This window comes from Parasteatoda tepidariorum, chromosome 2 (genome assembly GCF_982258835.1).
Source record: "Parasteatoda tepidariorum strain Cologne lab strain chromosome 2, Ptep-v5.0, whole genome shotgun sequence".
In the NCBI taxonomy this organism is placed as follows: Eukaryota; Metazoa; Arthropoda; class Arachnida; order Araneae; family Theridiidae; genus Parasteatoda; species Parasteatoda tepidariorum.
In genome coordinates this window covers 39,773,488-39,917,666 of record NC_141756.1, presented here as the reverse complement: position 1 = coordinate 39,917,666, position 144,179 = coordinate 39,773,488, and the positions used below count along the sequence as shown (strand labels likewise).

At 29.2% G+C, this 144,179-nt stretch overlaps 3 protein-coding genes across 4 annotated transcripts; 1 reads left to right on the top strand and 2 right to left on the bottom strand.

The window, feature by feature from the left end:
- Nucleotides 1-73,092: 73,092 nt before the first annotated feature.
- Nucleotides 73,093-84,672, bottom strand: LOC107446182 (uncharacterized). The gene is made up of 2 exons (XM_016060764.4): nucleotides 84,519-84,672; nucleotides 73,093-78,434 (listed from the first exon to the last, which is right to left on the bottom strand). Exons 1-2 carry the CDS (start codon nucleotides 84,580-84,582, stop codon nucleotides 76,576-76,578), a joined length of 1,923 nt encoding a protein of 640 aa, XP_015916250.1. The 5' UTR covers nucleotides 84,583-84,672; the 3' UTR covers nucleotides 73,093-76,575.
- A 153-nt stretch (nucleotides 84,673-84,825) lies between these two features.
- LOC107446190 (GMP reductase 2) lies at nucleotides 84,826-99,777 on the top strand. The gene is made up of 8 exons (XM_016060777.5): nucleotides 84,826-85,034; nucleotides 85,701-85,820; nucleotides 86,251-86,334; nucleotides 86,451-86,624; nucleotides 88,456-88,644; nucleotides 93,211-93,413; nucleotides 94,035-94,221; nucleotides 98,525-99,777. The coding sequence occupies exons 1-8, from the start codon at nucleotides 84,948-84,950 to the stop codon at nucleotides 98,537-98,539; spliced, it is 1,059 nt and encodes a 352-aa protein (XP_015916263.3). The 5' UTR covers nucleotides 84,826-84,947; the 3' UTR covers nucleotides 98,540-99,777.
- Nucleotides 99,778-100,838: 1,061 nt separating this feature from the next.
- On the bottom strand, nucleotides 100,839-142,549 carry LOC107446167 (A disintegrin and metalloproteinase with thrombospondin motifs 18). 2 transcript variants are annotated; one of them, XM_087157233.1, is made up of 23 exons: nucleotides 142,399-142,549; nucleotides 128,352-128,421; nucleotides 126,208-126,521; nucleotides 123,090-123,282; nucleotides 120,793-121,055; nucleotides 118,511-118,594; nucleotides 117,507-117,666; nucleotides 117,296-117,401; nucleotides 115,921-116,061; nucleotides 114,126-114,279; nucleotides 113,368-113,466; nucleotides 113,136-113,284; nucleotides 111,851-111,914; nucleotides 110,955-111,066; nucleotides 109,322-109,452; nucleotides 108,901-109,024; nucleotides 107,919-108,163; nucleotides 106,908-107,019; nucleotides 106,004-106,130; nucleotides 104,840-105,035; nucleotides 103,532-103,726; nucleotides 102,121-102,280; nucleotides 100,839-101,023 (listed from the first exon to the last, which is right to left on the bottom strand). In XM_087157233.1, exons 1-23 carry the CDS (start codon nucleotides 142,468-142,470, stop codon nucleotides 100,920-100,922), a joined length of 3,375 nt encoding a protein of 1,124 aa, XP_087013359.1. In that variant the 5' UTR covers nucleotides 142,471-142,549; the 3' UTR covers nucleotides 100,839-100,919. The 2 variants fall into 2 exon arrangements, with proteins under 2 accessions (XP_087013359.1, XP_087013360.1); XM_087157234.1 differs by lacking the exon at nucleotides 103,532-103,726.
- Between the last annotated feature and the right edge of the window lie 1,630 nt (nucleotides 142,550-144,179).

Sequence of the window (144,179 nt, the reverse complement as noted above, 5' to 3'; positions counted from 1 at the left end):
GTATAATAATTATGCATTATTAATAATAAAATTATTATTGCATAATTACACAATATTATATAATATTAATAGTGTATAGTGAAATAAATATACAATCTAGTAATAATGCTATATATAAGTAGGCGTGAGTGTAATTTTGTAACCTACTGCATATTTATCTATTCTCAAAAAAAATTATTTTGTTAACTACTTTAGTAAACATTTTATACACAAAGTTTTTTGAATTAGGTTTTTATAATGAATATAAATTTTTTCACCAATTTAACTTTATCAAAGATGAAGTATCCATACTAATGCTACAAAAAATGTCTTCGTTGAAATTTTGAGTTACATACTTATTATTAATGCTTACCTCTGTAATTTTATGAAAATACCTAAGAACAATCAAGCTCTAATAAGAAGAAAGTCAAAAATGCTTTCTGGTGAAATTTGTGATTCGACAAAATTAACTGAAATCTCAATAAATTGCCCAGACCCATGTCAATCGATCACAAAATTTTAACGATTAAAATTTAACACAAAAGCAAATCTAATTCTTTAGTAGTAGTTATAGTTGTTATTCATCAGAAAATATTCGTGAAAATTAACGACGAATATATTAAATTTTATTTAGGATTAGCGTATTTAAAATTAGTTCTCTATTAATTTCCCTATTAGTAGATAAAATCATTTTGAAAAATAGGTTCTTTTTTATATTTACAGTGAAAAATGAATAAATTAAAATTAGTAAATTTTAGTTACTAAAACTACTCAGTGTCGCGACAGCCCATAGAGGGCCAAGGCCTACTGCGCCCATCTCAGTTTTCTTGACCTTTGGCTGAAGGAGCAGATGTTTCGGTTAAGTGGTCAGCCGAAAGCGAAACCCCCAGTGTTTAGTTCCCAAGCATGCTTAGTACAAATTTATCGACCCACTGAAGGAGTAAAAGGCTGAGTCAACCTTACCCGGCCCGAGGATCGAACCCAGGAATTCTGGCACGTGGGAGCGAAGCGCAACCACTCAGCCACCGGGCGTCAGATTTTAGTTACACACCATCGAAAAGGTGGCAGAATTTTCCTAAATTAATGTACTCATTCTGGCAACTATTATAACGATTGTGAAATTTTTGCTGCTTAACTGTCGGGATTAGCTTAAGAAACAAACAGAAATAATTTTGCATTAACATTCCATTTGTCTATACACAAACTATGAAAAATATTAAAAAGACCGAAATTTCTCGACTCAGCGTCTCGGTGTACGAAGGAAATATATATCCGAAAATATTTTGCTATTTTCAACTGCATAAAACAAATCAAAACTGTGCTTCAATTCTATTCAGTCACAAAAATTGATATAAGAATAGCAACTTATTTTCCGTTCTGTGCTACAAATCCAGACTAGTACTCCCAACTTCCAAGCCAACAAACATTACAAGCCCCCTTAAAATATAACAACCCACTTCCGACGGCAAAATTAAGCTTTTAAACATTTTATGGCCCCCTCTCGGAAAACTCAGTCGTGTAAGTACTCAATACGAGTGAAATTCTCCTTTTTTCCTCTCCCTTCTTCCTTGCCAAAAGGGAGGGAAAAAGGGTGGAGCAAAATACTCAGAGAACGTCTATCAAAAGGGGCTTTTATAACCGCTATAAAGTTAAATTACCTTTTCCCCTTTTAACTTCATATTTCTTGTACTTTCTATCAAAGAAGATTAAAAGTGGTACAGTTTCTTTGAAGAATGGATTCCAAGATCTCAAATGTTTGGAAAAGAATATTTCACAAGAAAACCTTCAAGTGATCTCAATGAAAATTTGGTTTTTAAAACTATTTTTCGTTTTTAAATTTATAAAAGAATCTAAATTCTATTATTTGCTACCCTCTCTTAAAAATTAGTTTAATATTGAACGGTAAAAACAATCTATTTTTTAGCCATAATAAAATAGTATTTGAATTGAATGGCACAATGTTTACATTTCGGTTGAAACCATTGAAATTGGTGTAGAAATTTGCTTTAAATTGAACTACGCTTCCGTGGTGGTTAAATCTCTTGAAGATGATGTACAAATTTAATTTGGATCAAGCTATGTTTCCATTTCTGACGAGACACTTAAAAATAGTGTAAATATTTGTAATCCTTATAATGATTTTTTCTTTACTCTTATTAAATTTAAAAATTATTTTTGCCTGAAGTATCTATTGGTAAACGAACTTTAGAATTGTGTACAATTGCTTTTTGATGCACATAAAAGATTCCCGATTTATGGCGAAATACAGAAAAAGTTATATTTATATTAAAGATCCCATACTTTCGATCGCCTTCCTGACTAAATTGGTTGGATTATATTTTCCAGTTCTGCTCTATGAAGGCCGGGATAGCTTGGTTGGTAGGGCACTGGGCCCATGTCCAAGAGGTCGTAGGTTCGATCCCCGCCGGCCGAAGACTCCCCATGTTGACTCCGTAGTAAACTGTGGCTGATGCTCATTAAATCTGTCGAGTCACAAAGTCCTCCATTTCTCATAACAAATTATACCTCTGTGATTACTGATCCTGAAGTTTCCTTGTCTTCTGGATAGGTTCAAAATTACGAGGCTACGGAGTTGAACATTAGTAGTCGTAAACCCAAAATTGGGTTGGCTGCTCAGCGAAGGTTATAAAATAAAATAAAATTCTGCTCTATGAGCAGCGATGGCTCAGGGGATAGAGCGTTCTCTTTCCAATGAGGTGAACCGGATTCCAATCCCGGCGATGGCTGGTCGATACGAATTCCGCACCCGGCTTACACTGACGTAGTGCTGACGTTATATATCCTCAGTGATAGACTGATCATGTGTTAGGCTAACCGTGGGAGTTTTCTCTCCTTGTAACTCAAATGCGGGTTAGTTTTATTAAAAAGTCCTTCACGAAGGCAAAATTTCTCTCAATACTTGATTCTGGTGTTGCCTTGTCTTCTGGATTGGGCTCAAAATTACAAGTCCACGGAGTTGAACATTAGTAGTAGTAAGCCCAAAATTGGGTCGGCTGTTCAATGCCAGTTATATAATAAAATAAAATTTGGGACTATAAGACATATTTTGAATGTTAAAAACCCAAAGTCATTGTGAGCAATGCATACTAATAAAAAGAAGTTTTTCAATCGTTAAAGCTATCGTCTGCACATCTAAGAAGTTACAGTCTGCGCATATTTATTTGCATATTTAAGGTTAGAAATTCCAACCATAAAGTCTCCGTAGGTCACATAATTCGACCATTAAATCAAAAACTATTAATATATTCCTCTTTTTCGCATTTTATATAGAAATGTGAATATTTTTATTCGAAACAAATAAGCGTGTTAATAAATTAAATGAACGCGCTAATATATTAGTATTAGCAGAAATTAATAAGCATATTTGAGGTCATCTTTTTGAACCATGTAGTTCGGCATTTAGTTTGAGAAATTAAGATCCTTACAACAAAAATAGGATAAATAACTTTTTTTTTCGCTCATTGTACTTATATTTTTCAGAAATGTCAAAGTATATTACTAAATTTTGTCAAATTGTTCGAACATTATATGGGAGTCATTCAAAAGTTAAATTATCGTAACAATTTAATAATAATATAAATGATAATATAAATGAACATTGCTTATCAAATAAATATTGGATTTTGATTGTTAATTCAAAATTTATTTTTTATACTTTTATAGACGTGAAGTAATAAAAACAATTACTTACGTCACGCTTAAATCACAATTTTACGGAACAAAATTTTATTTGTATAAAATAAAGCATTAAATCATTTTAAAGTGACTTCATAATTTTGAAATGGCGAACAAATTTTCTTGATTTTTAAATTATATTAATTAATGCAAAGAGTTGCTTATGAAGACTACTAATTAATTTGGAAGAGTTCTTTTTATTGAAAGGAATTGATTGTTTAAATATTCCATAGAAATGAAACTTTTATTCATTAATAAGTTATGAAAGCAAATATTTCAATTAAAATATTACCCATATATTTAATTACATCGCATAAAGAAAGCATTGAAATTTCCATTAAGTAAATAACAACTCATCGAAATAATTAATTAATTATCAAGAAAGGCTTTCAAACATCCATCTGTGTTTTTAGGTGATCTATTATATAAATACAAAAGCTCTAATATCTAAATTAAGTTTTTATTTATCTATTCACTTTTTTTAAAAAATTTTCGTTAAATTCTTTAATTTAAATTGTTTACTTAGAAATGAAGCAGAAAATTAAGTTTTCTATCTATGTATAGGAAAATTAATTAATTTTCAAATTGATTTTATAATCATTAATTAAAAGCATTTACTGATTAGCATCTTACAGAATATAAAATTGATTTTTTTGTTGCTATTTTTACCCTTCTCCGAAACCGGTAGGTTACGAATTTACGAAAGGAAATAGGCATTAAAAATACCAGTTATAATATTAAATCTATGGAAATTAATTTGTGACCAATAAAATATCTGAAATTTAAATTGATGCTAATTATGTGAAATTAATTTTGCTTCACATTTAAAATTTCTAGTAGACTCATTTTATTACATTAAAAACTCTGCGCTAATTATCCTTTTTTTAAAAAAAAAATCTGTGTAATTTTCATGGTGATATAAAAATAAATAAATAATCATTTAGAAAACTATTTAACTAATTCATTATTTTTCCTTCATAATAATGAATAGGCGATTCCTAAAAAGTTGAGTGTGGAATGTTGTCTACTTTATCCTACTACTTATCTCAAATACTTAACATTTGAATGAATAACTCTGTCAGAAATGGAAACACAACAATCAAAAGTTTATTGAATAATTAATAATTATCAACTTGTTAGGAGACTCCTCGACTGTGCTTGCTTACACTCTCAGTGCTTCATCGGCACTAACTGCGCCCCCTGGCATTAAAGTTTGAAGATTATACAATTATTTAATAGGAAACAATTTGGAGAAAGTTGGCAACTATTTTAAAAGTTGTGGTTCAGGCCCACTATTGATACTTGACGTTTTCCCCGGCTCCTTATGTTATATTTAGTCATCCTTTTGAAAAGGAGGTAGTTCATAGAGAGAGAATGAAATTTAAAACATTGCACTCTGCACAAGATGGGTATCGCTTATAGGGGATATTTTAAATTGTTTCAAATGAAACCAAATTCAAGTCAAGGGGACATATAGTTTATAAGTCCTATTTACCTAAACCTAAAGTTATATCTAATTATGCGTCTGACTTTGTATATCAACATTATATTGCAGTATATTTTTAGGCTAAATTAATTTGTATTAAAACAAAGCTAGTATAGTTAAGATTCTAGAAGTTATGAAAGTATTGGTTTCATGCATAAAAAGAGCAGTTTTGGGCTTATTTTCACATCTGAGATTGCTATCTAATCAAGTGCAGCCTCGTCTCTTATATCCTTTGTCCAAAAGTTTCTTGTCTTCCTAATCCAATCAAATCAAAATGCAGATGAAGCAATTAATAGATAAGTTATAATTGTTTCATGCATAAAAGGGCATAAACCCAAAATTGTTATATCCCTTCATAATACTCTTGGAACTTCACTGAGAAAAAAGTATAAACAAAACTACCAGAGTTTGATAAAATTCTTCTCTATGGGAAAATCAATACCAAAAACTCTAACTCTGTAATAAATGTGGTAAAATTTGGTAATTTTATGGGAATACCTTAAAGTAGGGCCTAAAAGCCTTTTATTTTGTACAATTTACTTCTCAGTTTTGTATTTTTACCAAATGTATGGTAATAAAAATTTTAATTTTAAAAATTCGAATACCCGGTAAAGATACACGACGAAAAAATTGCCAAATGAATAGTTTAAATACCGTATTATTTTGGTTTTATTTACCAGAATTTTTTTCCTGCTTTCTAATAGTATAATTGACATGGTTTATAGTATTTTTTGCAGTTGCATATCTTAACTATAATGCTAGTCCTAAACTTATACTTATTTTTTTCATTGTTGCAAATAATTGTAAGAATAACATTACGCCATTTACGAAAACTTTCTCTTAAATTGTGTATTACATTCTAAACAAATATAACAGAGTTTTTAATTTGTTTGCTTTAGTGTGGTTTTTTCCATGGTTGCATATACTGTAAATGAGAATGCTACGTCAATTGCAAAAATTAGGTTTTTTAAATTTCCTATTTTATTCCAAACAAAAAATAACTAAGATTTTATTTTTTAAAATGTATTATTTTATCAATAGTTTTACATGTTAAAAAAAACGTGACGTCAAAGTGCTGAAATTCACTTTTTAAAACTGAATGTTTTATTACAAACAAGGAATAAAAAGTACATGCTTTGTTCATCACGTAGATTATTATCCATAGTTTCATGTATTGTTAATAATAACATTACGTCAATTAAGAAATTTGCTTTTTCAAATTACGTATTTTATTTCAAACACGAAATGATAAAGTTTATGTTTTATTTTTAAAAACGTAGGTCTTTATTAATAGTTACAAGTACTGTTAATAATAACGTTACGTCAAATACTAAAACTCACTTTTTAAAACTGAATATTTTATTACAAACAAGGAATAACAAAAAAATTTTCTGTTTGTTTCAAAGTTTTTTTTCTCCATAGTTACATATAAGGTTAGCAATAACGTTACGTCAAATACAAAAATTAATTTTCAAGCTGCTATTTTATTTTAAACAAGAATAAACAAGGTTATATATATATATTATATATATATATATATATATATATATATATATATATATATATATATATATATATATATATATATATATATATATATATATATATATATATATATATATATATATATATATATATATATATTTGTTTTTGTTTATCTCATCAAAAGCTACATAGCTTTGTGGTTGCAAACTATGTTAACCTGAATGTTACTTCTTTAATGATTTTTTTTTCCAATTGCTTATTTTAATCCAAACAAAGCTGAACAAAAATAGTAATTTTCCTAAAATAACATTTAAATATCAATATGTTATATTATATAATTTAGCTAGTTTATAAGATTTTGTAATTTAAAACAATACATACGTGTCGATAACTTATTCCACAAGCGACTTAATTTCTCCTCTGTATTCTACGGAAAAAGAGCTTTAAGTTAAACAGCAATAGATATTATATGATCACATCTCAATAACTGTTTTTAAATTAAATATGAAACTAGAAACGATAAATACACATACGCTCTTAAAATTGTTCGCTAAAATGGAATAAAATTACTTTAAAATTTTCAATAAAATATTATTCCTTCGTTATTTAAACGCGTTATATTCTAAAATCTTTACTCGAAATTAGATTAAAATGAGGAGGAATAGAAACAGAGAATTAAGAAAGTACATAATGTACCTGAAATGTAATATTATCATGGAAACATTTGTGATTCTTTAGAATATTTAAACGCAAGCCTTGGCGAACACAAATCTAATTTAATGTTCTAGCTTCTAGAAGTTTCGAAACGATGGGGGAAAATAATTATTTTTCAGAATGAATTCCCACCCGTAATACTTCTAAATCAATATGAATTCTGGTTTAAATGTCACCTTAACATATTTTAAATGCTGTCAAAATTTGCAAAATTGAAAACAGCATATTAAATTACAGAAAATTTTTGATTGTAAGGTTTTCCGAAAATATAATTAAAACTGCATCTAGCACATTTTATGAAATTAAAACCAGAAATTCAATGGTACAAACGAATAAATTAATTTAGCTATCATTTAATTAAAATACACAAATCATGAGCTGCCTCTTTAGTTGCAGTTTTAAAAATATTTATAGATATGCAGTGTGTTCATTTAAATGATAATTCTAATATTTTATAAAGTTTTCTACTAAATACATAATCAAAACAATAAATTACTTTATTAAAAATCCTATATTAAGAGAAGTCTTCGTATTCAGAACTCTGTACGATAAAGTGAGTTTTAAAATACAAATTCCAACAACATGAATTTACTACCCCTATCATAAATTTATAAGCTCTATAGCAACCTTTAAGAAACAATTAGTTACTCCTAATGTCTTTTCAAAAGAAGAACTATTTTAATAAAATGTACCAAATGACTTATGCAAATGTACAGTTCACTAAATAAAAAACGTATCACCCTGAATAACTTTTCATCTAATGATTGGATCTTCACGTCCTAGGACTCAATCTTAATGGTTCGAGGGTATGACCTCAAATATACTAACTGATTAGTGCAGACGATATTTTAAGTTACGAAGTCATACACAAAACGAATTTTAAAATTGTGTTCAAAAAAGTTTCAGTTCGCTTAAAGCTGTCTCGAGATATGGTGAATTACGCAATAAGTAAAATTAACAATAAGGGGTCAAAACTTTGGACTGCTCTCTTGACCAAACTATTGGGACCATATTTCCCGGATTGTCCCTACCTTCTATAGTTTGGGGGGGGGGGGCACAAATCTGAATCTGTCGAAGGAAAAGGTATCTTTATTAAGAGAAAGTATGTTTTTGTGTATGACTTCGCAACTTAAAATATCGTCTGCACTAATCAATTACCATATTTTAGGTCACCCCCTCGAACCATTAAGATAGAGTCCTAGAACGTGAAGTTATTTAGGGTGGTCCGTTTTTTTATTTTAAGCACTGTTCCATACCACATTATGATTTTTTTCTTCTTCAATACTTTGAAAATAGAACAATACTGATAAAGGAAAGTTAAAAAAGCAGAATCAAATGTTATGCTTATTTTCTTAAATGGCTATGATCATTTCCTTAAACACGCATTTTGAGCTGGATCTCTTTTAGTTAATACACATTTTTAGCTGTGTCTGATTTCCTCTACATCCATTTTGAGATGTGTCCATTTTCGTAAACACACATTTTGAGCTGTGTCTAATTTCGTAAATGCGCATTTTTCATGTGTGTCCATTTCCGTAAACCTGAATTTTAAGCTGCGTCCATTTTTGCAAACACACATTTTGAATCGCATCCATTTTCGTAAACATGCACTTTGAGCTGAGTACAATTTAGTGAGCACACATTTTAGGCAGCGTCCATTTTTTTAAACACGAATTTCAGGCTGCACCCAGAATAAGTAGGCTCTCCAATGAAATACTAAAATATCATTTTCAAGTGATAAAATGGTACTAAATATCATCTAATATTCAAGAAGGATTGGGTATGCGTTATGCTATGTAAACTAAAGCAAAACCATAATGTGAACAAAGCACAAATGAAATTATAGAAATGCACATACTATAATTTCGGTTCTGTAAACCGTCTTATAGAACCGAAACTATAGTATGTGTATTTCTGTACTTTATACTTCATTCACCTTTTTTTTACTCTTTCTCAGAGTGTTAAATTTGAGAAGGTTGTTTACTTCTGGTCTAAAACCGTGGGAAGATTTCCGTATCGTGATCTGTGTCAATATTCACCAAATTTTGGCAACTTCCGGCAGCGGCCAGCGAGAAACTTTAAAAAAAAAACACAGAAACGGACCAACTCGCAGCCGTTCCCTAGGCCTTTTTTTTTAAAAAAAAAAATTCCATTTTGAAATCAATTTGGCACCTTGGCAATTGTAGTTGACGTGGTAGATAACGATACGGAAATATCCCCTAAAGCGTCATTGTTGTCGTGAAGCGAGCATGTTCTAAAGATGTTTTTTTTTCTTCAAAATGCAAGGAACGCATCTTAATTACTTATTATATATTTCTACCTAATCACTTAAAATCTGAAATAAGTTATGCATTAATAAGTTTGGACACATAAGTACTTTTTTAAATGTTTTCTTGCAACTAGCATTGAGGCTAACAAATGAAAAACAATAACTCTCTGTTTTCTTTGTATATAACTTTAAAAAAAATTTAAAAAAATGACGTACAGTTTTTGTTTATTACGTTTATACCTGGCATTTAACCATCAAAATTTGCGCTAAAAATTCGCTTTGGTTAATCACTTTCTTTTTAATATCAAATTTTTTTAATGCTCCCAATCTGCAGGGGGAACCATAATGATCACTCTTAACGTATATTTTTGAAATCCTTGTCATAAAGGCATACACAACAGTGATAGTAAGTTAATATTTAAACGAGAAAAAAAAACACTATCGAAATCTAATGAATCACAAATGAGGAATGCCTAAAAAATAACGTTCAAACCTGTTTGTTTGCTGCCTGAAATGGAAGGGAATTGAAAGTTGATAATTGGAGACACCTTCAATTTTCTCCATCAATCAAACAGGTTTTGCTGTTTTTTGTCTCTTTTCCCTCAGTTGTGAATTCTACATCAATTTTATTTTTTTCCACTAAAATATTAATTTGTAATCCCATGCATGCATGCATTTCGTACTTCATTTTTGAGATCATTAATGAAAGCCCTGAAAACCATGTATATATAACCGTCGTTGAACAGCCGACCCAATTTTATGGGTTTACGACTACTAATGTTCAACTCCTTAGCCTTGTAATTTTGAACCCAATCCAGAAGACAAGGGAATTCTTGGATCAAGTATTAGGAGAAATTTACCTTCGTGGAGGACTTTTTTTTTTGATTGAGCGAACCCGCATTTGCGTTACATGGAGAGGAAGACCACGAGAACCTCCCACGGTTAGCCTGATGGCAAGGGGACTCCAAAAAACCATGTATAGCGTCATTTAGCATAAATTGCAGAATAATTTTAGTTTCTATCCAAAGCTTCTTATTAAACTGTAGATTTTAAATCATTTTAAATACATATTTTCTTGTTTATGCTATGGTGTTTTGTTTGCAAATTCTATACACAAGTTCGTTTACCTAAACTTTGGAGTTTTTGTTCAAATGAAACTACTTATACTTACTGTATAGATTAAAATACTTAGCTAACAAATTATAAATGTTTTCAAATAAAACAATGTGATGATGCTTAAACCATGAAGCAAATATTATTCTGAACTTAAATTATTTTGATAAAAAAATGAAAAAAGGAATAATTTGTTATAATTACACTTCAATATTTGCTTTAAAAAAATAACAATAGTTAGCTTACATTATTACATTTTTTTTCTTTCTTTCATATATATACAACTTTAAAATATACTATTAACCCATTCTTTCTTTAAAAAAATATTCTATACAATTTAATTTTAATTGAATTACGAATTCCTACTCTGTACCACTGAATTTTTTTTTAAAATTTTCAGATGCATGGATTAACTTTTAAAATACAAGTTCTTAATTGTTTTATTCCCTAAAGGTTGCATAATTGCGTAAAGCAATATTTAAACATAATAAATATTTTATGAATTTTTTTCTTATTGCTTTCATTTAGTCATTTCAAATTGAAAAATTTGATTTTAGTTTTTAATTTAGCATCTAAATACTTTTGAAAATATTTTTTTTTATGTTTTCGGCTATTTTTTACCCAATCTTATTTTAATATTATATTCATCGCTTAAGAGTAAACCTTTAAAAAAAATTTGCTAATGCTTTAACTTTGCATAAAAAGTTGGATGTTTTTATTTATGCTTCAATATATATGTATTTCTTTTTAAAAAGAAATATTACTTCTAAATACAATTTTAATCGTAAGAGATTATAAATGTGTGTAGTTTTATTTTGGTAAAAGCACTGAACTACATAGGTATAGTACCTAGATTGGATATCAATCAAATTATAAATGTAATAAAATAATTCACATATTTTCATTAGGGAAATTTTTTGTTGCCTCAAGCAATCTCAAAAATGTGGCAGTTTTGTAGTACGTGTAATATACAGTGCACAAAAAAACGGACCAATATGAATAACCTTTGATCTTCACGTTCTAGAACTCAACCTTAATGGATCAAGGGATAAGTGCAGACAATATTTTAAGTTCGTACTTTCTCTGAATTTTTGAACCATAAAAAGTTTTAAGCATCAGCCTTTTTTTAAAATCCATTTCTCAGGAACTATTCGACCGATTTCGCCAAAATTTTGTACTTTGCCATATAAAAATGAATTAGAGATATAGAGAAAGACGCAAAAAGTAAAATTAGTATTAAGGGGTCCAAACTTTATAGTGCTCTCCTAACCAAACTTTTGGGACTACATTTCCCACAGAGTAGTTAGCCCCTATACTTTACCTTAGAAATTTGAATCCGTAGAAAAAAAGGTGTATTTATTCAGGAAAAGTACATTTTTGTGTCTAATTTCGTAACTTTAAATATCGTCTGCACTTATTAATTAGTACATTTGAAGTCTCCCTCTCCAGCCATTAAAATTGAGTCCTAGAGTTTAAAAATTCAATCATTTCCGTGGTGCCCCCTTTTTTTGTGCACTATACAATAATAAGGGAATTAATTTTTAAATAAGGGGGGAAAAGAATTGAAATTTTGGCGTAAGGAAAATTTTTATATCCTCAAATGATGTAAGAAAGTTTCAACTTTGTAATATTTTTATTGTATAATAATGTTTTTAACAGTTCCAGAAACGTTTTTATGTACTTCTAGAAATGTATAAATTTCCCTTTAGCCGAAGCTATTATTACACAATTTATTGTACTTATATTTCTAAAAGATCACCTAAGCATCTTAGGCACACTTTTGCTCGGTAGTTACTACTAAATTTTACAAGCGATTTTTTGTTGGAATTAGTGTGTGTTGAATTGTATGCTCTTTGGATTGGCAACAAATTTCGTCCAGTTTTGCTAAAACAACGTAGTGTTTTTGATATTTAAAAAAAATTGCAATCTTGTTTGATAAATTAATATCAACATTGAACGTTTTAAGGGGTTTTAGTTGCTTTAAAAATATAAGTTTAAAAACGCATGCAAAGATCTATTTTCAGGCACCGAGCTCGGCATGGAAGAAATTCCAAAAATTAAAAGGGCATCCAATTATGAATTTTTAAGCTTTTTTAAATAGTTTAGAACATAAATACATTTAAAAACGTTCAATTTAATTAAATTATTAATAACATCATTTGATACCAAAATTTTTTTTAAAATTAAATGAAATTTAATTTTTAATATCTGAACATTATTAATCTATTTTCCAAAATTTCTCATGAATTTCAAGAGAAATTTCTTCAAAACTTACATTCTCTCAATGGGTTTGTTAAATTAGATTTCGCATTTAATGAACTTTATCTTATAAAATATCCTTTAAATTCGTAACTTCCATTTACGATATCCTATCAATCTGAAAATACATTATTTAAACCAGTTTCACTCTAAATTCTGATTTTTACATTTTAGCCTACTACCTATTTTCTACATTTGTTATTTCTTATATAACTTCTTCCATTTTTCGAGGAGAATTCCTTATTTTTGTCTTTTAAATTTTTTTTCTCGTTTTCTCCATTTCTCCGAATATATCTTCATCCCACCGCAGGATGAAAAAAAAAAATCGAATTTTTTTATGACAAAAAAAATAGCAAAGAGATAGGACTTTTAATATTTCTCCATCTTTTTTAACTGCGGCATCAAATCGATGTTAAACGATGAAATAAAAAAAAATCTTTTTCTTTTTTTTTCTATTTTTTTTATTATTTCCCACCCTCCCGTAATTTTTTTAGTATTTTCTTTTTTATACACCATTTCGTTTGAGCCATTACAGCATATATATCTATGAAAGAGGAGAAATGATTACGTGCTTGGTTAAAGATGATCGATTTTGATGTCGGCTACAATCAATAGCCATCGCAGTTGATTAAATCATGAAGATATATGCTTAGCTATTACCAGAGAGAAAGTTTTCGATTACATTCAAAGTTTGACGAAGGTTTCCAAAAGCAATTATATTCAATTATGCAAGTTAAAGTTTTAAAAATAATATTAAATTATATTTTTTATCTAACAATATTTAAAACCTTTAAGAAACGTTTTTATTTAATATTAATTTTATCCATTTCCTGTTTCAATTTTTTTAAAATTTTGTTCTGATAGTTTTGTTCCTTTAATGCTTGCCGTCAATTACATCTAAATATGGAGAAGCAAGTTTATGTTATATCTAAGAAGAATAAAAACTAATCCAACAATTTGATAACATAAATATTTTTAAATATTCAGTTCATAGGCATTTTTGTTACAAATATTATCCTTGTTTAAGATCTTATAAAAACAAAATTAGGCTCAAATGTATGCATTAGAAATTTTAACTTTCTTGTATAATGTGTAACCGTGTCGTCTGCAGCATGTTGGTTAGAACAGTTGCTAACCCTGCAAAGCAAGGTATGTGCAACACGTATGCACTATTATATTTCCCTAAGGACTATGTCGTGCTCATAATCTCTAAAGATTTTTTGCGTTCTCAGAAAATCTATAAATATTTGAAACATTCCAAAAAATATGTCCTCTGATTTTAAGTGTATGATTTATTTTAGTTTATGTAAGATTCGTGAAAAACAAGTTTTAGTTGCATGAATATCCAAATTTAATCCACTAACAAGTTTAAAATAAGGGAACTCAAAATGATTTAATCCGAGGGGGGGACAAGGTAACATCCAATGATTCGAAGTACATCCACCTAGGAATATATTGTGCATATACTTAATTTTTTAAAAAAGCATTTTTTAAAGTATATGTCAGAATTTTTTGTAACCCAAATTATATTATTAGATAATCGTATAATATGTTTCTAAAAAATCAAGTTATTACTTCTGCAAAAAATATAATATTAAGATTGTCCAAGTTACAGCACTCTTCCCTGTGTTATAAACAATTTTATAACATTTTTATGCGGAAATTTTTACAAATATTTTGTTCTTCTTAACCTAGCCAACTTTTTCGGTTGAAAGATAATTCAATTCATAAATTGATTGAATAATTATTGATCTTATATTTATAAGATCAAAACATTTAATCATTAATAACTTTATTTTGATACCATTTGCCATTACTAACGCAAGAATGCCTAAGAAATTTTAATTTATTCTGCTACTTAAAAAAAAGAAGATAAAAATGAAAATTTTCAACCATTTTGAAACACGCTTCAGCTGATAGCTTTCTTGAGAAAATTTCAGCGATACCAATTATTATATTAAAATATATTTTTCTCACTGACACATGAAAGGAATATTTTCCTGAGAAATGTTATAGTGCATTATAACATAATAAGAAAGCTCATTCAAAAGATAATACAGATTTAAGAAACTACAATTATAAGTTCACCAGAATAAGAAATGATTTGAAAGGATACTATAGTCTCTATTCATGTTAGTTGATACGATACTGAGAAATGTTGAAATCTTTGACTTCTTTTTTTATGTTGCTTTTAACTTTGCTTTCAAGATTTGAGGATAACATGATTGAACGCTTGTGCTACTTTTGAAAAAAGCGTCTAACCAGCCTATCTAGGTGTTTTTGTTCGCTTATCGTTCGTAATTTATTTCAATCTAAATGAAATATGAATGCAATGACTACAAACTAATTGCAGTGTTTGATTCTAAAATATAACTGCAAAATGAAATTGACTAAAAACAGCCTCAAAAATCACAAATAGTAAAATTTATTCAAAACCTAATCATGTTTCGGTGACGCATTGGTACACGTAGAAAAAAAAATGGTAAAATTACCATACTGTACAGGTAATGATATTTTTCGTTAAAACCCATAATTCTGGTAATAAAACCAAACACACGGTATTTAAAAAATTAATCTGGTAATTTTTCCGTTCATATGTTAGTGGTTTACCGGAAATTCTGGTTTTCAAAATTATAGTTCTTATTATCACACATTTAGTAAAGAGTAAATTGAAAAGTACATTTTTAACGAAATAAATAGTTTTTGTATAAATAGCTTCTTTTTCTTCCAAATTTTACCGCATTTATTGAATTTTATCACATATTATAACTATCGAACTTTATAACATATTATAATTTACTGAATTTTATTAAATATTATATTTGGTGCTTAACTTTACCAAAATTATTACTGAAGCACTCCGCTAAAAATTACAGAGCTTTTTAATGTTTTTACAGAGCCAGAAACATGGTACATTTTGTCATATTCTGATAGTTTTAAGCATACTTTTTCTTCTCAGTGAATACTTTCATCAGCCTGGCAGATGGCAGCAATGGCAAAATTGATATGATATAATTTATCAGAGGTTGCGAAACTATAATTGAGATAAATATACAATTAAAGAGTAACAACATTATATTAAAATAGCAGTTAAAAAATAAAAAAATAATAATGAATTTAAGATATTTAAAAAATATGGTGCAACAATACGATTGTTAACAATAGACTTTCTTTTCCACACAAACAAAAATTTTACTTTTAATGATCTAACTGCTGTACCATATCATCTTAAAATTTTATATTAATGTTCAATGATTTCGACTCGATAATTTGTTTAAAAATTTAAATGCAGTTTTAAAATATTTTAAAAATATAGTGTAGCAATACTAATTAATGATGGATTAATGGATTAATGAATGGAATTTTCCAACTCAGAAACAAAAATTTTTTATTTCCATTGACCTTATTACTGTAACATATTATCATTTAAATATTTTAAAAAAATTTTTAATGAGTTTTACCTCTACATTTTTTAAAAAAATTGAAAAATTACTTTTATAATTTTTTTTGTTTTCACAGAAACATCAACAAAAATTCTAATATTAATGGTCCCGCTGCTGTACCATATCTATTAAACATTTTTAAATCAATAATTTTTTTGCTTAGTAACTTTTATATCAATTTATTAATGTTACATTTAAACTGTTCGTTTATCTCAATTATTGTGACCGTAACCTTTGTCGAAGTGAATCATCTCTGTTTTGTCTTCCTTAGCTTTAGTCCTATAAGTACTATTCTAAATGTTGATAGGAGTATAACCGAATCGGCCAAACAGCGATCATACCGAAATGTATACAATTTTCGACTACATTTACATAATTTTCAATACGGCACTCCAATTCTTTTTACAGTATATTAAAGTTAAGTTAGGTTACACATTTTTTCAAAAAAATGTGGTTTAATTTTTAAATTAAAATCTACTATTTTTTATGTATTGTAAAATTAAAATTTAATAATCCACAATAATTTGTTGTTATTAGTAGAAAATTTTTAATTATAATTAATATATTTATATATTAATTATATTAATACATTAATTAGATTATAATAATCATATTAATATATTTAACTAGTATATTAGCGAATATATTTTAGGAATGAAACACAAATGTTAATTTAAAAAAATATTATTATTTCAGAAAAAACTTTGAAGGGATTCTACGTGTAATGTACCCAAAGCAACGGTACCGTAAATTCATACTGTAATTTGACCCGGAACAAGGGCGCCAGCAGAATAATATAAAAGGGGGTGCATCCCTCTAACAAACTCCCCCCCCCGAAATTTTTTTTTTTTTTTTTTAAATATTCTGTTATTACATATACTTTCGTCTGTAAATTTTTTCAAGATACATTTCTTCATTGTTAACAAGATATTTTAAAAAAAGTACGAATTTCTTATACTCGCAAATTTTGCCACGAGAAACTGCATTGATGGCGCTGGCATAGCTACTGACTTTGAAACACAAATAAGTACAAGCAGTAGTTAGGTATACTAACGTGTATGTGCACGCTTAACATTGGTATTTATTGTGTTGATGAAGTTTTACAGTTGTGAGAAGTCAGTTTGTGTTATACACCTTTGTTAAACTAAATAACTAATGGAAAATATAATATTACTTATAATTTATTAAATGAAATTTAAAGATATAGCTTAGATATCTACCAAGTTTGTGCACGCTCATTATGCATAAGAAAAGAATCAAAGATGACTCAGAATTCATTGAAAAAGTTATAAAACAGACTTGGACAGCAAACAAGACGATTTCAGTTCTTGTTTGATGAAGCAATTTTTTAATTGTTATGTATTAATAATTACTTAATTATTTGTTTTTCAATAAAAATATGTATAATAAATTTTTTTATAACAAAATAGTTTTTCTGTATCTCTTTAATTGTTTAAAAAAAAAAGTCAGGAGGGTGCAAGTGCACCCCCTTGCACCCCGCTGCCGGCGCCCTTGACCAGGAATTTTTACAGGCAATATTAGTTGTCAATAGTGGTTTTAGTCACTCAGTTATAGTATGTCCTTCGTGAACTGAATAATATTTAATCCCTCAATTCAAAATAACCCTCAATTCAATGCCTCAATCCAAAACAACATAATCTTTTGATGAAGCGTCGTTTGGAGAAAGAAATTTTTTAAAATTAATTGGGCAAAAGTGAAACAGATAAATTTTCAACTACACTGGCAACCGTGACTGAGAGATATGGTATGACTGAGTAGTAGAATCTGAAGGAATTAAGTGGTTAGGATACAAACATAATTCATACAAATAACATTTGAAATCTATTAAAATATTTTAATCGTATTTAACGATTATATTTAAAATTATGAATTCAAATAATGTTAAGTAAGGTATAAGTAAGGAGAAATCAACGTCCATACTTAGTGAAGAAGATGCAAATTCGTTTCGTCTGATGTTTCTTTACTTTTCTGCTATTAACTAACTTTTCACATCATGGAACAAAATTTAATCTAACTTATTTATTTTCGAACTTTTATTTAGGAGCAATATTTCGAGGAACTGCAAAACACTTCAGATACGTACAAATATGAAATAATAGAAGGAACCGTCATCTCTTTCTCAGTTAGAACAGAAATCTGATATCTTACACTAAAAAAAAATATCGAAACTACCAGGATATACTAAAATTAACCGTGTTTCGGACTCTATGGAAACACCAAAAAGCTTGGTCACTTTTACCGAAGTGCTTTGTTAATGATTTTGGTAAAAATAAAAATAAAATATGATTTTGTAATGCGTGATAAAAGTTGGTAAAAGTGATAAAAATGTAGTTATTTTATCATGTTATCTTAGAGCATGGCATGAAATCGGTTAAACTTACTTCACAGCTTTAAATTTTTCTTCTAAATATGTGGTAATAAGAACTATGATTTTGAAAACCAGAACTTTCAAATCCAACCTATTAGCAGACTTCCAACCATTTAAACCTAAAAATTACTAAATGAATGGTTTAAATACTGTATATTTTGGTTTTATTAAAATTATGACTTTTTTTTCCAGATGTGTCATTACCATACAGTACAGTAGTTTTGTCAAATTGTTTTTTCTTGCATCATTTTCAGATTTCTATAAACTCGAATTTGATTTTTCTAACAGATTAGCAACAAATTACTATTAAAGAATTAATATTAGACTTCAAAACTTCGCGGCACACCTGAGTGCCATGTTATACAGGTGCCACGGCACACAGCAGAGCCCCTTGGCTAATTTAAACCACACCAATGTTTTTTTTAACTCTCGTTTTTCTTTTATATCCTATTTTATACTAAATTTGATTAAAGCATTACCAAAGTGTAAGAATTAATAAAATGTAAGTTTAAGTTAGAGGACCATAAAGGAAGGATGACCAGTTCAAATATCGACGACTTTTGTCGACAAACAGTGACAGATGCAGCTTTACAGGAAGCAGTTTCTCTTCTTTATCAATTTGGATAAAGCGTTGCGTTTTGTGACAACAAAAAGTGAGTTAAATTTCAATGTTTATTTTATTTTGGGGTCAAATATTTTTTATGTATAAAGTATTTCGTTGTTTTTCACACACAGGTTATATTTTTCAACTAACTGGACAATTGAGGTACATATAAAGTCCTATCTTTGCTCTTGACTAAAAAGTAAAGGAAAATGATGTCGAACTGAATGTAAACTCGATTATCATCTCATCTTCAACTTTAGGAAAGATGACCACATAAAATCGAGGAGGATGACCATTTTTCACAAATGTGTACAGGCAAATCGAAAACCTTATAGGGTTATTTAAAATGTGGTGACAAAAGTAAAACAAAAAAAAATTACTTTCTAGAAAAATCTTATTCACCACCAAGTTTTATATTTCCAATTAAGTCCAATTATATTCCAATTGCGAAATCAATGGTTTCGTATTTCTAATTTTAAGATGAAAATAAAAAGAAATCAGATTTTTTTTATTACAATTTTGAAATCACTCTTTCATTTTTTTGGAAACCATGCACATTATATTCCGACTATAAAGTCTAGTAGGTAAGTCTAATCAGTAATTAAAGTAAGAATATTTAGGCTGTTAGTTTTTCCATGACAAAGTTTATTCTCTGCAAGTTTTTCACATTGTTTTTAACCGTATTGGATGGCCAACTCACTTCGACATTAAGGAGAGACGACCATTTGTAAGCTTATTTCTGAACAAATCTTATACATTTTGTTTTTAATATTTAATTACTTTTTTCTAAATAAATTTTGATGAGATAATAAATTTGCATCTAAATAAATTTGCATGAGAATTTAAAATATTCATAAGCATTTCTTGTATCTGTAATCATAGCATTTTTATTTCGATTTGAATAATAAAAAATAAAAAAAACTATGGCCATCTATCCAATAGTCACCCTATCATATATCGATCATACCATGACCTAGACTAGTTGAATTGACATGGTTAACTATAAAATACGCTTTTATTCTTTCCCGTAATGTGTTTTCTCTAGTCATATTAAATTCAGTTATGTTAAGTGGTTTTTAACCCTCACCTTAGTTTAGACAAAAGAATCCTATCGATTCATAGTCAAATAAATATCTTTTCGTCTTATAATACAATGTCGAATTCTTAAATTGTACAGCAATCATATTATCTCAATTTACTCTATATCCCCAGCACCTTGATGCTCAGCATTATTAATGGCCAATTTAATGGGAATTCAAAGACTTTTAATGACTTAGTGATATTAGAACTACTATCCCTGATGCCATCTGGAACATAAATTGCCAAATTTTTTATCGTTTGGCAAAATGCGTATTAAAAAAAATGGCAAAATCTTTAAGCGGAATGTTTATTTGTTCTTCACTTTCACTAGTCTATAATATAATTTCTATTGTGTGGTCATAGGTCAACTCGTGACTGACCGTACCGACAAAAACCGGTCAGCAGGATGTATGAAAGGGTGGAGCACGTGTTGAATATAATAATTTTCGTCTGCCAATTCCGATGATTTGATAAGAAGTGAATTCTTTTGGAAGTTTTTATTGTTGTTTGGGAAAGAAGTTTAAAAATGAAAAAACGAAATTTCAGTTTGTTGTCGTTGCTTTTATGTTTGTTTTCTATTTGTACTATTCAAGCATTAAAAGGATTTATGCTTGCAATTATTTTGAAGATATGAAATGATTTTTTTTCGTTGTATTTCTCTATTCTTATAATTCTTAAAGCTGTACACTTTGATTCTGAATCTATACAAATACTCGCAAGTTGTGAAAACATGCAGTTATCCCCTGTATAAAACGTAAAAATTTCAATATTTCGAAAACTTAATGTTAAGTTTCTGAAAAAAAAAAGCCTGCTTTGTTCGTCAAGTTCAGAGGAAACCTTTTCATGGCTTGAGATACTTTTAAATGTGAGAATTATTTATCATAAAAATAGTCAACATGCCAAAAAAACCGCACAACTACTTTGGATTAGCAAACAGCGAAGAAAAAAGCGTTCAAATTCATTAAAGAGCTCTTACTACATTTTTGTTGTTACTTTTACTGCTGTACTTAACAATAAGAAATGCTTTTCAGTTTATCATGAAAATGCTAAAAATTTAAGCTTTCGTTTTTTGAAAAAGAATTTATTTAATCTTTGAATAATATTTTAGCATTTTCAAGCATAGATGAAGACATACAGCGAGGAGACAAGTATTATTACAAGGAAGTTAATTTTATTATTTTATACTGGTGTGGGTTACGCTATCTCCTCTTCCACTCACATGTCTGCCATTTGAGAATTTAAATGAAATTTGAATGTATTCATTGCAGTTTGTTTTATTATAGAGACAATTGGTTCTTTCAAAAAAAGGCATTGATCGGAGCCGAACAAATATTACCTTTAAGACTGTTTTTTTTTATTGCACCAAACGCATATTTTTGTAATAAATAAAGATTAGGATTTCATGACATCAAAGTTTTTAAATTTCATCGAAATGATTTATTTGCTAAAATTTTAAAAAAAAGTTTCTAAAAATGGATACTTACAAGTCTTATTATTACTTAAATGTTTAATTACATTTTACAAATTGCAAAGTGTAGCTTTATACTGTCTTATCCCTTGGTTTTTAATTCATGAATATTAGAATTTGGAAGATTTTGCAATTTCATAATATATGTTTTTGTTCCACCATTGAAAGTCCTTTATAAATAACAGAAGCTCTACGTTGTATTTCAAAATAAAAAGAAATTTTAAGCAACTTAAAACTTTTTAACGCATCTCGGCATTTTTCAATATGACATGCTACACATTCCTTTCTAAATCGGAAATATTCTTACTGTTCTCTGCTTCTTCAGTATATTAATACAATTCAATTGAGAAACTCATCAAAATATTCAATCTAACTACTATGTATCTATCACAAGAACGTCTACCGAATGAAAATCTGAGGTGATCTGCTACTATGGAAACAAGAGTACAACTATTACTAATAGCAGAAATTGAAGAAATAACGTAGTTTTTCCTACTTAAACAATGAGCAAATCCCTCACCTCTATTCAAAGTAGTTAATTTTCGTAAGCACAATAACCGATAGGAAGCGAGTCTGATGCTGGATGAGTTCTCGGGATAGTCAGATAGTACATAACCCATGTTCCAAATAATTAAATTGTTAACCACGTTTCAAATAAATAAGTAAACAGTCGTTTAAAATTATCGATAAAAGAGAAGGATCATTGCATAAATCAAAGAAACGTTTCCACTAAACGAGGAAGGTATTTCGAGTGTTTCTTGCAAATTGAGCTAATTTATGTATAAAAACTCTTTCAGGTTAAGTTGGGTCAAAAATTTTGTCTATTTCTCATTAGCACTGAAAACATAAATCTTAAAGAGTATTAGTTACGACTAAGTTATTTTAAGTTATGACCATAAGAATTCATTGAGTTTAACTATTTAGAAAAGTTAAGAAAAAACACACACAATCAAAGCAGATCAATTAATTTTCTTCAACGGTCCCCTACTCTTTCAAAGCTATCATGTAATACCTATCCAAATTTTGTGCTGAAAACTCTAAAACTTGTAAAATTATTACTTTATTTCCTACTTAACATCGAATCCAGCGTTCTTACACTCTTTGATAGGTGCAGTTAAATCTTAACACGATAATTGATAAAGCTTGCTTACACCAATCAGCAGCTCATGGTGAAGACTGTTGTGTTTTTCAGAGTTCCTTAAGTTTGACGAATAATTAGTGTATGTTTAAAGCATTTAGCTAAATTATTGTTAATGGTAGAGCATAATCATACATCAAATGCTTTCTGACTATTATTAGAAGTTTAAAAGTTAAGACATCCAAGAGGGTGTTTCTTTTGCATAAAGTCTACGTCGTGTCGGATTTAATTGACAAACTCATCAGAGCCTATTTAATACCGAATAAGTTTACTCTTCTCTCCGAATCGATAAAAAAATATTAATTGTTGGTGATTATTCCCCAAGTAATTAAAATTTTGTTGGATTGATTTAAAAAACTACTCGTATAAACAATTATATAATGAGTAGTTTCATAACTTTACATAAATATTTCAATTGCATAAAGCAATTTTACAATATTTAATTTCGATTCATTTCGGTTTTGTTCGAATTCATATTAATATTCTCTGTGCGTTGTGCGCATGTTTGATTAACAAACTAATTTTATTTTAAGAAATGCTGTACTACATATGCATCCTAAATTTATGATTCTTATTTCAGATTGTACAGTAAAAGTAACTTTACTGATTCTTATGTATATTGTATCTTACTTACAGTAATTATAAATTTTAGAGTTACTAAATAACAAATATGATGGCAGCTACTTTACATCAAGTAGTGTCAAAGAACATTCTTGGTATTCTACTACACCAGGCACTATCTTTAGTTTTGGTTTAGTGGAACACTTAGTGAAACATCATTTTGGTGTACAGTAGTAACCACTAATTAAGTGCTCAGATACACGAAAATTTTTCATATTGTAGGCATTCTTTGCGGTTTATTTTCATCTAACAAAAAGAAATCTATCATGCAAATAGTGTTCTGGTGTTTATATCTTTCGTCTGCAAATATTTATCTTTTGACCATTATTTTTGTTTGTTCATTATTTCTCCAACACTAAGATTAGTTTTATTTATCAAAATGAACATAAAATTAGAAAGTAAATGCAAAATAATAGTTCCATAATTGAAATATTTCATTACTTACAAAGATAGCTTCAAAAGAATTACCTATACCAGACCAGAATTTATATACCAGATAAACTACTTTCACAAGTTCGAAAACCGAGTTTTAACGAAATGCTGAATGATTCTTCGTCTTGATGCTTAAATTGAAATAATACGTAAGCGATGTGTAAATTTCATAAAAGAAGAAACACTTCCTAACTTTTGCATATGCTTTTTACAACATAAAGTGAAAAAAAAATGGAAAATAAACATCATTTCCTTGTTCTAAAGATTAAACTAAATTCAATGAATCTTTTTCACTGCAGTTCAGTTTTTGAAAATAGTTCACGTGGACAAATAAAAATGATGGTTCACGTGACATTTTCCAAACAATAATCGTTTGCTAAAAAATCGTTTGCTTTAAAATATAAGCATTTCTTAGTTAAAATGTAAAGATAATTCGCTAACGCAACGACCTATAGGAGGAGTTGTTATTTGAGGCGAATGACTAATAGCAGAACAACACGGTCATCAGTTGCACTTTTGGATCAGTTGCACTCCTTCATAGCTTAGTCTGCAGATCGGTAATTTTAATTTCACATTTTGCTTATTTCACTGCATCTTATAATCTTTGAAGCGAATGGAATGTTTGACATGATGTTGTCATTGCGGTTGCGACTTCTGTCCAAAGCTTCATAACTCTCCCTAGATTTAGGTGCACAACTATGGTGGTTAGAGCATCTCACTGCGAAATCTTTGGTTCGAATTCTTCCAGCAGCTAACTATCATTTCTCCCTCCATATGCTTTTTGCACAAAAATGAGTACATTTCAATTTTAAATACACGGGGCTTTCAAATTCGAATATAATTTGTTTAACAATTTTGACACATTTTTGTTCAATTTTGAGAATCACTTATTACAGTTTATATTAAACCAAACTAAGAAAGGCAAGCTAGTATTATCGTGTTTTAATGACTTAAAAATTCGGCAGCAGATCAAAGGTAATATAGTCAAAATAATAAAAATTTAAAATATAGCTAATTACATTTTTCATTGAAAATATTTAAAACAGTATGTAGAACACAATGGCAAACTTAATCCCAATTGAAAACTCTTCAAAATTCTCCGTATAAATTGCTTTCTTCACAATCATTTGGTTTTTGAATTGAATAGTTCAGAAATCAAAAAGCTACATGAAATAAAATGAAACTAATATTTTCGAATTTTAAAAATTTAACAGGCCGGCTGCGTATTAGAGGTAAATTTATCAAAATTAGAAAAAAATGAACAATTTTATTCATTTTTATTATATTTTTTATTGTAAAGTTCGGAAAACAGAATGGCAAGAATATTTTATTTTCAGCTTATTAAATAATAATATATTTAGAATAAACTTTTTTTAAATTTTAAAACACATTTTTAAAATTGGAAATTGTTCAGTCTAATAAAATGTACTTATATTAGTTAATGTTTCTGATATTAATCTTTATTTCTTTTGGAAAGAAAAACTTTAAATCTTCTTTATACAATTTACTTCGTTTAATTTAACTTTAGTGAAAAGAACATTTAAAAACAAGAACAGAAAAACTACTTACATGAGTGTGTTAGCAGGCATAGTTTAATATATTTGATCGGAAAAAAAGCATTTAGTTTATTTCGTTACAAATGATTGTATAATGGAGAAAAATAATGACCGTTTATACGAGAAACAAAATAAATTATCTAACCATGGCATTGTGCCAGTGAAATGTGAACTATAAATGAAATAAAGCGAATGAAAAATTGATCCAAAACTCTTATTCTGAGCTGATTATGAATTGTTTTTCTTTGATGTAATATTTTTAAAGTGCAAAACATGAATTCAATTCTAGATTAAATACCCAAGAAATATTAGGATTATAATTATTAAATTATAATCCTAGTATTCAATATAGCATATCACAAATTAGAAGTATAATTATTAACTTATTAGCCTTCATTGTAAAAACTATTTCACATTTAATAGACAAAAACTTTTGAAAACATTTTTCCAATCAAATTAATAATATGATACTTGATTGCAAAGTGTTCAAACAATTTAAAATTAATATTTCACATGACCTTCTTTAAAAATAGGTACTATTCTTTTTCAAAATAAATAATTTAGCAATATAAATGGCATACAGTACAATAACTCCAAATTGAGTTATTAAAGCATTTATTACTACATTTTACGACTTAAGTTTCAAACTTCTTAAATATTAAATTGATATGGTGAAAACAAAATGCTTAGGTGCAACCTAAAAAAATTTGGTAAAGTGTTATAACGGTACCTCAAATGAAAATATGGTGCAAATTCGATCCAACTTTAATAATTCTGCAACTTTTTTAGCTCAAATTGAACCATAGAATATAGTAATTTAATTTAAGAATTTTATAATAAGGTTAAATTTAACATCATTTTGAAGTTGCTGAAAATTTTAATAATATTATAGTTCAATATATGCTATATGCATGAAACTTTTTAATAGTGTGTGTTTAAGACACAAATATATAATTAAAAAAATATATGACTTAATTTTTGTATTTTTATTAATTTAATGAGCAACGAATTTAGGATTAAATATCTTAACCTTTTCATTCGTGTTTATATTAAGTTTAATTTCATAAAAATTGCACTTGAAACAATCTTTCTCCTTAAACAATAATATATTTTAAAAATTATGCTTAAATAGCATTGCATTGTTAGAAAACTGTATTTAAAACTTCAGAGAAATATATATTTCAGGAAATCTAAATTGATGCATATTTCATACTTCAAAATATGTATGTATTTCAAGATTGAAAGTTTATACTTTACTGTAAAATATACATATTTCAAACTTTGAGGTTGATACATATTTCAATAAAATTAATAGATTGTTTAAGCTTTAAAACTTAATATATAGTTCGAGCTTTAAAATTTGATATATATTCAGCCCAGTAAATCAAAAACAATTTAAACTTGAAAAAAAGTATTACGATTAAAAATGAAGACTGCCATATCTCTAAATGAGAGTTCTTAAATTGATGAAGAGATTATGTTAGGTTGACAATTGAGTTAGAGTTTTCTTAGAAGTAAGGAGTCGAGTGGTTATCTTAGAAAGAAGAGTCGAGTGGTAACAGTCGAGAGTTATCTTAGAAATGAAGAATCGAGGGGTAATGAGAAAAAAAGCTTCAAGCTACGCTATCAGATCACGTCTATGTGATCCTGGGGCGTTGGAGTCAGAAAGCCTCGTTTCATATATGATACCGTTTCATATATGACAATTGAATTAGAGTTATCTTAGAAATAAAGAGTCGAGTGGTTATCTTAAAAGTCGAGAGTTATCTTAGAAATACCGTTTCATTTATGACAATTGAGTTAAAGTCATCGTAGAAATGAAGAGTCGAGTTGTTATCTTCGAAATAAGAGTCGAGAGTTATCTTAGAAATGAAGAATCGAGTGGTAACAGTCGAGAGTTATCTTAGAAATGAAGAATCGAGTGGTAATGAGACAAAAAGCTTCAAGTTACGCTATCAGATCATGTCTATGTGATCCTGGGCCGTTGGAGTCAAAAAGTATCGTTTCATATATGATACCGTGAGCCATGAAGGGAGAATCACGTGATTAGACATGTATAAAATGGTATTAAAGAGGTTAAAACAATATCATTCAAATTTGCCACAATCGTAATGTGGTGTAAATTTGAATAATGATATAATAATTTTTAAACTTGATTTCACTATATGATGGTTCAACTTGAGGAGAAATTTGGTTCAATCTAACATCTTTTTGAAAGATGCTATAACATAAATTTAAATCATATTATAGTTCAAAATTGAACCAATTATTCTGAAAGCGAACATCTCGTGATGGTTTTTCGAAAAAGTACTTCAAGCTTTAAAACACTCATACTAGCATTTATTGTACATAGTTTTTCCATCAATATCAATACTTTTTCTCCATCAAAATCTCTATTGTCATTCCTCAATATCTCTTATTGATGAAAAGTAAGATTTTCATCTATATCTTTCAATTTCTATTCCTTTGTACTCTTACTACTCTTGAAACTTTTCAATACCTCTCAATACTCTAAAACTCTTTGTACTTTTCAATTTCTTTGTACTCTTAATGTCTTTCAATTTCCATCAATTTTTCAGTACTACAAACGAAAACAGCTGAGAACCTAATATTTTCCCCACCAATGATTCTCTAATCGTTTTTCAATATTGTAATTTTTTCTTAAAGATTAGAACTTAAATTTTTTATTTTTTTGATTTGGTAACTGAATTCACTTTTGTTGATTTCATTTAATTCAGACTTCGAAACTCAAATATTTGGAAATTAATACCTTTGCTCTGAATAGTTAGAATAGATAGCTAACAAAATTATAAAAGAAGAGAGAATGAATTCATAAACTTGATTCTTAACGCCATCTATCGTTTGTCGAACATACTAAGACGCTCTCCGCTTTCGTAAAAATGCCAAAAGAAACACCTCAATCCATTCTTTAGCCGGCAGTATTACCGATCCAATTGTAAACATACGTTTTCTGAGCGTTTAACACTAAACTTCTTTCTCTCCAAAACGCTTTGTTCTTTTTCTTTTCTCTTTTTTTTCTTCAAAAAAATAAGTAAAATAAAGTAATAAAAAAGAAGATTGAACTGGAAGGGAAGAAGAAAATGACCATTCTGGAAAGAAAAACAAACAAAGCATACACCATCTTTTTTTTTTTCTTTTTCTGCCGGACTTTTAAGTAAGAAGAAAAGAAAGCGGAAACAATCTATTTCTTTGTTCACTAAAGAAAGATTTACAAAGTAATAATATGAGTTAGAAATGGAGTGAAATAAAGAAAGACGGGGGGGAAAGAAGTAGTAAAAAAATGAGGGAAACTGGACAACGGAATAGAGGAGCAATTCTGTTCAATCCATCAAGAGTGTGACACGATTCCAATAGCGGTTACTGCTCTCGGAGATCGTTGTTGCCAGATGAAAAATCGATTCTCCTTCTACGATGTAATAAATACGTCCCTTTTCAAGAAATAGAGGGCTCATCCACACATTACGGTGTGAGGCAAACACGTGGGGGCGTTAGTGTACGGAGTAGGGACATTGGGGACCCGTTTAATGGAGGCGATAAGACGGGATATAAATTAAAATTGGATCGTTACGTTGTTTTATTGGGCATTAAAGAAATTGGAAAAGAAAATGAAGTATCGTGTTTGGTAAACTAATGAATATTAACGTGCGCAGAGTACACGGGATAGAAAATGTTTTCTGAAAGATGTACAAGTTAAATTAATCATATACCATAGGAAAATGTCACAGCAGTTTTTACAGTTTTTAATTTAGTTGCTATTAAACTTTTCATAAAATTTTATTTATATCGGCAAAATGTTTGCTCAAACACTTTAAATAGCGTCTTAAGGAAATAGCCATTGCGATAACTGGGTGTTTTTTTGTGTGTCCTACTCTGATAACGTGGTACCACACATCATCACGAAATAACTTTGTAAAAATGCACCAACATCTAAGGAATTTAGTGTTTTTTAGTGAGTTTTAGAAACTCAGCTTTGGACAGGAAAAAACATTAGGAACATCATGAAGCTGTTTATCTAGAATGTATTTAATATAAAAGAGGAAAATATGATATTTATGTGTCCTTAATCGAAAACTATCAAAGCCAATTGGCAAACTTAGATTGTGTATCTATCTATTATGAAACACTATTTGAATTTTTATGATATTGAATATTTTTTATTAAGAATTACCCAGAAATAAAGGAAGAACAGGAATAACAGCAATTTTATAATTTGACCAGATTTGAGCAATCAAAAAAAACAAACACTTGTCTTATGTCAATCCCGAACGATCCAAACTATTTTGTACAAAATAATTACTCTTTAAAATTTACAAAACAGTCGGAATAGCTCAGGGGATAAAGCTCTCGTCTCCAAATGAAATGACCCAGGTTTGAATCCTCGGAAAGGCAAAGCAATTCGTATTATGCATTGGGTCACACCGACCGTGGTGCAGACTTAACCATTTATTACAGGTTTGTTAAAATAACAAATTAAAAATTTTATTAATATTATTACATTAAATCAAAAAATTTTAACAAATTAAAAATTAAAAAAATTGTTATGATCACTTTTTATTTATAATAAATTAACGCTCAACAAATCTCACTCATCTAACTAGGCGATGGAGTTAAAAGAAACTCTGTGGCAGGAAGATCATGGAATAGATTCCTCTTGTCATCTAGCTAACTATGAAAGGCGTTTGTGGTTTTCCTCTCTAAGTAGCGCAAATGTGAAAACCAAAAGTATTCCATTGAGGCGAGTTTGCTCAATGCTCGATTAACGAATACCTTGTTCTTCTGAGTAGAGATCCAAATTATAAGACTATTGACTTGTATCTGCAAATCCAACATGGGAACCGCAGTAGCTCAGGCTACAGAGCTTCGTCTCCCAATGAGATGACACTTCGAATCCTAGCCGCGGCTGGTAAATACGAATTATGCTCTTAGTTCGTATCGCCCACTTAAAATGTCCTTAGTGGTTGACGGATTATGGGTTAGAGAGAGACTTTTGTGGTTTTCCTCTCCATGTAACACAAATGCTGGTTGGTTCCATCAAAAACTCCTCTACGTAAGCTAGTTTTTTTTTATTGCTTGATCCATGAATTCAGTTGCCTTCTGGGTTGGGTTCAAAATTGAAAGGCTACGAAGTTGAAAATTGATAGTCGTAAATTCAAAATTAGGCTGGCTGTCCAAAGCCGGTTATAAAATAAAATCAAATATGGATTGACTTTTAACATGGGAAATAAAATAAACAAATAAGTTTGTAAATTCCTTTAACATCAGAGAATGGTAATTGCTTGATAGCCAATATATATTTTATTTTGACTCGTGATTTTTTAAACACAATTAACTTTATAGTAAAGCACTCCCGCAACTGCTAAGCCTTCAAGGAGGATTGTTCATGGATGTTACGTTCCCACAATTTCGTGACCAACGATGTGGTTGTAGCAATATGACCAGCATTACGCACAAACCGCCTTTACTTTTCAGACAAGTGGGTCCCAATAGATTAGATGCTGTATCGGTTTCAATGTGCCACTAAGGGTCGAACCCCAGTATTCAAAAGATGAGACATTATGGCCCTCGTTTTAGTTTTCGATTAATTTTTTTTCGGTATAATTAAGAAGCGAAAAATAAATTTTTATCTTATCTTATTTTAGTATTTTCATAACACATTAATCACTTTTTTTATAATCTTAACAAATACATACTTTACGTACATCTTTACATTGACTAACGGCATTTTACAACTTTTTTAACGATTAGTTAATTATTAGCTACTATAAAATCAAAACTATACTAGAAATTTTTCTCAAAGAAGTTTTAAAAATTTTAAACTATTTGAAATGCAATTCATAAATCTTGTATATCATTTGTTAAAATATATTTCATATAATAATAAATAACGTGTTCAATCTTGGAAACAAAAATGATCACGTTAAATTTTTTTTTCTTCTACTTTATAAAGAAGACAAAGCAACAATAAAAAATATTAAATTATTTGAAATGGAATTTAAAAATCCTGTGTATCACCCATTCAAACTTATTTCATAATTTAAAATTTAAATATGAAATAGAGAATTATGATGTTCCCTTTAAAATAAATAATTATCATTCTCTATCATTTCATTTGCCAAACAATGCAGATACAAGTAAAGATTAAATCATTTGAAATGTAATTCAAAGCCCGAAACATAATCCATTAAAACATAATAATTTCAAGGTTTAAAAATGAAATGCTAAAAATTAAAAATCTTCCCCAAAATGATAACATTTAAAAACAAATTTCACTACATAAGCAAAATAAAACAACAATGAGCAAGTATATTTCTCAAACAACCCACAATAACATGTGTTTTAATTAATGTCTTAACTTTTTCGAAGTATATTTCGCAAATTTAAATCCGATTAGTCAATGCCACTTGCATTATCTAATCATCAAGAAATATATATATATACTTTTCATTTAAAGAAAAAAAAAATAATTAATAAATTAAAATAAAACCGTACTACAGTTGGGTGAAATAATGAAATAATCTTAATACTATCAAAACATTACATGTTTAAAAATTGTGTATTTTTTTGTTGCTGCTTTCTAAAATTTGGCATATATTTTTTTAACAATGATTTTTCTTTAAACAAAGAGATTATTTGGTCATGTGCAACGCCCAATACCACCCAGAACGAACATAAGTTGTGACATAAACTACACTAACTTAAATGTTTACAAGATACTTATGGAAATATAATGCCCTAAGCTCTGTAATCTCTATTCGAAACAAATCTTATTATCCGTATTTTAACTTCTAGCTTTAGTTTGAAAAAGTTATGCGTTGTGTCTGTTCTTACAATTCCATTAATGTCTGTTTAGTTAAACAATGAAACGACTATTTTTTTATAAGGAAACAATAAGCCGTTAGGAAAAAGTAAGCATTATTTTCAACGTGTTTACAATATGTACTTCATGTTTAGTAGAAACCTTCAAGTTTACTATATTATGAAAGGTATATGATTTTATTGTTTTAAAAGTCGAATATTTATTGGGTAATTTAGTGAAGTCATTTAAAAACAGACATACTAATATTATTTCAACAATTATAGGTTTAACCCCAATTTTATGATATGGATACATATTCTACAACTTTTATTTAGTCCCAACTTTTGCAACACCTACATCAGGAAAACTAATAAATATAGTTTAAGGCTATTCTTGAAAGTTTTTTTTCTTCTTTCCTTAAAGAATTAACTTAGTTTTAGCCCTTTAATGCAGAGGAACACAGCTATCTCTTTCATATATATATATTTTTCTGACTTTCTAATTGCATGCAAAAATATATTTTGGTTTTTATTGATTATGAAAAACAGTCTAACAGTTATTAAAAAAATCTGTTAGATAATTGAAATTTTATTTATAAAATATAAAATCCAAAAAAAAGTAGTGTGAAAAAATTTTTTCATTTGTATTTAAAAATTTATCATTAATTGATTTTGTAAATCAAAGAGATTTCAATGATGAAAAACCGTTTCTCTAAATAACTGCAAATAAGCTCAAATTTGAAAAATTATTGTTTAGAGCAGTGGTGCGCAAACTTTTTTCGACTGTGACCCCTTTTGTAGAGGGAAAATTTTCGGCGACCCCTAGAGATAAATGTTCACTAATACGATGTATATTTCGCGCATTTCTTTCGTTTCATCGAATAAAAACATCATGTTTAACTCATATTAATTTTTATTTATAATTTTAAGAAAATACTTTTTGTATAACTCAAAAATCAGTAATTGCCCTTTAATGAGATGTATGTGGCTGCAAGTTTCTAATTATCTCATCGATATTTGGATGTATGTTACTAATTGCAATTCGCATACCATCTTCAGGGTTTAAACGCGAGCGGTATTTAGTTTTAATTGAAACTAGTTTGCTAAATCCAGTTTCACATAAATACATTGATGCAAATTGTATTAACACTCTGATGGCATTCTTGCATAAAACGGGATATTGTTTTTCCACGTATAGCGAGATAGAGAATACATTGCGCATTACGGTCAAAGAAAGAGTGGACAGCATGAAATTGCAATTAAACAGTTAGTGGCGGTGCTTCACTCTTTATATGTACACTGTATAGTATGCAGCATGCAGGGATAATGCATTTCATAAAAATTTGGCGACCCCCAAAAAACTTCTGGCGACCCCCACAGGGGTCGCGACCCCTAGTTTGCGCACCACTGGTTTAGAGGGTAGCCGTGTTTGGAAGATTTTTTACCTTCAAAGCAGAAAAAAACACCAGTGTCCCATGCTGTATTTCTTTACAATAAGTTATTAAAATGCTAAATATTAATATATATATATATATATATATATTAAAACAAATGCTAAATATTAAAATTTTCACTTATTTTGACCTATAATGCAAAATAATGAAAAAAGTATGAAAAATTCATTTAATAAAAAATTCTGTGTCAAAAGGTTAGAACTGAGAAATAATTTAAGCTTTTTTTAGAATAGCTAGATTGGCGATATTTTTCCAACTAGATGAAAAGTTACGAGTTTCTAACAGTTATTCATGACTGTAAGTCAGCTTTTTTTTAAGGACACAACCCTTTATGCTTATAATGAAAATGACATAAAATTGAAAATAGGCTCTGAAATTTAATGTTTCTTTATAGTAGAAAAGTCATTCCAAAGATGAATTATTTAAAATAAAAAAATATGGAAAAATTCATTGATTTTCATGATTTTCCTTTAGTTGCAAAATGCCTTTGCCTCAACTATTTTTTTCAGCTAAAAACGTTGTTTGTTAGTTTTTTAAGAAATTTTGAGCACAGACAAATCTTAAGCACATCAATTATTTTTAGGTCTTATCTGTTAGCAAGCGTTTAGTTTAATATATAGTTTAATTATTAATATATTTTTCTGTATTTTAAGGAAGTATGGGACGCGTTTCTTAAACTTTTTTTAAATGCATGTATATGCCGATTTTTTTTTTATTTTTTTTATTTGCTGTTATTTTATTTTAGAACTATGCAAAATAGAATCTCCCACTTGGCATTTCGAACATTTCAAAATATTTTAGCATTTAAAGATTTTGGAAACAATGATTGGACTTTTGATAAAACTGAAAATACTATGCTTTAATCACATTTTGTTATTTATTTTTTTATCAAGCTTTGCATATCTTAATTTGTTTTAAATATTTTTGTTATTTCTATTTGAAAAAATTCCAAATTTAAAATTGCATATTCTTCTTCTCATTGTTTTTTTAAAAATTTATTTAAAAATTGAACAGGAATTTTTTTTTCTCCTGGAGATAAAATAAACTTTAAAAAAAAATCTCCAACATTTGTTTTCGAAATTTCATAGGGTTATTTCAAAAATTTCAGAGAGGTAATTTTTGAGAGATAATCGTTATTAGAGTGAAAAGAATGCGAGAAAAATATAAGATGGAGAAAACCATAGCTTCGGCATAATTTAAAATAAAAAACGAGATTCGATTAATTTAAAAGGACATGCAAGAAAAATGCATGCATTATTCATTTAATTACAACCAAACTCAGTAACAATTATAATTCTTACGATTTGTTTTTACACTATTTTATTATTTTTTACCCATTGGCAAAATGGGTGTTGTTTTGGTCTTAATGGCGTGTTTGATGGAAGTATTTGGACGTCATCACACTTTTCAACCCTGCTCAAGAGCAATAGTAAACGGTACGCATGCGTCGTCTTTGCAAGTGTTGCCATGGCGACCACTTCTGCTTGCTTAATTCTTTTAGAATTCTTTTTTTAACTTTTAATTTTGTTATGCATTAAATTGATGAGATTATCTATATATTGTCTTAAGTTAAAACTTTAAAATGAACTGAACAACTTCGATCAATTTCAAAACCATAATCTCAAAAATAGAATTGCACAAGTCATAAAAAATCAGGCTAACATACGCATTAATAAAAAATCGACACAGCAAGATCAAATAAAAAAAAAAAGCAAATGATAATTTTGGAAATTCTTGGAGTTGATTGTTTTCACGTCTGAGTTTTTTTTTTAAATTTCCCCAACGAATATTTTTAATGTTTTTATGTAATGTTAATATAATAATTTTAATATTTACTTTGTGATTTACTTATTTATAATTACTAAATTGGCGGAGATTTCATATGATACGAATACTGAAGAAGGAAAAGAATTTTGAGACGTCTTAAGAAATGTATATCGACTGGAATTAAAAACCAAAGAACAACGATTTGAGGACAAATCAATTGATGCAGTTTTTGCAAACAATGGCAATTTTTGTTTGTGAAAGTCTATTAAGGAAAGAAAAGAAACTTTTGACCAATGGGTAACCAGTGATTGCAATAATACAATCACAGTTTTCTTCCTTTCGTAATTATATTTTACTTTATTTTATTGCTTGCTTTAAACTTTATTTTAAAACTACCTCATGAGAAAAATACAGCTTTAGTGCCTGTTGATTATATAAATATATATAACTTTATTTTCTTTGCATTTAAAATACTAAACAAAAAAGTTTAATTTTGATGTAATTTAATTATAAAACACACACAAATTTTATTTGTTTCGTTATCAAACAAATTAATCAAAGAATTATTTTAACGAAACGCATTATTTATACAATTATGATTAATTTTGTTCCATGTTGACTCATCAATTATAATAATTAATTTTAAGCACCTTAATTACACCATTATTCTAAGTTATATCTAGCTTGCTAATTCAGATAAAAGCACACTTTTTTCATCATTTTAAAAAAAAATAATAGAATTTTTAACACAATATAATAAATTTCCTTAATTTTAAAATTTTCTCTGTCCCGGATCCCCTTAATTAATTAATGGGTCTTTAGTTAATTATTTTCCTGAATTTTGTTTTCTCACAAACTACACGATAGATTCCTTTTAAATGTGACTTGTGTATATTCAATTAATTAAACAAACTGTCGTAATATATTTTGAATATAACAAACCAAATACTTGTTAAAATTTTGCAGTAAATTTAGCATTAAATACCTTCAACAAATCAGAGGCGATTTAAACTTTATTACTTTCACCTTTTTTTTTTATTTTTAAGTTCCTCTAAACGCATCCATTCAACTCTTTTGAAAAGTGAAATTGTTATGTTTCTTGTCAAATAAATAAGGAAATATATAAAAAAATAAACAAGTGGTTCTTTTTTTTAAATAATTTTTCTTTTCTAAATATTTTATAATAGAGTAAAAATCAAAATTTATTTTCAAAAATTACTTAATTTTATTGCTTAGCAACTATTTTATCATTAGTTAGTTATTTGTATTTTTAGAGAAGTGGTAATCAAAAAATTTCATTTAAGAAATATTTGTAAGCAGTCAAATGTTTCAAGGGCGAGCATAAGTATGACTTGTCGTAATTGTTGTTTTTGGAATTATTATGTTTTTATGTCGAGTTTAGATTCGAATACGATTGAATAAAGATATATATTTAAAATATACGTTAAATATCTCTTACAATTCAGAAGCGGGATTAAAAGAACGGTAATTTGTAGTTTATGTTTCTTTTCTTTCTAAATTCACGATGTCCTATTTATGTAAAGTTCGTAAGTCAGAGTTACAGGTTATTGCAATGGAACTTGGCGAAGAAGTACACGATGCTTTTAAGGTTGTAGATCTAAAAAACTTGATTTTAAATAGTAAAAACTATGATGAGGATTTGGTACAAGGACTGATATTCAATTTAAATGCGGATAGAGAAGCCGCCGCTGCTGAGAAAGAAGCTATGCGAAATCATGAATTAGAAATGAGAAAATTGGAACTAGGGAACGTTGGCACTGGCACTTATTTGCCTATTGATTCTCCAAAACCGAAAATAGACTGGCAATCTCAGTTAAGATACTTTGATTCGAAAAATGACGACATAAGTTTATTTTTAGTGCATTTCGAAAGAGTAATGAAACGAGTTAAAATGGAGCTAAATTTATGGGTGGCTTGTTTGACTAGTGCTTTACCAAGAGATATAGTTGAAATAATTATGCGAGAATCAGAAGAATTAGCGGAAAACTATTCTCATGTAAAGGAATTGTTACTAAAACGATATAAATTAAGTCCTGAAAAATTTAGACAGTTGTTTTATTCGCATAAAATTAAAATTAATAGCACTTGGCGAGAATATTACTATGAACTTGAAACATTTTTTGACGGATGGATAAAAGGTTTAAATATAAAAACAGTGGAAGATTTAAAAAATTTAATTATATCAGACAGAATTAAGCAAAGTGCACCAGCAGCAGTTCAAGAATATTATGTCAGTGAGTGGTCCTTGTTGAAGTCACCAATGTTATTAGTGAATAAAATTGACGATTATATTGAACTGAAAGAGTTGTACAAGAATAACTCTCAGGTACCCTCTCTATGTGATCAATATGGAGTAAAAGGAAATGATCAAGTTATTAGAATCAAAGGGTTAGAATCCATAATATGTTATAATTGTTCTGAAAAAGGACATTATTCTCGTGACTGCTCTAAGCCAAAGCGTCCAAAATTTTGTGCATTTTGTCGCACAGAAGGACACGGTACGAAAGCTTGTCCAAAAAAAATTAGCAAACCGTCAGTAAATGTTTCAACGTTATCACCTCTTGAAAATCTTACTACTAGTAACACTGTTCTTGTACATGGGATAGCTACAAGTGCTTTAATAGATACAGCTGCCGACATATCAATGATTAAATACACATTCTCTAAAGAGATAGGAGTCTATAATACGCATAATGGTGACGTTATGATCATACGAGGAGTTGGTGGCTTGAGAAAATCATTAGGCGCTTGTGCAGTAAATTTAACCATTGACAGACTGGTACTAAATGATGTAAAACTACATATTGTTGCAGACGAAACGTTTCCTGGACCTAACATACTCATTGGAAAAGATATCCTAGATATACCAGATCTAATGATGGTTAGAAAGGAAGGAAAATCAATGCTGTTTAGTGTAAATGAATTTCCATGCTTTAAGAATTTTGAAATTGAAGACTTCAAAGACGCTGTTCTCAAAATATCAGAACCAGTAAAAATTCTGCCAAACACAGTACAAATGGTAGAAGTAATCAGCAATAGTAACCAAACCGGTAGTGAAGAAATTTTTATAAGTAAACATGAAAGTGATTATGCCTACTTGATAAAAGACGGTAAAACTAAATTACCAATCGCGAATTTCAGTGAGAGCAAACTTCATCTTAAGAAAGATCGCATTCTTCTAAGAGGCAAATGGCTGACAGACTTTACTCCTGATAATACAGACATCTGTGAAGAGAGTAAATTGGTTTTAGTTAACAAAAATATTAAAAGAGAACCTATTCGATGTGACGATATTAAAGTTGGTCCAACTGTAACAACAGATCAGAAGCAGCATATAAGTAATTTGTTAAATGAGTTTAGAATGTGTATAGCTCTGAAGCCTGATGAGCTAGGTTGCGTTAATAATACAGTTATGCACATTGCTGAAAAACCTGGAAGTTCACCAGTTTCTCGGTCGCCATACCGTACTTCACATCATGAAAGAGAGATTATGCGTGGCATAGTTAGCGATATGAAGGAACAAGGTATTGTTCGAGATAGTTCATCTGAATATAGTAGTCCTGTATTGCTTGTAAAGAAGAAAACTGGAGAATATCGAATGGTTATCGATTATAGGAAACTTAATTCTCAAACCGTGAAAGACAAGTTCCCTTTACCGTGTACAGATGATCTTTTAGATCAACTATCAGGATTCAACTTATTCTGCATACTTGATGCTTGTCAAGGTTTCAATCAAATACCTATGGATAATGAATCATCTCGAAAAGCCGCATTTACTACACCTGATGGTCACTTTGAACCCACACGTTTATTTTTTGGATTGTCTAATGGTCCAGCTGTTTTCCAACGATACATGTCAAAGGCACTCGGTGACCTACTGTGGAAAGGCGTTACATGCTTTATTGACGACATTTTTTTCGGATCTGTGGATTTTAAGGATATGATTTTAAAACTTAGAGCAGTACTTCAAAAATTAAGTGATGCTGGAATAACGTTGAAGCTGTCCAAATGTGAATTTGCTATGTCTGAAGTTGAATATTTGGGATTTATTGTCAGTTCAGAAGGAATTAAACCGGGTCCAAGAAAAGTTGCTGCAATTGCAAAATTCCCTGCTCCGCGATCAAAACATGAACTTCGACGATTCTTAGGCTTAACTAGTTTTTTTCGCCGTTTTATAGAAAGATACGCTGCCATCGCATCCCCACTTACACGTTTGCTTAAAAATGGTCAAGCATTTGCATGGAATCCCGAGCATCAGATGGTGTTTGAGAAATTGCGGACCATGTTAACGTCTGAGCCAATTTTGAAATTATTTGACCCTCGTGATGAAACTGAGCTTCATACAGACGCAAGTTCTTCAGGATTAGGAGGAATGTTACTTCAACGGGATTCAAATTATGCACTACGTTTAGTTTATTGTGTAAGCAGGCGCACTTCTCCCGATGAAGAGAACTACCACTCAAGCAAATTAGAACTGTTAGCTGTAGTGTGGGCATGTAGTCGTCTTCGACCATTCCTTCTTGGCATTACGTTTACTCTTATAACAGACTGCAGTGCGATTATTTATTTAAAGAGTCAACGTAATATGAAGCCACAAATGGCTCGATGGACTGAGCAGCTAAGTGAGTTTAATTATGAAGTCAAGCACAAATCTGGTTCTCAAATGGCTCATATTGATGCCCTTAGTCGAGCTCCAATAATGAATGAAGAAGTGGAGCAATTGTCTGACATCGATAAAATAAACAAGATGAAAACAAAAATGGAATCAGTCGTATTGTATATTAGTACAGAAGAAGATAAAGTAGCTTTGATTCAAGCGCAAGATGAGGAACTTCAAAATATCATCAAGTGTTTGAAAAATTGTAAGCGTCGGACAAAAACCAAGAACTTTGAAAACAAATACCAACTCATAAATGATATACTTTATCGCCTAGAAATAATTAATGGGAAGTATATGAAATTATTCGTAATGCCGAAATCGATGAGAAAATATCTTGCTGTTCGATTTCATGAACTCTCTGGCCATTTTGGGGTTGATAAAGTAGTCTTACTTATCAAGCAACAATTCTATTTTCCTCGAATGAGAGAGTATATAAAGCAGCATATACAGCAATGTGTTAGTTGTGCCTTTACGAAAGTACCAGCAGGAAAAGTTCAGGGTAAATTGAATCCAATACCACCAGGCAAACGACCATTTGATATAATTCATTTAGATTTTATAGGACCTTTCAATATTACTGTAAATCGTAACACAGAACTGTTGGTTTTCGTAGACAATTTAACGAAATTTGTTTTCCTTCGGCCCTGTTCTAGTTGTTCAACAAGATGCGTATTAAGGTGTCTTGAAAATTTTATTAATGATTTTGGAAGCCCCAACAGGATAATAACGGATCGTGGAACTTGTTTTACGTCTTCTAATTTTAAGGAATACTGTATGACGCATGGAACAAAACATACTTTAAACTGTAGTCAAAGACCAACAGCAAATGGGCAAGTAGAGCGAATAAACCGCATTTTAATACCTATGATTTCGTCAAGCTCACAATCCGACACTCACAGAGATTGGGACAAATAGCTTCCAGAAATTCAACGTTGCATTAACTGGACTCCACGCAAATCGACAGAAAAAGCTCCTTTTGAATTGTATGGATTTAAACCTAATAAATTTGATAATTTTCCCAAGGAGTTGCTTCCGACTTCTGATGAGTATACGTCTCCCGAGTTGCTGCGCCAAGAAGCACGAGACAATATTTTGAAATCACAAGAAAAAATGAAATTATCTTTCGATAAAAGACATTGCGACGCACATAAATATTCGGTTGGAGATGTAGTCGTTGTAAAGAGACTTTCGGAGAAAACTGGATTGCGTACAAAAACTCAATCTCGCTATAGAGGCCCTCTTGTAGTAATGAAGGTCTTGCCGTCCGACGTATATCAAGTCACAGATTTTAGAAAATCTGGACAAGGCCGCACAAGACGAGCTTACACTACAACTGCTCATGCATCTCAAATGAAATTATTTCATATTGTAAATGATGATGACGTATCACAAAATGATGACTCATTGTTTTACGAAGATGACGATGATAATGAACCATCGATAATCACCGACTCGCTAAATCTGTCTCAGATTTCCGAAGACACATCTAGAGATGAGTTACATGTTCAACAGAAAAGACCAAAAAAATTGCCTTCTTATTTAAAGGACTATATACTTTAGTTGACTCTTTTGATTTTTGTTGTTTTCATGGATGGGGTCATCCATGTATAGGATGGCCGAATGTAAGCAGTCAAATGTTTCAAGGGCGAGCATAAGTATGACTTGTCGTAAATGTTGTTTTTGGAATTATTATGTTTTTATGTCGAGTTTAGATTCGAATACGATTGAATAAAGATATATTTAAAATATACGTTAAATATCTCTTACATATTTTATAATAAACACATGCTTAGAGGAAATATAATAAGCATAAAATAAAGATTTGAAACATATTTTATAATTTTTAAAAAGAAATTAACACCCAGAAATATTTACATATTTTTTAGTGAGAAAATATATGATCAAAAATATATGGTTCTGTGTTGTTTTACATCAAAAATGTCCTCAAACTAAGTTTTTAAACATCAATTTTTAACTCTAGCATTTATTTTACTCTTTTTCTTATATGGATATCAATAATTCAAGTTTTAATCTTAACATATTTAAGGGGTCACAGTACCCAAAAAATGACAAAAATACCAAATTTTTTTTATTGCTTATAATAAAACTTCAAAGTATTTCAAATGTACAGAAAAAAATTCATCTCTCTATCTACATTTTTAAAAAAGTTCTGAATGATTTTAAATTGCTCTAAAACAGAAACCTGCTGAGCAGTCTGCCTTTAAAGTGCTTTTTCGCACAGATGATAATTTTGTGTCTTAATCTTAATTAAATCCCTAAGGAATTTTTTCTATTTAAGATAAAGCTTTGAAGTAAACTTTTTTATCGTGAGTATAATATACTTATTTAAACTGTGCATGGAATAAGAATTTTATGAGGTATTACAATTTTTACGGCATGTTATATATACCAAACAGGAATTTGTACCCTTTTTTTTCTACTTTTTTACAAAATAATCTATAAAAAATATTCTAATTGATATATCAACAAATGAATGCACAAAATTGTTAAGATAAATATTGCAAGCACTATGAAAAAAACTTTTTTTGAAAATATGTTAAAATAAAAAAGCCTTAGGGATTTAAAAATTTAGAATTTTTTCAACTTTTTTTAAAATTTAAAACAAATTAAACAGTATAATCATTTTTTAAAGATAAATTATTGATTATAACTTAAATGAGCATGTAAAGCATCCTCAAAATGAATGATTATACCTTTATTTTAAAAAATTGTTGCAAAGGTACTGTGACCCCTTAACCAAACAAATTTATTCATCGATGTAAGATTGTTTAAAAAAATTTCTATGAAAGTTTTGCTCAATTTAAAAACTGCTTCTTGATATTTTTTTTTAGTAAATGTTGTAAAAGAATTGTAAATCTTAACTGAATAATTTCCCCAAATATAAAGATAACAAAACGACAGAATCTATTTCTAGTCAAGCAGAAATCGATTCGATTCCGCTAAATTAATATTAAGAAGAAAAAAAACCACTCACGAAAACTTATTAACTTTATTTCCAACCACTTTTCCAAATAATAAAAGAGAGAAAAAAATCTGATAAAACCTCCAACAGAAAAATGTTATTTTTATAAATATATCCACTACAAAGTCCAAGTTAAAATCCTCAATTTTTTCTTTCGCCATTTTCTTTTCTTTTTGCAGAAAAAAAGGAACTTAAAAACAATCTTGAAGTAAAAGTGATTAAAAAAAAAGTGAATCAGAAGAAGTTTTAAAGGGGGGTTGGGAATGAGAAAAAAAAATTCTTTAAAACCAGCCAATCGTTCTTTCAGATACTGATGCTTCTTATAATCCTTCTAAAGTAGAAACTAAAAGTAAATATTATATCTAAAAGCAGTTTTTAAAGACATCAAAAAGAGGCAGTTTTCTTAAAGCCCATTCTCTCTGCTATTGTTTCTCACTTAATATAAAGCTATGGCGATGGGAGGTGGGGGGTTCTATCTATTTATTTACTTTTTTCTTTCTACGTTCATTTTCCTTTAGCCGACCAACCCTCCAAGCTTATAGATGAAGGCCCTTGCTTGTTTATATCGACTTTGATAAGACGTTACACGATATCTTCTCTGAATCGATTTATTGAAGAAGTAATGTTGCAGTTTCGCTTTTTTTTGTTGTTCTTATTGTTTAATCGCTCTAGATTTATTTGATTGAAAAACGAGAGTAAATCATTGGCAATTTATTTTATTTTTTTAAACTTTACGTTTTGGCGAGTTTGAAAATAAATTCTAAATCGTAGATAACGATTAAAAGTTGTATATATATATATATATATATATATATATATATATATATATATATATATATATATATATATATATATATATATATATATATATATATATATATATATATATATACAGATATAGGTATTATACACTGAGAAAAAAGGTATTTTCAAAACTGGCAGAATATGGTAAAATTTACCGTGTTTCTAGAGCGATCGCCTTCTATGGGAACACCAAAAATCTCAATAATGTTTAATTAGCTGTGCTTTTGTAATAATTTTAGCAGAATTAACAATGAAATATGGTTTTATAGTTTATGATAAATTTGGTAGATGTAATAAAATTTGGAAATTTTATTGTGATACCTTAGACATGGCATAAAAATTATATATTCAGTTAAATTTACATTTCAGTTTTGTATTTTTTACTAAATGTATGATAATAAGAATTTCTGGTAAATAGTTACTATATTAAAGGAAAAATTACCAAATGAATGGTTTAAGAACTAATTTAAGTTTATTTTGATTTTATTAATCAGAATTAAGACTTTTTTTTTACAAGAAATATCATTACCATAGAGTACGATAATTTTGTCCCCTTGTTCTTTCCATTTATTAATATTTAATGAAAAATCCTCTGCATTGTTCACGCTGAAACTTTAAACATAAAAACATGATTTAATATTTCTATTGTAAAAAGTGTCAACTTTACAAAAACAGGACTTTCTAAAAGGGACAAAAAACGCATAGCTTTTAACAAAGGAATTTGAAGATTGAGGGATTTTTGTTTCTGCCCTTAAAAGCTCTAGATTAATTTGATTGGAAAACTCGAGTGAATCATCGGCTATTTAAGTTATTTTTTAAACTTTACGTTTCGGTTCGTTTGAAAATGAATTCTAAATCATAGATTAAGGTCTAAAAGTTGTTTATAGATACATCGTATGGTTTGCATCGTGGTCCTACACTGAGAAGAAAAAGTATGGTTAAAACTACCAGAATATGGTAAAATTTACCATGTTTCAGGCTCTACTCGAGCACCAAAAAGTTCGGTAACTTTTTATTGAAGTGCTTTGACGACTATGGTAAAATTAACAATAAATACGGTTTTATACTATGTGATAGAATTTTGTAATTTTATCTGATTCCTTTGATTAAGGCATAAAACCGATTTATTCTGCTAAATTTACTTTTCATTTTTGTATTTTTTTACTGGTGAATGTATGACAATTAAAATTATAATTCGGAAAACTAGAATTTCTGGTTAACGATCAGCATATGAAAGGAAATATTACTAAATGAATGGTTTAAAAACCGTATATTTTGGTCCTTTTCATCAGAATTATGATTTTTTTTTTTTTTACCAGAAATGTCATCGCCCTACAGTACTGTAATTTTATCAGACATTTTTTCCGTGTTTTAACATTTAATAAAAATCTTTTACATTGTTCACGCTTAAAATTTTGACTATAATTTAATATTTTTATTATAAAAATTTTCGATTTTATAAAAACATGATTTTTTAAAAAGGGCAAAAAACTGTTAGTAGCTAACGAAAAAATATGAAGATTGCAAGATTATTATTACTATTTTTGATAGCTCTAAATTTATTTGCTTGGATAAACGATAGTGAATCAATGACAATTTTATTTTGATTTTTAAAATTTACGTTTTGGTGCAATTGAAAGTGGATTTTATATCGTAGATTAAGTTCTAAGAGTTGTTTATAGATATATTGTATGTCTATGATTCAATTGACATTGATTAAAAATATTCTGTATTGTTCGCATTAGAAAACTTTGTGTTATGACTTAATATTTTAGATACTAAAATTTTTTATTTCTTTATAACAGGACTTTCTAAGTGGTCTAAAAATCCATCGTAATAGTTAAGGAAAGAATATGTATATGATTGTCTTAAATAAGTCTCGTTTTATCATCTGGTTAATAAAATTATCTTTAATTTAGTTGAAAACACAACTAAAAAAGCATATACTTTTACTTTAATTTTATTCTAAATTTTTTAAGTCAACATGTAAACTTGTTTAAATTAATTTCGTACAATTTAAACTAAATTTGTATAATTAAATGCAGATAACTAAAGGCTTTTCTCTGTAGACTTTTGCTAACTACTGTTTTGCTTGTTTTTTATCTTTTTTATTTTCTCAATATACTTCAAAATTCAATGTGATTTAGCAATAAATAGATTAATTTTTCGCTGCACGTAAAAAAAAATTTTAAATTATTTTGTTGAAATTTTTTTTAAAATTCAAATTATGGTACAGATATGCTACATATTGAAAAGGAATATAACTGAAAACTCGAAATTTATTATTTATATTAAAAATAGAAGCGAATCTAAGTGGTAATTTCATTTTATTTCCTCAAACTCTACGTTAGTATGCTTGAAAATAATTTCCAAGTCGTAAGTCAACCACTAAAAGTCGTTTAACAATTTTTGATGAAGGCAAATTATTTTAAATTTTATGTCAAAATTATTCTTCGAAACGTTTTTTTTTTTTTTTTAAGGAAACCTAAATTATAGATAAATGTTTGATTTAACAAAATATGAATAAAAAAAGACTAGAGTTAATCATTCAATTAAATATTAATAAAAAGATTCTGCTTGTAACGAAACTGAATTCAGTGGCTCTACAGCCCTTAGAGGGCCAAGGCCTACTGTGCCCATCTCAGTTTTCTTGACCTTTGAGCTCTGGGGTGCAAGAGCAGCTGTTCCGGTCGGGTGGTCAGCCGAAAGCGGAACCGCCAGTGTTTAGTTCCCTAGCATACTTGGTACTCATTTTATCGGCCCACTGAAAGGTTGAAAGACTGAGTCCACATTGCCCGGCTCGAGGATCGAACCAAGGAACTGTGGCACGACAGCGCAAAGCTCTTCTACCACTCAGCCACCGGGAGTCTGCTTGCAACGAAAGCAACATAAATAATTTTAAAATCGTTTGAACGAAAATTACTTCCTGCCCATATTGATAAACCATCGAAAATTCTGAATCAATCAATCTTGCATGGAAATAATTATTCAGCATTTTTTTATTTCTGTGTCAAATTATCTCTCTCTTTCTTTTTTATTATTTATCTCTCTCTCGGTTCCTTTAATCAGTTGGAAAATCAATTCTTAATCGACAATTCAAGATTTTTTCTAGATACATTTTATATCTTGCGTAAGGCTTTATAACTTCCACTAAAAACGTATGCACCAAAATCTTTGCTCTCAACTTATAATTTACCTTCATATTACCTACTTTTTAGCAACATGATTTTATATTAGACATTTCACATAACTCCAGCATAAGAATTAGTGATATTATTGATTTGACGCTCCTTTTTTTAACAAATATCCCTTGCAGACTCCAAATCTCCGTCATTCCATAAATCATTACTTCGCCCTCCCCCCCCCCCCCAAATATCGACTAGTGATGATAGAAGTATGAAACGAAAGCTCTTGAGATTAATCACTGAATTGTTATTGTTACAATTAATCTTTTTCTAAAATAATCAGTTTAGAGCAAACACTTAACAAACAGTTGTCTGCAATGTTTAATGTAATAATTTTGCTTTTAAAAAAATTTCACCTTTATATTTTCAGCATTTATTTATTCGTATATTGCAGTACAATCTTACATTATTTAATTACTTATACATTTAAATAAAAAAGATTTATCATTACGCTGTATTTAAATGTGAAAAAAGAACTCACATGATGTCACATAAACAACCATTATTTTTTTAAACTGTCAGAAACTTCGCGAACCTTGATATCGTATTTTTAAAGCAATTCATTTATGACACTGTGGCATTTATTTGTGTTTAGAAATGCTGAATTTAGTAAAACGAGAAAGTATGGACACAATAATTTCTGCCTTATCTCCTTATAATAGATTTGGATTAACACTCAACAAATTGTTTTTACTATACAGTGCCCGCCGGTATGCATAATCAATGCAAAGTGGAATCCGCTTATTGTCATCAAATTTTCAAGAATGGAATCATTTATATATGATATTATAATTCTTCTGTTATTAGACTCACGATCTATAACACATAAAATGTAAAAAAATTCCAGATCAAATTGAGGTAAAAAGTACTGGCACCCTAGGTGAAGCAAATGTAAAATCTGTAAAACCCATTTTTACCGTAAAATTTTATACCATAAGTTTTACCGCATTATTTATTTAATTTCGGTGACTTTACAGTAAATATTACTGTGAAAATTTCAGTTTATTAGATTTTTTGATCCCTAAAATTTCACAGTAAAAACTGATTTGACAGTAAAAAGCACTGGCACCCTGAGTGCCAGTATTTTTTTCGGGATCTTTTACGGATTAGTGACTGACTATTCTTCATCTCTCTTATCCGGATGGGGTTAAGGTAGAATTTAGAATGCCAAAATGGGCTGAGTGAGGAGGGGGTTATTTCCTTCGAAAGGAAAAGAATTACTATTAATGCTTACTAGTTTAGTTCTCTGGCAAACAGCAAATATTTTCTTCCACTTTCATTAGTGATAAAAAATCAACTTTAATTTGTGTACCGCTAACATTTTTAGCACTAAATTGAAATTAAAAAGTTACACTAACTTTCGGAAAGATTTCTAATCGACAATTAAACTTTATAAATTTACATAAGTTTACTCAAATAAGTCATTATATATATATTTACATTAGTAATACAGTAAGAAAGGGGAAATACTATCTAATTTCTAATAGTAATATAATTTAGCCACTTATTAGAATCAAAATATTCAGGTACCGAGGCAATCACATTGAACAGTAATCATTGTATTCATTTGACTAATATATTCACTTTAAAAAATGCTAAATAATATAAATTAATACAGTGAAAAATGAGAAGATACCGTCTCATTTCTAATGAAGTAACTGTTAGTGGAATCAGTCGTTTATTGGAATCAAAATCTTCAGGTACCATTGCGATCACATTAAACAGTGGGCACTATATTCATTTGACTAATATATTCAATTGTATTTTCATTTAAAAATGCTTAATAATAAAAATTAATGCTGTTAAGAAATTAGAAAATACCATTTCATTTCTAAGGAAGCTAACAGTTTGAGGAATCAGTCGTTTATTAGAATTAAAATCTTCAGATTGCGATCGCATTAAACAGTGGTCATTTCCTATGGTCATTCATTTGTTGACTAATATATGTAACTGTTTCTCCACTTAAAAATATTTAATAACACAAATTAATGCAGTAAAAAATAGCATATCTACTAAAGTAAACGGTTAGTGGAATCAGCCATTTATTGGAATCAAAATCTTCAGGTACCTATGCGATCACATTAAACAGTGGGCACTATATTCATTTGACTAATATATTCAATTGCATTTTCATTTAAAAATGCTTAATAATAAAAATTAATGCTGTTAAGAAATTAGAAAATACCATTTCATTTCTAAGGAAGCTAACAGTTTGAGGAATCAGTCGTTTATTAGAATTAAAATCTTCAGATTGCGATCGCATTAAACAGTGGTCATTTCCTATGGTCATTCATTTGTTGACTAATATATGTAACTGTTTCTCCACTTAAAAATATTTAATAACACAAATTAATGCAGTAAAAAATAGCATATCTACTAAAGTAAACGGTTAGTGGAATCAGCCATTTATTGGAATCAAAATCTTCAGGTACCTATGCGATCACATTAAACAGTGGGCACTATATTCATTTGACTAATATATTCAATTGCATTTTCATTTAAAAATGCTTAATAATAAAAATTAATGCTGTTAAGAAATTAGAAAATACCATTTCATTTCTAAGGAAGCTAACAGTTTGAGGAATCAGTCGTTTATTAGAATTAAAATCTTCAGATTGCGATCGCATTAAACAGTGGTCATTTCCTATGGTCATTCATTTGTTGACTAATATATGTAACTGTTTCTCCACTTAAAAATATTTAATAACACAAATTAATGCAGTAAAAAATAGCATATCTACTAAAGTAAACGGTTAGTGGAATCAGCCATTTATTGGAATCAAAATCTTCAGGTACCTATGCGATCACATTAAACAGTGGGCACTATATTCATTTGACTAGTGTATTCAATATTCAATTGTTTTTCCAATTAAAAGTATTTAATAATACAAATTAAAGTAGTAAAAAAATGAGAAAATACCATCTCATTTTCTAATGAATAAATATACGGTAAATTGAATCAGTAGTTTATTGGAATCAAAATCTTCAGGTATCAATGCAATAACATTAAACAGTGGGCACTGTATTCATTTGACTAATATATTCAATTGTATTTCCCATTTTAAAACTACTGAATAATACAGCACTGTTCAAGTAATATTAATTCAACATATAGTAAGAAAGAAATATTAAATTGAAAACTTTAATACTTAAAATTTCTCTGAGAAAAAAAAATGCAATGTTTTCAAAAACAACTCTCAAAATCTTTTATATCAACGAAGATTGGAAAAAGAAAAAGTTAAACGAATGGATGTTTTTAAAAAATATATTAAAAACTCGAGGTCTAAAGTAAATTGAAAATAAATAGAAAACATTCGCTTTCTCCTTTTTATTTTCATAGTACAAGAACTACATCAATCTCAAAGCACTGTATAAAAAGTAGTAAAAATGTTATTTAAAAAGAAACTACAACAGCTTTTTCTTTACCTTAAAAATCCATTTTAAAGTACGTCATCTGAATGCATTAAATATTCATCAGGCTCTATTCTTTATCGTTTGCTGCTGCTGCTGTTGCCAAAATATAAAAAAATGCATAAAAACCATTTCAATACCTGAAACTATGTTTGGAACAATAATACATTATTTCTGATGGCATTCGATGTTAGTTTCTTATTATAAAAAGGCACTGAAAACGGTTTTCTCATTTAATCTTTAAGTTAGAACTAAAAATGTAATGAACCTTATTGATTCTTGTTGTTATGTTAGAAATTTAACAGTAAGTTAAAGAAAGAAAAAAAAAGGCAATTTCGCCTTCAATTTAGTTTAACTGGAAATTGCTTTCGTTAATACATTCAATTGTTGAGCTAAAAAAATTGATTTTAAAATCTTTTTGTTTCCTTTCTTTTGATTGCTCTTTATTTAATTTGAAAATGTTTTAAGCTAAATTTTTTTTGATGATTTATGAATTTAGAAATGTGAAAAGTGTAATTTTTTTTAAAATTTCAGATTGGAATTAAGAAGAAAATATAGGGTTTTTCCTTCATTGTGAATTAAGTTCTTGACTAGTCCCATAAATATTGTCTCATATACAGTGCATCTTTTAATATATATGTGTGAAATATTATGTTGTTGAAAAGTTATACGCTAAATAGAATCACATTCGTTTAATTTAGATATCAAGAATTTTTTTAAAGTTTCTTATTGCTGCTACGGAAAAATATAAAAAAGAAAAAGAGCCATTTCAATACCTGAAACTACATTTTTAACAAAAGTGCACAAGTTCTCATAGTATTCTGTATTTGTTTCTTACTATAAAAATAAACTAAAAAGATAATCATTAAATTAAAACTAGAAACAAAAATTTCATGAACCATATTGGTTCTTATTGTTACGTTATAAATGTAACCGTAAGTTTCAAAAAATGTTATTTCGTCTTCAATTTAATTTAGTTGGAAATTGCTTTTGTTAATAGAATAATTGTTGAGCAAGAAAAATTGGTTTAAAAAATCTGTTTTCTTTCCCTTCAATATTTACTATTTAATTTGAAGATATATAAAATTAATTTTCCTTCTTTCTGTAATGTATGATTAAAAAAAAATTAAAATAGTATATATATATATATATATATATATATATATATATATATATATATATATATATATATATATATATATATATATATATATATATATATATATATATATATATATATATATATATATATATATATATCCTAACAAAAAATAGAAGAAAATATTAAATTTTTCCTTCTTTGTAAATTAAGTCACTATCTTGTGTTATTTGTATTATTTTTTAAAAAAAATTTTATTGCTTTATTTTTTATTGAAAATTTGTGAGCCAAATGAAGTACATTTTCATTGATTTTACTGCCAAAAATTCTTTATCTCTGCTGTTGCCAAAACATGAAAAAATTGATGAAAACTATTTAAATAAAGGAAACTATGTTTGGAACAATAATGCATTATTCCTGATGGCATTCGATGTTCGTTTCTAATAATAAAAAGCACGGAAAAAGGTTTTCTCAATTAATCTCTAAGTTAGAACATATAAATGCAATGAAACTTATTGTTTCGTGTTTCTGTTTTAGAAATTTAACTGTAAGTAAAAATGATAAAAAGCAATTTTGTCTTCAATTCAACTTAATATTAAAATAGATTAAATTGTTAAAAAAGAAATACGAATTTAAAAAATCATTTTATTTATTTTGATTGTTTTTAATTAAATTTAAAAGTATTTTGAAATTAAAAAAAATTCTTTTTGTGATTAAGTTGGCTCAAGCAAAATTAAAAGTTTAAATGTTTTGAGAAAATGCATATTTTTTTCTTAATGGGGTTCCGTAGGGTGGGTATCTCGATCCTGATTGGTTATTGAAACGCGGCATTTGCTTACGATAACAACTGTTCTTTCCATTCTATTTCAAGTTAGCCAAGACCGTTAAGTATCAATTCCCATATGTGACACATTTTATATTCTTTCCCAATGATTCTTTCACAAATATTTCAATTCTTTCGCTATATATTTCTTACCTAACACAAAGTGAGGCACGAAGCGACGTAGATCATAGAGAAACTAATTATGCATCCAAGTTGCCAGGTACACAAAACAAAAATATTTCACTTTTACAATAAAATATATAAACAAATAAAAAATCTAAATTAAGTAAAAGACTAAGAGAAGAACTAATTACATTTCAGCAAATTCGATGAGCAACGGCGTTGTATTTAATTAACTTTACGATAATTAACATTCTATATATATATATATATATATATATATATATATATATATATATATATATATATATATATATATATATATATATATATATATATATATATATATATATATATATATATATATATATATATATATATATATATACATATATATATACCGAAGAGCCATTACATTATGACCACCCTCCATCTAAAACAATGGGCTCGCCCAGGTTTTCATGGTTTCACGCCTTGGAACAATGTTTTCATGGGGCACATTAGGACCCATAATCCTCATAGAACAATCCCTAACGTCTGTCAGCTACTTGAACATATATATATATATATATATATATATATATATATATATATATATATATATATATATATATATATATATATATATATATATATATATATATATATATATATATATATATATATATATATATACAGAGAGATAGATAGATAGATATAGATATAGTTTAGTAGTTCCAAACTACAAATGTTTAAACATTCTCTTTTAATCAAACTTTGTTGTGATTGTAATTTATATTCTCAAAATTGTTTCCATGAGCTTAAAAACTTTCGTAAAGGGCAAAGTATAATGTCTAATGACAGCGTGAAACAAATATTTTTATCAGACATAGTCAAAGCTATTAAAGAATGTATGCATAGTTTAAAGTATTGAGCATCTCAGCGTCAACAAAAGATGAAGAAAATGCCAAGAGGCATATTTTCACATCCAAAACCGATCATCAATATAAATATCTCTAAAAATAATTGAAGACTATTTAAGAGAAATGAATTAAAAATAATCGCCAAATTCTTTTAGTTTAGAACGCAATCAGCATCTTCAATCATAACGTCCATTATTCATTTCTAATCCCCTACGCCCTTACACCCCCTCCCCCTCCCCTGGAAAACAACTCATACGAAAACTCTTAAAACTCGGGAAATAAAAATATAGAAAAACAAAGAAAATGACGGAAAACTTTTAAATGAAACTGAATTAAAGTGTAGCCAAATTCTTTTCTTTTTTAAGTACATTTTCTATGCTTTCACTATTTCCATTTTCTATTTAGAATTAGATAATTAAGATAAAAGCTTTTTGAGTAGGAGTTTTAATTCCCGTAATTGAACATAACATCTTCTTTCCTTAGTCTAAAACGTTTCTGGAGCCATGCTTTTCCATTTAAAAGAGGATATTAAAATTTACTTGGTATCATTTTCTTATTCTGAAAATTTATCATCATACAGCAAGAATATTCTGTTTTAATCAATTTTGGCGTGAGTCTGCTTATTTTTAAGCGCATTTGAAAATTGGTTTTCTTTTACACAACGAAAAATACGTTCAAATGATTTTTTAAGCCTCCCGAAAGTTTTGTTATTCACAATAACACTATTATTTTAATTTCAATTTATTTTCGCGAAATTTGTCCTCCTCATTGAATGCAATTACTTAAAAGTTAAATTTTTATGCAATACTTTAATGACGTTTGACTATAAATAATTTAACGCAATAATATCAATTTCATTTAGTTTCTCTGAAGTGTTTTAATAGAATAATGTAATTTTTTTTCACATCAATGTCGTTTAAAAGAATAATATTCAATTCTATTACTATTGAAAGCAATTACTTGAAAGTATAATTTTAATTTAAGGCATATGTTTGTTTTATTTAAGCTTATTTCCGTTTCTATGAACCAATATTTCGCTGTAATACAATTATACTTAGAATATGATTTAAATTATTTGCCTTCAAGTTCGTTGATTAAATAACAGCATACATTTATTATATTAAAATCATTTATAAGATTAATTATAAGTATAATTTTATTTAATTCTATCACTACAAAAAGCAATTACTTGAAAGTAGAATTTTAATTTACAACATATGTATGTTTTTACTTAAGCTTATTTCCGCTTTCATGAAACAATATTCCGCTGTAATACAATTATACTTAGATTACGACTTAAATTATTTTCTTTAAAGTTCGTTGATTAAATAACAGCATACACTTATTACATTAAAATCATTTATGAGACTAATTATGAGTATAATTTTATTTAATTCTATCACTATAGAACGTAATTACTTGATAGTAGAATTTCAATTTAAAACATATGTATATTTTTACTTAAGTTTATTTCCGTTTCTATGGAACAATATTCCGCTGTAATACAATTATGCTTAGTTTCTGATTCAAATTATTTTCCTTCAAGTTCATGGATTAAATAACAATATACATTTATTATATTAAAATCGTTTGTGAGAATGATTTTATTTAATTCTATCACTACAGAAAGTAATTACTTGAAAGTGGAATTTTAATTTAAAACATATGTATGTTTTTACTTAAGCTTATTTCTGTTTCTATGAAACAATATTCCGCTGTAATACAACTTAGTTTCTGATTTAAATTATTTTCCTCCAAGTTCGTTAGTTAAATAACAAAATACATTTATTATATTGAAGACATTTATAAGAATAATTTTCGCTTTTAATTGCCATGGAATATAATAAATTGAAAGCTTAATATTATTTTGCCTTAGATTACACTGATGTTCATTATTAGGAAACTCTTTTCAAATTTGTTGATTGTCACCAAAACGTTTAGAGATCTTGTGGTTCTTGATACCAATCGTTTAGCAATGCCGTTTGAGGGTTATTGGACCAAGCTTAGAATGATTTATAAGTTTGATATCTGGAGACCTGGCTGACCTATTTAAACAAATATCTTCACTTTTCAGAAAACTATCGACCAGCTAAGCTGTACTGCAAATGAAAATCATATTTTAAAACCAAATCAGGACCTACTGTTTCCAAGAAAAAGCGTCGTTGAATAGCTGACCCAATTTAGGATTTACGACTTCTAATGTTCAACTCCGTAGCCTTGTAATTTTAAACTCAATCCAGAAGACAAGGAAACTCCAGGCTCAAGTATTTTATTTTATTTTATAACCGTCGTTGAACAGCCGACCCAATTTCATGGGTTTACGACTACTTACGTTCAACTCCGTAGCCTTGTAATTTTGAACCAATCCAGAAGACAAGGAAACTCCTGGATCAGTACCCCCAGAGGTATTGATTTGTTGTGGGAACATGGAGGACTTTGAGACTCGACAGATTTAACGTGCATCAGTCACCATTTACTACACGGGGAGTCTTCGGCCGGCGAGGATCGAACCCACGACATCTTGGAGATGGGCCCAGCGCCCTACCGACTAGGCTATCCCGGCCCTTAGGCTCAAGTATTGGGATAAATTTTGCCTTCGTGATGAAACTTTTTGATGGAAATAACTAGCATTTGCGTTTCATGAAGAGAAAAACCGCGAAGACCTCCCACGTTTAGCCTGAGAGCAAGGGGACTCTAACCCAAGATCCGTCTACCACTGAGGATATTTTACATCAGCACTGTTGTCGGTGCGAGCTAGGGGAGGAATTCTTATAGACCAGTCATTGCTGGGATTCGAACCCGGGTCACCTCATTGGAAGGCGAGCGTTCTATCCCCTGAGCCACTACGGTTCTTGAAAAAGAGTAACTATACAGACCACGACACTTATAAATGGTTGATTTCTCGTATATTAGAAAGCAAATACTCTGTGAAAAATTCCACATCAAATTACGGGGGGAAAAAAAGCTAATGGTAAGTTAAGTAGATTACGGTAAAAGTAAGGTATAAAGTATTGGTATAAAACGCAGTAAGCATTATTTTTAATTATTAAAAATTTACGAAATTGATCACATTTATGAGCAAAAAATTATTGTAAATTTATTGAAGTTCCAGGATACCGCAAGTATACGCTCTTGACCGCCGTCGTGGCTGCCCATATTTATATCTTTCTGATCCAATGAAAATTTGCTGTCATGAAAAACAGGACAGTCAACAGAATACTCTTTCATTAGACAGTAAAAAAAAATCCCGGATCAAATCACGGTACAATGTACCGGCACTCAGGATGTCTGTACTTTTTACCGTGAAATCCATTCTTATCGGAACATGTTACGAAACAAAAAATATGATAAGCTGTAATTTTTATAATAACAATTACCGAAAAATCACTGAATCACTCCAATTAAATAAATATTGCTGTAAAAATTACGGTATAATATTTTACGGTAAAAAAAGATGCACCTCAAAGTGCTGATACGTTATACCGTAATTTGATCTGGAATATTTTACAGTGCAACGATACCTTGGTTCAAGTGGTTCATATTTTTGCATGGAAGATTCATATTCAAGGTCCTACCTTTCAATGTCAGAAACTTCAGAAGGTTCCAAATTTAACCATAATAATTTGTAAATAATTCCGCCTTAAGCTTGATTATACGGTAGAACTTTTCAATTTGATCGGAAACATGAATATACTTGGCAACACATTAACATTGCAGCAAGGTTCTTGATACCATGGTTCAAGATTTGATCAATTTTCATGATAGTTCGGAATTACTGTTGGTTAGATAGATATGCTGGTTACAGTTAAGGAACTAGTGTACAACAGATTTTTACTTATTTATTTAATTTTCCAATGTTAGATTAAATATATATCATAATACACAATGTGATGATAACTGTTTAACATAAAACTCATTTGTATTGATTTCTAGCCATGATATCAACGATATCTATTTATAATATCTATTTATGATATCAAAGATATCTATCAATGATATCAACGTTGTTTTTATGTTTTCAGAATATATTAAAAATCATGTTTACTTTTTTACTTTTAGAAACACATTCCCTCACATTCTTGCGAGGGAGGTAAGTGGGATTTTTCCTATTATCTCAATTGACTAAAAAAATTAACATTTTACAATTTAGCTTCGATAAGTATGTTAAAACGCTTGAAGCCATCATTTTAACACTTACATTATTATGTAAATAGAAATACATTTGTTAAAATATTTTTATATAATTATTACTTACTATCCCAATGTTTGAAAATTTGACGCTCCAGTAAATCTAATTTTTAATTTTAAATTTAGCATTAATAAAATTCATTAAAGAAATCATACTTAATTTAATTTGTTTATATGTTCCGAATTATTTAATTTCCCTGTAAGAAGGAGAAGCAAATTAAAAGAGGTAGAATTAAAAGTAACACCTTAATTCACCTTTTCCGATAATGAGTCTTTGTGCATTTGTTACCCTCTAAACATTCCAATCAATTCACGTGGGTATCTAATGAAGAAGACTGGCACAGGTCGGAACACAAAAATAACTCAGCAGTTTAATTCCCGAAAAGACGTCAAAGACAAACGTATTTCTAAAAGGCTTTTCCCATTTTAATGAAAACTTCCGTCTCTGACGTTTAAATTCCTCTCTATTCCCCCAATTATACTTTTCGCAATTGTTAGAAACGTCGAAAACGAAATTACTCGAGACAGAGAAGTTGAAAATCACAACCTAAATCATTAATTGCTTTAGCATTATTGCATCTTTTGGATCGGACAGCGTTCCTTTATCCAATGGAGCATAAGCGAAAGTTTTGCCCCTATTCAATGGTAGGGAAAACGCTTCTAATAATGAATTAGTCTCCGGACCTTTCATATCAAGGTTCCTGGCTACCGCCAAAATGTAATTAATGATACTTTGGACATTACCTGATTGCAAGCGCTGGAGAAGAATTTGCATAACAAAGTTCTGTTCCGTGCTTATTAAGCGGATGAGTTATTAATAACATTTTGGAGAATGATTACATTCCCCTCTAATGCGCGTAAACATAATTAAATGAAGGAAGTCGGTTTTCTGCCATACGCTGCAACAGAAATTACTTAAGCGATCGCTTGCATTGTAGAAAATGGTAGAATCGAACGGAAGACGATAATATTATTGTTGTAAAAGGCTTTAGTAAATTACCTCATAAAATGTTCTTTTTTGAAGGTATAATCTTTTTCTTTTCTTCCCCAACTTTAGATCACTTCTTTATCCGGCAATTTTTTCCCTCTCTCACCTTCCCGCCAAAGATTGGCTTCCCTCCTACAAAGCAGACGATATCTCAGTTTTCTAAGGAAATTTTCTATTGTTCTTTTCCATCTTTGGTGTTGCCAGATTGCAGGAGCTGATAATAAATCAATAAATGGGAAAGAGGGGAAGAAGTGTCTCAGAAGGTTTGTGAAAGATTTTTGTTTTGTCAAAGATCTTCCTCACTATGCCAAAACTGCGATGATGAATGTGTAATTAGACGAAGAATGTGCGTTCGTCATTCAGCATTTAATGAATTTTCTACACTTCTCTACCCCTCTCTTTCTCTACCCTTTAAGTTCCATCTTTCCTTTCCCACCAAACTTGACTGTTACGTTGATTAGTTTATTGGCCGTCGCTTTGCCTTTCGTTGGAGTTTAGAAATGAATATTGCATGGATGAAATTCTTCAGGTAGGTCAGATTCGTTATTGCATAGCTTCGAACGAGTCGCTTTGAAAATTAAATGCATAAATTTGCTCCACATTTCTACCCCTATCTCCCCCATAAGCAAAGCTGCATTATTTAGAATAATTAGTTGCTTTTCAGCTCGGCAGAGCTTGAATGGAATCTTTCGCAGGGAATATTAACTCACATAAAGATATGGAATAATTTATAAACTGGTAACCACCTATGTCGTTCACGAGTTTGTTTAATTCCATTTCACAGTATTACATAGAAATCTATTTCCTAATGTAAATTAAGCGAGAAAACTTCTTTGTTAGTGGGAGTCAATATTTTCACACACACATTATAATTGAACTAATAACGAGTATAGTGCTTTATCCGTTTAGGGAGAATGAAAAGCAAATCAACTTCCATTAATTATTTTAAACCATTCTGCACTATTCTTTAAAAGTTGTTCGTCACCTAAACACCCAAATACGCTGTTAGAAATTTCAGTGCACATTGGACAATTTTCTGCAACCTTAATATGGTGACAAATTGACGCTGTTAGAAATTTAGGCACACATTGAGCAACAGCATCGTGTGCATTTACTGCAACCTTAATATGGTAACAAGTTGCTACTGTTAGAAATTTTAGTGCACGCCGAACAACATCATGAAAATTAACTGCAACCATAATATGGTGACATATGGACAGTGTTAGAAATTTTAGTGCTTGGTAAACAACAATATCATGTGAATTTTCTGCAACCTTAATATGGTGACAAATTGACGCTGTTAGAAATTTAGGCACACATTGAGCAACAGCATCGTGTGCATTTACTGCAACCTTAATATAGTAACAAGTTGCCCCTGTTAGAAATTTTAGTGCACGCCGAACAACATCATGAAAATTAACTGCAACCATAATATGGTGACATATGGACAGTGTTAGAAATTTTAGTGCTTGGTAAACAACAATATCATGTGAATTTTCTGCTACCTTAATATGGTGACAAGTTGGTGGCGTTAGAAATTTTAGTGCAAGTTGAACAACAACATCATGTAAATTCGCTGCTGCTTTAATATAGTGACAAGTTAGCGATGTTAGAAATTTTTGTGTTCGTCGAACAACAATATCATGTAAATTTGTAGCAACCTTAATATAGTAAAAAATGGTGTGTAGATAATTGTGGGCAAACTTCTCTATTAGATGCCTTTGAAATGAAAAGTTCTAAAGCAGAAATACCCTAACGCACTAAACATGAAACAAAATAACTTGTAAACTACTTGTAACCTTCTTGTAAACTTCTAAAACTTGGTCTGAAACTATAAAAACAAATAAATGGCATCTTTCAAAGCTTCATATAGTTCACCATCAATACGAGAAAGTGTTGAAACGCGAACTCTTTTCTTTCGAAAATGCATAGATCGTCGGGCTACCAAAGGGGGGGGGGAAGCCATCCCCTCTGCAGAGGTTCAAAGCTGCGATGATATGACTTCGCATCATCCTCATGGGTGTTTTCAAGGTCGATTGCCCACTAAGCTGCTCTATTGCAAAGTATACACTATCTATCAATAAGCATTTGGACACGTATGATTGAAAAGAAAAACAAGCTTTATTCATAATCAATAGTTGATAGAGCCTCCATGAGAGGCAAACACAGCGTTAGCCCTCCGGGGCATACTTTTCACAAGTCCTTGTGTGACGGCTAGTGGTATTTTCTTCCACTCAGTTGGGAGAAGACATGTAAGTTCCTTCACTTATTTTGGACTGGTAGTACACCCTTCAATTCAGCGATTCAACTCGTCCTAGAGGTTCTCGATAGGGTTCAGGTCTGGGCTCTTGGCAGGCCAGTCCATCCGATTAACCCCATTGGCACCATAACATGCCTTGATGACTTTGCAACATGACAGCTGGCATTGTCGTCCTGGAAGGATCCACTCCGTAAAACTGCCACAACGTCGGAAGCACATAGTCATCCAAAATAGTGCTGTAGGCATCTTGCATGGGACTAATGCCGATGTTGTTCCTTACACGATATATACCGGTGTATGGCGTGACGTATCTTATGACAACAGATATAGTCATTTGCATAGGTGTCCAAATACTTATTGGTAGAAAGTGTATAAAGTATTTCTACTTTTCTTTTAAAAAAAATTACTAAGTTGATGATCAAAGAAAAATAGCATTTTCTTTATTCAATAAATCACTTTTTTATGAAACTCAAATTGTAATCGGGCTTATTTGATTTTTTAAATAATCGATGATTATTATTATTATTATAACAATTCCCGACTAGGTTACAATGGGACAAACATCAATTTATGGGGTACCGGATCTCTCTCTCTACCTATCTATCTCTCTGACTTTTTTCTTAATGCTCCCTGATCAGATTGATCAGGCGAAGAAAAATGTTTAATAATTAGTAATTAAAATTTAATTACTAACCACTATTACTATTTTAAATTTTTAATTGCTTACTTTGTTAGAACTTAAAAAATTTAAAATTAAATTCCTCTCTGTTCATTTTTTTGATTTGTTTTGAACAACTTAAGATGAGGAATCTAGTTATATAAATTTCAACTGCGCAAATCCAATGTGCTTATTTTTAAGAAAAAGTTTATTAAATAAATTTTTAAAGAATGATTTTCTCTTAGTTCAAGCAATTATTTCCGAATTAAAATTTTAAAATTATATTTTCTGTAATTAATTTATTTAAATGCTATTATAACTTTTCGATTACATTTTCTTCAATTCATAATCAAACGATGATGAAAATGCCATATTTCGAGAATTTTTCTTAAGAAAAATAAACCTTTATTTCGCCATTTAAATTAGATTTTCCTGTTTTTAATTAACTTAATTTTCTCGCCTCAAAGCATAAACAAATAATTAAAAATTAATCATATGTTTTAACATTTATGAAATTTAACAGATCAAAAATCTATTCTCTCATAGTAATTCACGCATCACTTATGATATTGAAAATGTAAAGAAAGAAATTAATTAAAAGTTTTATGCAACTTTCAAGGAGAAATTCATCATTTTGGAAAAATAAACCTTTTCATTAAATTAGAGGACTTTTAAAACGAAAGCACAAATTTGCATCAGTTTAATTAGTTGCTCGTAAAGTATTTTAATAATTAAAAACGAGATGTAATTGCGTTTAACTTAAGCAAATGCTTCTTTGTTTAATGGATTTCATTATAAGATAACTTTCTTGAGACCTAATTTGGGTTCTTGATTTTATTTCATGCAACCGGCGTTCAGCAGCTGACCCAATACTGAGTTTACGTCTACCAATGTTCAGATCCTAAGCCTCGTAATTTTGAACCCAACCCAAAAGACAAGGGATCAAGCATTGGGGCAAACAAGCCATTGTCGGAGAATTTTCGCTTGAACTACCCCGCATTTACGTCATATGGAAAGGAAAGCTACAAAAACCTCCGACGATTAGCCCGATGGCAAGGAAATTATAACTCGTAATACATCTACTATCAATGACATTTTATGTCAGTAGTGTGGTCGAACCAAGCCGGGAGCAGAATTCGAATCAACCAGTCATTGCTAAGATTCGAACCTGGCTTACCTCATTTAGAGGCAAACGCTCTATTCCCTGAGCCACCGCGGCTCTAGGTTCATGATTTTTTTAAATTTATCCATCATTGAACAGCCGACCCAGTTTCGGGTTTACAACTGCTAATGTTCAACTCCCTAGCCTTGTAATTTCGAACCAACCCAGAGGACAAGGAAATTCCTGGATTAGTACCCCCAAAGGTATGACTTGTTATGGGAACATGGAGGACTTTGTGACTCGACGGATTTAACGTGCATCAGTCACCATTTACTACACCCACGATCTCTACTGTATTACTGCACCCATACCTCGCTACGCTTTCCTTATCGTGGATAAGCTATATATCCACGATCTCTTGAACATGGGCCCAGTGCCCTACGAACCAGGTTATTCAGGCCTTAGGTTCATGATTTATAATAATGGAACTCAATTTTCTTTCAGATAAGAAAAGGGTGAAGCTAGAGCTGAAATGGACAAGTGGTTATGGAGTGTAAAGTGGCCATTTGAGTTTTCGCCTTTTCATACTGTTGTGTGCAAGTTGCTGTCGCCAACGTTACCTGTGACATTAGATTAGGTGAGTAGAATCATCTATTTTCGAAATCAATATTATTGTATATGCGTATCAAAATTTTTGATGAGTACAGTAGGAAAAACTTAATAACTTTTGATTTAATGATCATATCATCACGTACTAAAATGCAATCCTAATGTTTCAAAAGTATAACCTATTAATTAATGTATGCAGATGATATTTTGAGCTACGCAATCAGATACGAAAACGTACCCAAATAAAGCTAGGGTATACTTTATACAACATATTAACAAAAATTCATCATATAATCCTACAAATTCTCTAAGTCGAATTTTACTAGTTTTATTATTTTTACCGTATTTTCTCTGAATCAGTCCCTAAATTGTTATGATTTTGCGTTAACTATAAGTAAACTAAACCATTGTATGCAAATTAAAGGCACTATTGCTATTATTAATAGTTGGTGTATTTATCAAATTTCTTGGTATCAAATTTCTGCGTATACTTGACAAACCAAAATTACCTTTAAACTTCGATTTGAGCATGAAAAAAAGGAATAAAAAACTGAGATATTAAAAGATTTCATCACCTTACAAAGTTGGAATTCTAATCATATGTTCTAGTTTTCTTCTGCTAAAGTCATTCAATACAGCTTTTCAGTTACTAATTTTGATTTTTAGGAAGCGTTTCATATTTTAAAAAGTTCCAATTATTCAGTTAATGATCTTTCTAATATCTCATTCTTTCCTATTGTTTTTGGAAATCTATTTTATTTTAATAACTACATCTGAAGTGCTCCCTTCTTCTTCTATTAGTTAAACCTTTTATTTCCCCAGTGCAACATGTTTGTTTCGTATTTTCCTGTCATTTTGTGTTTCGACACTGTGTAAGGCTCGTGTTTAACGAACCGAAACTATAGTATGTCCCTTTTTTGTGCCATTATTTAGTTTTTCACGTTGTTTTGTTTTATTCACACAAACGAACTTCCTCTGAATGTAAATGTCATTTTTATGGATTTAAACTCATTTTGCATACCTTATAAATTGATTTTCGTCAATTCTTATTAAATTAATTAAAAAATTTATAAAAACATCTAAAAAATATTTATATATGAAATCATCTTTGGATAAATGTTTATGAAATTGTGAGCAATACTGTTAGATCCATTTTCTCGAGATGTCAGATAAGACAAATTTCGCATTAAAGTATCCAAACATTTAGCTACTTTTCTGGCTAAACAATTGGAACCATATTTTTTAAATTGCAGCTGCCTATCATATTTTGAGCATTCAGAATCGAAATATGTTGAAAATAAAGTGCGAAAGAAAACAAGTTTTTATATCTGTTTTCATAACTTAAGGTATCGTCTGCAGAAATTAATTAGTAATATTAAGGTAAATCAATCATTAAATCGTCATCTCGAAACACTAAAATATATTATTTCATTACGTGACAATCCGATAATTAGATCAAACGTTATTCGTGTGTTCGGTTTTTTATATCACCATTCTACACATAAAATGTAACGCATAATGGTTTGATTGTGAGTTCTTAAAATTTCACCAGTCAGTTTAAAGAAGAGTTTCTCCGCGTGGTTGCCAAGTAACGGAATTGTCTGAGAAGAAAGTTTCACTTAACACCGTAGTGTGTTCCCTGAATAGACAAATGGATTAAATGAACACCATTTTTATAATAGCCTTATGGTAAGATAATACAAGTTAACAGTAAAGCATTCCTGCAACAACCATTGTGGCCAAGGGAGTCATGAAAGTTAAGACTCCACAATTCTGTGGTCCTCCTCATGGTTGTGGCAATGTGATCAGCACTGTGCACAAGCCGCCTTTACTTCCAGACAAACTAGTACCCATCAAGTCGGTCCTGGGGATCAAACCTCAGTTTTTCACAATGACAGTTCAGAACCTTTTCTCTACAAATATAGGTTATGAACCAGTTTCCTGAACAGAACTATCGTTAGATTTTTAGAGGTCCATTAAATTTTTTTATTAATATCATGATGCCAGATTTTCGTTTATAATATTAAAATAAATATTTTTCTTTTCTTTTCTTTTTCGAATTTCATTCCTGAAATAATGACCTTTAGATAGGGAGAATTTAGCATTTATGGCAGTGATTCTCAACCAATGTGCCGCGGCACTTTTGTGTGCCGCTAAATTCTTAAAATGTGCCGCCAAATATTAGAAATGATACAATAAAAATTATAATGCCTTTTTTTTATTATGTGTAAAGTTTAAATTGAAGAAAAGTGTATATAATATTATATATATATATATATATATATATATATATATATATATATATATATATATATATATATATATATATATATACTTTTTATAATTTTTCCACGCTTAAACCGCGTGAACTGACAATCTTAAAATAAGATGGAAGTGTTTAAATTGTATATGGCACACAATTTTAAAAAATGTTGTAAGAGCTAATCATTAAAGTAAGCTATGCAATTAATAAACAAATTAACAACGAATAACTAAAAAAAGGAAATATATAAAAAACAAATTAACAAAGGATAACTAACAAAAATAAAGCTAACAATTAATAATTAGCAAAAAAACTAGTTAACAAGAAGTTACAAAACAATAACAGTTAATGTAAAAAAAAACTCACTGTTAATAACTATAGAAAACAGGCTAACAATTAATAACTAGCAAAGAAATAAATAATTGTTAATAACTAATAAAAAATTGATCGAAAGAAACAATTAATCCCTTAATAAATGTGCTTTTGTAGTACATATTATTTTATTTCACATTCAAAATTATTATCACAAACTATTTAACACAGTGTAAAATAGGTAATTAAACAACTTTTAATCTAATTTTTTTCATTGTGTGCCGTCAAATTTCGAAATCGTTAAAAGTGTGCCGCAACAAAAAAAAAAGGCTGAGAATCACTGATTTAAGGATTCCACTGAAATAATTACTTAACGATGTTTAAACAAATCTTATTTTTTACAGTTATTACAAATCTAATGTTTAAGAAAAATGTGGAGACTAATGCTATCTTTATATATAATTAATTACCCGTTATTTAAAAAATAAATTAAAATATCGCCGCTATTTTGCTTTCATCTGCTCGTTGTAATCTTACTGCCGCCATCTACTGGTCACTATAGATAACAAAATAATGGCTCACAAGTAAAAGGTGAAAAATCGCGAAAAAAAATTAATAGTGATAATTTTATTTTTAGACATATCATAAAATTACTAATTTTGCATTGTTAACACTTGATAATAAATTTTGAAACTAATATTTACGTGTTTATTTTTTAATTACATACATAATTACAATCCCTTTAAATTTAGTATTTATTTATTTTTTGATTCATATGTTAATTAATTTGGGTGTGAAATTTGAATAATAATAATAGTTATAATAACTTGATAGAAAATTTTATTGACTTCAAAAAATTAAATAAAGACCGCAGTAAAAGCCTACATATTTCAAGCACTCAAAAACAGGCACCAAAAATATCCGATCTGAAATAGAAGGATTAATATGAATATAATAGTTTTCCTCTGTTTGCTTTTCATTATAGATTATTATTATTACTTCTTTCTTTTTACTAATAACAAGTTATAAAACTATCAATCAATTAATAATGATGCATGATTACCTATTGGTTTTAAATTAAGTTTATTTAAATGTGAGAGGAAAATGGGAAATACTAGATATTACGAGATCTGTGAGACAGTGAAAAGTTAGCTTTTATCCATTTATTATGGCATCACAGTCGCCATCTAGTAGTAACATTAAAATAACAAATAAACGCCAAAAATTAAGGGGGAAATAAAACTATTCATACTAATTTATTTTTAGACCTTTATAAAATTACGAATTTTTCATTAATAGAATTATTAATGAAAATATATTATTATTTCAAATTTTTTAAAGAAAAAGTCAATATTCAACATAAAGTCAATAAAGCTACATAATTCTAAATAAAATTTAAAAATTTGTTCACAGCAAAATAGGCTTGCGCGATACTGACGCTGACGCCATCATGACAACATACATTTAAATTGAAAAAAATATATACATATTGGTATCTGCATTACAATATACATTTTTAATTTAAAAGTTTAATTAAATATTAATTGCGAATGAGGAGAATAAAATTTGCCCGGTAGAAGATTTTTTTTAATTATTTGTAACTTAAATTTATTATTATTTAATAATAATTTTTATTCAACTTAACAAGAATGAAGAATATAAATAAATCTAACAAAATTGAAAAAAGACAATTAATCACACGACAAAAAGGATATTATTGTACTCTATTTCTTTTTTAGGCTTTCTTCTCGTTTGGACGTTATTTGGGCTTTATTCTCGTTGATTAGCCTAACGGTATCTTTCTATCTTCGATTTAAAAAGAATTATACTAAAGAAAAAAATGCGTAAATTTTTTTTTAATCGAAATATAAATCTTTTACGTTTCTGTAATAATTTGTTTACTGACAGGTTACGATCTTCTCAATGTTTACAAAGCTATCCACTTTTGTATTGGTGTAATACCTTTACATTTTGACTATTAAATCTGCCCAAAGTTAAAAGATAATATTTAAAAGAATCTCGAAGTAGTATGTTATAAATTTTCCTCATAAAAAGCAATTATACAGTTCAATAAATATGATTTATATTGGTCTTTTAAAAAAAATTTCTTGGATTTTATTGCTAAATTAGCTTCATATGACATGAATTAGCTAGCAAGATTAAATTAATAACTCCTTATGATACCGCGTTATCGATGGATGTCATACAAGATTGTAATTGGGACGTCATGAATGCTTCGATTACCTTCAGCGTTCATAATGTCGATCAATATTAATCAGTATCTAACAATATCCCTGTGCTACTTGGGATGTTATACATTTTCCCTATGTGATGCAATTACGTAGTATGCATATTTATATAAAATGCGACCCTAGCAATCTAGCAATGTCAGGCCTGATTAATCCAACGCAAACCGCCGAAACTGGGCTTAATAACCGAAAAAAAGTAAGCATTCGCTTATAAAGGAAGTTTCATAGGAAGGTACTTTAAAGATTCCAACAAAACTAAAAAAAAAAAAAAAAAATGGTAGTAAAGTTTTTAAAAGAACATTCGAAAACTAACCGCTTAAACTTTCAAGGCATTTAAGAAATACTACTACATATTTACAAGAGAATCTGTTTTCAGAATTAAATTGGATAAGTATAGCAGTGAGATTTCGAAGTTTAACAAGTTTATTAATTTAGTTGGAACGCTGGACAGTTTAGAACTACGACTAACAATTGTAATAAAAAAAATTTAAAAAAATAACAGGAATCACAAACTTTTAAATTCAAGCTTTATTAAAAAATATTCTACAAAACAAACTTAACTTGAAATGCAGGAATAGTTTTAAACACAAAGAGGTAACAAGGCATTTACTTCGTTAACAAGACACAATTGACAATGAAAAAAAGTTACATAAAAGCAAAGTATAAGGTTAGAATGTTCAACTTTTAACAACAATAAAATTATGGATAACACTATCACTTAACTTTTTGTGACTCACAATACGTGAAAACAAATTAATCATTTAATACTAAAGCTTGTATTTGCTTTAGTACACAATCTTGTTGCTTAAATTTGTTTTCAATCTTAATTCAAAAAAAAAAAAAAAAAAAAAATGAAAGGTATAAGAGCTCAGGGAAATTGATTAAAAAATACACTTTTTGAAAACTTTGCTTTAACTAAGCTTCATGCCATTAAAATCTATAAGATAAAAATATTATATTGAGAAAACTATGGCCCATTAAAATAAGAAAATCATACAAGTTCAAAAATAAACTAAGACAAAGTTTTTTACAAAAAAAAAAAAAAACAAAAAACAAATTATGTTTAAATAAAACCAAATAGGTTTACGATACCATTTATGATACAGTTACAGTACCGTACAAAAATATGGTACTTTTATGTAGGTTGTTTTAACGTGATAAGGAAATAAGCTTAGATTCAATAGCGCTAGTTATTTGAAAATCTGTATACATGAAATATAATACAATTGTTAACATTTTAGATACTATACTTCTGTACAAGGATAAAACTATATTTACTCTGTATTAATTATTTAAAAAAACATTTAGAACTAATTGGATAGAAAAATGTTTTTGTACACTACTAAGATTTTAAATTATACTAATATTCCTAATAGGTTATCAACTAATCATGAATTAAATAGCAAGTTAAAAGCTGAAACTAACATGTTTAATAATTCAAAAGAAATAATAATTCGAACAAAAATATGTAAACCTTTAAGTAAGACAGTGAGAAGACCTTATTCTGCCAGTGTTAAAACCTATGCATGCAACTTCATAACCCATTTTCTCAAATGCTTGAAGTATAACTTTTACAGTAGGTAGTAGTACCTCTTTTGCACTGGCCTGTTGTTGGCAACTGCAAAACCAGACAAGTTCTGGCTCAGATACTCTCCCCAAAAAGTCAAAACTGACCACTACACTTATAATTAAATTCTATAGGTTAATACAAAAATAGTATTTATACCCTTTTGTACTGCAAACTTGCATTCAAGTTCAACACCAGACTTGCATCACTGTATCCCCTTAGCAGGGTAAGCGTAGTTTTGAAGAGAAATGAAATAATTTTGTCAGCACCCTTGTTTGCATTGAAATTAGCAAACATTGAAATATATTGAATAAAAATGATTTATATAAAAGCTATAGCTATTTTTAAGAATTCATAATATCAGATCACTACATTTCTTTAAAATTGCTAGTTCTTTGAATCTATTAAATATGCTTAACTGTTAATAGACAAAACAAATCAACTGGTACAACTGGCAAAGATTTAATATAATTATCAACTCGAGAAAGTGGGTCATGAATTAATGTTGGCAAAATATGGACTTCCAAATCACACTTACCAATTTCTGTTGGAGATTAAAATTTACAACAATATAAAATGACTTACTGATATTACAATAAAGCTCAATTAGCTATAAAAGCTGCATTTAACAACTGAACAGTAGACTAAAATGCAAATGATGCAACAAACGTCTTCAAATATTAACTATAAATGTACAATTCTATTAATAAAAAGAAAAAACAGTAGAAATCACAATAACTGAGTTTATTTTCGTATTAGCATAGCATTTCATTAGCTAAATAGCAAGCCTCATTCACACCATATTGTAAACATCACAACATTTAACTGGGAAAATAGAGTACCACGAAGATTACAGGAAACTGTACAATATTTCTCACTTATATGCAACTGGCAGGTTAGAATCGAGGTAGCTCTTTAAAATTTCATATAATACAGTCAACAGGGAATGCACTCACCAAGTGCTCCTCTAAATGAAGAACTCTAGGTTTTTATTAGAGAAATCCAACTGGTGTATCAATAACATCAATCTTTTATAATCCATCAATTTAACAAGTGAAAGGTCAGTCTATATATATATTATTCAATATCATACAAATTCACTTCTTAGTTGTTCAGGAATCACAAGCAAAAACATAACAGAAAGTCAGATAACAGAGGAATATTAAATTTTATTTCTTCCAATTTGATGCCTGAAATCTTCAAACTGATGAAATTTTTTAACGTGCAATCTTCTCTGCATAGCAAAACTGGTTTTTTAATGTTATTAGATAGGGCAAAGTTGTAAAGGGAAAAACATTCTTCCAATTTTGCCCATTTGCTAAACTGCCAATGGATTAACTATGCAAAATCCAGATTATACAATAGTACTGCATATGAGGTCTAAAATTTTGAAACAGATAACGACTATGCATTTTAATTTAAAATATGAAAACAATATTTGTTTATCTTTTGTCAACTTAACACATAATTATGTTTAATCTTTCATAGTGTGTGAAAAGTTGCTTAATTTTAAAGAGGTATTCTAAAACTTTCAGCACACCAAATGTATTCAAATCAGTTTAAATATCCCATGCAACAAACAGAAAATGTTCCTTGTAGGATTGGGAAAATCATATTACAATTAAGCCATGAATAAAATTTCAAAAGTGACACTGGAGAAAAGCATTGTGCACGCATGAACACAACATATCAAATTTAAGTCAAAACACATGCACTAAACAGAGAGTTTGTAGAATAGACAAACAAAAATAAAGGATCAGATTATCAAATAATTTTAAGAATGTTCCCTAGCAGGCACTGTCCATAATAAAAACATAATTAGCAGGTCTGGTACAGATTTACAAATAAAGCACTATTACTTTAAATATATTTTCATTTATAAAATGCTATGAATAATTCTTACAGTATGGTATTTTGACTACCATGGGGGAAAAAATCAATAGAAAAAAAAATCTAGGAATGCCACAAATCAGACACTTAAAACAGATATCACCAGTTTAGTTTTATCATAGCTTAGTTTGGAAAAACTTAAGTTCCAAATACAATAGCTGTAATTAAAACAAACCAGTCTATCCCATTATTGATGAACCCAGCAACTTCCAGATTAATGTTAGTAACTACATGCTACAGATGTAAGACCTAAAATATGTTACTCAAGTTTATGTTACTCTACTTGAATTTAATCACTTGCAAATAAAACCATGACAAAAGTCCATTATTTCAAATTGCAGTTTGAAAGTTGTAAAATAATTTTTACAATCTTCAATTTTATATCTAACCGATAATCCTAATAAGAAAATGCAAGAGTAATTTTAATAGAAGGAGCAATCAGAGTTTTTGTTTAAGGGCATTGCTGCAAGGTATATACGCAAATGATTAGTAATATGATTAGTGTGGCACTCGCTTATTTACAATTGAAAATGCTGAAGTGTTTTCAATGCTGACTCTATAACCAAATGAATCCAAATAGATCAACATATTATTCTTTTTTCTGAAGAACAAAAACAGTAGACATTTACTACTCTTAAAAGGATAGAGATTATGATGTGCAATTTAACAACCAGCGATGTGAAAATGGCACAATTCTGTTTCATAACACACATCACCACATTTCACAAAATATGATCACTGAAATGGGAGACATTCAAGCCCCCTCCATACAGTAATTTATCCCCATACGATAATCATTTAACTCAGTTGCTTAAATTCTTTAAACAATTCATGTTGGACAAAGAACAGCATGGAGTTTAGCATTTCATGAAACAAAAACAAAAAAAGCAATTAAGGAGACAAGAGAAATCTGCATAACTGGTTAATCAAAAGTGGATTGTATAAAAGGGAAGCTTTTTGATTGGCGTCTTTAATATAAATAGATGTAAATTTTTTTATTAAAAAAATTCACCATACTTTAAATTATTTAACTTTTGATCTTTGGAAATTAAAAATCAAGTACAAAGAGGGTTGGGATTTGGTTGTGAAAACAGCACCTGCAAGTATTGTTTTATTCATAGAAGTCTTAGTACCTGTTAAAAAACATTAGCGAATTTCAGACTTAAAATATAACAAATTATTCTACAACATATGGCACAAATCACATCTTTATGGTATGATTTCTATTTAAAAAAAAAAATTCTTCTTTAATCAGAAAACTTAACAAATGAAATTCTCAATTCAAATGATAGGAATGCTTTGATCACAAAAATACAAATGGCAGGAGAAGATCTAAAAGTACAAAATTAATTGCATTCAACGGCTCCTTTTAGTCGATAAACTAGACGTTTTAACTTTACAGAACAAAGTTAATTAATTAGTATAGACACAAACACAATAATTGAAAAACGAATAAGAAAATTTTAAGTTGCAGAAATAATAGATAAAAACTACGATAAAAGATAATTTAAAATTGATATAAAATATTGTTCATAATAAAATACTCAGGAAAAACAACAAAAAAAAAGAGTATTCATTTTGAGAATGCATATATATTCTCAAATTAAACTAAGCTTATCAAAACTACAAGTGTCAATAAAGTGTTAAAAATTATTAAATTCGAACACACTAAAATTTTTTATTAGGCAATGAAAAAGTTATTGCTACATTGCAAAAAGTTTTATTTAATAAAATTCATTTCAGCATTTTCATAATCTTTTTCTCGGTTAGGCCTGTATTGATGACTAAGTTTTTGTCGATGGTATGAAATATCATTATAACCATAAAATAAAACAACTAACACTAGAAATTTTCATGTCCATCTAAAATGAAAATGGGTTATATAATAATCAACTTTAGTCTCCTTCGTTTCAAAAATGATCAATACAAAATTTTTAACAAAACAAATAATAAAGTAATAGAAAATGTTAGCAATTAATGATCTTTAAATTAACTTAAAAAATACAAAAAGTGAGAAAATAAAAGTTGTATTTACTTACAACCAACTATAAAATTAATTAAAAGCCTTTCTATCATAATAGGTTATCAGTTTAATAATTACAAAATCAACTAGTTTTTAATAAAAGAAATCTATGAAAAATTCATTTAATTAGAACTATAAAGAACAAAAACTGAGAGGAAAATGAACTACAAATAATGACATATCATAATTAACTGTATAAAACTAATTAACAGCTTTACCATCACCTATCAGCATGAAGCAAAAATGGCACATTTCATTTGATAATAGTCAACCAAACCCAAAACAACAAGAGTTAAAATATACACTTTATACATAGTACAACATAATAAACAAATATAGAACAACGATACTCCACAACAATTTTCTGCCTTTAAGAAATAAAAGTATTGGGAAGAGAAAAAAAACTTCAATTTAAATAAACAAAAGCAAGATTTCCTTTTAAAATTAAGTAACTGGAAACTTGTAGAATAATCCAATTGCACTTAGAGATACAGAAATTTAAAAATTGCTGCAAGGAATGAAAAAATATTTTCTAAATCTTATAAAAAAAGTTATTGTGAATGGTTAATTACAAATGTGATGAACAATTTTTAACTTGAAACTGAAAATCTAGTTACATAACTAATGGTAAATTAAGAAAAAGAACAGAAAATTAATTAGATAATTCAAATGGAACAGCTATTTGATTTAGGCACTTTTATCGTTACAACTCAATTTACTAAATTCTGTTCAAAGTAATTGAGTATTTACAAATTGTAATAAACTAAATGACGCAACCAATAATTAATTTTTTTAAGGGGTTTGAAATAAAATTTTCTCTATTTAAAAAAAAAAAACATAAATTTTATACATACACTACAAAACTGGCATGGAATTAATAGAAAAACAAATTCATTTTTAATATTCATGACTAAATTATAGTTTCCTTCATACAATTACATTATATGTATAAATTTCTGCGCTAAAATGTTCAATTTAGTAAAAGTGACACAAAAAAAAAATTCATAAAATAGACAAAAAGGATATTAAAAACAGAGCGAACTGAAACATTTGGCAACCGAGTCTTTTGACTAGATCACCCAATTAAACAGCTTATCTAATTATCCTCTTTTAGCTGAACTAGCAAGCGAACATTGGCACTATACGAAATAAGAAAAACCAGAAATACAAAATTAATATTTCTTTTTAAACCAATTTTAGCCTCCTGTATACAACATTACAGATAAACATCAATTTTAAAAATTAAGATATTTTAAAATTCCATCCCATCTTAGTTATTAATATTTATCATGAAGGACTTATCACATCAATTTGTTTCATATTAAAAAAATAAAAAAAAAACAAAGGGAAAAAAATAATAAAACTAAAACAGAACAAACATCACATGTAATATATAACTTTTGCTTAACTAACAATACAATATATAAAATTTCAAATATTGCAATAGAATATGCATTATTAACCACAAGCAAACCATAATTTGGTAAGTCGTTCAATCATCAAAGACACTTTTTCTTAGATAATATATATATATGGCCCCTCTCCCAAGAATTATTGATCATACACAAATACATTCAAAATTAATATGAGATAAAAACAAAATTAATCACAAGAAACATAGAGAAGTGTAAAGAAATTCATTATCAAAAGGTAATTGTAGTAAGTCTAGAACTCAAAGTATTATTATATGATAGTGAAATTTATTTTCATCAGTCATAAATAACAAATCGTATTAAGGCACAATCCAGGAATTTTTACTTCGGAATTTTGTGAATAAAGTTTCGCTAAAAACAATACGAAATTTTGTAAATATTACATACAAAATGTCAAAAACTAAATGATCCATTTTAAAGAAGTATTTATTTTTAAATTTCACACATTTATAGAAAACTTAGATGAACATTTAAATATCAGAGTCTTTCCTTGGTTTCTAGAAAAATCATTTTTCTTAGCAAGTTTCTCTAATCCCTTTTCGAATAATGTCAATAATTAACACAAAAATTCACATTTTCATAAAAATGAAAATTAATTTTTGTGTTGAATGAAAATGGAATAATAAAAATAATAAAAAATGGGTTGAAGTTAAGAACATTCTCCAAAAAAAGATCACATTAAGTAGTAAAGGAATTTTGTAAAGAATATTTTTTCACGCTTGGACTTTTATTATGAATCCTCAATTAGACCTTATTTCTTCCTAGATTGCCCCCTGCATTAAACTAATAAACACTCTACAACACTTAAAATATGACAAAAAGTTTCAGCAATATTAATTTTTAACATAATTAGCACATTAGAAAAAATAAATCATTCGAAAAATTAAACATGAATAAGTAGTGAATACTTTGTGAATAAAATAATAACATAGAAAAAAGCTAATGCTGCACACAAGCTGAACCCTGCAGCTAAAACATAACGAAAGCATTCATTCTGTCCAAGAGTCAAAAATCAATCACATCATGTTGAAATGACAAATTCTTAATCAAATCATGGCAAAATAATCTCACATGGTCAAATTTCAAGTCACAGAAATGACTCAACATGTCAAAGATGCAATCAGTGTTAAGCAATAACCATGCAAAAACCTGATAAGTTTGTTTATGATAATGGCATATTAATTTTGCCATTGTCAATGTTGACCATTAAATGTAGAAAGCTTGTTAAGTGCACCCCATATGGTGCACCCCGCCAGTCAGGTTTGCAGGTTTAATGCTTGGAAAGGGTGAGGTGGAACAATCGGAGGTGGAGGTCCATGATGTGGAGGCTGCTGATGCTGGGAATGAGGACCTGGTTGAGGATGCTGTTGTTGCGGTTGCTGAGAAGGATGAGGTGACTGATGTGTGATTTGAGGTGGAGACGGGGATTGTTGATGAGGTAAATGTCTATTTTGGTGTTGCATTTGATGATGGGTTTGAGGAGGTTGATGTTGAGGGTGCTGAGGTGGATTCTGTTGTTGATGAGGAACCTGCTGTTGAGGTTGCTGCTGGTGATGAGGAGGCATAACTTGAGATTGATGTTGAGATGACTGTTGGGGCTGTGGTTGAGATGGTGGTTGCTGTTGTTGATTCTGCTGAATTTGATTCGGATGTTGCGACTGTGGAGTTGGAGGCTGTGAATTCTGGCTTTGTGGTTGCTGTGGACCACCTGATGGTTGCTGCTGTTGTTGTTGGGGCGGTGGCTGTAAATGAGGTGCTTGCTGTTGTTGTTGCTGCTGCTGTTGTCCATGGGTTTGAGGCTGCTGCACATGTTGCTGTGGTGGAGGCTGTTGTTGTACATGTGATTGAGGGCCTTGAGATGGATTTTGGTTTTGATGCTCAGATGTTGGCTGGGAATGGTTTTGTTGAGGATGAGGATTCTGACTATGGGATTGTTGATGCTGTGCCTGGGAATGTGATTGGTGAGATGTTTGTGTATGGGCTTGCTGAAGTGTAGTCTGTGTATGGGCTTGCTGATGTGTGGTTTGCGTATGAGCTTGCTGGTGTGTTGTTTGTGTATGGGCTTGCTGATGCGTTGTTTGAGTATGAGCTTGCTGATGCTGTGGCCCAGAATGATTTTGATGAGGCCCAGAATGAGTTTGGAGGTGATGTTGGGATAGCTGGTAATGTAGTTGCTGCAACTGTAACAAACCTGTACTTGTCTGGGCAGCTTGCATCTTAACTGCATTATTGGCTGCATTCTGTGCATGCCGGGAAGAACACTTATGTCGCTTTAAATCTCTGTCTTCTACAAAACGTTTGCCACAAATAGGACAAGCAAAAGGCTTCTCTCCACTGTGCATCTTTATATGACGAGTCAATTTATCTCTTCGATAAAATGCCTTCCCACATGCAAGGCAAGCATATGGTTTTTCTCCTGTATGTATTCGCCTGTGACGAGTAAGTTTATCCTTCCTATAAAAACCACGGCCACAGAAGTCACAGGGATAAGGTCGCTCTCCAGTATGAATCATGGAATGTCGTGTAAGATGATTCTTCTGCGAGAAACTTCTTCCACATACTTCACAATGAAATGGTTTATCCCCAGTATGCGTCCTCATATGATCTAGCAACTTACAACGATAGCTGAATCCACTACCACATATATCACAAGCACAGGATTTTTCACCATGTGCAGATCGTACATGGATTCTTACTCGTTCACTAGTGGCAAATAGTTTACCACACATATCACATGGAACTGTTTTTTCAGTTTTTGTGTGCGCAGACAGATGCACCTGAAGCTCAGATGCTGCTTTGAATGGTACCTTGCAGGAGGGACAAGGCCATAACTTTTCTTTTTCATCATTTTGTTTCTCCTGTGGAATAGGTGGAGGAGGAGGTGGAAGTTTGTTTGGATCTATGCCTGGAAATGCTGCTGTACTAGAGGCAGCAGCTACTAAAAGATTTCTACAAGCAGCAAGATCTGGTGTGAGAGCTGAGGCTTCAACTTTAATACTAGTTACTCTAGAAAGATTTTTATGCTTTCCAGGTTCTTCGGTAAATTGTATCTGAGTAGGAGTTGCAGTAGGTCCTACAGGGTGAAAATTTGCTAAGTGTGCACGAGGATCAAATCCTAAGGTGAAAGGAAAAAATACAAATATTATTAAGTAGAAAATTTAAAGATATAATTAAAAAAATCATAGCTAAATATCTTAAACTGACAATTTTTTTTAAAAAAACTTTTCATTTCCCATAAAGTTAGAAAGCAAAAACTTACAGCATATGTTCTTTATGAGATAAATAAATAAATAAAAAAAAAAAACTAAAAAGTTTCATTTCAATATTTATAATCATCAACAAAACAAGGGGGTAATTACCCCATTTGTAAGTTTTAGTAAATAAAAGTTAACCATTAAGAATAGATGACTCACATTTCTACCATGTGTTCCTTTCATCATTTAGTAATTATTGGAGTAAATTAACATAATTAATAGAAATGCTATAAACAGGCCTTAGTTTGCAACACTGATAGAAATCTCATATTTCGACCACATGCTCCGCACTAGGTAAAAAGTTAAACTAATAAACTAAAAAGAAAATTTCAATTAGATATTTTGTAATTGTTCTGGTAGTTAACCTTATTAATATTAATGCTAAATAATGCATTTTTGCCAAGATAAAAGTCTAATTTTTATCATGATAAATTCTAGAAAATTAATGAATTTGCAACAAATACTATAAAAATTTTTAATTTAAAAATTATGCATTCAATTCAAAAATATTTATGATACAAGAAAAAGATGAATAAACACTTATTTGTTTAAAATTATTAAAAATTTTGATTCCAAACACTATCTTTGTTGACATTCGTAACCGATTACTGTTCATTTTCTATATGAATGAATACAGAAGGATGGTCATTGTTCAATTGCGAAAATGGGTTAGGGTTCTGTTTGGCGAGGTCTTCCTTAGTCTAATTATGGTATAACTTAGACTAATTACGTGCCTATAACTATTTCTTGAGCCGACAATACAGCAAGTTCATCAACTGATACATAAACATTAAACGTGTTGCAATAAATCCTCAATTTCTTTTCATGATTAGAATCAAGAACTAGTGTTTTTCTTTCCAAAATGAAGTAAGTCCATTTTTTTTAAAACTACACATAAAATTTCTGAACTATGTCCATCTGTAAGTTTCAAAATCAATCTAAACGGCTATTATTAACATTATCAGAATAGCATTTACGACAGGACTGTGAAAACAAGATGGCACAGATTGGAAAATTAAGATGCTTAAGCAATGGATTAGGGTCTAATTGTTTTTTAGAATTATCGGGTTAGTTAGGGGAAGACTAATTGACAGTAATGCAAAATAACACAGTCCAACTAAATTAGCAGTTTTAAACTTGAGTCATATGTTCATCAAATTTCTAGAATAAACTTTAAAAAAAATTTCTTTGATATTTAGTAACTGTTTCCTTTGACAGCAATGCTAAATAACATGCTTATTTTATTTCTACTAAGTGTTTGGTGCGGGGTAGCAAAATTCCAGTTTTTGTGCTAGTAAACCTCAAAGAGGCTAGTACAAGCTGCAAGAAGATTAGGTGGAACCACAAAGTGGAAGGTTTGTATAGGCTGAGGTACAGACAACTGATTTACCATATTACATTTAAAATACTAATGAAATGTTGACAATTCAGGGTATTAAAGTCACAAAATGTTGAATTTGTACAGGTGAAGCAATAGTAGAAATGAGAAGAGGTCAGTTTGTGTAGGTGACTCAGCTGACTGTCAGACGTCTAGTTATGTATTAAATATCCAAAATTTAAAATTAGAAGTATTTTTTTAAATTTTTTATATTCCTTTAAGAGCCTTTGATTGAAAGATAATAAATCTAGATAGATAAGAATTATGATCTTCTTCAGTCTAACACAAAATTCCAACTGTATGTAGTAGTGAAAAATAAACTATTTACCTAAACACAGAAATTTCAGAAGCAATTTAAGAAAAAAATTACTTTAGGTAAATTTTTAAGAACTTGACAATTTCCAACTTAAAAGCAGTAGATCTGTAGAATATACACAAAGGGAGTTCAAGGAAAATTTGTCACCATTGAGGATTTTTTTAAATTTTTTTTACCATTAATAAAAAAGAGAAAATCTGCCTCTTCAAATAAAGCTTGTTAATTCTGAATTCCCATGAGAAAAAAAAAAGATTCCTTTTTACACTTTTTCCTACCAATGGAAATGTGATTTAAAATTATATTCACATAATTTTAAATCACAGTATTATGATTTGTTTGTAAGTGACTTAAATATTATACAACGGAGTTCGCAATCACGCGATTTTAAAATTAACATTAAAATTCGTATTAATGCAGATTTATATACATGCATTGAGATGCATAATTGGTATGCACATTTGACATGCGAGTTTTATGCTAATAATCTCTTTTAAGTAACAGGATCTGACTTCTCTTCGTATTTCACTTCATTTATTTAATACTTAATTAATCTCGTCACACCTAATATTAGCCTTTTCTTCTTCTTTTTCGATAATTTTAAAACTATTTGCATAAATCAATATTTATTACGCATTTTTTTCTATCAATTTCGAAACTCAACAATTTATGTTTTCTTTTTTTTTTTGAAGTGGATTTAAAATTATTTAATAAGAATATTCGTTTACTATATTTACATATATTGGACAAAATACGAATAACATTTTCTAGAGTTTAACTATTTTAAAACTGAAACGTTTCCAAAATTTATTTGTCCCGCAGTGGACTGATCGTTAAGCAGATTCCAGCAGATCACCGAAGTAAAGCATCACTGGCTGCGGTCAGTGTGCGGGTGGGTGACCACTTGGATCAGTCTGCATAAGGACCGAGGGTGTGCGTTATGGGTCCTCGTTAAACTGTTCTGATGTAAAGTGCTCGACCTCGCGTGCAGAACATCAGGCTACCGAAGCGGAGGTGCCATCCCCTCTGCAGAGGATCAAAATTGTGATGGCATGTCTTTGGACCATCCTGAGGGATGTTTCCCAGACCGTCGCTAATAGCCCATTGCGCAGCTCTAGTGCGACGTAAATGAACAACAACAGCATAATCACAAAATTTAAATAAAAGCCTGTGTTGATATGTTTTTATTAAAACGTTGATAACATTCTGTGGATAAATACCTCATACATGCACTTTTTTCTCACACTAATTTCATGTATTTTTTCAATTATTTAAAGAGCGTTCTGGCACATAAAATTTTTTGATTCTATTTTCAGCTTTTCTGGTTTTTTACCAAACTTGTCTCTGCGGTAGGGGGAAAAAATTAAAGAATTTTGTAAAAAAATCTGTGATTTCTAAATTAATTTCGCCAAAATGAGGAGGCGTCGAAAAGGTTGAAACTAGTCACAAGAGTTAATCAATGAGTGCAGAAAATTAGATTTTCTGCTTGCAAAGAATTTCATTTTATCTAAATATTAACATTTGGACTTATAGAAGTTCAATTCCATATGATATGTTATGTATCCCTAAAAAAATACTAAGATACATACAATATATATACAATGAAGCCAAATGCAATGTCAAAGTGCCTCTAATAAAGTTTTTTTTAAATATATTGTGCAGCTTGGACAACAGTGGAAAATATTAATATGAATTCCAGCCCACCGAGTTTGCCTTATTCTGTGAAGTTTATTCAGATTATTCAATGGAAATCCATACTACATTTTATCAATACCATGCAATTTTTCATGAGAAAACTTTGATTTTTTTTAATTGAAATGTCAAAAATTAGATTTTGTGAGTAAAAACATACAATAGAATAAGAATGAAAACATGGAAAAGTTTCTCTAAAAAATGGAACTTTAAAAAATAATTGTAATAGAATTTTAAAATAACTTAACTTGAACCTCAATAACTGATTATTGTAACTGACAATTCTAAGACTGGTTATTTTCTGGGTATAATATAGGAATTTTTTAAGATTTTTTGGTAAAAAATTACAACCTTCTCTGATCACTCCTTGCCTTCCAGAGTTAATATAAAATTCCCAGACTATTCCAGGTTTTCTCTGTTCTCCCTGACCAACGGGAGCCCCGTAATAATAGGCACATTAAAAATAGTTTCCTTCTTTCTAAAACTACAAAAGCCAATAATTTAATATAATTGCGATAACTGTGTTTTCAAAACTATTTTTTTTCTTCAAATCATGCCTCACCAATTCTATTATTACTACAACGAAATTTAAAATAGTCTTAAGGTCTGTTTAATCGTCTATAGTTTTTTTAGAAAAATATATTCTTTTCTATTTCAAAGAAACTTAGAAGCACCTTTATAGTTCTTGAATGAATAGCCGGTACAGATACAATTTAACTAAATTTATACATTTTATAACAATAAAACTAACATTTATCACTATTTTCTCTAACCATTATTTTTAAATTTAAGAAAGAAAACACAGTTTTGTATGAATATGAATAGCATTTTCAAATTTTATTTATTTATTACTTAATTATTTATTTCATTAATTACTTATTTACTATACTAAATGCAAATTTACAAAACTAAAATTTTTGCAATTTTGTTTCTTCAACACAGAAATCAAAATACATTGCTTATTTAATTTTCACATAAATTTCCTACAAGATTTTTAGACATTTTAACTGAAATGGGCATTTGATATTACAGGTAAAATACCAAGAAATATGTGTATGAAATTCACAAACTTATTAATATTTGTTTAATTTTAATTATTTATGCTTTAATTCTTGTGTTAGTTTATATATATATACATGTGTGCGTGTAAGAATTACATGACATAGTTACACATGGGTCTAAATCAAATCTTTTCAAGAATATGCAAAATTCCCAAGGAATTTTAGGCTAATCCTATCACTGTCTTTTTGATATCTTCTACTGAAGATTTTTAAGTTAATTCATTATCCTAGTTCAGACTTCATTATTTCAAACTTAAAGGCAAGATTTTCGGAAAATGATCACACTAAAATTTAACTTAAATCAGCATTACTTTTTAAATGCATCGAACCATTAATGAGTCAAGTGCAATAATAATTCACAAGTTTTTTATCATTTAGATTCAGGAGTAATTTGATTAAATTATCTTTATTATTCCTTTAAAAACTCACAATTTTCTTAGAAAGGGAACTGTAATAATTCCCTTTATTTCATTTTTCTTTCAAATTAGGGATGCAAAGAACATTAGGTCATTTAGCCAAATATTCGGCTGGCTGAATGTTTGATTCGAATAAGCACTTTTTTCTTCTTCTCCGGTTCTCATGTAAATGTTACAATTAAGTTTCAAAGCTTGTAAAATACACATCATCATAAAACAAATGAATGTGGAATGAATAAATAATAATGAGTCGTTTGGAATAATTAAATAATAATGAGAAACAAATTATTTTAATGCAGGGATAATTTTTTAAGTTCTCATATTAAAAAAAAAAGTTTAAAAATGATTTAATAATGATTAAATTTACTATTTCATCATTAATCATATAAAATTGATTTTGTTTAATAATTGCAATAAGCTTCCATCATGAAAAAAAATTTAATTACTAATAAAAATTACAAATTAACATATACACAACATAAAACTTAGACCTGATCATACAATAGTTAAAATATTCTGCATTGAAATAATCTGTTATTAGCTAGTAAAACATTATTTGGGACAGCACTTTAATAATTTTTTTTTTAAAAAAACGAAGGTTTATTTTTTTTTAAAAGATATGTATCAAATAAATAAAATATAGTAGAATACTTAAATATTTATTAAAAAAATATTCCTAAATAAAGAAAACAAGAATCACATATCTAAATTTATTTACACATTGAGAAACAGATCTAAATCTTCACACAATGATAAATCTAATTAGCATAACTAACCTTAAATGACTACATCAATCGATAGAAGAAAAAAAACAGCGTGAAAGAACAGAAAGAAAGACGATTTAAATAAAAATTAGAAGAATCATTAATACAAAAAAAATAATAACCACATTATTATGAAAACTTTAAATCATGTGTTTGTTTATATACAGAAATATTGCTTGCCAATGAGGAAATTTGAGATTTAGGCCTGATAAGCTAAATTTATTAATTCAATTTTTCAAAATCAACCAGAATATCTCACAATTTTGGCGACATCACGAAAAATGTGAGTTACTAGAGCAGTTCACAGAAATATAAACAAACCTGGAAATGCAGCGGGGAAAACAAAGGTTGGGGTGCACACCACTTGCTCAGGAGTCGAAGCCATTTTACCCCCCCAGTTGAACTGAATGTTGCCAAGTTAAGATAAGTTTCTCTATCAGACATGACAAAGAAGTGATGTCACTCATTGAAAACTATGAAAAAAAAATAAAAAACTTTCCTTCATTTAACATACCTTTTTAAGAAACGTGTATTAAAATAATTATTATTTCACTTTCATGACTTTCTACCTTGAATTTCTATCACATTGAAATAATTTTGAAATAAGTTTGCTCTTAGAAGATGGCAATTTCTTTAGACGCGGCGCATGTTCTTGTTTGCAGGTGAAATATACGTCTGGTATCAAATTAACAATAAACAAACATATTACTGCTTATCTCGTATTATTTATATTATCTTTTGGTTATCAGTATGCCTCGAATTGAAAATGATATTAAGTTAGATTTTAAAGATGTGCTTTTGAGACCAAAAAGAAGTACTTTAAAAAGTCGAAATGATGTAAGTTCAATGAAAAATGAATTTAATACCATAATTTTTCAGACTATTTGATTAAAATGCTTTTGTAAATTTTAATTATAAATTAGTGAGTAGCGAGATAAACTAATGGGTTCTAATTTATTTTTTTCAATTTATTTATTTTATTTGGGAAGTTATATGTATTTAACGAAATTGGTGGTTTAAAATACATAATATGCAATTGTTGAGAATATCTGTTATTAGAGAGAATCACCTCACTTAATTAAGGTTAGATAATACGGTATTAAAATATCTTCCGCCTAAAAACCTTGTTATTCTGCCAGATATTTGTGTATTGAGTGAAAATTTTTATAAACACTTGGTGAAATTTGAAACGCTCGTTTATTAAAAGCAAAGCAACTAATTGCAGTGTTGTCATAAGAATAAAAGCATCGGGTTATTTAAAAGTAATAAAAATAATCTCATTGCTAATTATCAAAAGACTCAGCATTGCTCCAAAATATTTATCAAAAATATTAGTAAATAGACAGTACTAAAGCTTATATACTCTACTATTCAAAGCAAAATACATAGACATTGCTACATTATTTTAAAATCTACAAATTTATTATTTTACTTGCAATAATTTATCTTTTAAATATTATGATTTATCAAACTTATTTTAATATCTATTATGTTTTGATACAGGTTGACCTGTGCAGATCTTTTACTTTTCGAAATTCGGGAAAGCTATATGATGGGATACCTATTATTTCATCAAACATGGATACCACTGGTACTTTTGAAATTGCTAAAGTTTTGGCAAAGGTAATATTTATTTAACTACATTCTTTATTTTTAAAAGCAAGTCTAACTATTATTATATTTTCATTTTTTAGCATGTTTTCTCTTAAGTTATTTAGCATAATTTTTGATGTGGTTGACACAGTTTTTATTTTATTCTAAGAATTATTTAGTAAATATTGAGCTAGTTAGTTTCTTCCTTTTCATCCAATATCTTCTATTTTGTTCAGTTTCTTCCAAGGTTTTTTTCTCCAATATCTTGGTATGAAATAGGTTTTTTCCAGGATGAAGACCAATACAATTATTACAATACAAGTCCTGGTATAAATCCAAATAGGAAAACAAAATTCGAAGTATGGTCCAAAAGTGCCATTTTTTAAATATAACATTTGTCACAATCTCTGTCTTGTTTAAATTTTTTATTCTATTTAAAATTTCCTCTTTACTTTTTTAGCATGGGTTATTTACTTGTATTCACAAACATTATTCATTGGAGCAATGGAAAGAATTCGCATCAGAGAATCCTAGTGCTTTAAAAGTAAGAAAATATTTCGTTCTTTTCATTTAATTATTAACCTTCAATTGTCATATACTTTTTTTTAATAACCACCTCTAAATTACCCTTTCTTTAATGAAACATATGTTTATTTTTAGAATGTTGCTGTTAGTATAGGAACAGCTGCAGGTGATTTCGAGCAATTGTGCTCCATTATAAAAGAAGTTCCAGAAATTGAGTGCATATGTCTTGATGTTGCCAATGGATATTCAGAACATTTTGTTTCACTTGTTAAGCAAGTGAGAGCAACATATCCCTCTCATACAATTATGGTAATTTACATTATTATTTATGTTTATTATAATTTTTTAAGCTAAATTTTATTTGTTTTTATTCTACTGTATACTCCTTATTTTTATATAGCTATTATAAAGGTAGAGCAAACAAGACATTTGCCCTGGGACCTATTTTTCTACAACTCTAATAGGAGCCAGTGATATCCCAAAAGATTTTTATTTTATTTTATTTGCATTGATAACTCAAAGGTTTTATTTTCTATTTCAGTTTATTAAATAGCTGGGTTGGCAAAAGTTTGCCTAATCCAGGGGCAAAGTTACTTGAAAACAGACTGGGAAATTTTCAAGCATACAAAGTTTAAAGTTATGTTTGTAAAATTATTATTTTTTCTAAAGATCAAACTTAGTGACATTGAAATTATTTCAAGCTTGAAAATATGTGTATTATATCAGTATTGGTTAAGTTAAATACTTTTGTTTACTTAAAGTAAAAATGACCTAATTATCTAATCAATTAATGTTCTGCAACTGATTTTCTCCCTCCTTTTATCCATATATTTCATTGTTTCAGATGAAAATTTTTTTATTTTGATAAGACCAGTGTTCTCCCTAAGCATTTTTAGAAGGGCAATCCACCCTGCCTGCCCTTCGATCTTATAAATGCACCCTCTTTGTCCTTTTTGTAAAAATAAGTAATTTAAAAAAATTAATTCACTATTTAAATAATAATTACATGCTGGTAAAAATTTCTATGTTTATTGGTTTAGTTTTGATTACTATTACAAATATTTACTTTGTTAGGATTATTCGCAACTTATGAATTTTTTTTATGTACAGGAGGGTACCGATTATCCGGAACGATCGGGACCATCGCTATTCCGGATAACTGATTTTTTCGGTTTTCTGAATCGCTACAAAAAGCCGTTTTTTTGTTGTTAAACCCAACTAAAAAAAAAAAAAATTTTTTTTGGAAATGATCTTAAAAAGAAGAAAAACCGATGAATTAATACACTAATAATTATTTCCAAAGTGATGGTAAGGTGAACATCTTTCAAAAAAGAAAGAAAAATCCTAAAATTTTATGAGGAAAAAAAATATTTTTTTAAAAATGGCTGGAAAATTTATCGAATTTCGTTCCGGTTTTCTGATTTCCGAATAACGGGTTCTGTACTGTATCATTTTTTCAGAGGGAGATATTAATAATTTTTTTAATGGTTTTAATTTTTAACATTTTTTTACATAAGTAACTTATAAAAAAATGCTATATGTTCAGTTTAAATTATATAAAAATCTTTCAAGCTGTATCAATTATTAATTTTTCTTAGTTTACTTTTTAAAAAAAAAATTTGGCCCATATATTGTTTATTAGCATGCTTTTATTTATTTTTACTAACTGCAAATTTTTCTCTTACTCTGATAATGAGAAAAAATTATTCTTTGAAATATACACATTAAATAGTATAAGAGGGTAATTTAAAAATTGTTCAGAATCAAATTCAACAATTACATAATGTTACGCATTTTGATAAATTTTTACAGTGTTGAATAAGTGCCCTTTCAAAACTTATGGTGCCCTTTTCTGAAAGGCAGAGCTCTGCTTTTTTTTTTTTTTTTTAAAAAAATTCAATTCTAAATAGAATCTTAATTCTAAATAAAAACTTCGTTTTGAAAATTTAAAAGTAAAAATTATTATAATCTTTCTTAATCTAAGTTTGTTTTAAAAAAATCAAATTTTGTTATAAAAAAAATCAGCCTCATTCAGAATTTGTTTTGATTATCTGATATTAGGATACAACAAATGCTCTGAACTTAAGGAAATGTATTTGTGTTACATATTTAAGGTTGATGTAAAATTGATTTTTTATAGGCTGGTAATGTTGTGACTGGAGAAATGGTTGAAGAATTGATTCTGTCAGGTGCTGATGTTATAAAAGTAGGCATTGGTCCAGGCTCTGTATGTACTACTAGAAAAAAAGCTGGTGTGGGATATCCCCAATTAAGTGCTGTCCTTGAATGTGCTGATGCTGCTCATGGTCTTGGAGGTCACATCATTTCAGTCAGTGTTATATTTTTAATTTGTTCATCAATATGTGTTATTTTAACTTAAGGAAACTTTTTTCAATTCCAATATTATAAGCAGGATGTTTAGCAATCTAGATAACCTGGCAAAGTCAGTGAAATTTTTCTGATTTTTAGAAAACCTTGAAGAGTTAACGAAATTTCTAAAAAATAATAATAAAAAAAGTTTGACAAATGTTTAATTTTTCAACCATATAAATTTTAAATACCCAACAGAATTTTTTTTATAACAAAATTTTAAAGTTAGGATTTTTAATGGCCTAAAAATGTACTTCACTCTTTAGTTCAACTATTTTTGTCCACTTTGATCATGCCATGTAACCAGAAAACGTTTTCTAAACCTAAGATTCTTTTGGTTCGTTGTAAGAGAAATACATTTAGTCACATTTGTTTGTTTAATATGTGCACATTTTGTATGAAATAGTATTACTTATTACTAAAAGTACAAAGTAAAAATAGAAAAATAATTAATAGAAAAACACCATTTAAATACATGCCACACAAAACCATTATTAGTTAACTTTAATTAAATTATTTATCATTTTTTTCTTAAAAATTGTGTAATGGAATATTCATGATTAGCATCACCTAATTTAAATTGAATGATGACATTGTATACAAAATATTTACGCTGTAAAAAAATAAATTATTTTTAGATCTCTACTCTTTTATAAATTAAATTAAAATAATCTCCTTGTTGTAAAATTGTAAAAATTTTAGAGATAATCTTTAATTGAAGCTTTAGGTTTTATTCTTTCATTATTTGTTTTAAACTGTGTTGTATTCATATTTTTTTCTTTCTTATATTTTCATGTAAATTTCATTTATCTTCATTCATTTTTTTATACATCAAATTTAAAGAAAAGTTGAAAACAACTTTGTATACAAATTGAGTCTTTTTTTTCTTTTTCTTTTTTGTTAAATGAAATGATGAATGTAGAAGCTCTAGATAATGCTGTTTTTTGGATCTCTGCTACCATGGAAAATAAAAAAGTGATAGTTTAAGTACCTTACACTTGAAGCAATGCGATGTTTTCAAACTATATATATATAATTTGGCCATGACAAATTATCCGAACTTAAGATTGGACAAATAACTTAAATATTTTAAAAGTTACAACTTTTTTAAAAATCGTCAATTTGGCGACATTTTTCTATCTAGATGAAAATTATGAAAATCACTGCCGTATTCTCAATTTTTACAAATTGTTATGAGCCCAGGTAATGCAGCATTGGAGTAAGTTTTTAAGTATTAAAATATTAGGCCGCAAATGCTTTTAATTTTTTCCAAAAATGTTTTTTTTTTCTATATTGATGTTTTGGGCCATTTTCAAAATAAGCGTAGATAGCGCTGGCTTTAGATTATCTAAACTTGACATAGCAGTTATGAATAACAGAAGCAAACCCAAGGCAATTATAATTGTATTGTTTGCAAAAAAAACATCATTTCATATTATGACAGAGCGAAATCTTCAAAAAATACCATTAACTCATTGATAAAATACATATTTATTAGAAGTATAACTTTTTCCCAAATTTATACTTTCTAAAAAGGCATATTATTTATTAAGTGATATGTATGAACAGTATTTAATTCTTGTAAGTTAGTTTATGTGATATTTATTTTTCGGCAAACAAAGTGAATGGGCGTTTCTCTTTTTATTCATGCGTTTAAATACACTGCTGAATTGGCTCTTAGTATATAGTTTAAAATATTTTTCTTTAATTTTACTTATTCCTGACAGTGAAGGTTTATTATTATCATAATTGCACTTCTTGAAAATAATTATTAAAGCCTTAATATTTTTATAATCAATTTTAAGAAACTAATATCGCAATACTTCAAATTACATTTTTTAGCCCTACAATTTACAAACAGTTTCCCTGATTTGACACTTAAAACATTACTTACATTTTTGTAGCTGTAGTATTTTCTGGTGAGTTTACATTATTAGATTTATCAGAAAAAGCATTTAAGAAATTCAACTCACAATTATAAAAGTTAACTATACCTAATATTATTAAGCCTGTTTTTGTCAAGATTTCTTACAATCACAATTTTTCTGATAAGATAGCATTTAATGCATAACTTTTTAAATTTAAAAATTTCCATTGATTTTGCATAATTTAAAACCCATTTTAAAATTGTAACTCTTTACAAAAGCTAATTTTTTTCCATATCTTTCAATGTTCAGTAATACCTCACCAATACATCATGAAATTTTCAATGTTGATTTTATTTGTATTAACCTAATATAGGAAACTAAAGGTAAATGATTAATACAAATGTACTATAAACTCTCAATAAAACTCATTTATAAAACTATAAGCTTTCAAAAATTGTGGATATTATTTAAATTATTGAAGAAAAAAATAGCTTTTGGTATAAACTGAAACAAAGCATGATGTTTATTCCGCAGAAAACTCTTTCTTTAGACTCGAACATTTTAGTCAGTAATCAAAGAAAATTCTGAAGTAGATAATCAACCACTGTGTTGTTGAACATATGTACACCAATTTGATGCAAATTAGTTGAACATTAGGGATTTGTTTAAGGATTATATTAATAAACATTTTGTTCTATTTAGAAAGATGAACTGCTACTAATTTTATAGCTATTCTTAGAAGTTCCTGTAAAAATGAAAAGAAATGTGTGAATTGTTTTGATCAAGTGATTTACTATTTTGATAAGTAGATTACTTACTTTGATGTTAAACATCATCAATACATCAAATTTGGTGCAAATTAGTTGAGAAATGGGGACTTCTGTGAAAAATAACAAATAGTCTGTTAAAAATATCATATAAATAAATATTTTGTATTATGTATAGAGATGAACTGCAATTAATCCTATAGCAATTCTTCGAAGTTCCTTTTAAGAAAGAAATTCAGGGATTCATTCAAGGTAAAGATAAGTAGAAAATTTCTCCACATACTTTCACTAATTAGTTCGCATATTTCTTTCATTCAACAAAGTAAATACTCATAAGTCAAAATAGAACCCGTGTCTTACGAATTTTGCTGTTCAACTGACCAAGACAAAGAAGCTTCTGAGTCAAGCTACATTTGCCTGTGTGTAAAATATGGAATAACGTAGATTTTTCCCTTGTTTCAATTGCCATGAAAAACCTAATCAGCCGACCATTCCTTTGCACTTAATTGACGACAATCAATCACTGCTCCAGACGAAGCATGATGTTTTAATCCTGTTGCTGTTTTGTTCCATTAATGTTCCTTCCCTTGACATTTCTGTTTTTCTCTTTTTATATATTGAAATTTAAAATTTTTTAACCAAACATGAAAAACATTCCAATGTAATTGCAATGATCCTATTTCTATTTTATTAATTATTGACTGCTTCTTTTCATTTTGACATTTTTTTTCCAAGGTAGGAATTATTATAAAAGGCTTTCTAGATTGCACTGTCTGGAGGTAATTAACAAGAGCAATCCTTATTAATTTATTTATTTGTTTAGCAAACTTTATAATAATTAACATGAATAATAGATTAAAAAAAATTATATATATTTTTTTTTTTGCTAATTGATTAGATAATTGTTAGCAATTGCTCTCAAATATTCTTTCATTGTTTGTTTCAGTGATTATTTTGAAAATCTGTAAGGATTTAAAAAATTCTTACTTCATTTTTAATATATTTCCTTCCTTTTTTTTTAAATTATTTTTTATTATTGTCGGGCTTTTCATCTTAAACAAATTTTATCATTCAATTTTCTGTAGCCACTTTCAACTTTCTTAATGCCTTCAATAAAGTTTCATATTGTTGGATGATCCATGTCGAATTCGTTTCGCATTCTTAGAAGAGTAGCTTCTACATAATTTTTCGTAAGTGATTCATCATTTAAAGTTCTTTCTAAAACATGCAGAAAGAAATAGTAATTTTTTTTTGGGGGGGTACTTCTTCAATTTTGTCTTCTAATATCTTCACACCAATTCAAAATAGGCCATATGTTGATGGATAAAACTTTTAAAGATTCCAGAGCTTCTTTTATATGTGCCTTTCTTATGAATGTTTTTTTCTCTTATTTTTAACAAGGTGGAGGAAAAAACAACATCTTATGGCTGCATTTGGAAACACTGAGAAATTGCGTTTATTTCTATCTTTTCAAATTCTGTGAAACCCAACAAGTGGTAAATTCAGAGAAATCCATTATGGGCCATGTTTTTGTTCTGCATTAAAAAGCTTCAATTGAATGTCTTCTGTCCTTATCAGGCAAAAAAACACACAATACTGAAAACACAAATTTATTTAGTAACAGAACTGAATTGGGAAAGGACTGTAATGGCAACAGCACTGAAATGTTGTGGGCTGGTCCCAGAAGTTATTATTCTTAAGCCTAATTATTATTTAATGCTGATGCGAGTCAAATTTTTGAGGATGAAAATAAGGTACCATCCTTAATTTTGTAATTTACCCTGCAATAGACCATTCAATTCCTTAAAGAAATATATGTTAGTTATTTTGCTAGAAAGCAATATGCTCTTAATGCTTTTACAAATTATGCATCACTGCTTACTTTTGTAGGATGGTGGGTGTACTAATCCTGGTGATGTGGCAAAAGCTTTTGGTGCTGGTGCTGATTTTGTAATGATTGGTGGAATGTTTGCTGGACATGATCAATCTGGTGGAGATGTAATAGAGAAGAATGGTAAAAAGGTGAAACTTTTTTATGGCATGAGTTCTGCTACTGCTATGGAGAGATATCACGGTGGAGTAGCAGAATATAGGTATGTTTTGTTGAACTAAATGGAATATTAAACTTTTTTTTTTTTAAGAAAACCCTTTGACCATTGATGCAAAGTTTTTACTAAGCCTGTTTTTCATACTTTTTTCATTATTTTGTATTAATTTAGGCCAACATAAGTGAAAAATATTATCTTTAGTATTTTAAACATTTATAGTTATGAAATACAGCATGAGACACTGTTGTCTTTTTCTGCATTAAAGGTAAATTCTTCCAATCATGGCTCACTTCCAAACAATAACTCTTCAAATTGGGTCTTATTTGTAGTTATTTAAATCTAAGAGAAACAGTTTTTCACCTCTGAAATTTATTTAATTTTCAAAATCAGTTATTAAATTTCCAAACTCTTTGTTTAAGATTTTATATTTTGCTACAAATATAATACTGATAAACTAACAGATTTTTTTAGTAATTACTAAATTGTTTTTTTATAATTAAAAGATAACAAAATATATATAAAAAGGACATCAGAGTTATTGCCTAAATTTTGGTAATGTTTTCTTATTGCAACTTATTGTTTTGATTCAAAACTGTTATAAAATTAATTTCTTTAAAAAAAATAATAATTTATTTTAACTGTAATTAAATAATTTATTTATCTTAGGGCATCTGAAGGAAAAACTGTGGAAGTACCATACAGAGGAGATATAGAAAAAACTGTTTTAGATGTGTTGGGAGGTCTGAGATCGGCATGTACTTATGTTGGTGCTGCAAAGTTAAAGGAACTTCCTAGGCGTACTACATTCATTCGAGTCACTCAGCAAACAAATGAAATATTCCAAGCCAATGAAGTAAGGGCTTAATCATAATTTAGAAGATTCCTTTTTCCTTTATAAGTTATTTATTTGTTGTTTAGTTTATCGTTTTCTGAAATGTGTTATAAGTTTAATATCTTGAACAAAAGGTGTGTTGAAAAATTCTGTGAATTGTCTCATAAAATGAAAGAAACAAAGGATTTAACAAAACTTAAAGTTGTCAACAAACACTTTTTTTGTATCACTCCAAACACAATTGTGACATGACTCTGTGTAACTGTTTCCATCTTTATATTCCTTTCTAATATGTTATTCAAAAAAGTTCATTTTGTTTAATGTTTCCAGTGTTGTTTTGCCAAATATGAAGTAAAGCTCGATTAAAGAGTTGTACCATTTTGCAGTGGCAAGCCTTCACACATTGATTAAACTTTTTATAGTATGATCTTTTTCTTAACACTCATAATTGGACACTAGGAAAAAAAAATATTGTATCAGTTGAGTCCTGCATTCTAACCAGTGTGATTATTCAATTATGGGACTATTCACTGAATATTTGGAACATATCTTACATATATTCATTAATGTATTGAGCATAAAAACACTAGGGACTTCTTTTATATTGTAGTATGTGTTATATCTTTGATGAGTGGTTATAAGAACACAATTTAATACTGCAGTAAGCAACACTCTTTTCATCACCAATCATATATTTATCTATATATATTTTATAATAAATACAAATACTTGAAAAATAATTATTTTTAAATTCATTACTCATATGAAACGTTTTATTATTGCATATTAATTTTTATAGATGAAGAGCTTAGTGATATTTTTTAAAAAATTGAGACTTCTCGGGGAAAGTTTTTATTTTAATGCCTCTGTGAAAATAAGCAAATACTACACACAAAAATCATTAAAATCTTCCTTTATAAAAGAGTTAGAATGAAAATTTTGTGAGTTATGTTTTAACAAATAAACTAAAGAAAGACTGGGCGAAAAGCAAAAAAGAGGAACATATGAACTTTAACTCTTATTTACTCAAATTCACTAAAATGTCACTTAGCCGTTACTTTCACTAAGCTCTTCAGATGTCTAGTTAAATCAAGGCAAACAGATTTATGTCTTGCTGTTCAAAATTAGAAAAAATATTTCTACTTGAAATTTTATATTTATAAGACTAAAATTTGCTGAAATGACAATTTACTCACTTTTAATGCTTCTAAAAAAGTGTTAGTTGCATATTAACTAAAATTTAGTTGCAATTAGCATCATACTTTATTAAAATAGTTCAAATAGGTGAGTTATTATGATTTTACTTAGCTTCTTTTGACATTCTACATATGTTTTTTTTTTTTTTAATAAAATTGTTCTTAGCTTCATGAAAGAATTTATAACCCTTATTTTATCACGATTGCCATTCTACTTAAACCTTTTTCTCTTTTGTTTAAAAAAAAAATGAAAAAAATATATGGTTGGATTTGATTAATTGTGCACAATTGACTAATGAAAATAATTTATCATAAATTATTAAGCTTCATCTATGAAATATTTCAAACATGCTATTATTGTGGTTATACTTATTTTATTTAATGAATTTCCTCATAGTTTTATCAACCAAATTTTAGCAACAATTTTATCATACCTGCCATTCTACATATTGCGTTTTACCTTGCATTTTTTATTTAAAGAAAAAAATTATGATACCAGAAATGGTCAGATTTATATTTAATTAGATTTTAGTTCTTGATGTAACAATTGTACTTTGAGTACTTCAAAGGTCTTTGCGTGTCAGAGATTTACAGGCACTTTTTCTACAATTTGTCCATCCTTAAAAAATATATATATAATACATATTGCTAAAGAAAGAAACTGCTATGTAAGTAATTTTTTCAAATGGCCTGCTTATATCACTTTAGGTGAATGCATAATACTGTTGTGTGATTACTATTAAAATAAAATAAATTACTCTATAGTAACTGTCATGATAGCATGTTATTAACTATAACACTTATAAAATCTTCTGACTGATTAAAATATGTGTTTTTAACTGTACATATGCATATAAAATATTATTTCACTCTTTTTCAATGAAATTTTAAAAAATCGATATGATTTTTTTTTTCTCTGTAAATTAACACATTTTTTTAGTTCATTAAATTATTCAAGCTAAAAATTTAAATTCACTTTCTAAATGTATTAATTATACTAAACTTTAAGAACAATAAGTGCACCTGATGCTATGGCATTTCTGAGTAAATGTTACAAGTAGTCAATTTTAATCATGAAATTTTCAATAAATACTATCTTTATATGAGGTTTAATTTTACCTTGGCTCTATTTTTCAGATAGTTTTCTTTTAAAATATGAATTTTGAAAAGTCACACTGTAGGAAGCATACCTTTTCCATTTATTTTTCATTTGTCCATTTAACTATGCATTTTAGAAGTTTTGATAATTTAAAAATGAAAATAATTAATACATTATAGCTATCAAATTCATAAATTTTTTTTATAGTTTGGAAATAATTTTCACTATTGTTAAAGTGTAGAACAAATTTTTTCACTGTTTGTTGTCTACACAGGAAAATTTTATTTTTAAGGTTGTTAAAATTAAAAATTATTTTTGATAGAGCACGCCATGTGACTAATGTTGTGCTATTTTTAACTGCATGCGTTATTTAGACTTAAACTAAGTCCAACAATCTCTTAAGCATTATAAAGATTTGTTGAATGTTTGCCTGCAATTAATTGTTTTGTTAAGATTAAAATAAGTCAGATAATAATATTTAAAAAAAATTTTTTTTAATTGTTTTTGGTAACTAATTTACATCTAATTGACTTTTTTATTGTAAAAAATTTTGAAAGTATATACATTTTTATATGCTGTAATAATTCACGTGTAATGTTCCACATGTAGATTAATAAAATCTATTTTTGTATTACTCTATACATTTTAATGTTTCTGAAAAATATTAATTTTCTTTGATATAGTTGATTAAATTTTATAGTTTCCTAAAAATTCTATATACATAATTAATATTTTCACAATGAACAGATATTATTTTAGCAATGTAATTTGTGAAAACTGCAATAATTTTTATGCTATGAATTTTTTTTTAATATTTATATTTTCAAATGAAATTATTTTTAAATAATACAAAAGGATTTTCACACTGTCAAATATTTTGTAGGAAAATTTTGTTTAAAGATTGAAAAATAAAGTGTTTTAGTAAAAAAATTTAAAATATTATGAATGAAATAATTGATTATTTAAGTACTTATCATTAAATTGAATTAAATTATTAAATATTATTAATTTAATGTCCATGCCAATTATAGTAGATATTTCTGTTTTGCATTATTTTCATTTTAACAAATAATAACATATTTTAATAAAAAATGCTCCCAAACAATCTACGCTTAACGCTTATCTTAAAACACTGCCAAATCATGTTTACTCAAAATATATGTTGAATAACTTTGGAGGATAATAAACTTATAGATCTTCTGCACTAAAATATTTTAAGTAGTTTTAATTAAATGTACAGTGCGGCAAAAAAAGAGGACTACCCTGATTAATTTTTGTTTACTGATTGGATCATCATGTTTTAGAACTCAATTTTAATGGTTCAAATATGCTAATTAATTATTGTTTATAGTTACAATAAAAGGTAACAGCTATTCGTTAGTTAGTTAGAAATTAAATTTTAAAAAAAGTCTTATATTTAAAATTCCTTTGTTGCAGAACAATTTGACTGAATTCACTCAAATTTTGTATCTTGTCATGTAAAACTAAATACTTTAAAATTATGTGATAAATTGAATACTTACAATGCAAAAAATTTTCAATTGTTATTAAATAAAATTAATTATTATTATTTATTAATTAATGTTTCAGGTCACCCCTTTGAACCATTTAAAATTGAGTCCTAGAAGGTGAAAATTTGGTCATTTGATCAAAAGTTATTCAGGGTGGTGCATTTATTTTTATGTTCACTATACAAATTATTTTATAAAACTATTTTCGTGATGAATTATAAAGTTAATTTCATTTAAATATTAGTGTTTTGTATTCTTTCATGTTTTGCCAAATCTTCTTATTTTTAAAGATATAATCACTGTAAAATGTGATTTTTCTCAATAAACAAAAAAAATAAAGTGCATTGAAATGTGTTTAATGTGTAGAATAAATTTCTGTTTACTCGTATTCTTATAAAATCAAATTTTCTTATTAAATTTTAAAGGAAAGCTTTTATTTTCCTATTTGATTCTTCAAAACATGTGATTTTAAATTAATTTTGAAACTAATATGCAAAAATACCTTTTCTTTTTCTTAGAAAACATCTGGTTGACTTCCTGGTTTGCATGTTTCAGATGACTACGCTTAGTGCATGCACAAACTGCATTTATTGTTTCAAGCTGTTGTTTCATAGATTTATTTTCTGAACAATAAGTGCATGTAGCCTTTAAAGAAATTTACAAGTATGTGTGAATCTCATTTATCCCTTATATATCAATATACATAAAATATTATACTTATTTGAATGAGAAATATTCATGTTTTTGAATATTCAATGTGTTATTTTTTTATGTTAAAAAAATTATTATTTCATTTTTTGACCAAAGATAAATGCAAAAGTTTAAAATGAAATTTATATAGAGTAAGAGAAAGGGGGCTAGTGTGGACGTTATTATCAAGATGGGTGAAAATTTTATACCTCTGATTTTGAAACTGCACTCTGAAATATATATCAGTGTTGCTAATCTACCATAACTCAGAAAGGAAATTTGACCTATAAATAAATTAATTTCATTGAGGTGTCTAATCTAGCTCTGTGTCCACACTAGCTTCCTCTTTCCTATTTAATAATGACTGCCCTTAATATAATTAGAATTGCAATCAAAAAGGAACAAACACTGAGGATTGCAATTTAATATATCTTAGCAAAAAACAAGAATCCGATCTAAAGATAGCAAATCGTAATTGTAGAAAATGGGTATTAAAATATCAAATCCTGCTAACTGAAAAAAAGGGAATAAAATAGAAAAAGGATTAATAGAATTACCACCAAGTTTCATCAGGTTTTGATTCTTTTCAGTCAGTTTATCTTGACCAACGATTCAACGCATTTTAAAGATGTTTTTGTTTTTTAATCACTTAAATATTAATTTGTGATACTTTTTGGACTTAATTTTTGACTAGAATTTTATGGATATATATTAAGGACAGTCATAACGAAACACCATATGTGTATCAGTTTTGCTTGATTGTGCGTATTAATTTTTTTCCGGTGATTCAATTTGCTAGTCTTTCCCAAATAATGCGAGTCATATGTTGTTGCGAGCTTGAATATTTTTGAATATAAAAAAGATCTGATTTATTTTTATATACCTTCTGATTCTTTGCTAAAGATAAGCATGAATTGTGTAATATGCTTTTTGTAAATGTGTTCAGCATTTAGATTTATTTTTGCTTTTTCAATTTCAAAATTTCAATTTCATTGTTTGTTATGAATGGACAGTTTATAAGTCAATGATTAATGTAAAAAACAATGTGATTGCAGCAAGAATAAAGTTGTTATTTTATTGATTTGCTTAATAATTTATTTTGAAATCAATTTTCAGTTTTTCTCCCTGTTTATAAGTCTTAATAGCTAAATTACTTTCAATTAAAGTATGTGGTTTTCGAATATTTATTGCTCAAAAAATCTTAAGAGTTGTTTCGACTTCATTGCTTTTTTTTTTTGTATTAACATAGTATATCATAATTAACATGTTTCGTCTTTTTTTTTTTTTTTTTTTTTTTTTTTTTTGTACTTTAAAAGACTTAACTGAAGCACTCCAAAGTTATGGTTTACCAAATTTGGCAAATACAAATCCTAAGTTTCCTATCTAAGTAGTTTATAAGTTTAAATAATCTTCTTACAAATGCATTTATTTTTTAAAATTTTCTGTAATTTCCTTGTAATTAGTATTTAAATTTACAATTTAACTTAAATTAATATAAGAAATTAACATAAATTCATACAAAAAAGTCCAAATACTTAATAGATATGTAACCACATGCTCTTTGGAGTTATTGCTTATACTTACATTGAAAAATAATTTAGAATAATGAATGGACATAAATAGCATCAGACAAGTACCTTTACAATAAAACTTCTCTATATTAACCACCTTTTTTTATAAAAACTCATTTTTAAAAAGAGATATTCACTGAAACATTTGTCATCATTGGATTGAATAAACCTTTTACTCAAATAGTTATAAACAAAATGTATCCTCTATTAATAAAAAAAAAAAACGTTTATTTATTAAATATTACATACAATAATTATAGCCCAGAGTTTTTCCCCTTTGCTTTATCCTTAGCAGTAATTTTCACTCCCTTTACAATTCAATCTCCATCTTTTAAAATTTTATAGTTTTGGATTTTAAACTTATTCGATTCATGAAACATACAAAGTTGAAGTTCAAAAAAAAAAAAAAAAAAGGCAGCCAATTTAGAAATGATAGTTTTTATATTGATTATTACAGTTATTTCCAATACTTTTCTAATCGATTTTTTTTATTTTCTTGCAAAATTTCTTTACATGTACTTTTTAACATACAATATTTAAGATACAGAAGAAATAAAAACTATAACACAAATTTTATGGGATGCATTTTAATACTGACAAATATGAAAGTAAATGACAAAAATGTTGGAACTATTCTACATTGCTTTTACAATCACCTTTTTTTACATGATATACAGCAATTTGTTGCATAAAATTTCAACTTGCAAAGACGCTGGTTAACTGAAGTTGAGCACCAATGATACTGATCTGCACAATCTAAAAATATTAAATAGTGAATCATACAATATACTCTGTTATTTTGAAACTTAAAAGCAAATTTGATAGTACAGTTTTTGACATATTCTAAGTTTGAAGCTTCGGTAATAATTGTAACTGTTCTTATTAAATATATGTTATCTTCAAGTTAAGCTGTTATTGAAAGCAGAGAAATATTTTATTTTATCATAACTAGATGTCAAATTTTTTCAAAATTTATACAAAGAATAATTGGGAATAATCTGTTGATCAAAAGTAATCATTTTAAGTATAAAAAAAGGAACTATTTAAATAAAAATGAATAAGTTTTTTTAATAGGTTTATTTTTGAAATCCTTTTCTAATTTATGATTCGAAATTTTTATATAAAATAGCACACATCAGGGTAAGTTTTGGGTAAGAAATTCACCAATATTTCATAAGTTGTGAAAATTTAAATGACATTAAAACATTTTTTGACAAATTGTAAAATAATATTTTCTAGTAATTGTGAAAGTAGAGTTTTTCTATATTTTAATATTAGGGAATACCAACCTTAACTGCTAAAATTTCCAAGAGCATTCAAAATTCAATATTTAAAGTTCCAAACATAAAGTGTATTGTAAAGTATATTACACCCTTTTAGTTAATGCATTTACTTATTACATATGTTTACGTATGTTTGAAAAATGAAAAAAATTCCCATCAATTTATGCATTTTTAAGCGTTTTTGGTTATTTGTTTGACTGTATTTAATTGGTTAAGATGTAATAGGCTTTAAATGTACAAGTAGTTGAAAAAAAATAATAAGGTGCTTGAAGAAAAGTAGTTTTTCTATATTTTAACGTTAAAGAAAACCGATAACAATTTCTTGGAGCATTCAACAAAATTCAATATTTAAATTTACAAACATGAAGCACATAGTAAAATAAAATCTCTTCTTCTTTTCGTGAATACTTTCAATGATTAACATATTTCTACTTAATTATAAAAAATTGCTGTCAACTTAGGCAGTTTTGAGCACTTTTGGTTATTGATTTAACTGTAATTAACATGATTGCTTTTAAATGTACTAATATTTTAAAAAAGAATGTTAAGATACATAAAGAAATGTCTTACTTGAATACTCTAATTTGGTGCAATTCTGTAGAGTGCAATTTTGTTTTGTGTCTGGTTTGGGATAAAAGCTACATTTGCTGTTACTCTGAATGCTTCCATCCAATTTCTTAACACAGGTTACATTTCTTTCTCGTCTTCCTCTATCACAGTCTCCTTCACACTGTAAAACAAAGCAAATTTAACTTTAAGCAAGGTTTCACAGTTTTTTGGTACTTTTTTTCAGACTTAATGTTTCTTGATTGAATGTATGAAATATGGATGTTAGGAAGGAAATAAACTAAAAAAACTTTATTATAATTAAACAAAATTGTATATTACCAATTTTGATGTATTAAAAACACAAAGAATAAGAATTTTTAATTCATTGGTCACTTTTGACAATGTCCTGTTCAAGAGAGAGCCTGACATTAATTTTTTTGGTAGTCCAGAGGGCTCACCAGTTCCAGCTGACCCTCTAGTTGGGGCAGATCGATCCCAACCAATAACTTTAAAAAGGATTGTGTGATCAACAATGTTAGATTGTTTTTCAACTTTAAAAAGGATTGTTAGATCAAAAATGAATGGGGATTTCCATCACCAATTATCAGAAAGGGTAAAAACCAAGGTGTGGAGAGATCTTCGACAGAACACCATTCCAGATTGGCCGCGCTGCGAAGTGGTGGCTCAGTTTCGACTATATACTGGACATGACTGCCTAGCCGCGCACCTGTTTTGTTTAGGGCTGGCACCTGATCCCTATTGTTCTCTGTGCAAGAGCCAAGCTGTTTTGGATGGCAGCGACATCCTGTGCTGCAGGGCCCTCCGCAGGTCGTCGTCTACCGAGCGATATTGGGAAGCGAAAGCGCTTCTGAGGAAATAACTTTTTGCTTTCTTGTTTTGTTTTGTGTTTTTGCTTTTTAACATGTCAATTCACCTCTGCCATTTGAAATAAATAATTCATTGCTCAACACATTTTTCCATTGTACATTTTCCGCAAACATATTTTACCAGATACGCAAGCATATTTTACCTTTATGCCTGTTAAGCAAATTGTAGATGTAAATAATTCACTTTAAAATTTTAAGAAAATTTTCTTCATATGTCATACTTTAAGTATACTCAGAGAAAAATTGATTCTTTTCAACATGACTCTGATGAATTTCGATTAGAAAAATAAATTCACTAAATTTTTTTAATCTGAGATTTATTTAGTACAGTTTAAATATTTTTATATTGAATAAGTGCTTGGCACTTACACAATTGAAGCAAAACTGTACAGACAATTTAGTATATCCTAAAAAATACAAATGTTCCAGGAGGAATGAATGGCCATTCCATAAAGGCTCTCATGAGTTTTTTTCTTTTTGGTTTTTGTTCCATATAGTAATGTAAAAGTAATTCTTTAAAAGAAAGTTAATACTGTAATTCTTACTTCATTCCAAACACCTGCTATCCATGAGAATTCAGGTTTCAAGTGAAGTGTCACACAATCGTTTATCTTGCATTTGCGCATGTACGGTGGTTGTAGTTCTTCTTTGCAGAGAGAGAAGCTTTCAGCTGTTCCATTTGTTTCTCGCCTACACGTTATGGAGCGTGTTTGAAATCCATTGGAACATTTTCCTCGACACTAAATGAAATAAATTATCTGTTGCAAATCATATTACATCTACCAAGCAGTCATTAACACTATATTTAAATTATGGCTTTCTATTTTTGAAGCTTTAAAGCCATGCTTTTTGGGTTAATTAAAAAATAAATTATGTATATTTAATCGAATGATAAAATTGAAATAAATAATTTACTGTTAATTCATTAAAATGTAATTACAATCAGGGGTCTATAAATCCCTAAGTTGAGCTGGAACCCAATATTTTTGCCTTCATTTGTCCAACTTTGATATTTGTCTTAAAATGACATATTTTAAGACATTATTTAAATTTTATTCCATACTTTTTACCACTTTATTTATTTTGAGACAATATGAAATTAAAAATGTTAGTTGTATTTCTTATTTCATGAAAACAAAAAGTTATTGTTACTTTCCGTACCTTAATATACTGGCTCTTACAAACTTTGACCACATCTGGTTAGATTTTAATAACTAATTAATACATTGATCTGTAACTTATTTTACATTTTCTGTAAGTGAAATGCTTGTTTAGTTTTGATGTTTGAAATATGTACTCATAAAAGAACAAGCTTTAATTCTCATGAAAAATTGATTTGGAATAAAATACATATCCCACTGTTGTTCCTGTTCATATCAAAAATTCCACCATATGCAATCCACAAAAGGGAACAAGTTTTGAATTAAATAAAAATATAAAGAACTGAAAAGTCAAAACTTCCTAAACATTCTATTTTAAGTAAATCCTGGTGGTTTCTTGGCATAACTTTAATGCTCCTATCGATGGGCATCCATTTCCAAAATTAATAAGCGTTGAGAAATTCAACATTCTTTCTTATACACATTATTTTCTTTACATGTTGCATTTTCTGTGCTCAATTAAACTCTTCTTTTTTGGTTCAATTTATTAATAAAACTCAGTTTAGTATAAAATAAAATCATACCAATATTTATATATTTAATGAATGATAAAAAGACTTGTATTGAAATTGGAAAATGTTATGGATGGGATGGTCTGTACCATTTATCGTCATTTTGCTTTTGCACAATTTGCAAGTTTAAATTGATTATCAAACCAAAGTTATGGGTGATAATATGGATAATTTAACTTACTTTTGACCATGGTCCAGTGTGCCAGGAGTACTGACATTTATCTTTCGTGCATTCTTTTATTTCTTCAGGATGCGTTTTCTCATCACATTTGGAATTTGATACTTTCTTACCATTTTCTGTGCAGTATATTTGTCTTGTTTGAATTCCAGGATCACAAGGATTTAAACTACAAAATGACCACTCACCCATATACCATCTGAAATTCATAAATATATTAAGATACAGAAATGGCAAATTATTTGTGAACTTGCTTTACTATGCGTGTTCTATGAATACACTATTCTATTTAATTAACCCTGTTTCATTACTTTCTGATTCTAATGGTTGTTACACACGAGCCTGTATGTGCATTTTAAAAGTTGATCATTTGTTATCTTTAGTTATTATATTCTATTTAATACCAAATTTCATTTACTCAATTCACTAGTTCTTGAGTTAGTAACAAAGTACGAAAATTCTCTTAATATTTAACACTGGTGTAATTCCTTCCTCTATTGTGATTCATCATATTTCAATATCAGTATTATTTCTTTTCGCTTCAATATTGATAAGTGTATATTTTGTTTGTTTCACTTGACCTGTGATTAGGTAACACTATGCAAACAAATAAAATACATAGCATAACAAATAATTTATTTACACCAATGTCTGATGAAATTTAACTGTGAATTCAATGTAAACTGCATAAACCTTGAAAACATATTGCTTATTAAAGCAATTAACATTAATAATTAGTCTTTATTTTTTTTGATGTGTCACAAATTATATCAAAACTAAAGAACCGATCGTAAAGAAGTGTATCGAAATTATTTCTTATCACGAATATAAGGTTTAGAGTTATAAGTACTTTCTCTAGCATAAAGTGTTTACTCATGCATGTAAGAAATTTTGCCAATTTTCTATCAGTTACGGAAATACATATTATCGAAAATAGAGAACTTAACAGAATTACTTTAAATATGCTGAATTCTTCAGTTTTGCAAAACGAATTTAAAGGCAACAGAAATGAAAGCGTTTTCTTGGAGAAAAAAAATTGACGACTTATTTAATGCACGAACGTAGACTTTAGAAGAAGAAAAAATCTTAAAGGGCAAAGTTTACCAAATAAATAATAAACTGCATATTTTGTAATTAACTAGTTTTGGAATACTGTCTTATACTAACTTGGCTTCACAGCTCGCTTCATTGCAGGAATAGGTTTTGATTTTAGGCTTTTTAGAATCATCGCAATATATATCACTGACTGACTCTCCCATCGAGTTCACACAAATTGGCTTCAATAAGACAATTCCTAAACAGAAAATATTATATATATATGCATATTATAAAATATAAGTCAAGTAGCTGTTTTTTAAGTGAAGAAAAATTTTATTTTTTGATTCTACAAACGTTTTTCTTTTTCAAAATAGTTGCCAAATTTGCTTAAACACTTATAATACCTTACAACTAGATTTAGAATCATCACTCTCTTCACAGTAATTTGCCTCCTGCTCCGATAACCAAGAGGTCACAACCGTTATCACGTCATCGTTGTACCGGTTGCCGCCAACCTGATGTTTGAAACATCGGAAAAGATGAAAATCACTTAGCGCAAGGTCTGTACAGTATGGAGGGATGGTCCAAAACTTCAGAGCCGAAAGAGTCCATTGAAGCTCGGGACTGGGCTGTGGGAAGAGTCATTGTCATGGAGTAGCAAAATTTCCTGTCAATATGCCAGTAGGAAGCTTCGTAAACTTCACAAATTTTACCGGTGAATGTATGCAGCAGACAGGATTTTTGCCGACGAAAAATACATCACTGACCGTACCTCATACGCTGCGGGCCATTTCTTAAACTAGAACATTTTAAGGACACAAAACTGACCGTACAGGTTACCTACGCAGCTGTAACTGAGCACAGTTGTTCTCAAGGAATGCCAGGACACGACGCAAGCAGTCGTTGCGACGCACGCGGCACCTATTAGTGCACACAACAAAACGACCCTTACTTAAAAAACAGCCTTCCTATTCTAAACAGTTCTTTTTTTCAAGAAAAGGATGATGTCTAAAAAAATTAAAAACTGATTTACCTTTTCCACACGTAACTGAACAAGACGAATTATGTAGCGTCCAATGGTGCTCCGCCAACGGTATGACAAATTCATAATGAATGACAGTATCTGCTGGTTCTTGCACTAAGACCTTGTAATACAAAAAACACTAAAATAAGAACTAAAATGTTGACAATAACGAGCATATTTCGTTATATTGCATTAAGCTACTACTATTATTAATTTCATACATAAAAGGGTTTTCCGTAAATACCGCTCTTAATGTGTGTATTTAAATTTCTTTACAAAAGTGAAGTAAAAATAATAAATGAAATTAAAAAAAAATGGCTCTGAATAACTTTTGATCGAATAATCGGATCTTTGAGTTTAAGGACTCAATCGTATTAGCTCGAGGGGGTGTAATTTCAAATATGCTAATTATTTAGTGCAAATGATATTTTAAGTTACGAAATCAGACACGAAATGTACTTTCTCTGCATGAACATGCATTTTTTACGACAAATTCTAATTTCTGATTCCCAAAATATAGGGCGTAACCAAAAGTTTGGCCCCCTTCATTTTAATTTTTGCGTATTTCGCCATATCTCAATATAGGTCGAATAGTTCCTGAGAAAGGAAAAAAAAAGTGAATTTTAAATCTACTACTTTTTTGGTCCGTTTTTTTTTCTTCTTTTATTTGAGGTTCACAAATTATTTTTTGAAAAGAAGAAAAACATAATCGTTATTAAAACCTGACAAATAATAATTGAAAAAGACTAGATTAAATGAGTTTGATGGCCGGAAAGATGAGAATGTTTCTAATAATCTATCTTTCACTATCTCTCATTTTCCTCCAGCAATCAAACAGGTTTTAATGTCTACAGTCTCTCGTCAATGATTTCCCAGGTTTCCATAAAGTTTTTTTTGTCCGCTTGAATTTCAGATCCTCCTCCATTTTTTAAAAAAAAAATTTACTTGGTGTTTTACTTAGATTATGAAAATATCTATGACACCCTGAATAAATATTGGCAATCTTGCTTTTTTTTTTACCTCAACTATGAGATCCTCAATTGTTGGACCTTTAGTTAAGAGACTTTCAGGTTTCCCAGGCCAACGGCGATAGCTGAACAGAGCTCCAACAACACTATACCTTCCTGGCCAATCTAATGTCCAATTACCATTAAGTTTATACCTACCACTCTTGCTTTTTAAAGCCAAGAAGGTTGAAGTTTCGTCCAATTCATGTATACTAATATGCCTGGAGTGAGTCGGTATTTTAATAACTTCGTGGTAACCTAGAAGAATGTAAAAGAGTAAGGTTAAATTAATGTATGCAATTAGCAATCAAAGAATCCAAAATTAAACCAAAATATTCAACTTTTAACCCACAAATCCAATGCAGTGTGTTCCGAAATTCGACCAATAAATTCAGAAGGGCTACAAACGGCATCAAGGGGATGAAAACTTAACAAAGTACAATGGGTCGTTAACTACGTTGACAGGGTTAAAAACAAGATCTTCCACAACCATGGTAACGGGAAGGGAAAGGAGTAGAGAGTGGGAAAATCGCATAACCTTGAGACTCCTATTTTATATACAAAGAGTACAATAGGCCATTGGAAGACTGGAAACATTCTGGGATTCATAAATACACAAGTGGGCGACCTTTGTGCTAAAATACAAACTAAGGCAAACAACGTTAAGGAGCACAAAAATATTTATAAAATACAGTATTTTATAAATATTTTTGTGCTCTTTAACGTTGTTTGCCTTAATTTGTATTCTGGGATTCGTCTTTAATTAATAAACAAAATAATAATGCCTTAGAATCTAAATAATTTTATGTCATAGCTTATTAAATTGATTATGGAATTATTTGGTGATAATATATCTTTATGAACTCATGTTAGTTAAATTTTTAAGCCTAATACAAAAGATAGTGTTATTATTTTATTCTACTTTTGGGTTTATGATTTTTTTTCTTAATTTACTGAACAAAATGTTATAAAAAACTAATAATAAGTTAACATACCAACAGAAAGATTGGACGTATAAAAATTTCCCTTAATGGTTTTGCAAGTGGAATTATCACCATTACAAACTCCACATTGATCAGGTATTACAGTTGAATCTATTTTTCCATCACAGCCTACGGCCTATAGTAACAGCAAAGAAACAAACTAATACGTAAATAGTATAAACAAGAACTAACTAAATACTATGGTATCAAATTTTAAATACAAATATATTTTTCTTTTATCACCCTCGCTAAAAAGTTAATCCATATCAGTCCAGTCGACCAAGCCAGTCGACAGCTTTTATAAAATTTAATAAATTGTCGATACAATGCAAAAAAGTGCACTTTATAATTATTGTTTAATTATGAATAAATGTGATTATTCATTTAATAGAAGAAAACAATTGTGATTTTATAATATACTGTTACCACTTACTCTGCATTCACCATCAACGCAGACGCTGGAATAGTTGCCGCTACAGGATGTTCCATCTGGCAGTTTAGTAGATAAAACTAAATACAAATCGTCTTTATCTGGCACACAATATATGCGGCAACGAGACAAAGCTGTATTTGGGGAAAAATAGCATTTAGAATGAGTTGCAAAAGGAAAAAGTGAAATTTTTGCTTTATAACATTTTTATTTTTCTAATTAAATAAAAAATTTCAATTTAGACCTTTTTTCTCGTTGTGTGCTAATAAATATTTTTAAAAAAATGGCTTAAGGACAACTCTCGCACAGTCATTTACATAATAGGATGTTATGGCTTAGATTCATCTTTCATTTGACCTTATTATTGTACCTTTATAATTTTGGTGCATTTTCATGCGTAGTGCAAATCTCGCGGTGTTAAGCGTAGATTCTTGCAGGATAATGCTCGAGTCTACTCTTAATAATTTTTACTGACTGTCCCTACAAACACGTCATGGCGAACTAGATCACTAGACCTCTCTCCAATTGTGCAAGTAGCATTTGAATTTCCTGATGTTTTAATAATTTTTTTTTCTCCAACCGAATGAACAACTAGTCAAATTTTCATTTTGTGACGTAGCTAAGTTAACCGTAAGCCGATTATAAAACATAAAGCGTCCTTATAAAGGGCATTTTTTTTTACTCTGAATGTAAACAAAAATCGGCTCTGAAGTGCCTCATAGTATTTTCCTTACTCGAAGGTGCAGAAAGCAAAACTTGTTACCTTATAACAAAGAGGTTAAGCTTTTTAACTTGCTTCGGAGATCACCTTATTTATAAGGCAAATATAAGCAATCAAACCGAAGCGCTTTCCCGTTCCAGTTGTGTATTCTATTTTCTTTTTATAAATTCTTGTTCTTGGACTTTATTTATGCAGATAAACTAGAGTTTGGACTTTTCTTCTATTATATCATGTTACTATGGAAACAACCAACCGGTGGATGTTCTCTTGTGCTCTTCATGATAAATCTAGCTTCTTAACTGTTTCGGTTTGAATGCCTATGTTTAGTTCATAAATAAAATGATCTTCGAAACAAACAAAGAGATTCAATCGGTTCCATACGGAACAACTGGTTCCATTCTCAAACATACACAAAGCAGAGCGCTTTGTGTAAACCGGTTTTTGTTTAGATTCAGAGCAAATAAGAGGACTTTTATGAGGAAAATATTCACGATTTGGCTTTAAGCTTGGTTTTTCAATTAACTGTAGTTGATTCTGCGTGTTTAATCACCTTATTTTATTATTTCTAAGAATCTTACTAATTGAGTGGAAAATGGATTATTTTAAATGCTTTGAATAAGTTCTATAAAGAAGTTATACTATCCGAATACTTATTACAATATTTAACCAAGTTATACTATTTTAATAAGTTCTATAAATTCTATTAATTTTTTAAGTAGACAAGGCGGCTCTTTATTTAACTTACTACTTTATACTCGTGTAAGCGTTTCATATAATATACAGAATTATTATTTTATTAGAAAATTTTAAGCGAGCATTGCAAAAATAAATTTATTTTCTTTATTCTAATTGTATTTTAAAAAAATGGTTTTTGTTAACGTTTACTGTTTTAAAACGTATTCCATAGCAACTTGCCTCCTAAATCTTTTCCGTAAGGATTCCACTTGTACAGTTTTCCTTTTACAGTACGTTTGTTGAACGTTGAACATTGTTCATTTTGAAAGTCACCGACAGCAGAAAGGCATTTCTATAAAATAAAGATATTTGGAGTAGACTGCATGGAATACGAATAATAAGGAAATTAAAAAATTGGAAATGTAATTTAAATAATATGAAAATGTTGTTATATACTTTAGATAATTTGCTTTAACCTTATACACCGAAGAGCCATTACATTATGACCACTCTGCTAATAACATGTAGGACCACCTTTAGCCCTCAAAACTGCTGGCACCCGCCGTGGCATTGATTCCACTAGGTGCTGATAGGTAGTCTGAGGTATCTGGTACCAAGCGCTCACCAACTGGTCCTGCAATTCCCTCACATTGCGAGGGGTTAGCGTGGCAGCACGAATTTAGTTTTCCAAGTAAGACCACAAATGCTCTATTGGATTAAGGTCAGGTGAATTCGGGGGCCAAAACATAACTTGAAAGTCACTGGAATGTTCCTCGAACCAATCTATGACTATTCGACCCTTATGACATGGTGCATTATCCTGTTGGTAAACACCATCCCCCGCAGGAAAAACTGTTGCCAATGAATGGGTGAACCTGGTCTGCAACTATGTTCAAGTAGCTTATAGACGTCAGGAATTGTTCTACGAGGATTATGGGTTCTAATGTGCCCCATGAAAACATTGTTCCTGGGCGAGCTCATTGTTATAGATGGATGGTGGTCATAATGTAATGGCTCTTCGGTGTATATGGCAGAATTATGTAATCATTCTTTACTCATGTCAGAAAAAAAATGCAGACAGTATCTCTCATGTGCATTTACATGCATCCACATTAATGGAGAATTATAAAATTTACCTGGGTATTGCAAATTTGATATTCCCTTTCTTCACCTTTGCAGTAACTACCGCCATTTGCTGGGCTAAAATTTAAAATAAAAAATAATCAAATAATTATATAAATATAAAATTTATGGTATTGTTTAATTTCAAAATGTAAGGACGTAATACACATAAACCTGTATATCCATGTTTTCGCATAATCATAAACATGGGATTTTTCTCCCTTATATTTTCCTTTATAAGTTAAGGACTACGGTGTGTTGTCCGCATTAATGGAAATTTAGAAATATTAAAAGTGAACACCAGGAGACAACCTGGCTGGGAAGAATGGAAAACTTCTAAAGAAGACCTTGGCTCACAAAGGGCTGTTGAGTTGATAAAGAAGAAGACATTACAGGGTACGGCAAAAAAACCGAACAGACAATTTTTAATATAACTTTATTAAAAAAATAAACAAATTTAATAAATTAATATCAAATAATAATTAGAGTAGACTTTTAGTAATAAATAAATTTAATTGGTTTAAAAGTTGCCACCTTTAGCAACGATGCAGAGGCACGTACGCTTATTGAAAATTTCAGCAATGGGCCGCTAGTCGGTGCTGAGAGAAATTCATCTTCATTGATGAAAAGCTATATACCGTCCAACAAGCTCATAAATCACAGAACGATCGAATCGGGGTTTGTAACCAAACCACTCAAAGAACATCGGCAATTGTTGAACATCGCCAAAGTTCATAGTCAGTCATCGTCTGGGACGGGACTTGAGCAAGCGGAGAAAAACTTCTGCTTTTTGTGAATGAGCGCTCTAAAATGAATCAGTGGGACGTTCGAAACGCTGTTGTACTTCTGTGGGCCAAAAAAGCACTTCGGCATTGTAAACTGGCCGTTTCAACAAGACTCCTAACCAAATCACAAGACAAAAACGACACAAAAGTGTTGCAAGGCACATTTTGATATCCTTTAAAAAATAGCCACCCTACTCGACAGATATCAATCCCATGGATTACAGTGTATGGTCCTTTCTGAAGTCTAGTGTTTGCACTAAACGTCACAAAAACTTGGATTCTCTAAAGCAATTGCTTCGGTGGGATTGAGATAGATTTAAGGTAAAAGACTTGCGACCCATTGCCACAAAAGTGTTTGCGCCGCTGCAAAAGGCGGCCATTTGAAACCAAGTTAGTAAACATCTAATCTTATTATAGTTGTACTTTGTTTATTTATTCTTAATAAAGTTTTATTAAAAATTGTTCGTACGTATTTTTTGTCGCACCCTGTTTTAAACATTAACTAGCTACTTACTTCGGAGAATTGCAGAATCTTTCCCTAACCATTAAACCTCCACCGCAGGAAGCAGTACACGATGACCAAAGACTAAATGATCCCCATCCACCGTCTATACTTTTTAAACTTTCCATTTCACGATCAACGCATCCACCTTTACGACACCACTACAAAAAAAAGGAACAAATTGGATTACAAATAAATAATAGTTTATTTAGGAGTTAAAAAGATTCAAATCGTGAAGCTTTACTTTATTTTTGCCACATGGAGTTCCTTCCGCAGCTGGTAAAAACTTAGTTTCACATTCCCTTCCATTTCTTTGACACCACAAAGCTCGACACACCTCACCCTGGAAGAAAAATAAAATAATTGCTTGAAACACTTTACCTAATTAGAAATAATACCAGGCAGGGTCTGATTTAGAAGATGTATGAATGTAGGCAAAATATGATACATTTTAGCATATTATATGAAAATTTTTTGCGCTATTTAAAATTTATTTTTAACTTGAAGGAACCTATTAAATCTTAGTCAATTAGGTTTCAACTCTTGCATCAGCATTTCAACCTTTGCAGCATTTTCCATATTTGTATCATATGTTCTTTGTTATACATTTGATATACACTTGTTTCTTGAAAACCGCATCGTTTGGTGGTGCATTCAAGAACAGGTACTATATTACTGAGCATGGCCTTTTTTTCTATGCTAAGAGAACTTATTTGATTACAGTCTAAATCAAAAGCGACTGAAGTCAGTTTTTATTGTTACCTTTAATTAAATGTTAGGATTTTTAACAAAAATAAAAACTATCGTATCAAACACAAGAGGAACAGTAATAATTCAGACTATTACAACTATTCAGATTTTTTAAAATTCCCATTAGTTGTGCCCTTTAATTTCTAAAGAGTTAAATTGGTAATTTTGTATACTTTATGATAGTAATATTTAATTTTTAATTGATATTTTTATGCTAAAATGCTGAAAGAGCACTTAATTGCGAAGACTAACCTGCCTTGGGTAGTGTTCACAAAGTCTAGATTTGGTCCCGAACTGCAGCCGACATTGCATGTCGGCGTCATACAACTGTCCTGGAAGATGATTAGGAAATTGCAACTCATCAGGAGAATCTGGCTCATTTTTTAAACAGGAAGATCTAGGTGACCTATAAATAACCAGGAAAAAAAAATTAGATAATTCTAAACTACGCAATTTTTTATTTTTACTATTTGATTATTTAATGTTGTCATTTATTAATAGTTTTGTCATTTTGTTACCATAGTTTTTGATAAATCTTAGAGTTAGAATGTTTTGTGGTACGGTGTGTAACAGAAGAAAAAGTACGAGTTTGAATTAAATAAACGTCTAGTCTTAATTGGTCGAAGCGTTTGGTGATCGTCTCCATGCCTTCGGTTTAGAAAGGCACACAATATCAAAATACATTAATCGATGAAGTATTTGTGTAAAAATGTAATGCTTAGTGCTACTATCAACTTTTCGAACAACTATTTTTAACACTTTTTACAGTTATTATGCACACTTTGAAATATTGAAAAAGAAACTTTAGCTAAAATACCCTGTGTCAGAATAATTTACGAACAAATGATGACTTCATTCGCTTCAAAAATATTCAGATTGAAAATAACAGTCGATATGGTATTAGTTCTTCACAACCTCGCCATAGTGCGTAGAAATGCATTTTACCCTGATTTGCTCCTGTCAGCCACAGAGGTTTTTCTTGTTCTGTTTTTCATCTTTATTTTTATTCTCTTTCGGTTAATGAGGTTTTTCTAGTCCTGTTTCTCACCTTTACTTCGCTGGCAACTTAACGTTTTATATTTTAAATCACTTTTGTTTCGTCTCATTCAAGTCTTGAAAATGGGCGTCTATTTTTTGAATGCTTGAACCTTGCCGAATATTATTTCTGCATATTTTTGAAGCAAAGGCATTTTTTTAATCTCGTAATATCCTACCGTTTCAGTTTCGTGGGATTACTTATTTGATAAATTAAATTGCACGAATGTTGAAAAAATAAATTTCAGAACGTTTCAGTTTTAAAATAGTTAAACCCTAGAAAATGTGATGCGTACTTTGTTCAACCTATGGAAATATAGCAAACGAATATTCTTATTAAATAATTCTAAATCCGCTTCTAGAAAAACAGAAATTGTTCAATTTCGAAATTGATAGAAAAAAAATGCGCAATAAATATTGATTTATACAAATAGTTTTAAAATTATCAACAAAAAAAAAAAGAAAGAAAAGACTAATACTAAGTGTAATGAGATTATTTGAGTAATAAATGAATGAAGTGAAATACGAAGAGAAGTCATATCATCTTAATTAAAAGAGATCATTTGCATAATAATCGCATGTCAAATGTGAGAGCCATGTTTGCTATAACAACTAGAACTGATTTACCAAGAATAAAATAATCTAAAAATCTCATATCATCATCATCATCTATATTAGTTATTTTATTCTTGGGGCCGTTTTTTTCTTAAAGGGATACAAGTACCATATTTTTATTAAATCCAGATAATTGGAAGTAATAATTTCAGGAATTGCTTTTAAAACAATTAAAAAATATTGGCCGAAATTTATCAATTCGTGTCCTACTTCGTTAAATATGTGATAAAAAAAAATATCGAAAGGAGATTCTTTGTTACTCAAGAAAATTTAATATCTTTAGCTATTATTGAAGGTCCTGCATTTAATTTACTGGGCGAGTGTGTGTTTGTCTCTCGCGAACGCAGCTCACACTTAAAGTGTTGCCGGACACAGTGTTGTGGGTGGAAGCCCGTACTCCAGGAATTTGGCCAGGTCCCGCTTACTGCAGTCCGACCACAGGACACTGGTATCCAGTCCAGAAAGAGAAGCTGACATAAGGGTACCCCTTTTCCGCCGGCATGGTGAAGAACCTTGACCATCATGTATCATCCCAAAGCTAAAAAAGATAAACAGTTATGGAAGCATCAAAAATATGCTTAAATTTATTATTAATTTAAAATTAAGTTCGAATAAATGGCTTTTAGAAAAACAAATCTAAATATTATATTACTGAAAATAGAGTTTATTATAGATTAATGGTCAATTAATTATATTGAATTTTCAAAATTTTGTTTCAAGTGTAGTTTGTAATCTTATTCTACGTGTTATCTACATTTATTACTCTACTCAACTATTAAATATGTTAAATAACCATAATCACGCAGAAAAATAGTTTTAGTAAATTTCCGAGATTACATTGAAGATAAAATATAATAAATTTATTGATATTTTTCACTAAATATTTGATTTGTACTTTTTTAATGTGAATTCAAATAGCAAAACGACTTCTCATAAAAGAATAAATAATATATTTTTGCTTGTAGTGATAATCGAATTATTTAAAATTCAATTTTCCCTGCATAATTTTAAAGATATCATAGTGTCCAATGCAATATTTATACAAAAGAGATTTGATTTTATTAGTTAAATTAACAAAGTCAGAGATAAAATTGTTTAACTGAATGATTTCAGGTAGATTATAAATTTTTACTGTTAATCTAGTTTGACTAGCTCAGAGGGTAACCTATTTAATTGAATAAATTTTGAGGTAGATTTTAAATTGCTAATTAAATTTGATTACCTCAAACAAATTACTTAACCAAATGAACATAGAAATAAATAAATTTTTGCATCGAATTACTTAACTACGAAATCATGTGTTACGGTTAGTGAATGGTGTCAAACGTGTTAAAATCATTAGAAAGATCTATATCAAAAATGAATAATTTAAAATAAAATTACTGTTTTCTTAATTTAAAAACTTTAGACATTTTTAATAAGTATGCTGAATTGACTTCTTTTTTTAATTCAGTTCCTAATTTTATACGACGCCAATAAACTATAGTTTATGTTTTCTTTTCTCATTGTGCTACTTCCAATACAATTTCATGTTTTTAGTTACCATGTATTCAATTAAACATAGCATACTATGGTCTATAGCGATTTTTAAAAAAAAACTAATAAGGATATGCGATTAAATTAATCAATTTAATTCAAAGCAATTTTTTAAAGTAGAAAAACTCATATATTTCGTTTTAGACACAAATAATTCCGTTTTTACAGTTATTTTTTTTCAAACTGCGTTCGCATGCGATTAAACTTTTCTTTGAAAGGATAACATTTTGTCTTACTTGTGTCCTATTTCATGAGCCACAGTAAAAGCCAGAGCTAAGCCAGAATCTTCATTGATTGTGCAACTTCTGTACTTGCTGCACATGCCACTTATTGGAGCGTAACCTTAAAAATTTGAACTGAATTAACTCATAATGCTAATAAAAATCAATAAGATAGATTTTGATAGAAGAAGCCATTTTGTTGCTCGGCGTTTTGTTCGTTTCTTACCCAGAGTATCACATGGCTCATTTTTCCAAGAGCATATGTCCAACCCGGTAACTAGAACAGCATGGTCGTGTTGGTGACCTTTACTCGTGTGGATAGTGGATTGCCACTGACAAAAGCTGTTTAGAGAATTTTCGGCATTATGAGACAAACTAAGTCCTGGCTGTAAAAATAAGTTTTTTTTATTTCCTATTTACCATGCAAACGTAGTACAAAGGAAATAAAAATAATAACAATCATACGAATAAATCAAAAGTTTTGAATAACGTTAGAAAATTTTAATTATTCATCTACAGTTAATTATACGTTTAATTATTCAGCAAGGCAGTTAAAAGTTGTAGAAACTGCTAACTATATTTTGTATTTAAAACATTAACTGAAAGCTTACAAAATAGTTTTAACCTGAAAAGTAAGTTAAATAAAACACATGTTTTAAGTGATTAGTTGAAGAAAATAATAAACATTATTATTTCGAAAATGCTTAAATTTCCCATTGGAAGTAAGTAACATTTATTTATTCTGCTATATGCCTCAGAAAAAAAAAGAAAGAAAGAAAGATTTTTTCATAATTCAATTACAAATTTCCTTAAATATATCGAAACAGCAATTTCATGTTTTTTATTATCCTCTTCATTTTTCTTTTTCAATAAATATTCAAAAAGTTTAATTAAAAACAGTTGAAAAGAGAGGAGCATGGAATAAACATTGACTTTATAAGTAGTTTCAATTTTAGATCATTCTAGGAAATGTTTTGTAATTAATTTCCACTATATCATTCCTAAATTAATTCTTTTTGTGATATTCCAAAACAACTGGAATACTTCTTAGGTATAAAGAAGTTACAACGCGTAAAAGATAATACAATCAATTATCAGAAAGCATTAATAGCTGGTTTTTTCACTTTTTTATTACTTCATAGCTTTAGATATGAAACTCCGCCTTATTTCTAGGTAATAGTTAAATGCCTTCATAAACTCAACAAACTGAAGAAAAAAATATTTATTTACCTCGTCTCCTTCTAGTAAAACGAGTCCAACTAAAATAACGCTGACATTGCTACCAACAGTTGAATCTTGATACAGCATAGCTACCTATAAAAATGGGAATTTACAGATCATTGGAATGGGATAGATGAACTATACTGTGTCAAAACAAACAAACATATTTTTGCTGATAACTCAATAATTAGTACCAAAATCAAGTGAAATTTCATAGAAAAATACATAAAAGTATATTAAAAAACAAAAGTAAAAGGTAATAAAGAGAAATTTTTGATGGTTTTCCATTGATGAACCAACATAATCTTGATGGTAATCATCAATAATTCCATCATGAACCATTATATTTTTGATGGTAAGCAACATAAGAAACCATCACCCCTATGTAGAAATTTGGACAGATTTATGATGGTACAACGTAAGAATAGCAATTTGTTTCGATGGTTTGTTCATGTTGAATCATCAAATTTTCATTATAATTTTCTTAGAAATTACATGTTGGAACGATCATGAACCACCATCACCCCATTGTAGGAATTCGGACTGATTTTTGATGGGCCAACATAGAAGAAAATTGTTTTGATGGTCAATAACACCATCAAATCCTGAGAACCAGAAAGAATTTCCATTAAACCATCATGAAAATGTATAGTTGGAACCATCACGATTGTTGGCCCATGAGAACCAAACTTCTCTTAATGGTTAACCATCTTAGTATTAAAGTAGCATTTTCCATCATGGATTGATATAAGTTTGTTGGCGTATCAAAAACCATGAATGAATAATGTAAAATGTTGGATGATGTTGACCATCAAATGATGTTGGACTATCATGAATGGCACTGAAACCAACATTAACTATCAAATTATTTTGATGGAACTATCAATAATTTTGACTTGGGGCACAACAAGGTTGCCCTATTAATGGTGCAGAAAAATTACTATTGAGTATGAACTCCCTTAACGGTTATGCAGCTCTCTCAAATGTTTTGGGCCATTAAATTACACTATCACCAAGGCCTGTTTTAGTCTGAGGAGATTTCTTGGAGGAGCTGGTGAACTGCAATTGATCTTCCAACCCAACTTTGTTAACACGCGTGTAGTTAACGATAAAATTGAACTTCGAAGTGCTCAAAACAATCTTATATAGGGCTCTAAGAATTTAACCATATATCTCAGAGAAGTCTGAGTGTCTGCCTGACAGTGTCTTCCGGGCACAGGACAACTACCTGAACTTGCTAGTAATATCAGATGTGGGCACGTTTGAAAAGGGCCTATGCTCTCTTCACTGATCTATCTCAATCCTGTCTGAAAAATAATTTTCCACTTTTTCACATATGTTGAGAACCGTGGAGAACCTTTCAACTTCATTATATTGGGTCACCATGGAGGTCAGGGCTTTATGGTGTAGGCCGATTTGATGTTAAACAGTCCCACAGACCTGACTTCTCTGAGGTATGGGACTGAGTTAGTAGAGTCCTATGTAAGATTGTTCGGAGACACTGTCAATCTTCACTATATTTTCGTGAACGACAGCACACACTCGCAGGCTTTGTTGCTCAATAAATACCTACTCAGGCAATAGAAGGGCTAGCCAAAACTCTAGGCTTGGATTCCATCGAAAATATCAGCTCACCAACTCCTCTCTCAAACCTACCGGTGTTTTTTTTAAAAAAAAAACAGTCTTACTGAAGGAGGGAAATATTTTGTCCCAAGGCTTATTTGCTCTAAAACATCGCTATTTTCTCAGTAAAGTGTGAGTTCATTGTTAGACGTGCATTGTCGTCAGGGGAGGAGTCATACCCCAGATTAAACCCTACACTAGTTCATGACCTTAAGATCTTTTCTATTTTTAATTAAAATAAAAATGTTTAAGAAATGTATGTAGTTAAATGCAAAACCACTTCGGTGGGGAATGCGTGGTTTGTGTAATATGAAAAACGTGTTTTTTAAAAGATGATTATGTAATTTTGAGCAATTTAATTATGTCCTAGTTTTGCATCTTTACTTAAGATCTTCAAGCATTGTATATACTCAGTGTGTGAGTCATAGTCAGTCGATGTCCATTCATGCTGTCGTCTATCATAAAATAATACTGAGAAGCAAACTCAATTGGGGGGAAAAAGGAGTAATTTTCGAAACTTTGCCGATTTCACCGAGTTTTTTTTTAAATTTCCAATTAGTTCATTTAATTGAGCATTATGTTTACATTTAAAGAGGGGAATAAAAAATGAATATAGGAACTGAAATAATGTATTAATTAGAAACACTAATACAAGTGAAATACATTACCATATTAAATACAGTTAGTAAATATGTTGTGACATTTTCAGTTCCATGTTTCTGAACCATCTCTCTATCAGCTACAACCAGTGTTTCAACGCTCCTACGCTTCTTTCTGTATTGGGAATGTCTCCTTTTGTCTCCTTCCCTCGTAGTCTTATGACCATCAGCCCAACGCTTTGTTCTACCTTTGACTGAATTGTTTTGCGACTTTTCAAAAGCAAATTCCCCGGGAAGCCAGTGGTCTTTCCTTCTTGGTCGATGAGGCATGTCTGAAAAATCATCAAGTGTCGACATGCTGTTACTATATACGCATAATTTGTGGGATGATAATTTTGAAAAATTCGCTCATAATTTTGCATAATTGTTGGGAGCTTAATGATTAAAATTTCCGTCGAATTTAATCATCAGGCTATTGAAAGCATGTCCAAAAAAGTATGGAGATGATCGAATATCTCAAGAAATATTCTATAATCGAAAATTCCATTATCTAAAAATAAAAGTGTGAAATATTTTCAAAGGATGCAAACTCGGACAGCAACCCACACTCTGAGGGTGAGGACAACTTAAAAGTACTAAAAAGAAACCCTTATTTTTAATTGCAGATTTGAGTTCTGCGAAAAAAGTGCATTGATTTGTCCTATAGGCTTTAGCTCGTCACAAATATTGCTACTGCAATCAAAAAATAAAAGATAAATACATGTTATATCGGAAAATAAAATAGATGAATTTGATATATCAAAAAACCTATCTAATGACATCAATCTCAATCATACCCCGAAACTTGGCTCCGCTCCCAATTTCAGCCCTCTCCTCCCTTTGAGTCGCAAGGCAAATCGCGAAAGAACGAGTTTGAGAGTGGGGTCGAATTTAGTGTCATGGGGTGAGGAGGGCTTATATAGTCTGTCTGAGCTAAGAACTCCTCCCGCCACAAAGTCTGAGGCTGTCTGGTGCTATGGAAACAAGAATGGTGCATTTTAGGGAGTTCTTATTTTAGACAAACGATAAGTTTTCTTTTTTTCAAAAAAAGTACTGCAGTCAATACATGGACGAACTTTAAGTGAAAAACAAGATCTTTTTTACAAATTCAAATAATGAAATAAAATGTTAAAATTTGCATTTTTGAAGTAAACTAAAAATGATAAAATAGTTTACTTTGCTAAGACCTATTAAAACTATAAACGTAGGGCGCATCTATTTCGATAGACGTAAGACTTTTCGGTGGTGATAGAAGTTTATTACAAAAGTTATACGCTATGTTTTTTTTTTTTTTTTTTTTCGTTTTAGGTCCTACAAAAATAAAATTATTTCTCCTTTCTAAGTATATATAAAATATACTATACAAAGAATACTTATTATATTTTATTTTATTACTTTTAGTGTTATGTCTGTTAAGTTCATTCATGTCAGAATGTGGTCGGAATTTCGATTGGAGAGATATTTATCTAGCACTATTTTTGAAACGATTGAACTCGAGTTGAAAATTAAAAATTCCAGCTAGTTAGGAAAAGGTTTAAAAGTTTCATGCAGATAATAATATAACAATGAATTCTGCTTTCAGTGATCATGAAATGATTAAAACTTGTGTTGTCATCAGGCAGTGAGCACTAAAAAATATTAATTAATAATATTCTGCTAAAAGAGATTAGAAAACTGTTGAAATTTGCATTGTCATCAGACTGGAGTACTGATTGAGTATCTTAGCTAGTCAGAATTTCGATAGCAAAATTCCACCTATATTTCGGTGGCTCTATCGTAATATGATATGATGCTTTTTTGCGAACAATATGCTATTTTTAGAACTGTCGTGAGTTTGCAATTGTTACTCATGCATGATAGTTAGGTCAAATTTAGCCTATCTAAAGCCAACGCTGTCCACGCTTATTTTGAAAATGGCGCGAAACGTCGATATGGAGAAAAGCCACAGTTTTACGAAAATGAAAAGAGTTTGTTATCTAATTTTTGATTATTTCAAAACTTATTCCAATGCTGCATTACTTGGGCTCATAAAAATTTGCAAAAACCGAGAATAAGGCAGTGATTTTGATAATTTTCATCTAGATGGGAAAATGGCGCCAAATTGGTGATTTTAAAAAAAAGTTTAATAACGTTAAAAAATGTAAGTTATTTTTCTGTTCTAAAGCCCAGATAATTCTTCACGGCAAGATTATGTATATATTTTAAAACCATCGCATTGCTAAGTCACTTAAACTATGTTCTTTTTTATTTCCTTGGCGACAGAGCTTTGAAAAACAGCGTTATAGACGCAAGAGCGATATAAGAAAAACGTAGTAAAAAATACTTACACCTTCGTTTTTTTCCACAAAAGAATTTCTGATCTTCCTCCTTAATACTTTCCTTTTCCAATTCACTTGCCAATGGCACAGTAACAGATCTTTTGGACAATACGTGAGGTGTGGCTGTTGCAAAACTATCTTCTTCATTGTGATTTACAGGTTCGAGTAAATAATCAGAATCTTCTGTTTTTAACATACCTCTCTGTAGATTTACATATTGAAAAATTAAAATAAAATACACACTTGCAGCATTTTTAACATTTGCGGCGCATCTACTATACACTTGTTTCTTGAAAAGTATAATATTTTATTAAAATATATAATAATACTTTCGTTACAAAATATAATTGTTTAAGAATAAAGGAAAACTATTTTTTTGAATGCATGCGTTGAAAATTAAACGATATGCTTGTTGGGCACAGACTTGCAATATTGACTTGGCATATATTTAGTCAGTTTTATTGTTATTTACATCAAATTACAAAATTAATGTATCTTACTTAAACATATAACACCACCGTGCGTATGAAAATCAGATCTTGGAATAATTCAGATATAAAATGACTTTCTGAATTCAAATATGTGGAAAGTTTTCTTAAAATCCCTTCCACTTATATTTATCAATTCTTCTCCTTGCTAAAAATGTTCATGTTTTAAATTTTTTATCCCTTTAGCCCCCTTGGAATTTAGAATTTTAACGGTTAAAATGATAAACATTGAAGAGAGTTTTGCCCAGAAAACACATTGGGTCAGGGAGGAAAACATAATTCATATCCGGATTCTGATCATTGTTGCACTTCTTCAAATCTGTTGCTAAAATCAAGCGATTCATTTTAAGTAACTAAGAATATTTGTGCTGAACCTTAAGCTTTGAGGGATTTTTTTTAATCGTTATCTTTAGAAAGTTCTTTTGCTTGAAAATCTAATGAGCATTTAACCTCGTATAAAAACTTATTTGCTGCTGAGAACACTATAGCAAGTATTGATAACAAGCGTTCGACCGTTCAGTATTGAAGACAATAAGAATCTGTTTCAGTTAACTGAGTTGGGTTCAGTCCAAATTTCCCACCGTAGATAGAACGGAAATCGACTTAAATGTTGTAGTTCGTAAATCTCATCTGTAAAACAAGTTGCCCGAGACGGCGGGAAAACATTACTCACCAGGTTGTTGTCACTTGCCGCTAATTTTGAAGACAATTTGGCAAAACCACAAGTATTTTTACGCCAAAGAGAGACAGAATCTGTTCTAATAGCTCATTTCGTGTCTTTAGAAAATGCAGCTGCAGATGAATGAGCATAAGCAAAGTTCTGTGAATCACAGTTTCAAGTAACTAAGAATGCGATTGCTAATAACAGAATATTTTTCAAAACACCATACAAAAAAGTTTTTTTTTACAATTTTCAAATATAGAAAAAATATAAATTTGCGGAATTCGTTCGTGAAAGTACAGTTTCAAGTAACTAAGAATGCGATTGCTAGTAACAGAATAGTTTTTTAAAAAAACATACAAAAAAGTTTTTTTTTTTTAATTTTCAAACATAGAAAAAAAAATACAAATTTGTGCAATTCGTTAATAAAAGTAAATTTTTTTATTAAAAAAACTAAATTTTTAGCCTTTGCACTTAGGTTACAACTAATTGTTATTGTTGTAAAGTCACCTGAAAAATTATATAGATGTATAAGGATTTCCCTATATATGTTTAGTATATATGTTATATATTTATAATCCTTTTAAAAAATATACAAATCATGAGAATTTTAAGTTTAATATTTACGCTATCGAATTAAAGCAAAAACAGTATAGAAATCTAATCAATCTCTGTTAAAAAAAAGTGTAAAACAGGTTTGATTACTGGACTAAATGGAGAGAAATTGGAAGGTGATTATTAGAAACTGCTCCTAGTTTCGTAAGGCAATTCGTTCAGTTAGGATGTTTTTCATTCTGCCTTCTTTAATATAATGATTTGAGAGATATTACTTATATGTTTGCTTCCTTTCCTTTAAATATAAGTTTTCTAAACCTAATCTGCGGACGGGTTTACTTCTCTTTTGACAGGAATTCGAAAAATATATATTAAAAGCAGTCATTACGTAACTCTCTGGACTTATACCAGCTTTTGAGAGCGAAAAGGAATATAATTTTATAATGATGAAATGTGTTTCATAAACAGTTAAAATAATTTTTTTTTAAAATGCATTTAAATTTTATTTAAAAAAATACTTTTTTTTAAAATTTTACAAGACTTTTGAATTTTGGGAATTAATATAAAAATGATGCCTAATTCTAATAAATATTTTTCGAAATAATCATTGAAATTAATAATAATACATTCCTTCAATCAATTCAAAAATTCGTACATGGAGAATTAGAAAAACTAAACTTTGGATTGTTTCCTTGTTTAAGTTTATATCAAAACACTTTAAAACGAATTATACCAAAGACTATACATAAAATATATACCGGAGACGTGAACAAAAAGTAATTCAGATCTAATCTAAATTAAACTCTAACAACAGTCTAAAATGGGTAAAGAATTTCTGAAACAGTACAAGAAACTTCAGTTCAAACTAAAACTTTAGCTCGCCATTATTTTTAAAATATGAATAGTTATGGTATAAATTTCTCTGGAGACCAAAATGATAAAAGACTAGAAAACTGAAGTATACTTATTGTGAAAAATAATAATCACAATAATAAATAAATAAATGAAACAAATAATAAATCTCAAGGACATAATTTTAAAAATTTGCGAACTAAATGGTTTGACGCGATTTCTTCCAGATCTATAGCATTAAAATGTAAATTCTCAATTCTGAAAAAAATGCGTTACTAACTCATCATTTTACAGAATTAAGCTTACTTGGTAGCACTAAATATTCTATCGCCAATGGCTAACTTGCGAGTGGAAATTTTGCACCCTATTCTAGTGAGTAAAATAAAAAAGAAACTATAAAAAAACAAATGTGAACTTTTACTTAAAAAAAATCAGGAAAACTCTTCTTTATAAAATCTCAAGACTTTTGACCTATACATATATTCCACCTATAGCTTATACACACAAACATTTAGATGGTATCATTACAGTATTTCATTGCGAATCAAATAGTGTCATTACAATGACTCACCATTCCACCACATAAATTCAGAGCCACTGCAGAGTTAGGGCGATTCTTTATCTGACCCCGAAACAAACACTTTTCCAGATCTCGTTTGTCTTTTTTATAACCACGAGATGAATTTCCACCCAAATGATATACTTTGAAAGTTGGCGCGAGAAGGTCAGGTTCAGACTGCACCTCCAGATGGAAACGTTCTCGAAGACCTTCCAGAATGAAATATCTTCGATTGGAACTGTGAATGTCTCTTCTGGCTCGAATGCCATGCTCACCTAGTGGTTCGCCATTTTCATTCACTTCGATGGGGGTGATGATTTCCTGATCTGAAAAAGTTTTGATGTATAAATGAACAAGACACATAGCAACGATTTAAAATGTAGGGAATATTAAAATTGTCGATTAGCATTCGTAGGGAATTAGAACAGGATGCTTCCTTTTTTATGTTAATGTGATGGTGACATAAATATAAAAAACGCGATTATGTATATAAGTATTTAAATCTGATTTTATCACCATCTGTTGAATTACTACAATAATAATGCGGATGTGTTGCACTCAAAATTAAACTTTGCAAACTTGCTATTTAGAATATATTACAATTTAGAGTTAAGTTTTAAGATGAATTCTACTTCGAAGAGGATTTTTAGAATTATCTAAGCCCGTATTTGTTCCAATTCATATTACGCTTTCAATCGGTGATATTTTATGCCTGTATTGTTGTTAGTGTAGGCCTTTGCCGCTATACGATTCAACCAGCTATTGCTGGGATATGAACCTGTATAGTCTATAGCTTCATGCCATTTTTTTCAAATCATGTGCTAATTATTGATGACGAGTTCAGACGCGTCATATAACTAGATCATTTTTATACTAGCTTACGCTCACAGATAAGTATAGAATTTGCTTTCGCTTAGGAAAGAAAATGAATAACATTATCATATAGTTTAAAGAATTAATGTACTACGTCAGTAGACAGTTTAATGTAGCACCAGTTTATGATAATCGGAAATTAATTTTTGTTCAAGATGGTGATCACTTTATGATAGTGCTATAGCCTCAAGAAAGTCTCGTATGGAGAACAAATTATGGAACACAGTAGATGGCACTGAGAACAGCTTGAACATGGCCCTAGTGTGTGTTTATTTTATTTTATAACTGTCGTTGAGAGCCGACTCAATTATGAGTTTATGGTTGCCGATGTTCAACTCCCTTGCCATGTAATTTAGAATCCAATTCATGAGACAAGGGAACTCCTGGATAAAGTATTAGAAGAAATTTGTCTTTGTGGAGGACTTTTTGCTCGAACTAACTCGTATTTGCGTTACATGGGGAAGAAAACCACTAGGACCTCCACGGTTAGCCTGACGTCAAAGGGATTCTAACCCATGATCCGTCTGCCACTGAGGATATTTCACGTCAGCACTGTGGTTGGTGCAAGCTGGATTCGGTTTCGTATGGACCAGCCATCTCTGGTATTCGAACCCGGTTCAACTCATTGGAAGGTGAACGCTCTATTCCCTGAGTGTCCACAGATCTGAGCTGATTATTCAACAAATTTAACTTGTACTTTTTGTAAATCGCATGTTATAATTGATTCTTCAATGTTCTGCGTCAAGCGTAATGACAGAAAGGGAAATAGCAGAAAAAAATTTACTTATTTGAGATTGCGAGCAATAACTACACACATACTTCGTTATTATTTTACTAATACTTTGGCATGGATATTAATAAAATTGCGCAAATCAGAATATTTTGGATAACTTTTTCAACTATTTTACAACCTTGTTTAACAACAATGTCAACGTTTAACAACTTTGGTAAGTTCATACTTAATTAAAATCAACAACAATGCCCTTCATGAAGTATTACTTTCATACAATTATATTAGACAAATACTTGATGAAGTAGCATGACTTCATGAAGTATCATTTTCATACATTAGAAAAATACTTGATGAAGTATCATTTTCATATAATTATATTAGAAAAATACTAGCATCATGACTTCATGGAGTGTCATTTTCAAATTTCATGCAATTATATTAGAAAATTACTGTTTGATGTCTCGAAATCTATTTATTATATATATATATGAATTTTATAATATGATATAATATGAATTTTGTTTTTCAAAACTAAAAGAAATGATCTTACCAAAACTATTTACAGTACTTTTTACTTCAGCAAATAAACCTTGTTGCTCCTTGTCTCCAGTAGCAAGTATCTAAAATTGGCATGAAAATCATTTTTATTACTTTAAAACTCAATAATTATATGTTTAACAAAACTTGAAAGGATAATAGTTAATATTTAAGGTATAAAAGAGAGGGGTATTAAACATTTAACGAAAAAAACTAGCCGCCTTCGGTGACCACCTTTATTACCTCTTAAAATTACCTTATACAACATATAAACTTTAATGGTAACCAAACCGAATGCACAGCACTACTGTACTCAAATATTCTAATTCCTCAACCCTTCCTCTAATCCTAAGACCTTAATTATTTTTAAACAATATGATAACCAAATTTTTTCCTCGTCTAGCCGTTGTCTGTGAGAAAGTACATGATTACAATTTTAACTATTTTCAAGAGATGTACTCAATATTATCTAAGTTGTTTATGTAGTTAATTTTAGTAAAAACTTTTTAGCCGCCATTAAATCACAAAAACCACGATACATAGAAGTTCGGTATATTTTAGCATATATATATATATATATATATATATATATATATATATATATATATATATATATATATATATATATATATATATATATATATATATATATATATATATATATATATATATATATATATATATATATATATATATATATATATATATATATATATATATATATATATATATATATATATATATATGTATGTATATATGATAATCGCAATTAAACCAGAAATATCTAATCTAGACAAGGCACTTAAGTCAAGATAATTTCAACTGCACGTTTTCATTGATTTTCCGTAAATAAATAAAGAAGAACAAAAGGAAGAAATATTCAAACTGTAAAAAGCAACTTTAAAAATTTGTGAAATAAACTTAATTATAATGTTTAAAAGGCCTTAAATCTTTCAAAACAGGATCATGAGTAAATCAGTAGATGACACTTAACAGTAAATAATCAGCAGGGCATGATTAATCGAAACAGTAGTTCTAGATAAAATGCCTTGAGTTGTGAATGCCTAAACATTTATTAACCTTCCTTAAATTTATGTATCAAATTTTAAGGACCACTACAATATGAAGTCCTTGATAACCAGTACTCTTAAAAACGAGTCCGACAACCTTTAATGAAAAAATAATCTATTACGAATAAAAGGCAATAGCCTCTAAACAGATTATATCTACTTAAAAAACCAACTATAAACATATTGCATTACATATTCATATTTAAATGAAGCATTTAATCGTAATTATTATAATAAATGTCATTAACAAACCTCACAGCATGAAAGTAAAAACATTTAGTCAATTTAATTGAAAACATTATCTTTATCAACGGAATCAAAATTGATTATTTATAATTACTATGCTGAACATAAAAGGATCTGTCAACAGTTTTTAATCAACGTTTCATCAACATTTTTTTTACGATGTCTCACGTTTTTATCGACATATCAATCTTTCTTTCAACATTTTAACCATTCCAGACGTCAAACGGGCCACCACAGGGATGAACCACCAAATTATATTTCGATTATATCTAACCATATCAGGTTTTCTGTCACCGTATCCGCAAGCCATCTAAACGATTCAAATTACATTTTACCTTCCGAAAAAATGTCTCATTTGATATGAGTTGACAGATGCGACGTATGCAAATGTAACATACGCAATCAGTGGCTATCATCAGCAGCTGTTGTGATTGATTCGAAGTTTACAAGACAGATATTTGATTGTGCTTTTATTCCTCAACGTTTAAGCGTTTTCATATACTTTTACGTTACGGGATAATAGCAATACGATATGAAATTATTTCATTTATGCAAATTATGAAATTATTCCAATCAAGTATCTGTCTTGAAAACGTCAACTCAATTACAAACTTGGTATTAATATTTTTATATTAATATTAAAATTTTATTTTTTAACAACTTAAAATTTCATCATAACGTCTTACGCAGAAATTGTATTAATATGTTTGTCATATTTTTCTGTATATGGAACAAAAGCTTTGAAATGTCAAAAACAATATGATTGTGTTTTTTTTTTTCATTTACCGAATCGTTTGCTCAAATCATTTTTTCTTGCTTAAATTTTATTTATTTATTTTTGTTGAGCAAACGATTTATTGATGTTCAAAAAATCCGAAATTATTTTAAATTTGACATTTAAGAACTTTTTTTTTTGGAATGAAGCACAGAGAATTATTATAGGCACACAATTGGGTGCTTTCATTTCATGAAGAAGACGATCACAGATACCCACACTTGTGACCTATGATGTCAGCGCCAGTAGATCGTTTTTAAGCAAAATGGAGTGTGTAAGTTGAGCTAAGTTTCTACATAAGTTAGAATGTTAATTAACGTGAAGTTAATGAAATGCAGCCCCGTATCGAACATAGAATTTGTTGAAATATAATTATTTCTCTTCTACATCTTTTATTTAGCTTTTATTTAGCTTTGATTTATTATTTGTTTATGTATTTCATAGTAATATTGATATATTTTTGCTTTGTGTATCTGGCAACTTCGATGCCTAATTAGTTTGTTTACGTTATTCTGTCTTTGTGTTAAGTAAAAAATATATAATGAAAGAATTGAAATCTTTTTGAAAGAATATAGAATGAGTCATTTAACTGATACTTGATGGGCTTAGTTTACTCGAAATAGAATGGAAAGAACAGTTGCTAAAAAAGTTGTTAAGAGAAAGAAACAGGAAAAATGCACTGTTGTCTCGTCACCGTGATATGTCACTAATTACCCGTCTAGAGAATGAAATAAGATATATATGATATCCAGATAATACGTTATTCTACAACAAAATTTCGTAAGTCTGTGACAATTTAAAAATCAGTTTTAACAAATTATATAAATATTACATTTGAATGAAATATGGCATATCAAAGCACTGCTTTGAGTTGCAAGTTATTTTACTCCATTAATTTGTAAAATACGAAAAGTTTAAAAATTAATCTTGCATATTTGTATAGAAAATATGTGTAACAAATTTCTTACATTTAAAATTTAAGTGAAAATAATCCGAGACATTTGAATTTTATGATACAATTTCGTTTGCTTACAACACTGCTTGGTTATTATTTTATTACTTTCAACGAGTAAACTTGTTTAAATAATAAAAGTAACTATTATTTTATAACCAAGTTAGTTTTTTTTATAACCAACAAAGTCTTCATTACCAATGAAAAATAATAATGTTATAAATATCAGTGTATACGTGTTACATTCACAAACGTTCAGGCGAAGATACTTAAACTTGTAACGATGCATTCAGTATTTTCAAAAACAAAATTTATAAAAAGCGATTAACAAACAAACTTATTTCAAAACTATAAACCAAAATAAACTTAACTAACTTCCTTTCTTATGAGGAGGAAATAAGTAAATCATTTGGTTTAGAATCATTTACTTATTTCTTATGATCACTGAGATACTTTTTTTTGTAAAATCTGTAAAAATGATCAATATATATTCTTAAACTTAGGGCGTTGTTCTCTCCGTTGAATCATTCGTATAATGAAATATCCACCATTTTATTGGTTTTTGGAATTTTTCTCCTACTATTTAAACGCTGACAAATGAAATATAAATCTAGTTTAAGAACTCTAAGACTATTTTCTTCTGAGTTCAACATCCTCAAAATTGTTTGAAGTTTTATAAAGAATTTGAAGTAAATAACTTTTAGAATAGTTTATTGCTACGTTAACCTCAAACCTGACTTTTTCCCCTTCTAGAAATTTTTCCGAGCATCGTGAGGAAAAAAATAAAAAGAATATTAAATCTTAATATATTTTATTTCTGAATGCTATATTAAAAAATGAACAGAGCAAATTTAATAATAGTGAGAATTTAATAATCATTTTAATTGAAAATTTTCACAATTTAAATATTTTATCAAGTATCCAATCAAGTATATTTTATCAAGTATCAATTTAAATATTTAATCCAAGAAGTAATATTACAAAAAAGTCGGGAGTTTTAATATTTGGGATAATAATGGAAGACATGGTCAAAACTATAGAACAAACATTGTTTTCAACGTTTATGGAACAAAACTTATTAGCTGTTTGCGTGTTTTATCCGTTTAATATTTTTTATTGGTTGACCCACATAGAACTATAGGAAGGATATTGGTTTAGACAGATATGGAACAAAACTTATTAGCTGTTAGCATGTTTTATAAGTTTAATATTTTTTATAGGCTGACCCACATAGAAGAACTAATTATAGAAGGGATATTTTATTAACAGATATGGAACAAAATTTATTAATTTGCTATTTGTATGTTCTGTCCCTTTAATATTTTTGATAATATTTAGTTACCCGCAGAAAATTATAACCAGGATGTAAGTTTAAAAGACAGATATTAAATAAAATTCATTAGCTATTTGAATTTTTAATCAGAATTTACGATTGTCTGCTTGTCTGACCTGATGCGCTGGATTCTAGATTCATTTTAATAAATGGCCACCTAGTCTAAATTAGCAGGGAATGAAATAATTCTGAAAAACTCTTTACCTTTCTTATCAATGTGACTATAACGGACATAGTTTGATAAAAACACAATACCAGAATACTCTTAGGAAAGTATTCTGATATTGTGTTTTTATCAAACTATGTTAAAATAAATAAGAAAGGTTCTGAAAACACAATATCAGAATACTTTCCTAAGAGTATTCCGATATTGTGTTTTTATCAAACTATGTTAAAATAAATAAGAAAGATTCTGAAAACACAATATCTGAATACTTTCCTAAGAGTATTCTGATATTGTGTTTTTATCAAACTATGTTAAAATAAATAAGAAAGGTTTTTTTTTAAATATAAGAAATGTCATTGTATGCATAAATTTCTCTGTGGTTTACCTACAGAGGATATCATACTCTATTACAATATATATGCCGTTGGAGAATGTGCAAAATAGGCAAAGACCGATTCATTCAGAATATATCATTCAATTCTAGTGTTGATTGCAAACAAAAGTTTTCGCCAAACTCAAACAGACGAGGAATATATCTCTCAAATGATCTTCAAATCTTTGTTGAAAATGGAACCTTGCCAGATCTGCAAAACTTTTTTAAAAAAACTCTTTTCTTGTGTAAAAACATGTCTACAAGACAGTCGTGTGTAAAAACAGTTTTGTCTTTAAACTCAATGATATATGTTTGAAGTTCAAAAACACGCAGGGGAGATATTCTTAGAAAAACTTTAAGGAATCTGCACCCGATAACTGTTATCAATTTTGTTTAGTCAGTTCTTTTAAATAAATGAGTTTTAATTTTATTTTTGTCTTTCTGCCGTTTGAGATAGATGAGATATGCATCAGCAAAACATGTCACTATAAATATTTTTTATGAGTATGGATTAATAATGAGCAAAAAGTTTAAAAACTATGTTTTTAAAATGGTATGAATGGATTTCCGTTAAGTTTAGGGTTAAAATGATACTGTTTCTTAAAGACCAAGAGAGAAATAATGTAGGGTGCATCACTTCCGAAAGTTGAGAAGGGATTTTTGGTGGTGATAGACGTATATTACGAAAGTAATACCCAACTTTTCCATTTTTCATCGAAAGAAAAAAAACGAATTTTTCCTTTTTTTTATCCATTTTAAAAGCTCAGTTTTTAATTATTTCGTCCGCTAGTTTATTTATTGAGCGTCGTCAGAAATTCGATTGGTGATAGACAAAAAATTTTGTTAGCACTATTTAAAAAACAATTGTAATTTGTATTGGTATCAGAACAGAGCTCCAATTGAAGTTTAATTACGTCAGCAGGTCGAAAAGTTATGAAAGATTTTTATTGAGATAATTGATATTTGGTTCTAGAACGATAAATTCTCCTTGCCGCTGTCAGGGAACGATGGAAACTTAAATTGTAATTGGAAATAAAGCTACAGTTACAACTTACTCTCTGTGGCTCGTTGGAAAAGTTTTGGAATTTGGATTAGCGATAACTTCTATTTGGCGATAAATTCTTTTTGTAGTGGTCATGAACATTTAAATGTGTATTGTAATCAAACATCGAACTCCAGCAACACCTCGCAATTTGACAACTTAAAAGGTCTTAGGACTATTATTTCTATTTTGAAATAAAGTGAGAATAAATTCAGTTTTTTCGCAGTCTCGAAACGAATGAAACTTGCAGCACAAAGACGCAGTTATAAATTCAAATAGTCAAAATTTTGTTCATGGTAAATTTTAACTGGTGATAATATGGTAATATGTTTCTTTAAGTTGTCAAAAACTGTTTAAAATTTATAATGTCATCTAACGCATAGCTTCAGTTAAAATTTTAGCTTTCTAGCCAATTCTTAAGATATCGGAATTTTAATTGATGATAAATTCAACTAGGCAATAAAATGAGGATATCTCTCTTTTGAATCGGCCAGAAAAATTACGGAAATAAGCATTGTCATCGCGTACCGAACTACAGATAAAATTTTAGCTTATTAGCTAGTCTCAAGATTCCATCATTTCTACTACAAAAGGTAACTTTCAGTCACCACTAACATCTATAAAATTCCTACCAATCTAAAAATTATTTTTGCATTTTAATGCTTAGCAACCCTTTTAGTGATCTCTAGGTACTATATGGTAACTTTACAAAGATTGAATTAGGTCTTGTAAAAGTTAAGTGATTTCATTTATTTTTTTTAATCGTTGAAAGAATTTCGAGTACGAAGAACTAATAAAAATATAGTAAATCAAAAATAATAATTCAATAATAATAAATTAAAAGGCATTCAAATAATTTGAACGGATTACATAAGACTATTTTTTACATTAAAAGTACAAGAACAAGTGTAAGAACATTATAAATTTAATAACATAGAAAAACTATAATTTGTTGTTAATTTTTATTCTTTGAAAAAAATTTATAGTTAAATTAATATCTGTTAAAAACGATGATGTAAAAAGTTTACCCTTTATTTTATCAAGAATTGCGAGCATGAATTGTGACGTCAGTCGATTGAATCACGCGAGCGCTGCTTATATTTTTTTTAATATTTTGAAAGGTTATTTTTTGTTCTATGATTTCTTTTATTGGGATTAAAAAGTTAAGTTTTAACGGTTGATTGTATGTCATTTATTTATTTAGTTCGATTGAATTTTACATTTTTTTGACATTTGTTTTATTTAGCTTGTTTTGTTTCACAACATCTATTAATAATTTCACAATAATATTTTTGAAATAATAAAAAAATTAACTTCTTATGTTTAAATTTTGTTAATAGCTAAGAAATAAAATTTAAAAATAAATAAAATGAAATAATATGACTCCACGAATTTTTAACAGATTTTAAAGCACTTAAAATATAACAATAAATTTTTTTTTTTACATTTTAAAGAGTAGAACATAATTTATTATTCTGGAGATCGTGAATTTTAATGTTATTTTCCTTTTTAAAAAAGGTGAGGAAAAAAAGAATTTTTCGACTTTTTTTTAAAAACAAATTTAAACCTTTAAAACAGTAATATAAAGTAAATACTATGTAAAATAAATACTGAAATGCTAACATCAACGAGAACTATAAAATCATACAATTTTACGACTAAAAAAATCATTTTAATTCAAAATGTTGCATCAACATTCTAATTTCGTTTCTGACAGGTTGCGTGTGAAAATAAATTATACAATATTTTAATATAAGAAACACTGCATCTAAAAACATTCCACGTTTAATAAAACAGGTGAGACGGCACATCATCAAAAAGACCTTTTACTCTTTTATCACTTTTTGAGTAGAAGTTATGGCGTTTGGTTGTCAAAAAAAGCGCCATAATTTCGAACAGATGTTACATCTTTATTCCAACAGATTATGAACGAAAGTCTTAAAATCTATTCAGGTTTGCTTTAATTCCACCTGACAGGTGTAGAAAGCTCCAAATGAATTAAACTTCTTTTTCTTCTTTTTTACACTTTAAGTTATTTTGAGAAGGTGGGTTAATCCCAACCACCAAGGTTCTTTTTTTTGTGGATAATAAGATGAAAGAGATTTTAATCTTTCTCACGACATTTCTTAAGTTGAAAGATAGCCTTTTAACTCTTTAAATCGAGCGAAAAACTTCATTAGAAATTACATGCCGAAATAACTATTTTCTGCTACAATTTTTTCCCTCAAATTCAAAAACACATGGTCGATTATGACTGTCTTTTATATTGTTTTGGAATTCTTTTAAGAAATGCAGACAAAAAAATTATTGACAATCGTAAATAGTTGTTTCAGCAAGATTGAAACAAACATTACTAAAATATGTGGACGACTGATTCTGAGGCGAGAATAAATTCTGGTGAAATTACAGTACTATATGGTAATGAATTTCTGGTTTAAAAAAACGACAACATAATTCTGGTTAATGAAACCAAAATATAAGTTCGTTCTTTAAACCACTCGTTTTGTAAGTTTTCCGTTCATATGGTTACGGTTTCAAGGCAACTACAGATTTTCAAAATCCTAGTTCTTATTATCACGCATTTAGTAAAAAATACAAAACTGTAAAGCAAATTTAATCGAATAAGTGGTATCATGATAAAATTACTACATTCACCAAATTTCCTCACTTATTATAAAATTATATGTTATTGCTAATTTTATTAAAATCATTACCAAAGCCCTACGTTAATAATCACCGTGTTTTTTGGGGTACTCATAGATCCAGAAGCACTTTAAATTGAACCATAGACTAGTACACTGGTGGACAAAATTAAGAGATGGAAGACATTTTCCCAAATATCTCAAAAAATACTGAATATAAACAAATGAAATTTTGTATGGATATAGCTTATTCCATGATAATAAAGTATGCAAGACAAAAATGAAAGTGCCATTCACTGGCAAGACCTATTGCCAATAAATCCAATGTAGTCTGAACTTAAGGATAAAAGATGACAATAAAAGTGAGGCTTGTATAGTGTGTGTTGCCTGTAGTATGGTGTATGGTCACCCCTGACAGACAGACAGCATGCACAACGAGTATGCATGTTGTTAATAAGGGAGTTAAGGAGGACTTGTGGAAGACCCTTCCATTCTTCCACCAGAGCAATTTTTAACTCCAGAATGGCTCTGGGGGGAGGTTGTCCCATCGCAATAGCTCTCCCTAGAGTATCCCAAATATGTTCAATAGGATTCAGGTCAGGGGATTTGTCTGGCCAATCCATTCGTTAAATATCCTCGCTTTCCAGATACTCAGCAACCATGAGAGCCCTATGTGATCGCGCATTGTGGTCCGTAAAAATGAGCTTAGGGCCAACAGCGCCCCTGAAAAGACGCATATAGGGCTCTAGGACCTCCTGCCTGTGCCTCTGGGCATTCGCGGAACCATTGTCAATCACATGGAGCGGTGTGCGGGTATCTTGCATGTGCGAAAATTATTTCCATCTCTTAATTTTGTCCATTAGTGTAGCTTTGACCATACTTTTTTCTCAGTGTGGGGAATTGGGTTGAAAAAAAAATTTGAATCAATTTGATTGGCGCATGAAATTTGGAGGTGCTATCAAACAGGTTCTGATGTTTTCTTTACCACCTCTCAGTAGTGATTCGCCAGGTCTCGATAGTGTTTTTGTTTTTTTGCTCACTTTTATATTAATTTATGATCCCTAATATGTATACTTCGTACACAAAAATTCGAAATTTTTTTTATTTAAGGTGGTTATTATAGAATGTGGTGGCAATCTTCACCAATATATTATTTTGTTAACATTTTCAACAGCGTGTTTATAGATTAATAATTTGTAATAGTTTCTTTAGTTTTTAAATGAAGTTATCGTGAACGCGAATGATGATCATGTCTTTTCGAACAGTTAATGGGCTGTGGTAGACCAGTGATCAGAGAATTGGACTCCGGTCCAGAGGTGTCGGGGTTCGATACTTGACTCCGCTATGACCCACCAAGTGCATGCCCTATTGTGCTCATAAAAACTGTGGAATCGAACATCCTGTGGTCGACCGCTGAGAGTGCCATATGGGTACAGAGATCATGAGAAAATTTCCTTCCCCTTCAGATCTATGTCTAAATTAAGAAAGTGGTCTCATGAATGATAGTTGCTGCTATGTTTGTGAGGGGATTTGAGGCAAGACGTATTTTTATCCTTGTGGTGCTTTCTTACCAAACGAAAGTCGCACCTTCCTGACTAAATTCGCTAATGGCTGGTGAACTTGTTTTTTCCAAGTGTCATTAGAAGCAACAACAGAACAGTTGACTAAAAGGACTTTACTGGCAGCATTGTTTCATAAGAATCTAAAAAACTTTTCAGTCAAAAAAAAAAAATTTCTAGAATGTTTTGTTGTTTCTTTTTCTTCCCAGTTTTAAGTCAGTTGGAGTAAAACATAGAAAAACATTTAAAAATTCCTCCCTAGGCTAGATCGGCTAAGTTCAAAAATAAAATTAAAAAAGTATTTTTTAATTTTTGAAGTTCTATTTTCGTAATTTTATTTTTGAAATCATTGGTCACGCTTTCTCAGAAACTAGTGCTCTTACAAAAATTTTGCAAAATGGAATTCGTAGAAACTCGTGGTTGAATAAAATATTTTTTGCTTTTTTTACGAGGCAACGAATGATCAATATTTTAATCAATATAATGCAATCTTTAGTTAAAAAACAATTAAAAATAAAACTTTTAGAAATTTTGGTAGAATAATTTCACAGACTATAAAAAACTCAAAACAACAAGGAACAATAATAATACATATAAATTTAATAAAATCCCATTACTTAATTGTAATAGTTACTTAATATTATGTTCTTAAAATCAGCTCTTGAAATAAGTATTAACAGATTTGAATCAATAGTTGACCTAAATTGAGATAAATTGTTTGTGAATGGATCAAGTCTAGTCCTAAAAGATAGTTAGCAAACTATCATTACCCTAGTTCTACGAACAATGAATCATGACCAAAAATCGATGAGCTAGTTTTCTTGCTATGGTCTACATACATTTAGCCACGTAAATTCTCATAATTACCCCACATTTGTATAAAATATTGCATAGGTTTTGGATTAGTACTTGTATGAATACAACGCAGTTCCTTGAAAGATAAATTGATACTGTACTTAGTACTGTTTTAATGCAATATATAATTAATTTTGAAAATTGTGATTCATTAATAATAAAAAAATTTCTTATTTAAATACGATTAAATAAAGTTCACCTTTAATGCTTTTTCTTTCAAAATGCATGGTTAAGTAATTAAACAACGCAAACAAGTTACGAATTATTGTATTTTTTGGCCCTTCCTGCAATGTTTAGATTAAGTTTTAGTATTTAGAAAATTTTACTTTTTATCTTTTTCTAATTAAATATTAAATGTATTAATTTCATCTGGATTAGTTGCAGTTTCAGAACACGAATGTTAAGTTATTTGAAAGCACTCTAATTAAAATTATTTTAAATCTAATTAAATTTATTTTTAATGTTCATAATCTATTCATAGAAGTGAAATCACTCTAAAACCATAAGAAACTCTAAACCATAAAAAACTCATATAAAACCGTAAAAAAATCATCTAAATCAAGGCTTAATGGAGAAGATATTTTTTTAATATTCTGCTAAATACTGTTTCGCATTTGCAAAATTTTATTCTTATTAAACCTGATTCTCGCTGTTGTTCTAATATTTCTCTTGCTCTAACATTAGTTCGAAACTTCCTGATTTAGTTAGTACAGAAAAAAAAATCGTTCCCATGATATGTGCTTCTTTTATCACAATACAGAATTATCTTATTTGTAATCCATTTATATTCTAAAATTTTATTAAAATATTTCACCAAAAAGTAAAGTAAAAGCTGAAACAAGAAACATTCCACAGAACCTAATTTTAATTTTACAATGCCTTAATTCCAGGACCATAATCACGCATATTTGATTATGCGATTCTCCCCTCATGGCCCACAGTGTCAACTATGAAACAAGCCTTACTGACTCTAGCGTCCCAATATCAGACGGACATAATCTCCATAAAGTACTCTAGGGCCGGGAGAGCCTGGTCGGTAGGGCGCTGGGCCCATATCCAAGAGGTCGTGGGTTCGATCCTCGCCGGCCGAAGACTCCTCGTGTAGTAAATGGTGACTGATGCACGTTAAATCTGTCGAGTCTCAAAGTCATCCACGTTCCCACAACAAATCAATACCTCTGGGGGTACTGATCCAGGAGTTTCCTTGTCTTCTGGATTGGTACAAAATTACAAGGCTACGGAGTTGAACATAAGTAGTCATAAACCCATGAAATTGGGTCGGCTGTTCAACGACGGTTAGAAAATAAAATAAAGTACTCTAGTATTTCATCTCGTATTAGTATGTATACTCTCGGAGTGAGTGTGCCTGGTAAGTGCTTTTTTTTCCTTCCACCGGTCCTGAAGGGGTTAATAAAGCTGGTTTAAGACTTATGGCTGCTTTGATGCTTAAAAGAGCATCGTTATTATTGCCATTAAATATAAAAACTGTAAACATTAATAATGATGCTATTGCTCACTGCATAACTGCATGTCTTTCAACAGTTTTTATTTGTGTTACTTATTCTGTTTTCCACATTACTTTCCACATTCCAGCGTTAAATAACCTTCTTATTATTTAAGTAGTGGCGTTGAATAATATCAGTATATCAACGTCAGCTTTTTGAAAATTCGGTAACGAAAGATAAACTTAACTGAACTCAGCGGCGCGACAGCCCATGAGGGCCGACCTTGGGCTCTGGGGTGCAGGAGCAGATGTTCCGGTCAGGTGGTCAGCCGAACGCGGAACCCCCAGTGTTTAGTTCCCAAGCATGCTTGGTACTCATTTATCGACCCACTGAAGGGATGAAAGGTTGAGTCAACCTTGCCCGGCCCGAGGATCGAACCAGGGACCAGTGGCACGACAGCGCGAAGCGCTACCGCTCAGCCACCGGGCGTCAGCGAAAAATGCTTTGCAAATTATTGAGTAATGCATACTTAGCTTTGCATTTGAAGTTCTTTTCAGCAATATTATTGACAATATTACTTATGGTCTACTCTCTGTCCAAGAGATAAAAATTTCCCGTGATTAGTTGCTTCAGAATGACATGCTGCTTAGAAAGAATGCTTAGCAAACCGTTTATATCATATGTTGCTCCAGAGCAACTTTTTACTATCATATTTATCGATTAAAAGTTTTCATGATAAGCTGATGATTACTATGACGAGCAACTTAGGTAAAATTCTTAACAATTCGTGTGTGTTCTATGTTTTCTCTGGAGAAACTTATCTCTGATCTTTTTATCGATAAATATTTTCAATGATAAGTTGCATCAGAATGTTAAAACTCTTAATGAAAAGTTAAAACTCTTAACAGGTCTATCATGTGTTATGCACTTTCTGAGGCAACTTATACTAATATTGTTAAGCTTTGGTCAAGATGTAGGACGACTAGTATAAAAATTTCATGTCTTCAAAAAATACTTTTCGAATAGATAAAATTTTGTTGCAAATTTTTGATAGTTAAATTTTTTTTTAAAAATACTAACTCTCAATCTATTTATTTTCAAAAATATTTGCATTTATACCCTTTTCTATAATGTTATAGATAGAAAAAAATCTTTCGAATCTTCTAAAAACAATTTATTAAAATCTTTCAAAACGAATAAACTTTTTATACTAAACTTTTATACATAATAGATTGTTTACTTATTTATTTTTTACAAAAAATGATTATGAAAATAGAATATAATTTTCAATCTACTCATTTCAGTGAAAAATAATGAAATGAAGCAAAATTAGGTAACTAGTAAACACTAATAATAATCATAATAACATTCCACCCAATATTTCTATTTAAATAAGAAAATTTTAATCAGAGCAAATAGTAAATAATGAGATTTAAAATAGTTCTGAGTTCGATTTCCTCAGTTTCACGTTACTCATATTATATCAATATTAAATTTCTAAGTATTAAAATAAACTAGCAATATTCCTTAATTGAAATCTGTGAATTACCTTTTTTTTTATTTATTCATTTTTCTTAAAAAAAAAACGAAGTGAAGACTCACCTTAACACTAAATGACCAGACGGAACAGCAGACGATAAAAGTGAAAAAGAGAGGTCCGCTTTTCACCGGCATTGTTGATAATAACGAAAGCGATTTTGAAGGGAAGCGGCCTTGTCGTCCGACATAAAACCGAAAACAGCGCCAAGCGTTCTCTTGCACAGCCAAAAAAATCAACAAAATCTCTGAATTCTTATTGGTCCCCTGGGAGATGACTCGATGAACTCTGAATGAATTATGGAGTACGAAATAGCACACCTGTCTAGAATTTTAATAAAAGGATTTGATGAGTTCGAAGCTTCCATTTAGATGTGAAAAAAAATGGCTTTAAGTAGATGATGGCTGTATTTAAAGGATTAAAATTTTGAAGGTGCAAAGGTCAAGTATATGCATTCGGAGAATTCAAATTTTAATAAGGGAAGTATTTTGCATCCTCATGCGAAATAAGTTATTAAGCTATTCGAATTCGTAATTTTTAAAATGAGTACGATAAATTAATATCTAACGCCAAATTTAAAAGTATCTATCTCCATTAGTATTTACGCAATGACAAAACTCTAATTTTGTAAAAATAAACAATTTTTCATTTTTAATCGCTTTGTGAAAAATGTATTCAAATACATAAAATCATTTCCAAACAGAAATTTTTCAAATTTTCAACTTATTTGCAGTTTTTTAGATCTAAGAGAAACAGTTATTCATCCTTGAAATTTCTTTAATTTACAAAATCAATTATTGATAAATTTTTAAATATGAATGGAAAAAAAAATCTAACTACTATCGGTCAGTAAGACGGCAAGGAGATTCTAACCTATGATCCGTCTACCACTGAGAATATTATTCATTTGCACTGTGGTTGGTCCAAGCCGGGAGCAGAATTCGTATCAACGAGCCACTGCTGCGATTTGAGCCTAAGGCACCTCATTGAAAGGCTTTGACTCTCTTATTTATGATTAGAAAAACTCTTATTTTTTTTCAATAATATTTAGATTTCAGTATGCTTTCTACTTCGTTCTTGTGTTCGTAACCATAGCTCCATCATTTTTAAGACAACTAGTTAAAAAAGTAGGTAAAATTTTCAAGAGAATTGTTGGGCGCCAGGTGAAATTTTCTAGAGACGAAATGGTGACTATGCACGTGAGATTTTCAGACACTCCTTTTTAATCATATGTGATGAATTTGAGAAAGATATATTAATTCTGACTTTATCATAAAGTAAGCCTGTTTAATTTCAACACATAACGATGCTTTTCTTTTAAATTTTTTAAATAATTTATTTCGTTAGGAAACTCTTGAAAGCTACCAAGATACAAATTCCAGTTAGAACTACTTTTATATATAAACCACAATGTCAATAGTGTTCATATGAAGCTTTCCCACCATTAAGATATTAGTCTAGAGTGTCGTTACTATTAGGCTAACCACGAGCGGTTTTCTTGGTTTACCCATTCCTATAACATAATTGTGTATTTTGTTTTTGTTCAAAAAGTCCTATGATGTTTAATGTTTGATCCGTGAGTTTTCTCGTCTTCTGGGTTGGATTAATAAATAGCAAAGTGAACACCGATAGATATATATCCGGCATGGTTAGATGAATGTTAGTTGCGATTGTAATAAAATAGATTTTGGTGGAATATATTTTATTAGTAAATAATGTTTTCCTAATTTATGTTTCATAATTTAAGAGAAGCCGGCCAGACGGTCGAGTGGTTAACGTGTCTGACTGTGAAGCCAATGGCTGCGGGTTCGAATCCCGCTCAGGGCATGGATGTTTCTCTTTGTAT

What these genes read in the sequence shown, in the direction of transcription:
- LOC107446182 (XM_016060764.4), bottom strand. Translation starts at nt 84,582, where the DNA reads ATGGCTTCGACTCCTGAGCAAGTGGTGTGCACCCCAACCTTTGTTTTC. An exon ending in TTTCCCCGCTGCATTTCCAG is followed by an intron (nt 78,435 to 84,518) that starts GTTTGTTTATAT and finishes CTTTCACCTTAG; the next exon opens with GATTTGATCCTCGTGCACAC.
- LOC107446190 (XM_016060777.5), top strand. Translation starts at nt 84,948, where the DNA reads ATGCCTCGAATTGAAAATGATATTAAGTTAGATTTTAAAGATGTGCTT. An exon ending in AGAATCCTAGTGCTTTAAAA is followed by an intron (nt 86,335 to 86,450) that starts GTAAGAAAATAT and finishes GTTTATTTTTAG; the next exon opens with AATGTTGCTGTTAGTATAGG. An exon ending in ATCCCTCTCATACAATTATG is followed by an intron (nt 86,625 to 88,455) that starts GTAATTTACATT and finishes GATTTTTTATAG; the next exon opens with GCTGGTAATGTTGTGACTGG.
- LOC107446167 (XM_087157233.1), bottom strand. Translation starts at nt 142,470, where the DNA reads ATGCCGGTGAAAAGCGGACCTCTCTTTTTCACTTTTATCGTCTGCTGT. An exon ending in CTCCATGTGGCAAAAATAAA is followed by an intron (nt 113,285 to 113,367) that starts GTAAAGCTTCAC and finishes TTTTTTTTGTAG; the next exon opens with TGGTGTCGTAAAGGTGGATG. An exon ending in TTCAGTTACGTGTGGAAAAG is followed by an intron (nt 106,131 to 106,907) that starts GTAAATCAGTTT and finishes TTTTCTGTTTAG; the next exon opens with GAATTGTCTTATTGAAGCCA.